This window comes from Maniola hyperantus, chromosome 5 (assembly GCF_902806685.2).
Source record: "Maniola hyperantus chromosome 5, iAphHyp1.2, whole genome shotgun sequence".
Classification (NCBI taxonomy): domain Eukaryota; kingdom Metazoa; phylum Arthropoda; class Insecta; order Lepidoptera; family Nymphalidae; genus Maniola; species Maniola hyperantus.
Window position 1 is genome coordinate 8,154,570 of NC_048540.1, and position 144,179 is coordinate 8,298,748.

The 144,179-nt window shown below is 37.3% G+C and overlaps 6 protein-coding genes across 10 annotated transcripts in view; 4 read left to right on the top strand and 2 right to left on the bottom strand.

Annotated features, from left to right (window-relative positions):
* Positions 1 to 220: 220 nt before the first annotated feature.
* nudC (nuclear distribution C, dynein complex regulator) lies at positions 221 to 42,111 on the top strand. Its single transcript, XM_034968570.2, has 8 exons — positions 221 to 444; positions 1,682 to 1,759; positions 2,568 to 2,787; positions 3,764 to 3,927; positions 37,288 to 37,476; positions 38,905 to 38,977; positions 40,886 to 41,015; positions 41,852 to 42,111. The coding sequence occupies exons 1-8, from the start codon at positions 370 to 372 to the stop codon at positions 41,901 to 41,903; spliced, it is 981 nt and encodes a 326-aa protein (XP_034824461.1). The 5' UTR covers positions 221 to 369; the 3' UTR covers positions 41,904 to 42,111.
* Positions 5,308 to 28,355, bottom strand: LOC117982263 (uncharacterized). Of its 3 annotated transcripts, none has more exons than XM_034968590.2 (4): positions 28,150 to 28,355; positions 10,090 to 10,189; positions 6,954 to 7,353; positions 5,308 to 6,627 (listed from the first exon to the last, which is right to left on the bottom strand). In XM_034968590.2, the coding sequence occupies exons 2-4, from the start codon at positions 10,138 to 10,140 to the stop codon at positions 6,587 to 6,589; spliced, it is 492 nt and encodes a 163-aa protein (XP_034824481.1). In that variant the 5' UTR covers positions 10,141 to 10,189; positions 28,150 to 28,355; the 3' UTR covers positions 5,308 to 6,586. The 3 variants fall into 3 exon arrangements, with proteins under 3 accessions (XP_034824481.1, XP_034824480.1, XP_034824478.1); XM_034968589.2 differs by having other exon boundaries at positions 10,081 to 10,189; XM_034968587.2 differs by having other exon boundaries at positions 10,064 to 10,189.
* A 2,098-nt stretch (positions 42,112 to 44,209) lies between the features above and the next one.
* On the top strand, positions 44,210 to 51,088 carry LOC117982240 (protein odr-4 homolog). The gene is made up of 7 exons (XM_034968560.2): positions 44,210 to 44,498; positions 44,570 to 44,765; positions 45,747 to 46,093; positions 47,171 to 47,347; positions 48,205 to 48,412; positions 49,769 to 49,945; positions 50,558 to 51,088. The coding sequence occupies exons 1-7, from the start codon at positions 44,403 to 44,405 to the stop codon at positions 50,746 to 50,748; spliced, it is 1,392 nt and encodes a 463-aa protein (XP_034824451.1). The 5' UTR covers positions 44,210 to 44,402; the 3' UTR covers positions 50,749 to 51,088.
* A 1,048-nt stretch (positions 51,089 to 52,136) lies between these two features.
* LOC117982245 (uncharacterized) lies at positions 52,137 to 77,004 on the top strand. 2 transcript variants are annotated; one of them, XR_011236794.1, is made up of 5 exons: positions 52,137 to 52,684; positions 55,815 to 56,306; positions 69,560 to 69,698; positions 74,414 to 75,585; positions 75,619 to 77,004. XR_011236794.1 is itself a non-coding variant. In XM_034968566.2 (4 exons), exons 1-4 carry the CDS (start codon positions 52,481 to 52,483, stop codon positions 74,719 to 74,721), a joined length of 1,143 nt encoding a protein of 380 aa, XP_034824457.1. In that variant the 5' UTR covers positions 52,137 to 52,480; the 3' UTR covers positions 74,722 to 77,004. The 2 variants fall into 2 exon arrangements, 1 of the variants encoding a protein (XP_034824457.1); XM_034968566.2 differs by having other exon boundaries at positions 74,414 to 77,004.
* An 11,760-nt stretch (positions 77,005 to 88,764) lies between these two features.
* LOC117982249 (vitamin K-dependent protein C) lies at positions 88,765 to 122,963 on the top strand. Of its 2 annotated transcripts, XR_011236791.1 has the most exons (14): positions 88,765 to 88,875; positions 104,773 to 104,848; positions 106,712 to 106,823; positions 107,155 to 107,227; positions 107,950 to 108,079; positions 108,649 to 108,748; positions 110,068 to 110,177; positions 111,065 to 111,186; positions 114,175 to 114,401; positions 115,481 to 115,683; positions 118,434 to 118,590; positions 119,876 to 120,034; positions 121,046 to 122,063; positions 122,278 to 122,963. XR_011236791.1 is itself a non-coding variant. In XM_034968569.2 (13 exons), exons 3-13 carry the CDS (start codon positions 106,758 to 106,760, stop codon positions 121,163 to 121,165), a joined length of 1,467 nt encoding a protein of 488 aa, XP_034824460.2. In that variant the 5' UTR covers positions 88,765 to 88,875; positions 104,773 to 104,848; positions 106,712 to 106,757; the 3' UTR covers positions 121,166 to 122,963. The 2 variants fall into 2 exon arrangements, 1 of the variants encoding a protein (XP_034824460.2); XM_034968569.2 differs by having other exon boundaries at positions 121,046 to 122,963.
* A 2,623-nt stretch (positions 122,964 to 125,586) lies between these two features.
* LOC117982246 (glutamine synthetase 2 cytoplasmic-like) overlaps positions 125,587 to 144,179 on the bottom strand; it is an 18,752-nt gene continuing 159 nt past the window's right edge. The window contains exons 2-8 of the mRNA XM_069498921.1: positions 138,551 to 138,744; positions 137,471 to 137,632; positions 134,467 to 134,680; positions 133,502 to 133,574; positions 131,294 to 131,478; positions 127,747 to 127,886; positions 125,587 to 125,739 (exon numbers count right to left, since the gene is read on the bottom strand). Coding sequence (XP_069355022.1) covers positions 125,591 to 125,739; positions 127,747 to 127,886; positions 131,294 to 131,478; positions 133,502 to 133,574; positions 134,467 to 134,680; positions 137,471 to 137,632; positions 138,551 to 138,716 — 1,089 coding nt within the window. The 5' untranslated portion in view covers positions 138,717 to 138,744 and the 3' untranslated portion in view covers positions 125,587 to 125,590. The remainder of the gene's footprint in view (positions 125,740 to 127,746; positions 127,887 to 131,293; positions 131,479 to 133,501; positions 133,575 to 134,466; positions 134,681 to 137,470; positions 137,633 to 138,550; positions 138,745 to 144,179) is intronic.

The window sequence follows — 144,179 nt, forward strand, 5'->3', positions numbered from 1 at the left end:
GCTGCTGTGTCCATTTCAGTCACAGGGCCGTAAAATAAATAAAAAAAAAAAAAAAAAGCCATTTCAGTCATCCAATTCATACAATGCGATAGGAAAGCTTCACCTGCCTGTTTACATTACTCTTTGTTTTGCCGGTTCATTTGCATGATTTGCAGTTCATGCTCCGAGTCCGAGGGATATTTTCTATCTCTATCACAGAGTACATTTTACACAATTTTACATCTCTATGGATTTTTTGCTTTGTTATTGTCAGGTGTTTCCTAGAAACGTGTAGAAAAGTTTGAGAAAACCTCAGGAGAAAACATTAGAATTAATTTCTATTTTTTCTTTTAAGAGCTACTTATTAAGTGCAGTGTATATTTAATAAGAATGAGTACAGATCCTGAGAAGTTTGATTCCATGCTGTTGGCCATGGCGCAACAACATGAAGGCGGCGTAAAGGATGTGAGTTGTTATTTAAGTCGTGATGGAACTTACGAAAAAATAGTCCCCATGCCCCGCACTCATTTGTTGAAAACCTGTGCCTTTCTCATACTGAATGCTATTCTATATTTTTCATAGTTAACGTATTTATAAATTCACCTACAGGTTGTAAATTAATGCTTAGCACACAGCAGCACAGCTTATTTTTATTTAGAGAGAACATAAGGTACTACTTAAATCATTTCGGCTTAAAGAATTTATTCTCAAAAATTTAAGGATTAAAGTTTTTAAAACCCTGGTAACTCTTTGATTCTCTGAGATAACAAGAAGCCTATGTCTGTGTCGTGTCCAGGATGTAAGGTCATCATCATCATCATGATCAACCCATCGGCGGCTCACTACAGAGCACGGGTCTCCTCTCAGACTGAGAAGGGTTTTGGCCATAGTCTACCACGCTGGCCATGTGCGGATTGGTAGACTTAACACACACCTTTGAGAACATTATGGAGAACTCTCAGGCATGCAGGTTTCCTCGCGATGTTTTCCTTCACAGGTAAAGCAAGTGATATTTAATTAATTAAAACGCACATAACTTCGAAAAGTTAGAGGTGCGTGCCCGGGATCGAACCCCCGACCTCCGATTAGAAGGGGGACGTCCTAACCACTAGGCTATCACAGCAGGAGTCTACGTATCAAATTTCATCAAAATTGGTTCAGCAGATGGGCTGTGAAAAACGTGCAGACAGACAGACACACTTTTCTATTACATTTACTAGTATCAAGTTCAACTTTTTTATGTACTTATATTATTTCACTAGCTTATTTAAGCCTGCGACTTGGTCCATGAGACTACACAAATTTCAAACCCTATTTTTCCCCTTAGGGATTGAATTTTTTAGAATCCTTTCTTAGTAGATATCTACGTCATAATAACTATCTGGATGCCAAATTTCAGCCAGATGAGTCCAGTTTAAGTTAGTTTGAGTTGTGTGTTGATAGATCAGTACCTCACCCTCACCTTTACCTTTTATATATAGTGTATTATGTACATATTTTAATGGTGAATGGGCATAGATAAAGCATAAAATAAACATTATTTAAGAAGCATCTTTTGTTTGTAACGTAAGTTGAAATATAAATTTTGTGAAATTTTCGAATAAAGTACTGTTTTATTTTAAAAGTAGTTTATATTATAAGTATGGATTAAAGGGCTTAAAAGTATAATAAGTTGAAAGCATTCAAAATATTGCTGTTTCAGTTGCTGGACACTATTGTCAGTTTCTTGGCAAGAAAAACTGATTTCTTTACTGGAGGAAAAGCAGGAGAGTGGGAAACAGTGAGTAGAACATCCTGAGGCTTTTATGTTATATTTCATCCTTAACTTTAGCTTTAAAATCTCTACATAGTATAAAATAAAGTCCCTTCCCGCTGTCTGTATGTATGAACGCGTAGATCTTTTAAACTACGCAATGGATTTTAATGCGGTTATCACCAATAGATCGAGTGATTCAAGAGGAAGGTATAGCTATAGTTTAGTTCTCAAAACCTAGAGATCCCTAGAGAAATTGAAATAATGTGAATTAGGTCGAAAAAATCCTCTCATTTGAGAGTTTCTGAGGCAAATACACCTCAATGACACAACATTAGTATCTGCATAATACATTGCACCCATGCGAAGCCGGGGCGGGTCGCTAGTGCTTTATAATTTACTGATAAAATAGCGGCTGTATGGCAAACGTATTTGTTCACTAAGTTAATAATTTTTTGAGTACCTAATCATTTTGATTTAAGCTAGGTATTTTAAATGTAAACAAGTAGGTACCCATTCTTTAATGTAGAACAATAATGTGTGGTAGTTCTTACTAAGGAAGTCAGCAGTTCTTAGTGAAGAGGGAAATCTGATTTGACTTCTTATTTCTACTATATTTAAGTCCTTATGTCCTAATTTTGTGCAAAGGCCTTTCTATCCTTCCAACTATCATGCTCTATATATTTAGATCCAGTTCTTGACATTTAAGTAAATCAACTTTGTCAAACTTTGTTATAGTCGTCCTCAACTTCCCCACTTCTTCAAAGCCTGCCTGCATTTAAAGATTACTGAACAAACTTTTGATACTTAAATTGAAACTGGTTAATATTTACAGGTAGTCAAAAACACTTTTTATAAACATGCAACGAAAGCTCAAGAGGAAGCTGACAAGATAAGGAAAGAAAAAGAAGAAGCAGAGAAAAGACTCAAAGAAATACAACAGAAAAAGGAGCAGGAGCGTTTGGCTCGTGATTTTGAACCAGCTTCTGTTAAAGAGCTCACAGAACAAGAGGCTGCTGAGTTGCAACAAGATATTGAGAAAGATAAAAAAGCTGGTAAGTTGATACTTTGGTAAGTTGGGACTTTGGTAGGTATAATAAATCCCTACCCATATTTTAAATGCAAAAGAGTGTGTTGTTTGTTTGACGTCATTTTTTGCACGGGTATAGTTAAAGACATGGAGAGTGACATAGGCTACTTTTTAGCCCGGAAAATTAAAGAGTTCCCACAGGATTTTTAATAACCTAAATCCACATGAATGAAGTCGCTGGCTGGCTAGTCAGCTAGTATCATATATTTAGAACACATGGAATTACAAGGTAAAGACAGAATCCTGTATGCGAGAAGGTTTTCCATAATGTTCTCAAAGGTGTGTGAAGTCTGCCAATCCTCATTCTAAGAGGAGACCTATGCTCAGTGGTGAGCCGGCGATGGGTTGATGATGACGATAACGAACCAACCTGGTACAGTGTTCTAATTTGCTCAAGAAACTGGTGCTCTTTAATGCCTTCATGCTGTACATAATGGCCAAGAATGTTTTGATCCTGATATGGTCTAAGATCCCGCTATAGAACGACCTTCACCAAGCTGGTTAATGGATGAAACGTATTTTATATTCAATTTAATATGTCAATAAATATATTGCATATAGGTTGCCTGAAAAATTTCAGTCCATTTCATAAATTTCATATGGTTACTTATTATGTTAGTTGTTTTAGTAAACAGATTAAAGTTAGTGTTAGTTTGTTAGTGTGAGTCTTTGATGGATCCTAAAGTCTGGGTGAAAGCCTCCTCCATTTCTTTCCACTTTTTCCTATTTTGAGCAACATACATCCATGGATGTATGTTAAAGAATATTAGCTATATGACTAATATTCCCCCTTTCCCTTCCAACTAAGCGAAAAGCTTGTGCTAGGACTAGGTACGACAATAGTGCAACGGGTGGGGTTTGAACTGCTGACCTTTCGGAATTCTGTCTGCTCCTTAACCACTGAGCTATTGAGACTCTAACAATTGTTTAATTACATTCAGACACTGGAAATGGAAGTGGAGATGCTGCACCTGCTGATGTTGAAATGGCGGATGCACCTGAAGAAGAGGACGATCCTAAAGAAAAAGGCAAGCTCAAACCTAACTCCGGTAACGGGTGTGATCTCGAAAACTACAGATGGACCCAAACACTGGAAGAGGTTGAGGTAAGTCATTGCATGTTACTTCGACGTAAACATAGTATGTGTAAGGCGTCGTCCTATTCGTAAAACGCGATTACCCGACCATCGCAAATTCGCGCGAATTTTTTTCATATAAATCCGCGATCGAACTGATAGCCAACAGGTAACCTAGCTGAAGTTCGCGTATAGGTGTTCACGCGATTGTCGCGTAATCGCGTTCTATTGTGACTAAGAGTGCACACTGACGACACGTCCATCAATCCAAATGGAGTGAACATCTTCCAAAATCGTTTCGTGAATGTGAAAAACGTATGCCAATTGAATGGACGTCGTCTAGCTTTGGATTTCCAAACGGATTGAAATCCATGCGTCCAATCCAAATGGACGTCATCCGCGGCCGACTGTCAATGTCCAAAACGTGCGCCACGCCATTTGGAAGCCGTCCGAATTGTCTGTGAATGGGGAAAACTGCGTCCATATATTTTTTTCGTCTCAGTTTATGTTCAGGCGTTGATGGCGGCACATGTGCTGGATCATAGGAGCTCTGTGGCTGAGTCTATCAAACGTTATTCTCGGGATTGAATTATATGTTATTAGATGACCCCACGACTTCGTCCGCGTTGATTTAGGTTATTTGAAAATCCCAAGGGAGCTCTTTGCTTTTCCGGGATAAAAAGTTGCCAATTTCCGGGAGGCAAGCTACCTCTGTACAAAATTCCACATAAATCAGATATACCGATGGGCCTTTGATTATTATCCCGTGAGAACTCTTCGATTTTCCGGGGTAAAAAGTAGCCTATGTCCTTTCCTGGGATGTAAACTAACTCAGTACCAAATTTCATCAAAATCGGTTAAAAGCTACGAGTAAGTAAGTGTAAGTGTGTCTGTCTGTCTGCTAGCTTTTCACAGCCCAACAGTTTAACAGATTTTGATAAAATTTAGTACAGAGTTAGCTTACATCCCGGGGAAGGACATAGGCTATTTTTCATCCCGGAAAATTAATGAGTTCCAACGTGATTTTTAAAAAAACCTAAATCCACGCGGACGATGTCGCGGGCATCATTTACATAGTTTATAATATTAGTAAAGACAGTGTTGCTAATTCCGTTGTACACAATCTCTAAACTAAACTAAAATGTGTAATTCTATTGCTATCCCTTTCATAATGTTGCTTTCGGAAAAGGATAGCACTAGATTTAGACCTGTTAATTTGATTTAGTTAAGAGATTGTGTACAAAAGAATCGGCTCCATTATTCATTTAAAATGTTTAATCATTTGCATTTATTGCACTAAACTAATAACTATAGAATTGTCTTGTGTGGAATTACCTTGGCCTCGAAATTTACATGTCTAAAGTATTTTAACTTCTTAAAAGATGTTTTTTTTAAATAAAATAAACAAGCGACATTTTATTTTCATTTAATTATCACAGTTTTCCACAATAACTTCGCATAGTACTTAAAACTACATCCTTTCCATATTAGTTTTAAAATATGAAACATATTTTTTCTTTTACTCATTATAATAAGGTTAATAATAATTATGTATTACATTATTTACAAAATACAGCACAACAGACTGAAGAAAAACTATTTATGTGAAATAATAATATTATGTAAGATGTTACAAAATAGGTTTCCTTAAAAATCTCTCCTCAAATAATAATTGACTATCATTATTGTTAATTGTTGTACACTTTATGCTTGTAGTTTATTTACCCAGTTATGCCGTTGAAAAACGCATTCATGGGCGTTAAGCGTAGGTGTAGCCACTATCAACGCGATAATTTGAACAACGGCGTTCACAATGCCATTTGGCGATAGACGATTTTAACTCCAATTCAATTGGCATTAGATGTTAGCCGTTAAAGTGTGGCCACTCAGTGTAACGCGTTGATTATCGGCGGAATTATCGCGTTGATTAAGGCTTTGCTGGGCATTGACGTTAACCTTAATGTAGCCGGAGCATTACAAACTAATAACAATCACAGGTATGTAAGTAGAATTAATTCAAAATATTTTTCAATAAATTGAGCGCTAAAATAAATAGTGAATAATAATTAACTTTAATAATCTTAATGTAAATTTTTCTAACTTATCCTATATCTTGATAGAAAAAATAATTATATTGCACTTAATTAAAAATTCTGTACTTCAACATTTCTATTAAATCTATTGAAAACAGAAATAACTTGCCTTACTATGGCAAAGATTCACTATTAGATACATAGTTTTAATAGTACATATTTTCGTATAAGTAATAGTAAGTATACAGATTTTTTTTATTACTTACAGAATATTATTTTGATCAGTTACTAAAAACATATTTACTCTCGTCATTTTTTATTTTCGATATATCGTTTCGTAACAAAAATCGAATTAACTGTATCACATTGAATGCTGTTTGAAACCTGAACCTGCTATCAGATTCTAAAAACCAATATTACATTCTTGTAATGTACAAAACTGTATTCTTATACCTTTTACCAGATACCTATATAAAATGTTCTACAAACAAGACTTTGTTATAGACTTTTGTAGTTGGTTATGAATCCATAATTTAATAATAATCAGAAAATGGATCAACTTGTCGTAAGCAGGTAATGTTCGCTTCATTGAATTACCAGTTCCATTTTACTTATTATAAATAAATCAGTGTCGTCGTCCTCTATCTTCAATTTTCTTAAGAATATTTGTACATTCCGGTCTCTCTGCGCATTCGCACTGCAATAAAATAAAACAAATATGTAATAATGAAATGATTACACACCTAGTAAGTTTATACATACGGGTAAATAATAAACATGATGTATGTGTAAAGATCGAATGGTCATCCGATCAGAGTCTGTGAAAATACGTTCCTTTTTGTTTTGTATGGGAGCTTATGACATATGTCGTAGATAAAATTGCTGGTATTTTCACGGATGACGGAAGTGCAGTGCGTAATCGCCGTGGGTTAAAATAAGGAGTTGAAATTTTTGTAGTCCACGCAAACGAAGTCGCGAGCGTAATCTAGTTGCATTACGAAGGCACAAAAGAATAATACTTACTTTCAACGAAGCATATAGCTGCGAGTATGCACGCTGAGAATAAGATTGTCATCGAAATAACTAGTACAGTTATTTGATGCGAATGGTTGCAGCAGCACGACTTGGGCTCTTTGCTGGGGCGGTGCTTCGTGAACCCATTAACCACCGTGAAATGGGTTGAGCTGGCAACTGACGCTGCATCCTGTCCTACCACTGAACCTCGTTTGACATCCATCCAGAACGTATCTGTGGCGTCTCGGGTCTCCTCGGGTATTGACACCACAGCGTTAGACATGGTAGATTTCCGTCCTAAGTTCGCCGTTCTGTTTGGGTGAGCTGCGAATTCGTCTTGAGGTATGTTCCTACCATTCATGCGCGCCAAATGCGCTGCACTCAACAGCAACGACCCTGAAGACACGCTCTGTAAACATAAAATTATTCCGTTATAATCTTAGAGACACATGAGTACAATGGTTGTGTCTATAGGTTATGCTTCTGGACTTTCGATATTATGTAGTTTCTCTGTAGGTATTCTAATCTAAATATATAAAAGGAAAAGGTGACTGACTGACTGACTGATCTATCATCGCGCAGCTCAAACCACTGGACGGATTGAGTTGAAATTTAGCATGCAAATAGCTATAAAATAACGACGTAGGCATCCACTATAAAAGGATTTTTGAAAATTCAACCCCTTAGAGGGGTGAAATAGGGGTTTGAAGATTAGTCCACGCGGACAAAGTCGCGAGCACAAGCTAGTTTTACTTAAAGAGTGACTACATAAATGGAATGTTCAACAATAATATTTAATCACTAGACCCGCCCCGACTTCGTACGGGTAGCTTATTACAATTTTTTGAAAATAAAATATAGGTATGTTACTCAGGAATAATTTAGCTTTCTACTGGAGAAAGAATTTTAAAATCGGTTTAGTAGTTCCAGAGATAGCTCCCTACAAACAAACTTACAAACTTTACCTCTTTATAAATGTTAGTATAGATAACAAAGTGCCATGCCTTAAACAAAGTCACATAGTGACAGTCGCTATTTATTTTTCCGACTGCGCAACACAAAGGAATGGTTATGTGTTCATCAGTATAAATTTTCTGTTTTTGTCCCTTTGTGGTACTCTAGAGACGACAAATGTACACACATGTGATATTTTTATGTAATAAGTTTTTGAGGTATCATAGCTATATTTTTCTGGAATTCTTCACGTTTTTTGAAGACCAATATCAGTCAGTGATTCACAACAATGAGTAATTAATTATTATTAATCCATATTCATTGTTATAGTTAATGTATATGTAAGTGAATAATGTCTGATATTCTGGTGATTCGGAATATTGTTAAACTCAGGGACTAGAACAACAATAGAACATACAGTTACGTTATAGGAAATATCAAAATGATTTTCTCATCTCTTTGTTATAAAATCGGCCAAATGCGAGTCAGACTCGCGCACCGAAGGTTCCGTACTAGGGTCGTATTTTTTCGACATTTTGCACGATAAATCAAAAACTATTATGCATAAAAAGAAATAAAAATCTGTTTTAGAATTTACAGTTAAAACCCTTTCATATGATACCCCACTTGGTACCTATAGTTATCTTACTTTGAAAATCGAAAATACTGATTTTTTTGTGATGTCCCCAAAAATTCACGGTTTCGTATTTATTCCTTTACTTGTGCTATAAGACCACATAAGACCTACCTACCTACCAAATTTCATGATTCTAGGACTCTAGGTCAACGGGAAGTACCCTATAGATTTTCTTAACAGACACGACATACAGACGGAATGACAGACAGGCAACAAAATGAGTTTTTCCTTTTGAGGTGCGGAACACTAAATATGAAGAGGTACAAAAAGTTGAAATTCTAAGATAGCATAGCGACTGTCCACCATCAAAACCGCAAACGTGCTGTAGTAGGTAATGTTTTCAATTCAGTTAAAACACGTGACGTAACATATAAAATTGTAAAGGTAAATACATCCGCGTTTAAATAGCAGCCACAGTAACATCCGTATTATTGTTCTTGGTGCTGCGTATCCTGCAAGCCATAATGTCTTATTATAGCCTAAAGCTTGTATTTATACTTTTACTAGATGATACCCGCGATTTCATCTATGGATTTAAGTTTCTTAAGAATCCCGTGGGAACTTCTCGGATTTTTTGGGATTAAATGTTGCTTATGTCAATTGCCAGGACTCAAGCTACCTCCGTACCAATCATTTAAATCGGTTAAACGGGTGGGCCTTTAAGAATCCCGTGGAAACTCTTTGATTTTCCGGGATAAAAATAGCCTATATCCTTCCCCGGGATGTAAGCTAACTCTGTACCAAATATCATCAAAATCGGTTTAAACTGTCGGGCAGTGAAAAACTAGCAGACAGGCAGACAAACAGACACACTTTTGTAATTATAATATTATTAGATGATGCCCACGACTTTGTCTGCGTGGATTTATTATATATGAATATGTTCACGATTTTCTAAGCCTGAGAATAACCGTTATAACCGTCTTTAGAATATATTAATAACTAGCTGATGATCGCGACTCCGTCCGCGTGGTTTTTAGTTTTTAAAATCCCGTGGGAACTCTTTTATCTTCCGGGATAAAATGTGCTCATTGTCACTCTCCAGGTTTTTAACTACATCGATGCAAAAAATCACGTCGATCCGTTGCTCCGTTACGACACGATTGAAAGACAAACAAACGCACTTTCGCATTTATAATATGGGTAGTGATGCAGACACATGAAATTGGGATCTTGCTACGATTAATGAAAAAAAAACTGTCGTCGATATTCGATGAATTTACCTATAGCGCGGGCAGTGGTTAGAGTAGACATTAATATAATCGAAAAAACCGGCCAAGTGAGAGTCAAACTCGCGCACCGAGGGTTCCGTACTACAGTTGTATTTTTCGACATTTTTCACGTTTAATCAAAATCTGTTATGCATAAAAACAAATAAAAATCTATTTTAGAACGTACAGGTAAAGCCATTTCATATGGCATTACAAAAATGCATGTCTAATTCCATCATAAAAACGATCGTTTTGGATGTGGTCGTTGATCGTAGGTTGTATTAGTGAGTCATGACAATGAGTGAGTTGTATCTTACGTGTGTGCTGTTATTACTTGATGAACCTTGGCTAGAGGCGGAGCCGCCGCGGGAACGCGCATCACTAATGCTCCCATTATTACTTGATAGAGTTGGCCGCGGGATATGCCAATCGTGTGTTTTGATCTGAAATTAACAAAGGATTTAACTTAATAATCAATAGTTAAATCTATATATATGTACTAGCTTATGCTCGCGACTTCGTCCGCGTGGACTATATAAATTTCAAACCCCTATTTCACCCCCTTAGGAGTTGAATTTTCCAAAATCCTTTCTTAGCGGATGCCTACATCATAATAGCTTCTGCATGCCAAATTTCAGCCCGATCCGTCCAGTAGTTTGCTGTGCGTTGATAGATCAGTCAGTCAGTCAGTCAGTCAGTCACCATTTCCTTTTAAATATTTAGATAAGGAAAAGCTGGCTGACGGACTGATCTATCAACGCACAGCTCAAACTATACTAGGCTGAAAGGCATGCAGATTATAACGCAGACATCCGCTAAGAAAAGATTTTTGAAAATTCAACCCCTAAAGGGGTAAAATAAGAGTTCGAAGTTTGAGTAGTCCACGCGGATGAAGTTACGGGCATAAGCTAGTTAATATTAAATTAGAATTTAGTATGCTCGACCATTAGACTAGCCGAAACTTTTTTTATCAAGAAATTGTTTGTCGAAATCATACATCCAAGAGCTGAGTAGAAGATTGGTGCTTGTACTAGGAGTGCCTACTAAACCTGTGTTAAACTATGATAAGGTGGGCTATAACTTTAATATCGAATTACCATTCTACCGACAAAGCGTACGGACTAAGGATATATTAGCATTTCCATAGTCTATCTCTCCAAGGTTAACAACGTGTTTGATCTCAGACTGCATTATAATCATATTCATTTATTTACTGCTTTATATGAATCGTGAGTTGTCATCCCAATCGAAACTGTCATCTTGACAGCGCAGATTTCTAAGTAAGAATGAAAATCATACATAAGAATAACATTTTTTATATTGCCTGCTCCTTTATTTCACTTTAATAAACATAACAAGTGAAAACTAACCAACCGCAAGGTAAAACAAAGCAATGCGAAGTACGCTAATGAACCTGAATCCATCGCTAACTATATAATTTAAAAAAAAAACGTTCGGCAAACGTTTGTCAACTGTTGTGTTGAGTAAGAAAGAACAAACAAGCGACCTGACGAAACATGCAAGTATTGCAGGCAGCGACACGGTTCAAGATGGTATAAATCTGTTCGCTAAAGATTTTAACCCGTTGTTTAACATGACAAAGGCTCTATACTGGGTCGACTGTCGTTGTGCAACTTATTTGTGTGGATGTGTCGAATCTCTGGGGATGTCATTTCAAGTGCTAGATAGGTATCGATTTCGATCATACCTATTACCTTTTTAGTGACCACAGGCTTGCGTTATACCAACCCACCTGATCAAGGGCGGATCCAGGGGGGGGGGGTCATGGGGGTCATGACCCCCCCTGGGCTGCGTCCAGGACCTAGGTGGACCACTAATTAAAATTGTTAAACATAATGTTTTTTATATTTTTATATACCTAGATTTTATGTAAGTTCCTTCAATACTTAATCAATTTAATATATTATTTTGTATGATGGCAAAAACATTATGTTCTTGCGAACAAACGCATCCAAAATTTGAATTTTACCGCGCCACCGCTACCTTTCATCGAGATGTCACATTTCGTGTGACGTTCTTCAATGATTGAAGAACATCACACGGCACTTGCCCAGGGCCCACGATCGATTGGGGCCCAGTAGTCCCTGCCAGATCACCAAACTATAACAGACCAACCGATATTTTAATACCCAAAAACATATTTATTTCGTAAAATCAACGGTCAAAAAAGCAATCTCAAACAAAGGACCGTAGAGATTGTTAAATAGTCTTATATCCGATCTTTATTGTCTTTACTGATAACGCAAATGATAGAATAATTCATTCTTTTTCACACTTTTTAAAAAATTCCCGACAGTATAAACCTCTAAAAGTAAAAAATAATATGTATTATATTATACCTATAATGTATTGGTCGGATTGGTCATTTACGTTTATTATATTTTATAGTAAAGTTTTTATTATCCAAGCGCTCGTTGCATCTGGGGACCCCTAAAAGATAATAGAACTATTCTTTATACAACAGATGACTTTATAGTTTTTAGTACAAAATTTCTGGCATTTATCTATATCGTAATACAATATTTCTGACATTTATCTTTTCTTTTTATGTAAATAATGTCATAAATTTTGCGCTCGCTTCGCTCGCACGATCTGTTCGCTACGATTAAAAATCCCTTCCGAGATGCAAGCTATCACTGAATAGTACCTACCTACCTACATTTGGCCGTGAAAAAGTACCTAACAAGATGATAGACAGACAGAAAATTTCGCGCTCGCTTCGCTCGCGCTTTTGCTCTGTATTAGTTGTTGCCCGCCCGCAACCTTGTCCCCATTGATTTAGGTTTTCAAAAAACCGTAGGAACTCTTTGATTTTCCGCATAAAAAGTGTATGCAGGTTTCCGGGATGAAAGCTTTCTCTCTGTAGTACCTGGTCAAAAAGATAGACCGTCAAATGGTAACAGATAAGTAGATAGACACGCTTTCGCATTTCTAATATTAGTAGCTACCTTATGATTTTTTCGTAAATATATGAAAAATTTCGCGCTCGCTTCGCTCGCGCTTTTACTTTATATTGGTTGATGCCCGCAACTTTGTCCACATAGATTTAGTTTTTTTTTAATTTCCGTGAGAACCCTTTAATTTTCCGGGATAAAAAGTCGTTTCCGAGTGCAAACTATCTCTGAATAGTACCAAATTTTGATTTAGAATATGGACTTTGAAAAGATAACAGATAGATAGAAACATTCGCATTTATAATACGTCTAGAACGTGACTTATCTGCTTTCTTTGCCTATTCCAAGAAAATAGTACCTACTCTGTCAAGATCATAGGGGCCCCGTTATTCTAATGTGCCCAGGGCCTCCAATAGGTTAAAGACGGCCCTGCGTGCGGGTGTGCGGGGCGTCCCCCCCCCCCCCCCCCAACCCCCGCTCGTCATACCCCGATTACCAACTCGACCTGTCGCAAGAGGTCGAGATGTTGTGACTTGACCACGACTATGTGACCCCCCCCTGGCACCAAAGCTGGATCCGCCCTTGCACCTGATGATAAAATGAGTAACCCGTCTTATGTGAATCACCCATTATATGTATGTATGTATGTATATTCTTTAGAGCACCACAAAACACAAATGACAGGTTACAAAAAGAAATCTTAAAAAGTAGGTTCAAAAAGGCGGTCTTATCGCTTACTAGCGATCTCTTCCAGACAACCGCTAGGGAGAAAACGAACAAATGGACAGTGGGAAGTGGTGTATATAATAAACCTGAATACTAATCTAAATATATAAAAGGAAAAAGTGACTGACTGATGGACTGACTGACTGACTGATGGACTGACTGACTGACTGATCTATCAACGCACAGCTCAAACTACTGGACGGATCGGGCTGAAATTTGGCATGCAGATAGCTATTATGCCGTAGGCATCCGCCATCAAAGGATTTTTGAAAATTCAATCCCTAAGGTGGTGAAATAGGGATTTCAAATTTGTGTAGTCCACGCGGACGAAGTCGCGGGCATATGCTAGTAGCTAAATAAACCTTTAAAGGCATTAGGTTATGTCATCAGTACACAGAACCTTATTCCTAATTATTGGCGTCAAAATGCTTGACTATACAATGGTTACAGGTTTATTATTAATGATAATAACTGGTACCTAGCTACATCTGCAGCTGAAAGCCTCTCATCAGTCAGTGACCAGTAGGAAGAGAACCCATAGACATTTTAAAAGTAATTTGATAATTAAAGACTGTAGAGAATCAAATTCTTGCGTATGAGGACACTGCACCGGTCAAACGGTAATGTTATTATTGATATAATCAAAGGTCAAAGGATAAGTCTCGTATTAAATTGTTACGCATACTGCGTATTACATAACGTGATTGTATTGCTGTAGGCGCATTGCTGTTGTGCAAATTAAACTTCATATTTAGAGTTTTGCCACTTCTGACATGTCACCTTACGACCGAGTAACCGGCAAAGGTCTGAGGTAACAATCATTACAGCAACAGCAGTAGATGCATGTTACGTTAATTTGTCGCTTTGTGCTACTTGCCGATTGGTTTCGTCAGTTTTATTTTGAGGATAAATTTTGATTCGAGTTCAACTGGTAAGTATATGAAAACGGTAAATAAATATCATTTTTACGACAATTTGTCATGTGGCGTACCTAGATGTTAGGCCAAATTCCTTGATGATTCCAAATAGATAACTTAGGGATGATTTATGCCAACACGTGGCGGGCACTAGCCGTGCCACGTTCTAGACGCGGACGGCGACGCACGGATACAAAACATCACGAACATTTTATATGAAGCAGTTCATTCTTCATCGTGCCGTGTCCGTGCCACACGGTGAAGCATGAACTGCTTCATATAAAATGTTTGTGATGTTTGAATCCGTTCCTCGTCCGCACCTCGTACGTCCAGTGCCCGCGCCCGCTACGTGTTGGCATAAATCATCCCTTATTCTGCTAAATGTTTTATCCTTCTCATTGTTTTGCGAAAGTCTCATGTTATAAAAAACAGGGTTACTATTGTCAAATCACTACCCATATTATAAATGCGAAACTGTTTGTTTGTTGGTTTATTAGTTTGTTGTTTTGTCCTTCAATCATGCCACAACGAGCAACGGATTGGCGTGTTTTTTGGATATAGTTAAAAACCTAAAGAGAGGTACTTTTGAATCGTCAAATGTTGGTTCGGAATGTCTTTCCTACCGAGAAGAACCAGCAAGAAACTCGGCGGTTGCTCTTTTCAAAGATTTGTAGTAATTGCAGTCTTGCGCATTGCTGGAACTAGCTGCAGGTCAAATCCACGCTCTTTTATCATTTAGATAATCTTCGAGTATGTAATATGCTTTTTCAGGAGCATACGTTTGATAGATTTGTTAACGCGTGTATAGGTAAGTCCAAAATAGATTGCGAAATTTTGATAAAAGGTTATAAGATTTCCCACAGATGACTTTACTTTCCTGAGGCGCAGCGTAAGAGTCGCAAGCAGAAATATGACGGTTTACCTTGATAAGGGCAAATGCGAGATCTTATTGATTTACGTTAACAGGTAGGTACGTGTTACATTTTGTCGTTCTTTCCTATTGTCAGGTAAGTTTCATCAATTCCGTTTTTAGGTCAAGTTTTGTTCAGAGTCCGATTGATTTTGTCAGATATGGTGTTCAAGGTTCGCGTTCTCTTTACTTGCGGTCTTGTTCCGTCGACCTCTGGCGCAATAAAACTCAGTTTTGCTTTCGGCTTCATGGTCCTCTTTGTGTTGTGATAAGATGATGGATAGGCGTATTAGGTTGCTAGTATAATAATGATTTTCCTTTATAGGCTGTTTGAACGAGGCTGTTTATTTATATTAACTAGGTACATTGGTTACAATATGATGAGGTAGTTACTAATTACTATAATGTATAATATTTTAGAATGGGCTAAGGTGAAAGCTGCGATAGCCTAGTAACTAGTGGTTAAGACGTCCGCCTTCTAATCGGAGGTCGCGGGTTCGATCCCAAGCATGCACTTTAACCTATACCTTTAACTTTTTGGGGTTGCGTGCATTTCAAATAATCAAATATCACTTGCTTTAACGTTGAAGGAAAACATGTGCGGAAACCATGCATGCCTGAGAGTTCTCCATAATGTTCTCAAAGGTGTGTGAAGTCTGAAAATCCTCACTTGGCCAGCGTGGTAGACTATGGCCAAACACTTATCATTTGAGAAGAGACCCGTGGTCTGGAGTTGGCCGGTCATGAGTTGATCATGAAGGTGGGGCTAAGTTTTTAAATATGCTTTCACTAGCTTTTGCTTACGAGTGGAATTTCTCATCGTGTTACCACAGAATACGTAGACCTGTAAAATCGGAGAAATTTATACCTAATGGCATCTTTTGTTTTCAAATCCAAATCAAACCTAGCTCCGCAAACAGTGAATTTACTATGTAGTATTTTGTAATTTTTTTAATGTAAATCTTTTAATGCTTGCAATCAAGATACTTATAAATATGACCTCCCTAATCTTTAATTGCACTGAAAGGTATTTAATGATATTTACCAAATGATAATGCGGAGATTGTATTTAAGATCGCTTTAGGAGCGTATTGCAAAACTCTTAAGTGCAAAGACCGGTTGTTGATATTTCTGGTTAGTGATAGCTGTGTAGACACGGATACAAAGCTGAAACCTTTGCTAAAATCACTAAAATTAAGCTACCACTTTTGTGCTTTAAAAAAACGAGGCTACTTAAAATGCCTAGGTGTAGAGCGGAGCGAGACCAATAATTAATCTATGGCCTAGGTATTATTTGGTGATTTTCACATAGGTACATAGATATTAGCTAAGAGATTTAGGGCTTTTCACAACAGCCAGATAAACTTTATCTAACTAATAAAGATGCTATGACAGTTTTGTATTGGGAATCTGTCAAAAATCAAAATGATGGTATTAGTTGTTCGTGTTTATTAATAGGTTGTATTTTTACTAGGTATCTATAACAAGTATCAGAACCGAATAAATATTATTACGCGTTTTAAAATTGGTTTAAATTGTAAGTAAGTATGTCGACTGTTGCAATTGCAATGACATTACAAGACGTTATTTATAAAAAATATACACTTAAACAGAACATAAATAGAAATAGGTACTAAGACATTATAATTATTAATATACTTAAAAATAAATTTTGACATAAGTACTATAAATAAATCAACACTAATAAAAACTAAATATTGACTACTTGAATTGACATTAAAATAAAATATTAAATAATAAGAATAATATTATAAACTGATTAATATTGTAATACCTGCTTTATCTTTAACTATTCTTGTGTTAACTATAGTCATATTTTGTCATGAATTGTAACAAATAAAAATGCTTGTACCTGATGAACTATAAAAATTAATGTAACTATTGAATTATCGATTGGAAAAAGAGGCTTTATTTATTTATTTATGTCGACTGTGAATACTGTGAATGCAACATGTCCTACCTCAAAATTTGTCAATTTATTTATAATGTTATTTCGTACTCAGCAATTCACAGTTTCTGTCATCTAGCTTTTGAGAAAAAAATTGAAAAGCTTCAGGAACACAGCGGGATACAATCACTCGCAGTTCGTAAGAGTTCCCGGAGCCTCTTAATATGGGCTGAGGATTGCCACTAAGGGGGTTTTAGAGTGTAGAAATCACACATAACCCGATATCTCCTCAAAGAGATCGGGTATCTTAAGAAAATTTTCTTCCCGTCAACAAAAAAAGGTGTTTATAGCTGAACCTGCTGAAGGAAACAAAGTCAAAGTCAAATGATTTATTCAAAAAATTTTTACAAAAAAAATAAAAACCGACTTCGTTACATAAACACTAAAAATTGAAAAATAATTTAATTTATTACCGAATATATTATGTATACAAGAGTTAATATAGTTCCATAATAATACTTTTTGGTGCCGGTGCCAATTAGCTTTAGCTGCGCGAATCGTCTAGACTTCATATTTTTATGGGACTCCACAATGGCACCTCATTGGCACCGACCCCAAAAAATATTATTATGGAACTATATTAACTCTTGTATACATAATATATTCGGTAATAAATTAAATTATTTTTCAATTTTTAGTGTTTATGTAACGAAGTCGGTTTTTATTTTTTTTGTAAAATTTTTTTATTTCACAATTTTTAGTGGCCCCATGGAATTATGCTATGCCTGGTTAAAAATCTACTGTTTACTAAGCTATTACACTGATCGCGAGCAATTTACTCTTATCCGTTGAGGAGTTCCAGTATCTATCTTCGAAGATGGTCATCAGATCTTCACCAAATTGAAATGGGACCAACTTTGAAGTATACCCTTTCAAACAAAAAAAGAATTTTCAAAATCGGTCCAGGCGTTTTTGAGTAATCGGGGAACATACATAAAAAATAAAAAAAATAAAAAAAAAAAAAAAGATTCCGACGAATTGAGAACCTCCTCCTTTTTTTGAAGTCGGTTAAAAATAGGTAATAAATTACTCTTTTCGATGGTCAATTGTTGGATTTGTAAGATATAGTGGTGATAATTATTACGCAAACTTAAAACTAAAGCTACGAGGGTTCCAAACGCGCCCAGGTCTGAGAAGAGCCCACAACAAACTCAGCCAGGTATTCTTTTTATTATTACCACTTTAAATCATAAATTAACACACAAAATCATAAAATAAACTTATTAGAACTATCACATAGCCGTTAAGCAACTCATTCCCAAGCTTGCTTATCATTTAAATAATCCTTTACATTGTAATTGGATTTTTCAATTAGTTTACGTTTTATGAAAACTTTGAACTTAATTGTTGAGAGACAAATTGCTCATTGTCTTTCTTCCAGAAAACATATTGGAGACACACAACAAGTGTTTTCCTTCATCCTGTAGTACTACTGTTTGCTATTTCACTGTCGAAATTGGATATTTTTCGTTATTAGGTATTTTGGTACAGAACAATCAAATGTGCCAAAAGGAATTTCATAGATATAAAAAAGCTTATTGGGTACTTGCCGTTAACCGTTGATATATTTGATAAGATTATATTAACTGACACAGTACGAGAAACACGTGCTTAGTAATTGATGTGCCTACATCATTCACCTTTAATTAATACTAACACGTGTAGCAAACAGTGTTCACGTTTGCACAGGTCCCATGTGAACAGCTTATTTACCTACATGGATCATTTGTTTAATATAATTAATCGCATGTGGGGTCCCACGTGCAACTCTTGATCTTCCAGTGATTTTATAAGAATGCTAAACGATCACGTTGTTCGTGTTTAAAATTAATTGTATTAATTTAATCGTTATTGCTAGTACCGATTCTGTTCTTTACAAATTTTTACTATTCGTCATTGATAGTACTAGTATTAAAAAGTCAAACATACTCATATATCCTAATTTTACTACAATACACAAAGCTACAATGAGCTATTATACCCTGAATTAACACATAGGACACTTTTTGATTTTCCGGGATAAAAAGTAGCCTATATGTTACACTCCGTCTTTTCAAATATCTCTATGCCAAAAAACAAGTTGATTGGTTGCTTACCTAGGGCGTGAAGGAATCACAAACAAACAGACACACTTTCGCATGTATAATATTAGTATATAGATTTAGATTAAGTTAGTCGTGTTTTTGGTTCGGTCTTTGATTTGTCTACATTATTCTACCACCACTGGTTCGGAATACCCTTCCTATCGAGAAGAACCAGTAAGAAACTCGGCGGGTGCTCCTTTCATATTCATCAATCAAGAGATACAAAAATAACCAGTTATGTGACTAACAAGAGTAACAAGTGCTATTTTTAGGGTTCCGTATCTCTAGAGAAAAAAAAAAACCTTATAGGATCACTTCGTTGTCTGTCAAAACCCGTCAAGGAAATCAAAATCTATAGGATACTGTCCGTTGTACATGAATGTCTTATAACACAAGTAAAGGGAGAGATTATACGATCACAAATAAAATTAAAAAGTATCATTTCTTGTACGATAGTACGGAACCGTTCGTGTGCGAGTCGACTCGCACTTGACTGTTTTTTTTTAAGTTTAACAGTTGTGATCCAGTTTGATAAAGCAGGTGCATAGTTGAGCAACATATTCAGCTCGTCACGGGTTACGCAATAGCGTTAATCTTTACGAATCTAATTGAACACCGGAGGCGTGGCAATAACGGTTTAATATAGACTCGGTGACGGTCGTTACCATTAGCAACTTATATGGCATAATCAAATGTAGTTATCTACCTAATAAAAATATATTATGATATAAGGCTGTAAAATAAACCTTTTAATTTCACTATTCTTCATTATTCATCTTAATCATGGCGTGAAAAATCCTATTAATTATAATAGGATTTTTTTTTCATAATTAGGAATAAACCGTTACATTGGTGAAGGATTATTTAAATGGAAAGAAAGCCTGGGAATGGGTTGCCAAACAGCTATGATAGTTCTAATAAGTATAAGTGATTTTGTTAAGTGGTGATAATAAAAAAGAATACCCGGCTGAGTTTGTTGTGGGCTCTTCTCAGACCTGGACGCGTTTAGTACCCTCGTAGCTTTAGTTTTAAGTTAACGTAATTTATTATCACCACTACATCATTGTATTGCAAATTCAGCAAGTGACAATCAGAAAGTGTATACAATAATACCCAATCTGAACAAATTATTATTTGAGTTTGAGTTTGTCGACGCAGTTTCCTTTGCTTTTTCGCAATAGGAAAAATTAGCCCATTTGGAGCTAAGACTACTTAAGGCTTATTTTTCTAATTAACTATTATATGTATTATATATCTAACTAGCTGCCCCGGCGAACTTCGTACCGCCTAACAGTCGATTCCATTTTTTTTTAATTTTTCTCCGTAAGAACCATCCTCGTACTTCAAGGAATATTATAAAAAAATAATCAGCGAAATTGGTTCAGCTGTTCTCGAGATTTGCGATCAGCAACACATTTAGCGATTCATTTTTATATTATAGAGATAAGATATAGCTACATCTCTCTTTCTCTCTCTGCTTCATATTCCTCATTGCTGAGGGTCGTAAACCCTTTCCATTAATTGCATAATAGTGAAGCTTTTCTTCGCAGGTAAGTACAATTATTATACATAATAACAAATTCTTATTAATAGTAAGACACACTACTAGCCTTAATTATCCAAAAAATACAAGTACAAAAATTGACTTTCAGGTAAGTACATGTTAGTAGCTTCAGATATACTTACATATTATAGTCCTTACCGTATTTTTTATAAATTAAAAAAAAACCATACGTAACCTCATAACTTTAACCGTCGTAAGTTACAGCGTTTGAAGTTAATTAGGAATGCGATAACTTAATACAAAGAAATAAACTGCGTTGAACTTTTTGATGTGCGTGGCTCCTCCTACATAGTAAAGTGCTATCGCAAACAAACATTATGACAGCTATTTGTCTCCAACAAAAATAATTATGTAACGAAAAAAAATTAATTATGTAACACATCATTAGGTTTCGTCGAATACTTTGCTTCTTCACATTTATCATAACATATTCATAAATATATCATATCGTATACATGTTTCAATGTTTTTTAGTTTGTATCTACAGTTTTGCACAGTTTATATTATGTATCTCCTTAGGTATTCATGTCGAGTGGGTAATTACACATCTTTAGTTTTGAGGAAATGAGTCGTGAGCCTGACGCTTAGACAATGTCTGCTATACTTACCATGATAATCAGTTAACGACCATCTAGACTGTTCCCCTTTGGAGAGAAAGCGTGTTATTGCATGCCTCTTCTTGGAACACTTTCGGTAATGCAAATGTCACAATGGCTAACGGATTATGGTTCACCATATTTTGATACCTACTTGTAATTTCATGTCTGCCTTCCACACTTCAAAGCTTTGTATATCTCATTGCCTTGCACATTCTCAGAACGAAAGTAACGGTTAAACATTATGAGGTCAATTTATTGACGGCTAATACCTAAGTTTACGAGGGTATTTGTATTGTAGTGTACAATTTAATTGGGTAAGTACACGTGTTACTCAGACAACACAGTTGTGTGGTGTAGTTGCCAAACATAATCGAACTTTCACTTGGTGTTCCCCTGCCGATTAAAAACGATGTCATCATTCAGACAACACGATAGGCTTGAGATCAACGTCTCATTACAACATGATACCTAACCGGTAGAGTTCTTATACAAAATAAGCCAAATTAGTACCAGAATCAAATGCAATAACTTCGATGCAATATCTGTTTCTACGTTTACGATGTCATACTAGGTAGGTGACAGCGTTATTATGGTTAAATATCTTGAACATAGTAACACATGGTATTGGTAACATTGACAGCTACTCTTGAAGTTTGTTGTCCACAAACTATAAATAACAACCTTGTAAAATCAAGCACGGAAAAGAAATTAAAAACTCAATAAATATTAAAAGCCAAGTGTTATCAAACAATCGTTTTAGGAATTTGCATAGAAAAAACAACCTCTGCAAATACGAGTAAGTTCGCTACTGGAGACGAACGGCGAAACGTAGTTTTGAGCGTCCAATTATCATATTTTATACGCGATTGCATGAGGACACCGCAACATAACTCATTGTTCACGCTGGTCACAAACACTGTTATGCTTATTGCTTATTATCGTCCTTGAACTCAATTGCCCATATTTATGAAGCTAAGAGGAATCGTGTCAATGCAAATTGCTTTTGAAGCTGCTTAACTACTTCATGACAATGAAGCTCTTCATCAGTCTTAGCTGTTTTCGTACTACCGTATTTATTATATTTTTGATGTTCATTATTATTAATTTATACAGATTTTATAGATGCCGATAATCTTTTGCCTCCACTTCGAGGTCCATGTAAATCGATGTGCTCTTGACCGAAAACAATATCTTTTAAAATGTTAGTCTATTAAATTTTAGATCCAAAATTAATGAACGATTTATAAATATTTAAACAATAAAAAATATGTTGAATCAGTGCAATTACCAGGTTATCGTTATGTGATGTTTGTATTTTGTGCTTGTTCATATGAATGTTATTAGCGTTTGTTAGCGCTTACGTCGAGTGGGATGCTGTGGTAGAAAAAGTGGCCATGAAATGGGTTATTTATCCGGATTCCTTTAACAACAGCTCTATTTTGATTTATGACATCACTTGCGTACATACTGTTATACTTAAATATTAAGGAAGATCCAAGAATAAATTATGCAATACATCAGCTGTGGAGACAAAAAACTATGTACCTACAGTTATGTTTGTGTAGTATTGTCCAAGAAGGTTAAGGTAAAGTGGAATATAAATATGCCTATAAATTATATTTTTGTTAAAATTAGTGGTTTGAGGAACTGTTAAAGTTACCATTTTATGAGTGTTTTATTTATTCCAAGGTTCTCTTACAAAATAGTGAGGCATATTTTTTTTAATACAGCAAAATCAACAAAGTATTGACAAAGCTAAAAACGGTATTTGTATGATAAATTGAAATAAGCTAGGATCCGTGTTCGAGTCCAACCAAGACTGCGTTTCCAACAGAAGTACCTACCTACTCAAGATTTTCCGTCCTTTGATTTGATACAATGCCAAGTTACCTTGACTGAGTGTTCTTTGTAAAATAATGTATCAAAATACTTCCTGGATATCATGTTAACTAGATGATAACTATCCACTCCTCCTCTGTTATTTTTATGACATTCGAGATTAAGGTCACTGTTATCCAAATCATATCCGGAAATGTATTCCGAATCTATAATAAATATTATATCTATAATATTTTTTTTCGGCAAGTTTTTCATCGCCTATTACTTTCTGCTAGTTTAAACGGCATCAATGATTATTATTATTATGATTGTGTGGCTGTTAATTAAGATTGTAAAAATATCTCTTGTTCGATACCAATTTTTTGTATCCATATAAAAGTGTCTGTCAGTCTGCTAGCTTTCCATGGCCCAGTCGCTAAACCGATTTTGACGTTTGGTACAGACAGCTTGTTTCCCAAGGATCATTAAATTAATTTTGAGGAGTATTAAAAATACCATGAGTACTCTTTGATTTACCGGGACAAAAAGTAGCCTATGTTCGTCCCCGGGATGCAAGCTATGACTCTGTACTGAATTTGTCAATATTGGTTGATCGGATGGGTAATGAAAAGCTAGCAGACAAACACTTTCGCATTTATAATATTAGTAGATAGATTAGTATGGATATGGACGATTCGTCAGCGCTATCTTGAGAGTTTGTTTATTTATCATAAATTAATGAACAAATAACAAAAGGTGTCTGTTAGCTTGCATTGTAGAGCTCGAAAATATATAAGATTTACGCAAGTTGGTCATCTTGACAAAATGGTATATGTAGCTTTTTGTCAACGTGTAGATATTTCAAAACAAGGCCATTACACGCGACACACGTAGCATTCATTTTATTTGATAAACCCCTGGGAAAAAGGCAGTTTGGACACCTACGCTGGAACGTGTTGATATAGGAAGATACTTATACCTTGCATAGAAACAGTATGTCGCTTAGATTGATAAAGCTAAGTCGCGCTTAGCTACACATTGTATGTAGATTCGCCTGGCATGGAAAATCCTTATTTAGGCAAGCGTTACGATACTCGTGTTTAAACATTTATTTTTAGCATTAGGCAGACATCTACACAACTTCCGCGACTTTTAGGTGTAAATAAGAAGCTACGTGGACGCCTCCCTGACGCGATTATAAAAATTACGTGTCAGACTGTGTCCCCAATCCTCAATGAATTTAGATATACTGTATATTTTTCAATTTAGAAAAATCATTCTAATCGCCAGGAGTGTCGATATTTTAAGGTATATCTTGCTTAAAGATTCCTTAAATGTTCAAGGAATCTCAACATGTTTCAATAATAATCAATACATTTACTTAACAACTTTGCGAAAAAGTAGGTAGGTGCTATGTCACATTGCAGGCCTTTAACCCTGGCCTTGAGCTAATATAAACGCTTAATTGAATTCAACGTTAATGACACTGATAGCTAATGAATTTTAATGTGTTCATGAAAATGTTTCGAAACACAAAGATAAATAACAAACTTGTTGTTTGATTTCAAAAATACAATCCACAACAAAAGGTCGTACAAAATATATGGGGGTTCTTTGAGTATCAAAATTTATTTTGTCCATCAAATAATGTAGCAGTCACAAAAGATGCAAATTAATATCGCAGTGTTCGGGCGTCTAAAATATAAACGAATTAGCATATAGATTTATTTAAGTACTAGCTTATGCTCGCTACTTCGTCCGCGTGGACCACACAAATTTCAAACCCCTATTTCACCCCCTTAAGGGTTGAATTTTCAAAAATCCTTTCTTAGCGGATGGTCAGTCAGTCAGTCATCTTTTCCTTTTATATGTTTAGACTAGATGATGCCCGCGACTTCGTTCGCGCAGGGGATCTGACCACCAAAACTGATAGGACTGTTTAGAAACTGTAGGTTATAAATTGATATTGGAGGTACCTACCTACCAAGTAAAGACTTTAGCGTTGAACTGGAGGACCCAACTCCTCAACCCTGATGCTGTAAGGAATTGCATTCCTAAATCGTGTTGATTTAAAATTGGGTCGGGTTTACTAAGTCGGTTAGAAAAAGGAACTACTAAACTACTTCCTATCCTACTAACATTCCTATTTGCATTGGGCTTTGAAATCGGTTTGTTACTTGCCAGCGAGACAGGAGTGGAGAATGCGGGTAGACAGGCGCAAGGGGTGCAATGGATCAACGTGATTTTTTGCATGGATAGAGTTAAAGACCTGGAGAGTGACATATGTTCCTTTTATACCGGAAAATCAAAGAGTTCCAGCGGGATTTTCAAAAACCTAAATCTACGCGGAAGAAGTCGCGGGTATCACTTCGTTTATAATATTATATTCCACATTTATTAGGATTATAATATCATAAACAAAAATAAGAAAAAGAGTTATTTGTCTCTACGAAACACTGTGGCTCTACGGCCACGTTTAGCCCATCGCCTTTGTTAAGCAGGTGAAGTGCATCGTCCGGTGATCTGGTTTGATGCTCGCTAAGTCCGGGTATTGTAAAATGTGAAGGCCGCAAGTCGAAACCAACTTAGCTGTCAGTCCATGTGCCATTTAATTTGGGCCTACTGCTATTTAGCCGGTTCCGCAGCCTTGGTTATTGAGTTACTAATCTCGTTGCAGGATATCAATGCGGAATTTAAAATATTACGAAATTTCGAAATCGTCGACTAGTTTATTGAGATAATAGAATTTTCGTATGGAGGAGAACCTATTTTAGCTGTTTGTTTTTTTTCAATAATTTTTATTTCGAAAAATGCAGTCGATTATGTAAAAATGTCCTTTGTGCACCCTAACGGCCCCAACTTTGAACAAATATAAGTTTATTTCAGTGTTACCTATGAAAAAAATGCACTTGCGTGCACCTTAACCTTACTGAAGAAATATTAAATTAATAAAGTCTGGTGTATATACTTTCGTTTGTGATAATCTGTTTGTACAAGTTAGCTACAAATTAAATATTGATTGGCTAATATTTGAATATAATTTGAAGAAAATCAGTGATATAGAAGTGTCGTCGTTCTGCATATAAAGTTATTAGAATTTTATATTCGGAAACTATAATATTTTATGTACCTACCTATTTTGCATAGTGATGTGTTTAGTCATGTGACGTTTGGACAGTATATATAATATATTTAATAAATTTTCCCTTTACATTAAGTTTATAAGATCAACAACTTAGGTTTTTTTTTTGCTTTTTTGATACATCATCAGCATCATCAACCCACGCCGGCTCACTACTCAGTAGATACGTTCGGATCCTGCTCTAGTTTTTTGCTGCATAACGATACAATTTCATGTATGAATAGGCTGTTCTATCACATTATGCATATTTTTAGGGTTCCGTACCTCAAAAGGAAAAAGGAACCCTTATGGGATCACTTTGTCTGTATGTCTGTCTGTACGTCTGTCTGTCGTGTGTGTCAAGAAAACTTATGGGGTACTCTCCGTTGACATAGAATCATGAAAGGCAGGTAGGTAGCTCTTATAGGAAACTCGTTAATTTGTGTCGGAATTTGATTAAATAAATAAAAAAATGTGTTCATGAACATATAATTAGTATTTTCAACTTTCAAAGTACCTAAGTAATGGCAAGTGAAGTATCTTAAGTACCTGTAGATTTTAAAACAGATTTTTTCATTTATACGCATAATAGTTTTTGATTTATCGTGCAATCGATAAAATACGACTGTACTACGGAACCATCGGTGCGCGAGTCCGACTCGCACTTGGCTGGTTTTATAGGGTCCCATACCCTAAAAGGAAAAAAGGAACCCTTATAGGATCACTTCGTTGTCTGTCCGTCAGTCTGTCTGTCAGTTGTGTCTGTCAAGAAACCTATAGGGTACTTCCCGTTGACCTAGAATCATGAATTGTTTTAGGTAGGTATGTCTTATAGCACACTTAAGGAGAAAAATCCGAAAACCGTGAACTTGTGTGTGCGAACTTGGTTACATCACAAAAAAAAATTTAAATGCGTTCCTGAACAATTAATTAGGTAGTATTCAACTTTCAAAGTAAGATAATATATCAAGTATCATATCAAAAGGCTCTACCTGTACATTTTAAAACAGATTTTTATTTATTTTTATGCATAATAGTTTCTGATTTATTGTGCAAAATGTCGAAAAAATACAACGGTGTGCGAGTCTGATAGTCACTTGGCCGGTTTATTCATTGCCTGTAGATATACGATTAATTGTATCAGCCAATGTGCGAGACACTTAAGTTATTAAAGGTTCAATCTCTGACCTTGCACTGGGTGCCATGCCTAAATAGAAACAAACAGCTGATTAGTAAGGAACGAATCATATAGTATGCTTAGTAAAAAGTAGGTAGGTATATGTACAACATAGTTGATGTTTATTCATATGTTTTATATCATTAGTATGTGTGTTAGTTTTGTACACAAAACTATGTAATTAAACTAACCTTTTCACACTGTTCCAGAAAGTGTGTTAGGTCCTTTAATTAATAAAAGTAAATTAAATCTCTATAAATAAAAACTTAAAAAGTTAAAATATTGTTTGTTTTTGTGTAAGTATAGTAATGTTTTTTTTGTGTTAAGTACTAAATCAATTTCTAATCTATTTAATCCCACGAATAGTCCGAAAATGAGATAATATTGTATTTTCATAATGAAGTTTGTGCGAAGTGCGAAGTTTATCAATCAGTTCAGTAAGTACAAGTACATTAAAAATCCTTCGCAAGATTTAAAACTTGAAAATGAAGCTAAGTAAAACTGTTCAAAATTAGGTCTTATACCGTAAAACATATTTTTAGTCTGGTATTGAACAGGCTGTATTAGTAAATATTTCAAGATGTAATATTTCATTTCACATACCGGGCTTTTCGAATCCATGTCTCGTGGACTGTCACTTCCACGAATGTTTTGATTGTTGCACTTATGTCACTGAACACTGCATTCACTTGGTCCACATGTCTGCATAATTTGCTTTTGCCTCTTCAGCGGATTCGACTTGGCCTCTCTCGCCCTCTCCGTGTGGCCGGCAACGTCAAACGCGCCTGTTCCAAGCGGCAAAGCGACTAGAGTCGTACTGAGAGTGTTGCAACAATCACCAAGGCTTATATATAAGGTTGCATGATGCCGGACTGCAGATTTTAATTAAATTTTTTAAAATACGTCTCCAAAAAGATACTGAAAAATTATTGTGTACTTACCTACTATTAAAAGTATTACAAATACTATAAATATAAGGCAGTCAATTAAATAAAGCGATAAATCAGAAACATCACAATCAATACTACCTACTTAACTAGTAGAGTAAAATTAGATTATTTACTAAAATAATACTCCTTTACTCAAATAATATATTTTATAAGAATTTACAAGTAAATAATCTTCCCATGTTTTAGAAGTCTTTTAACAAACAAACTAAAGAAATGAGCCTCTTTTGTCCGAAATCAATAGGTTACAGGAAAACTTTTGGATGCTTTGGACGCTTTTGGCAATACAGTAGCTACATCACGTTACCAATCGTGGGTCGGGTGATCGTGACGCACCCTTTACTCCTCCAGTGGTTGTGCAAGAGCCAGCAAGGACATATCGTCCATGTATTGAATCATACGGGATTCGGAAGGTAACGATTATAATTCAAGAGGTTACGTCGATTAAAAGGATGTACGTGCCTCGTCCAAGTTCAATGATTCTAGTTTTATCGCCAACTTTGCCTCTGCCCGTTTCATTGATAATGATGTGTTTTGGTGAACAATGAATTTTGTATTTCAAAGATAAGTAGGTACACATTTTGTTTTGGTTTTACCTGTCACATTTTATTGTAGTTTGAAAATGTTTAATGTATAATTTCTAGTGAATTAACGTGACTGTACCATGATGTTATATTGTGGAATTTAATAATTTCAAAGATGTTATGGTAGAAATTTTGTATTTCAATCCTACCAGAAATCTGTGAATGAGTTACTCAGCAACGTTGATCTTTTTTGACAAATTACAACGTTAATAAGCAACTTATCGACAGATTACAGATGGTTTGAATTATTAATTTCGACCGTAAAAGTATTCTCATTCATTCGTAATTAAAATATATATAACACAATCCCATTATCTATTAACCAGCAAAAGTCACGTATAAAGTATTTTTAATTTTTATCTATTGTGTGAACCAAAATACTTAAACAATAATATAAGTTAAAAAAACTTTATTGAATGAAATATATCTCTTATACAATCACCTGTCAGGTGTACCCTTACAATTTGTACCTGCGGCGTTTTTTATTTGAACGAAAGGATTGTCTGAAGCTTGTAATTTGAGCAGACAATATAATTAATGGCTATGGTGACCGTAAGTTACCTTTGTAATATAATTACCATTATAAAAAATTAATGATGGTAGTCTACGTTAGGTACTTTTAAAATAGGATATTGTACCCTTTTTTGAAACGTGTCTTAATGTGATCGATCCTAAAGTGATAATAAACTACCAAAAGATTCACAAAAAATTTATTCGATCGATAAGTGCAACAAAAATTGTAGAACCGGTAATAAAATGAAATCTTTAAAATGAATTATAAAATTCATTATATAGTTTTATAAACTGAAATTATCAGTTATCGATTGCTTGTTGCTAATACTATCTTGTTTATACATTTTTAGATTTTTTCTTGCTTGGTGTTAAATACCGTATTGGGCACTGTTAAGCTCTCAAAATTTTGCTATTATTTTATACTAAAATCGTGAAAAACAGTGATAGCCTAGTGGTTAAGACGTTGTCCTTCCAATAGGGAGTCTGGGGTTCGATTCCGATTTCCTGGCACGCACTTCTAACTTATGTGCGGAGTTACGAGCGTTTTAAGCAGTGAAATATCACGGCTTTTAACGACGAAGGAAAACTTTGTGAGGAAACCTGCCTTGAGTTCTCCATAATTTACTCAAAGGTGTGAATTCTGCCAATCTGCACTTGGCCAGCGTGGTATGGCCAAATCTTTATCATTCTGAAAGGAGACCAGGGCGCAATATTGAGACGGCCGCGGCGATGGGTTGATCGTGATGATGATAATGATGAAATTTATCATTGACTACAATAACGACCTTAGTGGTTATTTTTTGTCGTATGTTTTGTTTTATAAATTACAAAATGTACTATACGACTGGTCACTGGACCCAATCATAAAGCATATTAGGTATAATCAGAATCGAGCGTAACATTTCTTGATTGAGATGAGTTGAAGGTTCAAGCTTTTAATTTGTCGGTGCTATTTAACCTGATAATGTGGCTAATTCCGTTGTACACAATCTCTAAACTAAACTAAAATAGCACGTCTAAATCTATTGCTATCCCTTTCATAATGTTGCTTGCGGAAAAGGAGAGCACTAGATTTAGAACTATTAATTTAGTTTAGTTTAGAGATTGTGTACTAGAGAATCGGCCCCATTGAGAAGCTAGGATTGTTGTTATTGAGGTCTAGAATTAAGATTTCATGTTTATTTAAGTATTATACACCTAGTTGCTTGTTTATTTAAGAATATTCAATATTTATTGAAAAACATTGTTAGCGTTCTGAGACATGGCTATCATTACAGCGTGTTATGTTTGTAGCCGTGTGAAGGTATTATAGCATTATGCTATTGAGCGCAGTTACTGCAAGGTTTTTATAAAAAGTAATTTGTTAAAGCAACAAAAGACTGAAGGCTTACTTAATTTCTCAGTCGCACGCTCAGATTCATCGTTACTGAGATCGTGTACTTGTTCATCATTTTGTCATTGCCTAATATCAACGTCTTGCCGCAAAACTTGCACTGTGAGTGTGAACACATCAAATTCAATTAGTCACATCAGAATAACCCATTTTATTTTATTAAATTAATCATTAACCATCATATATCAATACCCATATTATAAATGCGAAAGTGTGTTTGTTTGTTGGTTTGTCCTTCAATCGCATCGCAACGGAGCAACGCATTGACGTGATTTTTTGCATGGGTATGGTTAAAGACCTGAAGAGTGGCATAGGCTACTTTTTATCCCGGAAAATCAAAGAATTCGCACGTGATTTTTAAAAATCCACGCGGACGAAGTTGCGTGTATCAGGTAATAATAAACATTTTTAATAATTATAAATATTATTAATAATATTTAAGATAATCTAATAATATTAAATTAATTCAATAATAGCAGACAGTAGTTTACACGAACACACCAAACCAGTGGTAGATGCATCCGACTATTCGTAAGTGCTTGTAAAAGTTTATACGAATAAAAAAGATTTTTATTTATTTATTTACAATAATAATAATAATAAGACAAAAGAGTAAGGTGACTTAGTTGATCTTAAAATTTTGTTTGAAGTAGGGATTTAGTTCTATATCCATAGGTTTTTAACAAAACGTCTTTTTTAAATATGTAGATAGTTCCATGGCACAAAACTAAAACAGAGTAGACATAACTAATTCGTAATAAGATTTACTTGATTTTAAAATTTTGTTTCATGTAATTAAGTTCTACTAAGGATATTTCTACCAATCCGCACATGGCCAGCGTGGTAGACTATGGCCAAAACACTTCTCACTCTGAGAGGAGACCCGTGCTCTGTAGTGAGCCGGCAATGGGTTGAACATGATGATGATGAAGGATATTTAGTTGTTAACAAAATTACTGTAACAACGTCCTTTATTTAATCAGGGAGCACGGCAGTGCCCCCGCCAAGACGAGCCAAACTAAAGGACGGGGCACTACGTACCTTTTCTCGAAGCGTTTCGTCGTATTTTCGAGCTGAAATTTTCAGGATAAGGTGTTCTCAGCGAACTTATTAAACGTACTAAGTATCAATTATCTAGCTTTTATGGTTTCAGATTTATTGATACCTGAAATACGTTGATTTCGTGACTCGCTGATGATCATCATAATTCGTAGTCAAAAATTTTAGGGTACTTCCAGAAGTCCTAGAAGACTGAAATTTGGTATGTAAGCTAGAAAGTATATATGTCTAAACAACAGGAAAACTTAGAAATCGGAAGTTTTCCCCCTCCAAACCCTCGTATGGGGGAAGCATATCTTTAAATTCTGTCGCGAGAATGCTGAAATTTTCAGGATAAGATGTCAGTGGTAGATGTGTCAAACGTACCAAGTGTCAATAATCTAGCCTTTTACTTAACATTTAAGCCCATAAGGAATAGTTTATGCGACACTCAAGAAATGGCCCCACGTATTGCATTTTCGAGATTTCAACATTAAACGGCCAAGCCATACTTTTTTACCACGATGTAGGAATTGTAGAATCAGGGCCTATATGTACAGTTATTTGTTATTTAATATTATATAATGAAATGTGATACAGTCAAGAGCGCTTAAGAGCTGTATACTTTGGACACGGGCAGCACAAATCAAAGCTCAGCTTGGGGCTTGGCTCTACTAGAAATCTCATAACTTTTTTACAGTGAAAGCATTATGAACTTGTGAGTCTTGGCAACCTTTACATGAAATGTTTTTCGTGGGATAGATAGTTCCACTTCCATGGCACAAAACTACAACAGAGCAGACATAACTTATTTGTAATAAGCTGTTGTTTGCGATACTGGTATAATTAAAGGGCGAGGTTGTTTCCAGTTGATCGGAACAATCATCGCATGTGAAAGGCAGTGTGTTCTCCATAATATTTGCACTATGGAGTCTAAAAAAGTCGCATAAATAAATTATTTCATACCCTTATTACGTTCGTGTTCATACCTGACTGACGCCTCTCAAACTAAGTAGGTAGGTACTTTAGAAAGCCCATGCCAGATCATAGTCTACAAATATCATACTTATAACACAATTCACGTTTGAGCAATGTTTGTTTTGAACAGATATGACAGATAAAGAATCTTTAATATTCCAGTCTTTCTATATTCCAGATGGATCTTTGAAAAAGACATTTAACATTTAATAAGTACTAAATACATCAATTAGTCTTGTTCTTAAGTTGTAATCCACAGTGTGCAAGAGGTTTAGTCAGTTGTATTTCATAACCATTACAATCACTTTAGTTACAATATTAAGCCTTAAGTTAATGTTAAAAAATTTAGACATTTAGTAGGTACTGTGTAGTAACTTTCTCATAACTTAATATCATTTTCTTTTAACCCGGCAGGTATTGTTAAGAATGCCTGGGATTTCTTGCTTGCCATAGAAGTCGTCAAAACTTTTTTAGAGTTCCGCACCAAAATGGTAAAAAATAACCCTTATGGAGTGTATATGTCCGTCTGTCACAAAAGTGCTTAGTATCATTAAAATTTTGGAATAGTTTTGAATAACGCTTGTCCAACTTTATTTCAAAAGGAGTCATTTGAAAGTGCTGGATCGCAATAGTTTTACAGTGGAATAATAATCAAAGGGTTTTATTTTTACATTCTCATCCTTATCTCTGGCAAAGCACAAAATTCTGAAGTAATATAATAGGTATACTTAGGATAGTGTCTATACACTATAAGTTTCCATGAAAATTAAATAAAGTCTCTAACAAGCACAGTTTGTTAGCAAACAGCTATAAATTTTTAAAAACTAAATTTTGCGGTCCCAAATATAATTTGTTTTTGAGACTGTAGACTGTTAATAATTTACTTATCTGAATAAATATTCAAATGCTAATTTCCAAGCTACGGAGCCCTATGAGGGCAAGTCTGACTCGCACTTGGCCGTTTTTTTTACATTTACATAATTCCAATTTATAGCATGACAAACTAAACTCGCTATTCAATTTATTGGGGTCAAATAGTGCAACCTAGCAGACCATTTGCACATGTCCGATCGATTCATTTGCCAGTCTTTAGGCGTAATCATGATAATTCAATCAAAATAACCGGATGCTAGAGAAAGAATTTGTGGTGTCACAGAGCTCTTGACCAACGGCCAAAATTATTGATCAATCGATCTGTAGTCTGTCGGTAAGCAACATTGTTATTTTGGGCCATATAATTTTTAACAAATGAAAACGTTGCTAATGAACTCAACGTACGATTAGGTACAGATACCTTAACCTATCTGAGAACTGTCGATGGTGTTACATGAAAACGTTGCTAATGAACTTAACGTACGATTAGGTACAGATACCCTAACCTATCTGAGAACTGTCGATGGTGTTACATGAAAACGTTGCTAATGAACTTAACGTACGAATAGGTACAGATACCCTAACCTATCTGAGAACTGTCGATGGTGTTACTGTAATTAATTATAGTAACACTTAATTTCGGTCATAAAAGAAACGAGAAAGCCTGTAGGTACGTCCAGATGTGAGAGATTCCATAGATTTTACGAATTTTAAAAGTTAAGAAAACTTAAATATTTTTTTACCGTAGCGGTATTGCTTTTTTCACTCAATGCATATCAATATGTCTTTATTAATGGTCACCTTACCACGTAATTGGTACATTGGTATTTATAGTTTGAACTTGACAAATAGGTAGGTACATGAATTAATAAGCATATCAAAGTTATCTACCCTGAATATAAAAGATACTCCATTTAATACAGACTCCAATAAGGGTAAGCCCACACTGCAAAATTTCACCGTGCGATTTTTTTAACAGATTTATTCTGTAATATATTTCTGTGCGACATGGAAATTATATGAAGCCATGTCACAGAAACTTGCGGGGAAAATAGCACGGTGATGCAGTGATAGATTTAGGTACCCTTGCTATATTATAATATAGCTATAGAATAGAATTTGATATATTGCATACTCATAATAAAGTTTTAAACAATGTCTTGGCCGTGTAACCCGATCCTCAGCCGAGCACTACCCAACTTAATATAAGTATTAATATCTCTAGCACTCAGGCAACGGTCTGCTTTATATTTTAATCTAGATTTGACAGGTTACCGTAGTTTTTAGCTAGGGCGATTGCTCTGATGGTTGTGACCCTGACACTAAAGCCTACTTTGCCCCAGAGGAGTTAACTACTCGTAGTAGCATGTTTGAATGAAATACACGAATGACTTGCTATGGAAATTGTAAGGGTACTTAGTGGGTACTTTTCTCGACACCATTTAACATTATACCGCTTGAATTCGTGTACCGTTTCGGTAAGCCGGAATTCGTCATTTTAATGACGTACAACTTTAGTTCGTGGTCCGGTTCAGACATCTATAAATTCATATGAACCTCGTCCTTGCGAGGAATGCGAGGTCATCACGCCTTCGTGGTCGGTCGCGTTCTTTCGAGGCGTTCCTCTTGTGAAACAATATTTTGTTGTTTAAGATTTGATCATTCCGTATTCTATGCATGCTATTATGACGCAAGTGAGCGACCTGCACCTTGTTCTCGCGGACACAATTCCACTAACGACATCAACAACATTAAGTTGCATGTATTATGATAAGATTGTTCTTCGTACATCCATTTATGGCTAAACTTCGTAAATGCAAATGTTGAGAATTAATTCAGTTCCTCTTTACTAAACACACCTAATAGGCACTGGAGATTTTTTGCTCACTTGACGCAATGTTGAATTAAAAACGCTTAATATGTAATGGATTGATGATGAAATTACTGATTCCAGGAAGTAGGTAACTTCTAGGTAAAGATCCCAGTTCGAAGTTATTCCAATTCATCGGCGGAAGATTTTGAAAATGTTTGACAAGGACAAGGACAAGTCATACATTTTCAAAATCTTCTGTATCGTCAAATTGAAGTTGCACCGACAAATATTTATATCAGTTTTGGCTTCGGTTTTCGGTTCTCGTAGCTTCTTTGTCATGCATATAAAATAAAAATATAGTCCGTAAAAATGACTCCTCACGCGCCATTTTAACTCTATGGGTCAACTGTCATGTCAAAAGTACGATTTTGATTTTAGTCCTTATTTTCAAGGTGAACCGTTTTTTACATGTTAGGTATAGGTACCTAGCTGCAAAAGCTACATTTTTTTCTTGTTGCCACTTGTAATTTACTAAATGATAGTAATTGTATTTTAATTTAACTTAAGAGAAATGTCGTAAGAGCTTTCATATCTGCTAACCTTTGCAAAATTAGCTTTTTTCCACTGTTTCCAGCCATATCCGTATACGCGTGATTTTAATTAGGTATGATTTATTTAAGGTTATTTTATGAAGTTAATCACATCTTATAATGACCTTAGTAAAACTGTTTATATTTCGTAGTGAGTTATTTTCCTGTTGCAACTTGTAGATCTAGATCTTGACTTTTTCTATCACCTTTTGTCAAACCGGAATGCTTATAATCTCTCCATTCTAATCTGCAGACTAAATTCTAAAATGATTCTAGTTACTGTTGTAGGTATATTATTTATGATAATAATTATCTTTATTTTCAGACAAAATCCATTAACTTAAAATACAATTCATCCATACTAGTCCATACTAATATTATAAATGCGAAAGTGTGTCTGTCTGTCTGCTAGCTTGTCCGGGCCAACAGTTTAACAGGTTTTGAATTTGATACAGAGTTAGCTTACATCCCGGGGACGGACATGAGCTACATTTTATCTCGGAAAATCAAAGAGTTCCCACGGGATTCTTAAAGGCCCATCCGTTTAAATAATTTGTATGAAATTTGGTACAGAGGTAGCTTAGTTCCCGGAAATTGGCATAGGCAACTTTTTATTCCGGAAAAGCAAAGGGTTTCCAAAGTTTTTTGGCAGCCTAAATCCACACGAACACGTCGCGGTCATCAGCTATTCAACAATAATTTTGATCACCTTATTCTCAGTAATTTCTGCCAAAAATATCCTGTAATACCTACAGGATATTTTGCCATTTTTTAAATATAGATTCTTATTTGATAAAGTTAGGTATTTAAATGCAAGAATAGAAGTAGGTAAGTATATTTTGTGGTCAGAGATATTATCAAATAAATTGTTATTATTCCAAATGATTTGTCGATTTTAAATTGATTCGCATGACTATGCGAGAATTGAGATGAGTACCTACCTACTGAGTTATTACCGACATTTTGGTTATTGCAAAAAAGGTATCCAATGAATGTTTTTTTTATTGCACAGTTGCGAGTTCCACTGCGCCAAGTGCTTCGCCCGCGCGATCTGTCTGTAATTATCAACAAACGTCATCTAAAAGTGGGCATAAAAGGGCAGCCGTTTATTATCGATGGTGAACTGGACGCAGATGTCAAAGTCGAGGAGTCTACGTGGGTGCTACAGGATGGCCGCAATTTACTAGTCAACTTAGAGAAGGTAGGTGTAGTCTGCGACAGGTTGAGATGGCAATCGGGGTATGAGGCGGGGGGCCCCGCACACCCGCATGTCACCCGCGCTCGCCCGCACCGGGTTAGCGTGGGGGTTGTGCGGGTGTGCGGGGCGTTCCGTCTCCGATTGCTATTGCCTGTCGCGTACAATATACCTTATTATGCTTTTATTCGATCTTTAATTTTCTATTTTTAACCGACTTCAAAAAAAGGAGGAGGTTCTCAATTCGTCGGAATCTTTTTTTTTTTTTTTTTTTTTATTTTTTATGTATGTTCCCCGATTACTCAAAAACGCTTGGACCGATTTTGAAAATTCTTTTTTTGTTTGAAAGGGTATACTTCAAAGTTGGTCCCATTTCAATTTGGTGAAGATCTGATGAACATCTTCGAAGATAGATACTGGAACTCCTCAACGGATAAGATTAAATTGCTCGCGATCAGTGTAATAGCTTAGTAAACAGTAGATTTTTAACCAGTCATAGCATAATTCCATGGGGCCACTAAAAATTGTGAAATAAAATTTTTTTACAAAAAAAATAAAAACCGACTTCGTTACATAAACACTAAAAATTTAAAAATAATTTAATTTATTACCGAATATATTATGTATACAAGAGTTAATATAGTTCCATAATAATATTTTTTGGGGTCGGTGCCAATGAGGTGCCATTGTGGAGTCCCATAAAAATATGAAGTCTAGACGATTCGCGCAGCTAAAGCTAATTGGCACCGGCACCAAAAAGTATTATTATGGAACTATAATAACTCTTGTATACATAATATATTCGGTAATAAATTAAATTATTTTTAAATTTTTAGTGTTTATGTAACGAAGTCGGTTTTTATTTTAGAACTTAACAATCGAGGTTTGTGTGATCGAGTGATTGCACTGATTAAAACAAGTGACTTGTAGCCGGTTTTAATTTATTACGAAGATGCTAACCTGCTAAGATGGAATGCCTTAGGTATATCGGAAAATGTATGACAATTTGTGCCCCATTATTTCGCAACATGGGAAGTTTTGGCTTTTCCAGTGAGATGCCAAATAACTGCGACAAAAAACCTTATGCGCCATGAAAGCTACTCTTTAAGCATAAGCATATTCTGCAACATTTTTTTACGGCTGATTATGAGGTCCTTACCTTTTCAAAATTTTCTGCATAATTATATAATTCGTCGGTTTCATTGCATAAAATCACCTAGTGTAGTTTACAACTAGACGAGTTCTTGTTGTAGTTGTATATTACCGTCAAGACAAGTTCTAATTACATATATCTATAGCTCAGGGCTTAATTGTTGTAAACAGTACTTGATGATTTTTTGCAATGAATGAGTTATAGCAGTAACGACGAATTTCTGTTTAAAAAAATTTGATTTAAACCATTAAGTAAGTATTAAAAATTGATTTGTTTAACAGGTAAACAAAATGAACTGGTGGGGCAGACTTGTTACAACCGATCCCGAAATCTCTACCAGAAAAATTAATCCAGGTAATGGTATTGTGTAGAAGACAGAATTATTTTGATTTCATTAAACGTAGAAGAGTTCCGGTTTTCATTGAAAAGTTTCGTGCAACCCATGTCTCATTTCTATATGATCTACCGTCTCTAAGTTACCGTATTAGATAAAATTAATTACCGAAAAATACGATTCATGTAGACTTCATTCCAAAACTTAATCATTCTAACAGAAAGTTGTTTTATGTCATACTAGCTGATGCCGGCGACTTCGTCCGCGTGGATTTACTTTTCAAAAACCCGCGGAAACTTCCGGGATAAAAAGTAGCCTATGTTTTAATCCAGGGTATAATCTATCTCCATTTCAAATTTCATCCAAATCTGTTCAGTCGTTTTTGCGTGATTGAGTAACAAACATCCAAACATTCAAACATCCACACTTTCACATTTATAATATTATTAGGATTTCCATAAATACTTTAAGACCTATTTTTCACTATCACAAATCACAATATAGTAGGTATTTTAACGATCGTTAGGTCTGCAACGTCTGCATTCCAATTAAATGGTTTAAGCGCTAGTTAAACAGATTGCGTTGATCAGATGGCAGATTTAGCTTAATTAAATGCCAGATGTATAAATGATACGATCGCCTTCCGTCCGGATTTCCCATATGCGTCCTAGTTTGTAAGACATTCAAGGACGCCCAGACACGGCCAGTCTGGGTGTTGAGTTGTGGGAATTTTATAAAAACTTTTTGCTTAATGCCATTGACGGCAATGTGGCCGTAAAGCAGGCTTGGTAATTGGTACTTATTATAATATTAAAGGTTATATTTATTTTGTTCAGGCTAGGCAAATAAACGGTAGGTTCATCGAAATTTTGACACCTAGGACCTCTCGCTGACTTTACTTACAAAATCACTACATATATTATAGACGCGAAAGTGATTGTTTGTTGGTTTGTTGATACTTCAATCACGCTGCAACGGTGCAACTGATCGACATGATTTTTGCATGGATATAATATGTATAAGTCCCACAAATTGCTATTGCGCTGGAACCATGTCTCATTAACATCGAAATGACGTCATTTTGACGTCAGCCGAAATAAAAATCTACCATCAGCTCGAAGCTTCAGTCTAGTGCTGACGTCACTAAAATGGCGGCCATGCGCATTAGCAATTTGTGAGACTTATAGTTAAAGACCTAGAGAGTGACATAGACTATTTTCCACCTGAAAATCAAAGAGTTTTCATGGAACTTTTAATAATCTATCAGCTAGTACGTAATTATGTAGGTACCTACCTAATGTAACCGGCAACCGCCGAATTTCTTACTCGTTCTTGGTAGGAAGGGCATTCTGAACCAGTTGTAATTTCATTGACGATTCAAAAGCACTTGTAAAGGTTTATTTGAATAATAAATAATCGTTTTATTTGTATAAAAAACCGACCAAGCGCGAGTCAGACCCGCGCACCGAAGGTTCCGTACTACAGTCGTAGTTTTTTAACATTTTGTACGATAAATCTAAAATAAAATAAAAATAAATAAAAATCTGTTTTACAATGTACAGGTAAAGCCATTTCATATGATACCTCACTTGGTATTGTAATCTTACTTTGAAAGTTGAAAATACTAATTATTTGTTCATGTACACATTTCAATTTTTTTTGTGGGGGGAACCACTAATTCACGGTTTTCGGATTTTCCCATTACGTGTGCTATAAGACCTACTTACCTGCCCTAGGTCAACGGAAAGTACCCCCTAGGGTTTCTTGACAGACAGATAACGAAGTGATCCTATAAGGGTTCCGTTTATGTTTTTGAAGTACGGAACCCTAAAAAAACAACGAAGTTGTGCATGTTATAAATAGGAGGCGCAATTCGTAAAACTGCCTTTGAATACGGTAATATCCTAATACTTTCTGTTTGCTTCTAGAACCTTCAAAATTATCAGACCTAGATGGAGAAACAAGAGGCTTAGTAGAAAAAATGATGTTTGATCAAAGACAGAAAGAAATGGGACTGCCCACTAGTGACGAACAAAAGAAGCAAGATGTACTCAAAAAGTAAGTAAACCTTCAGTGTAAAGAGAAAGTGTTACTTGGATAAATAGGTATAGTCCGCAACAGGTTGAGATGGCAATCGGAGTATGAAGCGGGGGGACGCCCCGCACACCCACACGTCACCCGCGCTCGCCTGCACCGGGTTAGCGCGGGGGATGGCGGGGCGTTCACTCCCCTATTGTCATCTTGATCCATACCAATAATATGATACCTTAATGATAAAAATATGTCTCTGTCTCTCTTTTTGGACAAAATTTGGTACAGAGATAGCTTGCATCTCGGGGATGGATATAGGCTACTTTTTTTTCGGGACACCAAGGAGAGTGCCCATGAGATTTTTAAAAATCCTAAGTCCACGCGGACGACGTCGCGAGCATCATCTAGTCTTACATAAATTGAACTTATGATTAAAGCATGAGGAACTGATGTAATTGCTATGCTACTGAATATATAGAGTCAATAAAATTATGATAGGTATGTTCAGAAATATCAATAAAATCGCTTACGAAAACAGATTCTATAACCAGTTTTGTTAATAGTACCGCCTTGGATAGGAACTTTGGATATTATGAACCATTTCCGCAAATCGTTGCGATTACATAAGATGATTAGCATTATATCTACGTACATAATATATACGTATAGGTACGTATAGTCCGCGACAGGTCGAGATGACAACAGGGAAATGAACGTCCCGCACAGCCCTCACGTTAACCCGGTGCGGGTGACGTGCGGGTATGCGGGGCGTCCCCCGAGCTCATAGCCTGATTGCCATCTCGACCAGTCGCGTAATATAGATAAACGCTTTACACGTGATTTTATTGTCCTAATTTTTACAGGTTTATGGAACAACATCCGGAAATGGATTTCTCGAAGTGCAAATTTAATTAAGAGATAATGAAATCATACTTCGATGTTACAGGAGCCAAGTTTTTCAAATCAAAATCAAATTACTAGCAAAACTACTTATTCTATGCGAAAATTGAAACCAATTCGACGATCACCATCCATGTTTCTTGATTTTATGGGGTCTAGTATACAATAATATTATGTTGTAAAATTAAATGATTGTCTTGAATAAAGAAAAATAAATCAAAAACATTTTGTTTTATTTAAAGATTGAGTGCATTAAGTAGGTACATTAAAAAAAATATTATAAGGAGGACAAAAAGAAGGAGACCTCCTCCTTCATAGGAGGGCATGGAACACAGAAAACTAATAGGACATTCCTTTTACATTAAATAATTTACCTAGGTACCTACTTATTTTTTACTTTTTAATCAAATTACTAATTTTTATGCCTTAGCACACTTATTAAAACCGTCTAATTCGTCAAAAAAAATATTACTCGATTCCTTTTTTCCCCGATGTCACAATTTTTAAGAGGAAGCCGCTACCACATTACCCTCATGGGTGTGCAATGTGCATTTAGAAATGCCTCAAGTAATAATAATACGCAATAAATACTTGATATTAAATAATATTATAATAATGATATTCAGCGCAGTTGTTTCCGACTTCAAATGCAAGACCTAAGAGTATTATAATCACTACGTTTTATGCAAGACAAGATATTCATCAAGAGAAAACTACAAATGATATATCTCAACAACCGAATCGAGAATAATATTAAGGGAGATTTTATTGTTATGGTAGCCCTATCAAATAAGCAACACGGGCTCTAACTAACGCAGCCACAAGGTTGCGGTTTCAAACCTGGCATGTACCTACACACCTGCATCACAAGCACGAGATTTATGGATATTTCTTTCTTTCTCATCTGGTCTGGTTTCCCGTTTCCGCCTCAGTTCCCGCATGCTTGCTTGATGGTTGTAAGTAACTAGGTACATGCTTTTCCCATTCCATAATTTTTGTCCCTACATTTCGGGAATACTATTCGTATTGAATCATGCAACACTGCAAATTACAGTGCTGCCACAGATAACTATGTATAGAAGTCAGAGTGCGTTCTATACATAGATCTCACTCAAAGAAATTCTAAGAACTATTCTATGGAACTATTACCTACTTTCTGAAATCGATGATCTCACTCAGTGGGACAAGGCTATCTTGGCGCGTAGCAAAAATTGGAACTAATATTGCCGCCAAGTGTCCCCTTCGTCCCCTTTGTTCTTGTTTGAATATTCTAAGCCTCTGTTCTCCAACAGCGCCCCCCTTTTATTGTCATTCAAGTGCCAAGAGAGCCTTGTCCAAAGAATTTTTATGTACTACTTCGTATAAGAATTATTACCTACTATGTCGATGGGTGGTCGATGGCCTTGTCACACTGTATGAGACTCGTAGACAGATTAAAAAAGCTAGACTAAAGTACTGTGTAACCGCGTATGAGATAGCGATAGCCCGACGTAACGATGAATAACACGACATTCACCATTGTTTAGTACTCAATATTTGTATAAACCGCTCAACAATATTTGCATTAAAAGTTTTTTATGTGAGAACAAGTAAAAAACTAATGAGAAATACAATGATGCCACGAATTCTCAAAGTTTGTTTTGCAACTAAAGTTGTATTCCTTGAAAAAATCGGTTACACGATAAGGGACAAAAAAATAGGTTAGCTGCCTCTGTTTATCACATTAGTAACTTTATCTGTGCTCTTTTTTAGTGTGAATGAGAAAGCAAACGTTCCTTTGTCTAGATTTTTTACTCTGTCTAGATGAGACTATGTTTTGATCACGTTTTGATAGGTACGTAGATAGAGTAATAAAGATAGATACAGGAACGTTTGCTTTCTCATTCGCACTAAAAAGAGAGCACAGATAAAGTTACTAATGTGATAAACAGAGACGCAGCTAACCTATTTTTGTCTCTTATCGTGTAACTGGTTTTTTTGAAGAATACATACAAGGAGTTGCAAAACAAACTTTGAGAATTCGTGGCGTAGTTGTATTTCTCATGAGTTATTTACTTGTTTTCACATAAAAAACGTTTAATACAAATATTGTTGATCGGTTAATACAAATATTGACTACTAAACAATGGAAATAATTGTCGTGTTATTCATCGTTGCGTCGTGCTATCGCTATCTCATACGCGGTTACACAGTACTTAAATCTACCTATTATTCTATCTACGGATAGGTACTTTTCAACTTCAATGCTCTGGCAACACTGGAATGTTGTTTGACATATGTTTGACATTGAAAGATAATTGACATTTTGATCACAGACCAATAACGTGCCAAATGCCATTAACATAACATCCAAAAATCATGATTCAAGATTGACCAAAAATGTGCCAAAAATCGTGAATATTTTGTATTTTGTCGCCACGACATCTGTCTTACAAAATAAAATATAATATCATATCAAATAAACTATTAAGTATTTGTTTTTAGTTATAAATGCTATCGCAATAATCTCCAATAATGGTCAGAACAGTCTACTCTCCTGAATATTGTCTCCAATATTTAGAACAATATGCCTCACAGGAAAACTTTGTTTTGGGTCTAATATTGGGCCAGGTAAGCAAAAACCAGTCTGATTTGCGTTGTCTTCATTTATACTTATTTTCTTAAATTTATGCTATTTGTAGATAACAGAGGCTCGTGAAAACATAATTCATTTAGCACGAACTCCCGAGGAGAAAAGTCCAGACTCTGGTTCAGAAACTAGTTACGAATCTGAAAAAACAGAGTCTGCTCGGAATTTGCTGGGTGTATCAGAAGCGTGGGTGGCGGATCACGCCAAACATGTCACGCGCATGTTACCCGGCGGAATGTTTGTTCAGGGTAAGTTGAGACTCGTCTACTAGAGAGAGATATTTATGTAGGTAGGTCCATACTAAAATGAAATCAAAGTATATATGCCCCTTCGCCTCAAACTAAGCGCTAAGCTTGTTCAGAATACACGTGATGACAATAGTGGGTGCCTTTTGAAAATCAAGTACCTAGGTACTTAGTGAAATTGTGCTGAGACAATCTTAAGGAGTTGCTGAAAGCCGCTGAACACAAGCACATTTACCTATTTGGAGATGCTTTCAAAGATAATTATGTCCAGCAGTGAATTGGTTGAATCAACTAGTGAAACTGAGACTGGAAAAACAAATGATTTCTCATAGAGTGGTTATTTTTAAATTTTTAAAAGCTATTTACAAAATTTTAATAGGTATCCAAGCAATGTAGAAACTAAATACTAGGAATGTTATCATGTAGACTTGTTTAAAAAAACTTTCACTTGATAGCTCAAGCAGTTAATCATTGAACAACATACTCAGATTACTCAAGCAGTTGACTGTAGTTGAATTGTTAACTAACAAGCTGGAGAACAAAACAGTGTTGTTACACTTGTAATTGAAATACTTTAATCTGGACATTTATAATCCACTGGACTTATTTCCAAGCAAAACAGTGTTAAAATGTACTGAAGTTGACTCCAAAGCTCATGATTTTGATCACTGAATAGAAACTGGAATTCATTTTCAAGCATTGCCTAAAATTGTGCTAAATTGAGTCTGAATTACACAATTATAGTTAAGTTTCGATAGTTTTCATTCAGTTTTTTGCTCAATCTGTAAAGTTTTTTGTGCAATTACACCTTTTTGTTCACTAGGTCCTCTACTGGCAGAATAGGTGTGACTGCTCAAGCATGCTTGTGTATTTTCAGGAAGGTTGTGGTTGTCTATGCAGTAACAACTTTAAGTAGGCAGTATAACTACTTCAAGCTGTCCACATTTATGGCGACTCTTACTACTTTTTATGTGGTTCTTTCAGGTATTTTCATTACTAGCGATGAAGACATCTTTGAGGATCCCAACTACTTCAGCAAAGTTAGATCAGTATTAAACTACACATACAAAGCTCTAAGTGCTAACCAGTACATGTACGCCAACTATCCATATTCCAATGACAGGCTTATATTACACATGTCTACTAATACAAAAGTATTAACATGTAAAAGTATTGAAGTTGGATCTGGAAAATCTACTATGAAGAATGTTGATTGGAAATTTGTAGCAAAACCTCAACAGTGGCAGAGATTAGACTGCTATTATGAATTTGATGATGTTTATCCAGTGATTGTTAAGAAGAGTGGGATATCAGTTAAACAGCAATTCCAGGTAAGTAATTTTTATTTTGTTCTCAATAATGTTCGATTGTGTGGCTTTAGATTGAAAAATTCCAGCAGGAACTTTTTGAGTCTTGGAATAAACATAGATCCAGGGCTATAACTATATCAGTGCAAATATCAATATGTGCATAAATCACGTTATTGAAGGACAAACAAACTTTTTCGCATTTATAATAGTAATAGTGATGAATAGATGAGAGCAAACGAAAACTATGTCTATGAGGAACAATTTTCTAAATTTCTGTTTAAATCCCTGGTTTCCCCAAAAATAATAATTCTCTGTCTCCAGAATGCAAGCTATTTTAGTTGTGATTAAAGAAGTATTAAGGTTTACAACTTGTGCCAAATGCCAATCCTTACAAAATATGTCAGATTAATAAAAAAACTTGCGCCAATGCAAAAGTGAATTGAAAATGGTTGTGTAAACTTTTAATCATTCCCTCTCACACACTATAATATATCGTACTACAGTTCTCCTTTATAGTTAACTTAAAAGTTAAACAAGCAGCTTCTTGCTGAAATGCGTAAGAGGTGCACTATACGCTGCCCATACGACCTTGTTACTGCAAACTGACAATGGAATCATGATTGCAGTGAAAAACCTAACTCTAGTAAGTCTAGAGCGCCAGGCAAATCGCTTTCATCCGAGGTTTCAGATATTTGTGTATTTTTTAAGCAAACTAAGAAAAACAAACGTATACCTATTTATTATGTGTGAGTGTGTGCAAGTTATACGTTTAGTTTAAAATATACAATTAATCACTACCCATATATAAATGCAAAATGTGTTTGTTTGTTGGTTTGTGCTTCAGTCACGTGACACGTCACAAGTGCAATGGATTGACGTGATTTTTTGCATGGGATAAAGACGGAGAGTGACAATTGACATAGGCCACTTTTATCCCGGAAAATCAAAAAGTTCCCACAGGATTTTTAAAAAACCAGCCTAATTCCATGCAGACGAAGTTGCGGGCATCAGCTAGTTGTTAATATTTCTATTAAACTTATGTTACGGAAAGTGTATTTAGGTCACACAGTTCTATATTCTATTAAACTATTATTTCAGCAAATTTTGGAATCTGCCCACAAAACTATTGATTCAAGTGTAATATTCATTGATGGAGAACTGAAGGATGGTTCGGAGGCTTTGGAGCAGCTTATCAAAAAGAAAAGGCCCAAAAATAGTGTTAAACCTGCACAAGACCCACCCAAATCCATGCATGTATCTTTATTTGTGCCATTCGTAAGTCGTTCAATTTTACCTTCATGACCTTAAATACCTAGACCTAAACAGACACAAGAGCCTATATATATCAAAGTTGCTAACAACCAGAATTAATATAATCAATCAATAATCAATCTATCTGATCTTTTAATAAGTTACCCAGCAATGTTGCTATTTGTCAAAAAAGTAGTCTTTTTTGACAAATAATTTTGTTAAGTAACTTATCGAAAAAATTCAGATAGAATGATTAGTTTTGGAGCCAAAATTCAGGAAGTCTTGCCAACCTAGCCGTAGTCTTGACGTGAGAAACGAAACTAGGTACTATTGCACAACAGCACAAATGATGCTTGCCTAATTTGAAGTACACATGATAGGGGCAATGATTTGGACACAAATGTTTGATGATTTCGGAAGAATAAACTCATTGTTTAAATATTTATAAAACACAGTCATAATATAACAGCCTAAAGAAATCATGATTATTAAATAGAGGGTCATCCGAAATACGTAAAACACATCACCTCCTTAGTAAGTTTTAAGTGTAACTAATAATCATTTTAAATTATGGATTAAACTAAAAAAAGCAAGTCAAATCATTGTGACGTCACATGCCAGTATTTCATAGAAGCTCGCATACTAAACGTGTGTTTTGACGTTTGATAAAAGGATACTGATTTGACTGGTTGTCAAACATTATATCTGAATACATCACTGGCCCGCTACTGAGCACAGATTTCAGAATGAGATGGATTTCGGCTGTTGTCCACAATGCTGGCCAATTGCGGATTGGCAGACTTCACACACCTTGTTATAGTTTTCTAACAATGTTTCCTTCATCTGAATATATTTTTAGTCAACTTGAAATTTTCTTTCAGGAAAATAGTCTCCCAGAAACAGTAGAATATTTGGAGTGCGATGGCAGCATACACTTCAGTGGTGTCGTGTCGTCGAGCGTGTTCATGTACCCCAAGGCCACGGTCAGTGAAACCATTGCTGCTGTCAAACAGGACATAATCCGCTCCTTGGCTTCACGCTTCACAATGCACTGTGATGCATTGATTGATGACAATTTGCTGCCTGAAGGTGATTGCGTTGTTACATACATCATATAGTAGTTCATATCATCTATACTAATATTATAAAGAGGTAAAGTTTGTAAGTTTAAGTAATCTCTGGAACCACTGAACCGATTTCGAAAATTCTTTCACAAGTAGAAAGCTACATTATTCCTGACTACCATAGACTGTATTTTACAACATCTTCAATACTTGCATTATTTTTAATGCGACTCTATTACTATGTCCGTCCGTCCGTCATTCAGTCTGTGACCGGGCTGTATCTCGTGAAACGTAGTAGGTAGAAAGCTGAAATTTGCCCAGAATATTATGTACTAGCAGTTGCCCGCGACTTCGTCCGCGTAAAATTTCTGGTTTCTCATGAGATCTAAAATTTTCCCGCTGCAAAAGGCCTCGCTTATCTACTCACTCAGTCTCACCTTAAGGCACGGAACCCAGAATACCTAAATGCCAATTTTCATATCTCTAACTTCAAAAACATAGAATTTTTCATGCAACTTTTCAAACCCCATTTCACCCCCTTAGGGGGAGAATTTGGTTAGATCCTTTCTTATCTGATACCTACTCCCTAGAAAGAACCTACGTTTCAATTTCAAGTAAAAATAATAATAGTTAAAACTTTTCTATAAAAACTTTCCCCCCTATTTTACCACCCTTAAGGGGGGAATTTCTTACATTGACTTATACAGATTTTTATTATTTAAAGTTGATAACCTAAATGTCGATTTTCATGTCTCTAACTTCAAAAACATAGGACTTTCATACAACCTTCGATCCCCCCTTTCCCTCTCTCAGGGGGGGATGTTCTCAAAACCGTTTCTTAGCTGACACCTAATTCTTAGAAAGAACCTACCTTCCAAATTTCAAGTTTGTAGGCGTTATAGTTCCTGAGATTTCGTGATTAGTCAGTGAGTGAGTGAGTGGTATTTCTCTTTTATATATTTAGATTTCTATTGCCGCTATAAAACAATAATTTTTTAAAATGGCCAACATGAGCATTAAAAAAATTTACATTTCTTGTACGATGGTACGGAACTCTTCATGTGCGATTCCGACTCGCACTTGACCGACTTTTATTTTACCTGAAAGTAAATACTACTACTACATATTTCATGCCATACATAAAAGGTAAAAATGTGTAGCAGACTATCTGCCGTACTCGGAGTCGCTTAATCGTTACTTAAGTTTAGTTAAAACGAGACAGAGCTATCTCTCACATAAATGTCTCGTTTTAACTCAATCTTAAGTAACGACTAGCGACTCTGAGTGCAGCTGTATATCCATCAATATCCCATATTTAATTATTGCTCATATTGGGCAAAAAGAAAAAATCATTTCATTTCATTTCTCATCAACATTTCAGAAAAGGTCTGTTTCAACGAGCCACCAAGGCGAGTGTTAGTGCCGGTGAGCACCCTCTATCTGTGCGACTATCTGTTTCCTGGTGAGGCGCCGGCTGAAGCGTTGCTGTCAGTCAAAGAGCTTCTGGACTTGCAAATAACGGAGGCTGATGTGATTTGTGATGTTGAAACACCTGCAGGTAAAGCCTAATCACACATTATTTTTTTTTTTTTAATAAGAATATTAGCCATGTTAAATGACTAATATTCCCCTTTCCTCTCCAACTAAGCGTCAGGCTTGTGCTAGGAGTAGGTACGACAATAGTGCAACGGGCGGGGTTTGAACCGTCGACCTTTCGGTTTTCAGTCCACTCCTTCACCGGTTGAGCTATCGAGGCTCTAAAAAAAATCTGTTTAAGAATGTACAAATAAAGCCCTTTCACCGCACTTGGTATATTAGTTATCTTACTTTATATAATAAGAAAATACTAATAATTATAGTTGTTCATGGACACATTTTAATTTCTTTTGTGATGTAACTACAAATTCACGGTTTTCGGATTTATTCCTATACTTGTGCATAAGACCTACTACCTGCCAAATTTCATGATTCTAAGTCAACGGGAAGTAGCTTATAGGTTTTCTTGACAGACACGACGGACAGACAGACAGACATCAAAGTGATCCTGTAAGGGTTTCTATTTTCCTTTTGAGGTACGGAACCCTAAAAATTGAAAAAAGGTACCCGTGCGAAGCAGGGGCGGGTCCGTAGTTATTTTATTTACATAGATGTCGTCTGTATTGTATTTCAGATACTTCTGAGTTCGATGCCCTAGACCGCGATACAGGCAGCGAGGAGATCCTGGCGACGCCGCAGGAAGCCAGCCAGTTTATGTACATCACAGGCATTTGCTTTGCTATGTTCGTCCTCATAGTTTCCATATTTGTCCATTATTACGATTCCATTGCACTGTGCATTGGTCAACTGCTCTCTAGGTCCTAATTGTAATTATTGTTGTATTAAAAAAATATTATACAGAGTGTTATTTTATGAGCGGCCAGTCAAGCGAAATCTTTCAGTTTCAGTTCTTTAGACCTTTTTTTCATCATTAAGCAGTTTTAGCTTTTAAAATAATACCCTGTATATGTATCTATTGAAGAGTAAGATTTATTTTGTTGTTATTTTGTTGCTAACCTATGACTATAAAAACAGCACTCAATGTAATAGGTAAAGTATAACAATTTTATAATAGTCATATTATCCATAATAGTAATATCGCACCTGTTGTGTACAGACAATGCCGTGTAATTTAACATTCAAAATAAAAGAAATATTTTCATAATATTGCATTTTATTCTTATAAAACGAGAAAGACGTTTGTTTAGTGGTCCAAGATCCCAGATCCGCCAGAGTTACTTATTTTCTATGTGTGGGATAGAGTAGTGGTAGTGTACACTTTTAACGTATAATGCGTACATTTTGAGAACTCACTCGCCATGTTTGCACTGTTTCTACTGTCATGTTAAAAGTACTGTTCACCCTTAAATTAAAGACTAAATGAACACACAGAGCAAATAATTATGGCGAGTGAGTTCTCAAGATGTATGCACTGTACGTCGCATCACACACAAGTTTCTCAGAAAATAAGAAATGTCTGGCGGTCCTGGATCTTGTTCTATAGTATTTGTCTCAAAATTGGTCGTGTTATGTTCCCTACATCGATGAAGTAATATATAAGTCAATGGTTGCCTAGTGCCTACTGATTAATGCTGACTGCACACAGCCGAGCCGATATTATTTTGTAGAAAACGAAGGTGATGTCAGTAACAATCATTTCTAGTCAAAGATACGATATATTTTCTTGTACCTACTGCATCTTAGCTTGTATAGTAATGGGCGAACATAATAAAATGGTTCATCAACGTTCTTTGGCCCTACCGCGGTAGTTTGACAGCTACAATGTCACGATCGCAATCATCTCTGATTGGTTAATGCTCGCTCACTATTGGCCACAATGCATTGTTGCAACAAGAATAGCACAAATTCAGCCAATCAGAACAATTGAGATTGTAATAATGATTGATGCAGGTTTAAGACAATCGCCCTAAAGGATTCTAGAGCTAGGCATAAAAAATCGAGATTCAATGCATCCTAAAGCGCCATCTATTGTCGTATATTAAATTTAATATAATCATCCAGTAGATGGCAGGGTGAAGAAAATGACAATGTTCATTATAATGCTGTCATTGTGAATATCCTCTTTGATTGAGACTTGCGCACACGCATTTATTTTAGTGCCGGTTCTTACGTATAAGAGTGGCCATGAGTGCGAAAGAGACAATCGATAGTGATTGATAATAATTTGTTCGTACTTTATTAATGGGCAGTGCTATCGCAATCGTGTGTGATGTCAGATGCGATAGTGCCAAAGTGAATAAGCGACAAGTGCTGCCTGTTGCACACATAGGCAGTTAACTAATTGGGCTAGTTATGTTCAAAACATCGTGTTGTGTTGTCATTTCTTACAAAAATGTTTGTTTAGTTGTGTTAATTCATGTTTGTGATCAATGACTAGAGTAGTAAATAAATCAGGAAAAAAATGTGTTTATAAAAATAAAACTCTACGCAGTAAACAAATAAAATGTGTGCGGCGTTTACCTTGTTATTTATTCAATAAACCGGTTTCAATGCGAGTTTTCTTTGAGATAACGCCGAGGGACCGACTTTGTTTATAATGGCATTTTCGCTAAATAGACTGAAGAATGCTTTCAACGTTAACAAAAGTAGTCAGCTGGCCGGTAGTGGAAGTCTGGAGCCGGAAATAGGTTTCAAATTGTCATTGCATCCAGTCAGTAAAAACTTGTACGTGACTGTTATCGGCGCCCGGCATCTCCCGTCCTTGTTTGGACTCAGTCGCGCTCATGGCTACCTTGTAAAGGTAACTTCCTATATTGCTTCCATAATAATAATATAAATTACGCAATCCATGTTCATACAAATATTAAATGCGAAAGTATGTCTGTCTGATAGGTTTTCACGGACCAATTTTGACGAAGGTAGGTAGGTACCTACCTTCTACACCTACCTATTATGCTACAATCTACATTTTCTCCCGGAAAATCAAAGAGTTTCCAAGGGATTTTTGAAAATCTATGGGTATAGATGCGGACGAAGTCGCAATAATCATCATAATAATAGGTAGGTATGTTCTGTAAGGTGGCCTATCCTATTATTTTTGTATTATGACTGTATACCTACCTAATACCTACCTAATTTTTAGTAGGAACACTGATAATAATAATTAATCGTTAAAATTAGGACTAGCTGGTCTAGGTATAGATAGGTACCTATACATAACCTACCAACAACTTACACTACCTACACGAAATTTTTATCCTCAACCATGGAGGAAATTAATTCGCTTGCGAAAGGTGGGGCCTTATCTACCTAATTATTTTTCGAAAAATAATATGCAGTATCTAGGTAAGTACTACCTACCTACTATAATATTATAGGTAGGTCCTTCCCTACTAATTAGATTGGTGATCTGAGTTTAGTTACAGAATATGTTACAATAGTGCTAAGTTCATAAAGTTAAGTTTAAGTTCAAAAAGTAGTGATAAGCGAAATGAGCTAATTAACTAGGTAGGTATAGTAAATAGGTAGGTACTAACTTACCTAGTCAAAATACCGCGCCCAGTCTTCACGTATCCTATTATCTAAGGTAGGCATCTACCTACCCACCTCTGCACTGAAATGATAATTTAATGTGTTTAAATAAAATTAAAGATGAACATTCCAGTAGATAATTGTATTTCTAATAATTAAGGTCAGTATCTCATTTGTGGTTCAACTTCATTAGGGTCGATTCACAATAAGGCAGAGTTGAAGCGAAGGCTCAAATTCTTCACAATCAAAGCGAGTTGCGCAAAGTCGCGCGAATACAAACTTTTTGTTATTCTTGTCTTCGTATTGAGTATTAAATAAACATCATTATTTTTAATATTTATATTTTTTAAATGGGTACTTAATTTAATATTTGTTAATAAGTGTAGGTACCTACCTGTATTATAGGTCCATGGTATCTACCTACTTCAATTACCTTCACATCTGTATCTATGATGTGTAAATATTGTAAATCGATAGCACAACCACGCTAAGGCGACTCCTGGGTTGTCTGACAGGAGTCAAGAGCCAAAACCCGTCAAACGCCTAGATCACAGATTCTTCTTCTTGTGCCCCTTCAATATTGGAGGTTGCCTGCCATCTCGACGTCATAATATAATTTCCTATCTTTCGGCAAACGAAAACGTTGTGCTACGTTGGCCATCCCAGTCCATTCTCGGATGTGTGTCTAAGCCACGACTTTCTTCTACCGACGCTTCTCTTTCCCTAAATTTTGCCCATAGTGATGGTCTGAAGGAAACGGTACCGGTTATATCTGAGAGCATGCCCCAGAGATACCTGAACTTTCTGCGTTTGATGGTCAAAATTAGGTCTCTATTTTTACCTATGCGTCGTAGGACTTCGTTGTTTTTTTTTTTACCCAAGATCACAGCAGATCACAGATTAGATAGGTTAATAAATAAATAATGGCCTAGATGCGCGTTAGTCGCGCGAATGCGAATTGCGAACCCGCTGGCGCTTATAGAAGAAATGAGGTGCGTCTTTTTTATCTCTGTAGAATTTAGCATTGTTAAATTCTACAGAGTTTAATAATCTGAAGAGTTCTATAATCCGTTCAGATTATAGAACAGAAGCTTCTAGGGCGAAGCTAGAAGCTCCAAAAGAAGGTCCTAAATGATGCGAGCCTACGAGGTTGAGTGGAGCGAAGGATGGAAATGGTAAACGAATGCAAGCCGCTGACGCGGCGGTAGTCACATACGTAGCATTGTCCTACTATGAAATAAATAAGTTTTGATTTTTGGTAGGCATACCTAGGTATATATGTATATTCCTATCCTACGGCCTACCTATCTACGGATGAAAGCCAAATTAGTAATTTTTTAAAACTGTTAGTCTGCTTTATCTATAAATGCGCAGTTCTATCCACTATTTACGAATTCGGTTCAACTCAATTAGGAATCTTGCTATTGATTGAAACGATTAAATACCTACTATTAGCTAGGTGCGATTTTACAATCATGCTAAGTAATTTAACCTACTAATTTTAGAAACGTAAACGCATACGGCATACGCATACCTATAAATCGGCGTCATGTCGAGATAGCAATCGGGGAGGGAACGCCTCACACACCCGCACCAGCCCCCGCACTAACTCGGTGCGGGTGAGCGGAGTGTCCCCTCGCCTCATACCCCGATTGCCATCTCAACCTGTCGCGTATTAGACCTATTAATTTGTCTTATTATAGGTATTATCTGAGGAATTCATATTATAGATAGGTAGATGAGGAATTTATAAAAGAATAAGATAAGAACCAATCTGTCTGTCAATCCGCACGATAGACTAATGGCCAAACCCTTCTCATACTGAGAGGAGACCCGTGCTCTATAGTGAGCCAGCGATGAGTTGATCACGATGATGACGATGAAGAAGATTAAGAATGCTTTTAAGCTTTTAATTAATAAAGGAGTAAGGATAAGATTTTAATTAATAAAGGAGTAAAGAAAAGTTGAGGCCCGGGACCGAACCCCCGAATAGGAGGCGGACGTCGTAACTACTAGGTTGTCACGGCTGTCCTTATTACGTAGTTATTACTGAATTTTTACCTACCTACAATACAATGTCATGCACGCTCAATACCTACTAATCGTTTTTCGTTATCGAAGGCCCTATTCACTGTCAGTGTTCTTATCTATCGCTTATCAACGTTTGTGGTCGTTTGTATGTCCTATTATATCTTCACTTTCACATTATCTACTACGTATGCAGGTACCTGTTATTTATAATAACATTACCTACTTAAGTATCCTCATTGAAGTATTAATTAATAAAATATGAAGGAACCCTTTATTTTAAGCAAAGGGGCTATGGGCTTATTCGTCTTATCTGAGTTGTGTATATACCTACCTACATCTATTTGTTCTTATTCAAGTCTTAATTTCAGGTAAAACTTTTTCCCGGTGAGAGTAAATTTGAGACAACGTTACAAGAAAGCTCTTGGCCTATTTGGAACGAGGACTTCAAGTTCCAATTACGACACAAAGATACAAAGAAAAATTCAGATAAAGTCGATCTTCAAAGTTTAGTGGCGGGACATTTCTTATCGTTAACAATTTATGCTATACTCGAGCCTCCTAAAACAGAGGAAAGAAGGAAAAGTGTAAAAGATCTGAAGAGTTCAAAATTAGTGAACGATGACGAACAAAAGCCGAAAGGCGGTTTATTTGAAAAAACATTCAGCAGTTTTAAGTCAACGAAGACTGAGGCAATCGGTCAAAAATCAATTTTGGAAAAGCGCAGGACTGTTGGTGCAGCGACGTGGAATTTCGATTCAAAATTATTTCAGAACGATCTCAAGAATGGTCTTATAGGCACTCCAGATATTTGGAGGCCTATCAATGCTATCGCTAGTGGGCTGGCTGCTGCGGATTCTCGAGTAAGTATAGAGCAATTTAATTTTTTTTTAATATATTTGAACCCAATTTCAGTTTATGAATAATTGTGTAATAAACCTCAGACTAAATGCGTACCTACTTAAGAATGTTCAAGAACTGAGTAAAATTTTGACGTATAATAACTTTCAGACGTTAACTTTTAATCATTGCTCTGGAACGTTGTAAAGTGCTTTTCAATGACATTATTATGGAAATTATGTTTTGTTTGTCACTCGTCTCGTTAGTTATACGAGTGATCACACGCCGAAATTGGATAGAGATACGTGGGTGGCAAACATTGGCATGTGTGAGTTGAGTCGGAAGAAAATCGCCTTTTACCATCACCAGCAAAAGTCGCACATAGTATGAAATAACCCGGAGACCGATTCCGTTAGACCTCAGATGATGATGGGACGTTACGAAGTCGAAAGTCCACGGATACGTACTGTTACACCTTTGGTATGTATACAATAGTGCTAACGCAAGCACACCCCACCTAAGCTCTCCTAACAAGAGGCTAGACGACAACAGTTAGTCTCGAGGGTAACGTCAACCAGTTAACACGTCTTTCCGGTTATTTGTTTTCGTAATATAAATTGTGTAGAAACTAATTAAATAGTTTTAGGGAAATAAAATCTTTTTTTAAAAAGCCTTTCCCCAAAGATCCCGTAACAATTTGGTGGCAGCGCGGTGGGATCCTGAACATTCCGGTTTGCCTAAAAAGTGTCGTATACCCCGGGCTCCGCGTAGACCGATTTTTGAACGTTTTTCCGGAAGGAAAATCTAAAAGAAGAAACAAGGACTCTAAAGTGAAAAGTGCTGTGCAAAAAGCTCATAAGTGAAAAGTGTAGTGAAAAGTGCACGAGTCCTGTGTCGGCAGACGATCTCAAATTCGTGAAGTGTTGTTAACCCGTCCGGTGCAACGCCAGGGTGTGACCCTGACCCCACAGAGTTGGAATTCACGGGAGGTCCGGCCGCTTATTCTGTAAACATCTTCGCTTATCGCTGAAGAATGCAGGCGAGCGTCTTGTTTATGTTAACATTCGTCGAACTGTAAGTGTTATCTCTATTATGGTCTACGCGTTATAAATGAACAATATTGAATTGAATACAAAGAAGATTATAGATTGAATATTATAGATTTAATACTCAAAGGAATTTGAAAGTTTAAAAACTATTAACTTTTGACAAAGTTATATAAAAAGGAATTTATAAAAGGATAATACATAGAAAGTTGTGGAAGAAACTTATATTTGACATTTTACATTTGACATTTTATATTTTACAGTTTTATTTTACATTTTTGTGTGTACTTTATTTTACTTGTGTGTTTACTCTATTCTATTGATTGTTTTTTTTGTGTTTTGTGTATCAAAGTATCCAGATCGAACTACTAACATAGTTTTACAAAATGCCGAGGTCAGATAAGGTTAGCTTAGACGTCCCACAGAGACCTCAAGACAGTGAGACTAGGTCACCGTCCCCGGTCCTGTCAATTAAAGGCGAAATAGAAGTAGATTTGAACATCTTGCTAAAATTTATAAAACCTTACGATGGGTCGCGAGAAACTATTAATTCTTTTATCACGAATTGCAATAACGCTTTCGATTTGGCTACGGAGTCACAAAAGTATATCCTATTTAAATACATTCTAAGCCAACTTCAAGGCAAGGCTGAAATAGCAGCCTCGATTAAGGACTTTACCTGTTTCGAACAACTTAAGGAATTTCTCAAAACCCAATTCAGTCAAAAGAAACACTATTCCCATTTAATCATGGACCTGCAGGGAACAAAACAATTATCCACAGACAGTGTCGTACAATTTTCAACCAAAATTGAGTCAATTCTCACCCAGCTTCTAACAGAGATTACCATGAATTCACATAGGAAGTTAGAAATTCCAGGGCGTACAGCCGCGATGGAGGACTTAGCTCTCCATCACTTCCTTATGGGTTTACACCCTAGGATTTCGAACATTGTTAGGTGTCGGTCCCCTCGGAACCTAAACGAGGCAATTTCGCTAGCAATCTCGGAAGAAAAGATCCAACAGACATTATATAGAAAAACTGAAAACTACCAAAAGGAAAGAAGGAATTTTCCGGGTCAATTGATGTCAAAACCCCTTCAGGGACAACAAAGAAAATTCTACAAGCCTCCTCAAGGTAATAATTCCTTTATGCCTAGACCCCCTCAGGGTCAGCAAAACCAATTTGGGCCCCGACCCCCTCAGGGTCAACAAGGCCAAAGAAACTTCTATAGGCCTCCTCAAGGCTCATCATATCATCCACAAAATAGCTTTGTGCCCAGACCTCCTCAAGGTCACCAAGGAAACAGATTTCAACAACCATCTTATTTCAATAAACCACACATCAACTTCGTTGATGAAGAAGAGGAAGAAGATGATAGGACTCCTTATGATGAGGAAAATCATCCGGGACCTTCCGTCCCCGACGAACAGGATCATGACGAAACTACCGACTACTATGAGAACGACGAGGATTTAAACATGTAGATGTCACGTCGTCGTGCCGGACGCGACATCACCCAAGTCGTGGCACGAATAGGATTTTCAAAATCAATAACAACAACAACAGGCTATTACCACATATTAATGTAAAGACTTCAGGAAGTTCCAGGCCTCTTTCATTATTGCTCGATACAGGCGCATCCATCTGCCTTATAAGAAGGTCCGCCTTAACAAACACCATGAAGGTGCATTCGGAAAATGTGTCAGTAAAGGGAATCGATTCCAAAATCGATTTACCCCTCAAAAGTTTAGGTTACGTGAACCTTAAAATAAAAATAGGAAACGAATTGATATGCCATAAGTTCCATGTATTCAACGAATTACAGATCCCCTATGATGGAATCATAGGATCAGACCTTTTTGCGGCATACAATTGTCAGCTAAACTATAATACAAATAGCCTCGAAATCAATCAACACAAGGCATATTTAATTTTCACTGAACCAAAGTACCTTATTACACCAAGATCAGAAACTGTTATCGAATGTTCGGTAGAAAATCCCGAAATAAGAGAAGGAATGATAATAGATCAGAGAATTTCCGAACAGGTTCTTATTTCCAACTGCATGGTTAAAGTGAAACCCAATAAAAGAGTCAACATTACTATATTGAATACTACCGAAGAACCTATTGAAATAAATTCTAATCTAAACCTTAAATTGCAGAAAATTCCGTCTCACAACATAAAATTAGTTAACAATTGCCAGAACACGTTAGAGAGAACCGAACGAGTTGTTGATTCTCTCAGGTTGTCGCATTTAAACGACGAAGAGGGCGAACAACTCGTGAATGTTTGTTCGCAATACTCCGATATATTTCACTTACCAGATGACAGACTAACATACACGAACGCGTTGAAACATCAAATCAAAACAAATTCGGACACTCCTATTAACGCAAAATCTTACAGATTCCCTCAATGCCACAAAGACGAGGTTCAAAACCAGATAAAGAAGATGCTAGACCAAGACATAATCCAGCCATCGATATCACCCTGGTCTTCACCCATCTGGGTGGTACCCAAAAAAATTGACGCTTCAGGTGAAAGAAAATGGAGAGTGGTGATAGACTACCGAAAACTCAACGATATAACCATCGGAGAATCGTATCCCATTCCACAGATCAACGAAATCCTGGACCAATTAGGAAATAGTAAATACTTCTCTACCCTTGATTTGGCATCTGGGTTCCATCAGATCCGACTAGACCCAGAGGACGCGGACAAAACCGCCTTCACCATCCCAGAAGGGCACTACCAATTCAAAAGGATGCCATTTGGACTAAAAAATGCCCCAGCCACGTTTCAGAGGATGATAAATACCGTTCTCTCCGGGCTGCAAGGAATTCACTGCTATGTCTATCTAGACGACATCGTCATTTATTCTTATGATCTAAATTCGCACATAGAGAAATTAAAAAGTGTATTCGATAGGTTACGCCAATTCAATCTTAAACTGCAACCAGACAAATGCGAATTTCTGCGAAAGGAAGTAAACTATTTAGGGCATACTATTACAGACGAAGGAGTTAGACCAAATCCCGACAAGATAAAAGCTGTAAAAGAATTCCCTATCCCAAAGAATCAAAAAGATGTAAAATCTTTCCTAGGTCTCATTTCCTACTACCGAAGATTCATTTCAAATTTCTCCATGCTTGCAAAACCACTTACCTCACTCTTGAAGAAGAATACCACGTTCAATTGGGGTAATGAACAACAACTCTCTTTCGAAACTTTGAAAAGTAAATTATTAACAGCACCAATACTTATCTACCCAGACTTTACTAAGCCGTTCATACTTACCTGTGATGCATCAAATTATGCTATCTCTGCAATTTTGTCTCAGGGAGAAATAGGAAAAGATCGTCCTATTGCTTTTGCGTCACGTACATTAAATAAAGCTGAAACAAATTACAGCACTACAGAAAAAGAATGTCTTGCAATTGTTTTTGGTACTAAAACATTTAGACCTTACCTGTATGGAAATACTTTTACCATTGTCACAGACCATAAACCGCTTCAATGGCTTTTCAACTGCAAGGATCCTGGATCACGTTTAGTAAGATGGCGACTCAAATTGGAAGAGTATGATTACAGCATAAAATACAAAAAGGGAAAAGTTAACGCTAATGCTGACGCTTTATCAAGATACCCAGTTAATCCTGTTACAGTAAATCCAGAAGAACTAAATTTAGACGGAGATCTAGAAGAATTACTCATTTCTCCACCATCTTTTGAACTAGATGAAATCTTACCTGATACGGGAGACCAACCAATTATTCCCACTTCTAATCCGCAAATAGGAGACTTCTCTCCGTTACCGATTGCCGAAGATCTACCAGACATGTTTGAAACACCACTGGTTTCGGAACCATTACCACCTGTACCTTCTGTACCATCTCCACCTGAACTCATTGGTTCACCACCTTTCGAGCAAATCGACCTACCAAGTAGAGAATTAAGCCCAACTGATGATGATTACTCCACATTTCTGAAAACTGTGTCTGACAAGAATAAAAATTTCAATACGCACATCGTAGAACACAATGAAAGTTTACTGAAATCATCGGTTAAAACATTATTAATACCCACATCCATTGATCTCGATGAGTCAAATCCATATGTTGAAGAAATATTAGGTAATGTTGCAAATTCAAACGAGATTATGGAAGCTGAAAAACAATTACATTCATATTACAAAGTAGAAGCAACCAATAAAACATATTTTCTTCTCTTCACGAAAGTGCACCATTTCGATGAATCACGTTATATTGAAATATTTGAGACTCTGAAACGCGTTAGAAATCAATTATTAATATTTGGAAATATAGATGAAATTGCAATTTCCGATTTCAGAGACCCGTTTGAAAAACATTCCTTTACAAAGATATATAATATTATTTTATTTCTTTTCAATAACACTGGTATTAAGGTGAATATATATCACAATAATATAACTTATCCATCTCCTACCGAAATAAAGAAGATTTTACACGATAACCATGATATCCCAGTCGCTGGACATCTAGGATCAGTCCGCATGTTTAGTAGAGTAAAAGATATGTACTACTGGAAAGGAATGCGTAAAGATATAGAAACATACGTCAAAGCCTGCAAATCTTGTCAGGAAAACAAAGCACTAAGGAGGATAAACAGGGCTCCCATGCAAATTACCAGCACTAGTACTGCGCCATGGCAGCGCCTCAGTCTAGATATAGTTGGACCCTTACCAGAATCCGGATTAGCAAAACTAAAATACATACTCACACTACAAGACGACTTAACGAAATTTTCCGTAGCGTATCCAGTTCGTAGTACAACAGCAGAAGAAACGACAGACTGTCTTCTACATTTCATATCTCTTTTTGGAATACCGAAAATGATTCTTACAGACCAAGGTACGAACTTCACGGCAGAATTATTCAAGAAAACCTGCCAATTCCTGAAAATAAAGCAATTATGGTCTTCACCATATCACCCCCAGACACAAGGTGCATTAGAAAGGAGTCACTCAACCTTAAAAGAATATTTAAAATCCTATGTTAATGAAGGACAGACTGACTGGCCCCGTTACGTCTACACCGCAATGCTAGCGTATAATACAGCTACCCATTGTACTACCAATTACACCCCGTACGAATTGTTATATGGCCATAAGCCATTTATCCCAAATTCTATCTTTGACGAAACTCCTGGAGCCACCTATCCCGAATACGTGAAGATGCTTCAGAATCGTCTTAAATTCTCACAACAAAAAGCAGTTCAAAACATACAAAATTCTAAAAACAGATCAAAAAACTATTATGATTCCCATAGTAGACCACGACAGTACAAAGTAGGCGACTACGTTTACCTGAAAAACCATCTAAGGTTACGCAAAGCCTTATCCCCATTATGGAAAGGACCATACAAGGTCATAAAAATTCTTGGTAATAATACCTTATCCTTGCTAATCAATAGACGTCATGTCACTCATCATTACGATGAGGTGAAATTGGCCGAAACATCCGGAAATACCTAATAGGTTAACGGAAACTACTTATAGGTATTAGTTGTAGGAGAAAAGTTTACCTTTAAAATTAAAAGGTAATTAGATATAGTATAGTATTAATTTCATTTACTTACTCTCGTAAAAATTTAATTTAGATTACTTAGCTTAGGTTTAAGGAAAAGACTCTTATCATTTTTAAAATTTAACAAATAAATTCTTGAGAATTACCATTAACATATATTATGAAATTTTCAGTGCTTTCGCCCAACCGCATCAGGAATACATACAACAAATTTCAGCAAGCTCCGGTATTTATTTTGATTACCTGGGAAATGTAAAATTAAACGAAGGACAATTAAATGTTCTAATTCCATTAGATATATCGTTTGTAAAACCACATGTCGAAAATATTAACTCGGTAATTAATACAGTTAGAAACACTTGTAAGAGAACTTCAGTTAGTAAAGAGTGCTATAACATTTTCGAGCCTTTAGCATTACGATACCAAGATATAGTAAAACAATTCTCTGCCATATCTCATTTGTTAGATACAAAAGCCAAACGCAGTGCTTGGTTTGCAGGGATCGGTTCAATTATGAAACACATCTTTGGAACTTTAGACGAAGATGATGCAGTAGTTTTTGATGAAGCAATAGATTCCGTATTGAATAACGAAAAGAAAATATCGTCTTTGGTTAAAGAAAATATTTTAGTTACTAACTCTATAATTAATAATTTTAATGAAACATTCATAAAGGTCCAAGTAAATGAACACCGTCTGAATGAAGCTATTGACAAATTCTCAGCGAAAATAGGAAATTTATCCATCACTGAAGATAAAATTCAATTGCAATTAGATATTAACGATGTATTCACTAGCCTCGAAATGTCTATACTTACATTATCATTCAAACTTGAAGATATCATAAATGCCATAATGTTTAGTAGTCAGAATATATTGCATCCATCAATAATTACTCCAAAACAACTCCACAGGGAACTTATTGATTGCTCTAGACATTTACCTCAAGAATTAGAATTACCAGTCCCACTTGAGATTTCTATGATACATACTATTATGAAAATATCAAAGGTATCGTCTTACTATATGAAAAACAAATTGATATTCGTATTACAAATACCATTAGTGTCAAGTACACAATATAGATTATATCATAATATCCCCTTGCCCATACCGCATATTCCTGGTAAACCAGAGTCTTTCAGTTTAGTAATTCCTAGTTCGAAATATATCGCAATGACTATTGATAAAAACCACTATTTCGATCTGGACGATTTGAATAACTGTTTAATTATTAATTACGAACATTATATATGTGATGTTGCAAATGTGTATGCAACTGATGGTAAAAGTACTTGTGAAAGCGAATTGTTATCAAAGGTCATTAATAAAATCCCGAACCAATGTGAAACCAAGTTCATATATGGTAAAGTAAATATTTGGAAAAAATTGAATTATAATAGGTGAATATTTGTCCAATCCGAACCAAGTAAAATTATCATAGAATGTCAGAGATTTAAAATACATAAAGAGGACACTTTGTTAGGTACTGGTGTTCTAACCTTACGAGAATCATGCATTGGATACAATAAAAACACAGTCCTTATGACAAATAAACTTGATAAAAATATATCTTTACCTCTAATAACCTTTGATTACAATCTCATTAATGATTCGTGTTGTAATAGGTTTAAATTTGAGAAAATTAAAGATAGTGTGTCCCCTATTCGTTTGGAGAGAATCGATTTAGATAATTTAAAATCCCAAAGGGAAATGTTAAATAAAAATTTCTTCAGCACAGAACTGACAGAAGAGATTCCTCACATAATAAAATACGGGACGCATTACTCAATTCTAACCATAATCATTTCCATTGGTATTGTCGGTGGAGTGATATATATTGTAGTTCGTAAGATATTCAAAAACGTAAATGTAAAGGAAAATAAATTACCGGATAAGAATTTTGAAAATATAGAGTTGGAAGTGAATATTAATCCAAAGGGCGGTGAAGTCGATGAAGTCACAGATAAGTCTATTGGATATCCGAAACTTAAACGGAAACTTTAAGTCTTCTTTATGAAGATAAACTTCGGAAGAAAAACTATCCGAAGTTTACCCCCATGGGGGAGGTGTTACACCTTTGGTATGTATACAATAGTGCTAACGCAAGCACACCCCACCTAAGCTCTCCTAACAAGAGGCTAGACGACAACAGTTAGTCTCGAGGGTAACGTCAACCAGTTAACACGTCTTTCCGGTTATTTGTTTTCGTAATATAAATTGTGTAGAAACTAATTAAATAGTTTTAGGGAAATAAAATCTTTTTTTAAAAAGCCTTTCCCCAAAGATCCCGTAACAGTACGAAGCTAATTGCTTCCTCGTTTCTAATAATTCGAACCGCTAGGATTTAGAACGCCCTTTGGCGGCATTTTCCAGTCCATTTTTAATACCTTCAAGTCAACAGTGAATAGACATCTTCTAGCCAAGCGCGATCCATCTCCATCACTGCCCAGGAGCTCTGATGGCAGCTAAACGCTAGTCTATTTTAAAAAAACCGGCCAAGTGCGAGTCAGGCTCGCGCAATGAGGGTTCCGAACTGCAGTCTTATTTTTTCGACATTTTGCACGATAATTCAAAAACTATGATGCATAAAAATAAATAAAAATCTGTTTTAGAATGCACAGATGAAGACCTTTCATATGATACCCCACTTGATATAGTTATCTTACTAAGAAAATTGAAAATACTAATTATTAGTTTATGACCACAATTTAATTTTTTTTGTGTGATGTAACCACAAATTCACGGTTTTAAGATTTTTCCCATAATACCAGCTAAAAGACCCACCTACCTACCAAATTTCATGATTCTAGGTCAACGGGAAGTACCCTGTAGGTTTCATGATAGACAGACGGACAGACAGACAGACAGACAGACAACAAAGTGATTCTATAAGGGTTCCGTTTTTCCTTTTGAGGTACGGAACCCTAAAAAAACATCTAATGCTGTTTGTAAAGGTAAATAAAACTGTATGAAGAGGTCACACCTTGGTTGGGACACTCCTCGACTGAGGCAATCCCTCGATCAGGACGAGATCGAACTTGCTAGTTAGGTAATTTTAAGTTAGGTTCTCCATGAATAATTTGGAAAATGCGAACTATGTATGTAACCATAGAATGAGCTATGAAATCAAAGAGGATAATGTCTTATCTAGGCAGACATGAAATTCCATAAGCATGTTTATTTATTATCTTGCTTAATGCGAGGCGTAATTAGAGATTCTTAAATAAAGGCTACGCGACGTGAGTCATCAAACTGGTTAACTTTTATATTCTTGCTTCTGAGATCCGACAATAGAATAGGTTTGACCTCGACCGCTCCCAGATACAGTATGTAGATTGTAGGTATAGGTATTAGGTACCCTATCATTAATTCTGACGCAACGCTTCGTCGACCTTGATGCTTCTTTAAATTAGATTCGTATATTCTTATAGCAGACAGGTATTTTTGTTTAATTATTTATCATATCTTAAAATAAAATTAAGTTGTATGATCTGTCTGTACCTGACGCGTATTATGTAACGTAGGACCCAACGTAGGTTGGTAGGTACCATCCATACTTAGGAAGGCAATTAATAATTAGGTACTTGGGAGAAACCTTTGAAATTTAGACATCAACTAGCTCGCGACTTCGTCCGCGTGGACTACACTAATTTCAAACCCCTATTTCACCCGCTTAGGGCTTGAATATTCAAAAATCTTTTCTTATTGGATGCATACGTCATACACAATTCCTGTTATATATTTAGATATTGGTACTTACCTATAAGCTTCCACCTGTGGACTTCTCTCAAAACGACGATATGGGGTAATTTAGCCAGCAACGCATTCCTCTGTTCCTGTTCAAACTTAAACAGTTATTCTGTTGCTGCAGTTTTTCGTGGATGCAGTAATCACTTAACGTCAGGTGCACGGTCCACCTGCTCCATACTGTCAATAACGATTTAAATAAAACGAAAATAATAATTTGTTAGTTGAAATTTTCATTCCAGTTATCTCGTTTTCTTATCTCTGGCATTAAGGCTGTGCAATCAAGATTCTATGCGCTTAATGGAGTCTTAACTCTCAAGTTACCTAATTATTTATTTTAAAGGATAATTTTTAAGTGTTTTTTTTTCAAAATACCCCGTACCTTATTATTATTATTCATGGATTATAAGGCCCTCTTTTTGGATTCTTTAAAATCTAAAAAATATTCACATATGGTTATATATATAGTTTATAATTAATAATTATTTTTATGTAATAATTAGGTATTTACTTATGGACTAAGAGCCAACGCGTGCCACCACCACGGTGGCTTGATTTGGATCATGGTGGCTTGATAACAGGTAGGTACCTAATAAAGGTGAAAAAATGTTACGTCAAAGTATAAACACATATATATAATAGTATTACGTGGTATAAAGTCTATTTTTAGGGTTCCGTACCTCAAAAGGAAAAACGGCACCCTTATAGGATCACTTTGTTGTCTGTCTATCTGTCTGTCTGTCGGTCTGTCAAGAAACCTACAGGGTACTTCCCGTTGACCTAGAATCACGAAATTTGGCAGGTAGGTAGGTCGTATAGCAGACATTCGGGGAAAAAATCTGAAAACCGTGAATTTGTGGTTACATCACACAAAAAAATTAAATTGTGGTCATTTAGTAGGTATCTATTTTAAATTTTCTAAGTAATATAATTATATCAAGTGGGGTATCATATGAAAGGTCTTCATCTGTGCATTCTAAAACAGATTTTTATTTATTTTTTTAATTATCGAAAAAACACGACTCTATTACGGAACCCTCGTTGCGAGAGTCTGACTCGCACTTGGCCGGTTTTTTGTTGCCACGACACTAAGTATCTGGCAATACATGGCGTTTACAAAAATTAGACTTTATACCTACCTACTTTGACTTTTTACACCTTTGTAACTAACCTGTTATCTGCCAAAGCCACTAAGATCCAAACAAACGCCCAAACAAACGTTCCTCCCAGTGTTGGGGACAATACTCAAAGAAAGTTACAGCTTTTATAAAATAACGAAGGTCTGGCACGCACCGGCTCGCTCTATTTTCTATCAACCTTGGGTGGAGTCAAGTAGGCACAAATATTCGACATTTTATATGGAAAGGTTTTTATGTATTGCCAATAATATTATCACATGGTTATCTTTTATTCTGATATCTTTTACAAAACGCGTATTTAATACGATCATAGGTATCTATCTAATGTTATCGCCAGGCCACAATAGGTAAGTTACCTATAATATAATAAATTATAATAATCAGCCTTGTAAAAATATAATAAGTAAGTAAAGACCTGACTCACTAAACTTATTAAGGCCCAGCCCAAACTCTTAGACCTTGAAAGGTTCTTTTTAGAATCTACACAAGGAATAAGGCCAGATTTTCCCAAATTTCCACGGAATTAAGTGGCCTTATTACCGTGTGAAGCCGCGGGCAACTCTAAATCCGTATATTTTCCTTGAGAGTAAATACCTATATTTTCAGTATATTTTTAAAGTAATTAACGTGTAGATAGTTAAGTATAAGTACGCAACAGGTTGAGATGGCAATCGGGATATGAGGCGGAGGGACCGCACACCCGCGCGTCACCCGCGCTCTCCCACACCGGATGTGCGAGGCGTTTTCTTCCCGATTGCGATCTCGACCAGTCGCGTACTATACCTATGTATATATAACATTATTAACTGCTCCGTCTGTTGTATCACTTGTATTACAATATCAATCAAGCTAAAGATTTTTTACTGGTAGGGTAAACTCTTATCACCTTGGAATACCTACTTACCTAATTTTACCTAGGTTGAAATGGGTCCACAGAAGTAATTGATAAGTTCTACCTAAAATATATTTGAATATCATCATATTGTAACTTTCTGTAGTCACATTAAACTCGGATAGTCATCTAGAAGCTTTTTTCATCAAGGCTCGTATCTCAATGGAATAGGTTATCGATAACTCAAGCGATGTACCTACTTATGTTCCTATTCAGCGGGAAATAACGATGTTGAATATGTATTATCTAACAATCTAAGTGGGAAATCATTTTTATGAGAATAACATTTTGCAAGCGTATTTTGAAGAATGAAAAATAAAATGCTTCGCGTGACCAGATATTGTAACAGAGTTTATCTAAGAAGTTAAATACTTATTTATCACAGCTTTGTTTATTTATTTACCTAATAGGTAGGTACCATTTTCGAAATAAAGAATTTACAACAAAGGAAATAACTAGGTATTTCTTTATTTGCACACTAGCCAGCTTGTTGCGTTTGAGAACTTGAATTTTAAACTTAGAATAAAAATATCAGTTGAGGTTTAGATTTTGTGTGTTAGTTTTTTTTTTTAAGTACCTATCTAATCTACCTAGTAGCTACCTATATTATATTTTACAAAATATGGTCAAAGTTATCACAAAGTAGGTACATCACAAGGTTTTTCTATGAAGTAGGTACCTATCTACCTAGTCGTTTTGATTTATCGATTTCATTTTGTGTTTTCTTTTTTGCATTAAATGAATATTTCACCTTAATTAAAAACTTCATAACATTTACAACGTTCTTTATTATTATTATGTGCACACGACAATAAGTTGTAAAAATATTATTTACACAGAGAAAATATTTGTAAAATGTAACCTTCTTATTTACAGAGAGAAAACAAGAAAGGTCAACTTGAGGTGTCACTATTGTACACTGCAAGCGAAGACGGTTTAAATGATGTAGTGCAACTGACTGTCAATCGGCTACGGTGTTCTGTTCAGACGATGCAAGAGCATGAACAATATAAAGGTAATCTAAGTCTCTCTTCTCTCTTCCTCCTAAAAAGTTTCCAGTCTAAAAAGTTTGTACGTCAGTTAAGGTACCTAGGTAAATGCTACGTCATCAAATCAGAAATGAGCAGATCCGTAGGAGACCATAGTAACCGACATAACTCAGCGGGTGGCGAAGCTGAAGTGGCAATGGGTAGGGCACATAGTTGGAAAACCGCTAGACGTTGGGATCTCAAGGTGCTGGAATGGCCCTCGGAAAGCGTAGTGTTGGAAGACCCCCACTAGGTGGACGGACGACATCAGGCAAGTCGCATGGAGCCGCTGGAACGCCGGGCGTGTGGAAGTTCCTACAAGAGACTTACGTCCAGCAGTGGACGTCTATCAGTTATTAATGAAGATGATGATGAAATGCTTGTAAGGCAAGGTAAATCAGTAGTAAATAGGTACAAATTGTAAAATTATTTTTATTGAATACTAAAAATCTTGGTCAACGACCATACCCAGCCTTTTTAAAACGTGAACTAGCTGATTCGCCCGGCTTTGTTTGGTTGAAATTTGATATAGGTACCTACCCGGCCAGTGAAAAGCTAACAGACAGATAGACGCACTTTCGCATTTATAATATTTACTACCTAGGTATATTTTTAATATTTATTACAAAAATTAAGCCTATAGTATTTATGAGTATCTGTGATCTAGATATAGATAAAATCCATAGATTGTCGTTGTGTATCGTTACTTACTCAGTTAATAGCTTGAAATCAGATACGCTATGCACCTAAACCTACCTATTTGAAGTATCGATATGTAAGTAGGTTCTGACTTAATTACGTATTGTTAGGAGGAATTCCGTTGATAATGTTTTTACAACCCACCAATTAAGGTCTGTACGCACCTAAGCTGCGCTGCGCGTCACTGCAGGGCGCGGCACAGAGCGTCAAAATATTATTTCTATCATTTTGTATGGCGCATATCGCACTCGAGCGGCGCTGCACAGCGCTTCACCGCACGTTGCCGCGCGTCGCGGCTGGGAGAATATTGTGAAGCGCAGCGCAGTAACGCTCTGTGCAGCGACGCTAGTGCGACATACCCAGCGGCGCGTCGCGTCGCTTCAGAATGCGTACGGGGCGCTACGTTCTCTCAAAATTATTCATTGAGTTATTGAGTGTTTTTGTTACTTTACACATAGGCTTGGCTTTGGTCTTTGAATTGCCAGCCTCTTTATCGAAGCTTTACCGAATTTTATCTGGCAGATATAGTACTTATATTCTTGACCAACTTCGATGCTGGCATTTCGTCAAGGTCCTGCAGTGACTCATACTTACTAATTATGTCGTTTGAAAATCGTAAGTGTGAGATGTATAATACCTTTATCTTTCCAGTCCAACACCTTAAACACGTCTTCTAGGGCTAAGTGAATATTGTTTTATCAGCCAGTAAGTAGGATAACTATGTCGTCGGCAAATCGCAAGTGTGATATGTAGGTACTATTCGCGATTTGCGTTCATCTCCTATCTTTCCAGTCCAATACCATAAATATACATCGTGTTTACCTGCGTTAGATAAGTCATCACTAACAAAAGCATCCTTTGGGACATTATATAGTTTATTGTTACGATATTATAAATAGGTACCTACATAGGTGATTATACCTATTCGATTACAACGATGCAATAACAATGTCACTAGGGTATTAGCTAACTCAGAACACATAATAGTACAGGGTACCTATTAGGTACCTAACTACTCATTGTGGTCTGATGGAAAACTGATAGTTTGGTAGGTACTTATTACCCGACTGAGGCGAAGCCCAAAGGAAGGTTATTTTGTAAGCTGATAGGCAACGTCTCTTTAGTATTCAAAGTTGGTGCAAATACAGGACCTAACTAGGTATACCTATATAATGAGGACACGTGTAAGTATAGTACGCGACAGGTCGAGGTGGCAATCGGGGAGGGAACGCCCCCTCACGCCCGCACAACCCCCGCGCTAAACCGGTGCGTGTGTGCGGGACGTCCCTTCGCCTCATACCCCGAGTGCCATCTCAACCTGTCGCGGACTATATAGGTAGGTACCTTCCTACGTCACTTTATTGAGGAGTTTACGTACACCTAGGTACCTATACCTGTACCTATTTTTTGCTTCGTGTGCAAAGGTTGCTTGTAGTTTTTTATACCTATTTTCAAAAAGTTTCAGAAGTTTTAAAAGTTTACACGTTTTGCCTAGAAAGTTGATCAGTTATTTGGAACTAAGATACCTATAGTCGTACATATAGGTAGCTACTTATTTTCTCCACGTCGCGTCGTGTTAAAGTTGTGATTTTAAAGAATAAAGGATTAAGTATAATATTTTTTATTACCAGTCATCAACTCATTACTCAAACATCATGGCGACTACTAGAATAGAATAGAATAGAATAGAATGTTTTTTTTATTCATGTAAACTTTTTAAAAGTGCTTATGAATAGTCAGGTAGTTTTAAATTACTAGGTATTTAGAGTAGGTACATAGTATATTACAGTAAGTACAAAGTTATTAATAGCTGATAGTAAGTACCTACCTTACCTATAGAGGGAGTTGTATCAAAAACCATACGCGTAGGTTGCATTGCATTGGTTGTAGGTTGTAGGTATCGGCATGTCATTGTCGGCAATGGACGTTGTTAGCGAATCACTTCGCCGCGGCCGCAGGTGTGTCTTTCAGATGTAAGTATGTTAAAATACGTCTTGTATTGGGTAGGTATTTATTTTGTTTTTGCACGCTGTACATTACTGCAATGTATAGCGTGCAAAACTCGAGTCAATGCCCCGCCTACGACACGGCATTGACTTCGACTGGCCTACGTTTGTTGACCTCTAGCGTCAATCAGATGTTTTATTCGCAATACCTATATCGTGTAATTTTACAAAATATACGATTTTTTTATTTTCTTTCGCATTTTTTTCGTGTTTTTTTGGTATAATATCAGTGATCATCAGTACTATCACCAGTCTTCGTTTTTGCCATCGTTCTGGTTACAGCCTGTATATGTCCATTGTCCATCCCCAAGAATCAGGATGCATCATCTCTGTACCAAATTTCGCCAAAATCGGTTAAACGGTTGAGCCGTGAAAAGCTAGCAGACAGTCTGACAGATACATTTTCGCATTCATAATATTAGGACATTTCACCGCGATTAATAGCCTCATCTGGTGACAGAAGGGCTGGCTCATTTTTTGCGCAACGGATCAGCCTGGCTGTCCAGCGCGGAAATGCAGCCAGTATTCTTGGCACCATTCCACGCGGTCATGATTTATATAGTAATTAGATAAGGCTAGCTTTAAGTTTTATCGTAATATTAAAAAAATATACTATAAAAATAAAGTAGGTATTTATGAATTAGAGAAATTCGCGGTTCGCCAAGCACTAGATATTAAATATAATTATTATTGACATCTACCACAAATAAAATGCATTTGCTGTCTATTTTAAAATACTTGCGCTATTTTCTTGTTTTCTTCAAAGCGAGTAGCCAACGCTGTTTATACCTATTAGCATTTTAAAAGAATCACTCGCATAAACTCTGCTATAAATTTCCTTGAGGACTTTAAGCCGCTTGAAACTTTCATATTGGCAATGGACTATAGTGGATCGCAGCCGGTTAGAAAATGTTGCATTTTAGAATTTTTATGAAAATGTCGATTTTACTTTTATTCTTATTTTATTTTTATTTCATTCCAACAATATACCTACACTTACAGACTAATCCAAAACGTGTACATGCAAAGTTATTAAAAGCTAATTAAAATCACTTTTAATAATATCAGTGATAATTTTAATAATAACTAGGTAGGTACTAGGCGTAGCTCTATTAAATATTTAACACTGATGATGATGCCTTAAAGAATGAAATGAAGAACTTTGTCTGTGTGGATTTAGGTTTTTAAATATCCCGTGGAAATTCCTTGATTTCGCGGGATAAAAATAGTCTGTCCTTTCCTAGTATGTATCTTTAGGTATGGGTCATGAAAATCTATTTAAAAAAATAATTTAATGATAAAGAAATCGGTTTGAGGTTTGAGGCTTTAGATAGGTACGTGTATTGTTTTTTTTTAAATTTAGTTCTAACCTTCCTTCTTGGTAGGTATGATAGATAAAAATGCGAAATAATTTTCTAACACAGTCACGTCTTGTGGTTGTACGAGTTACTTTTATAGCAGTAGTTTGAATGTCTACATTCATTGCTCGATCGTTGAATGGATTGCATTTTGTTGGAGGGGCCAGTGGGCCGTGTAATGTTGTTTGCATATTAGAGGAGAGAGTATTCAGACGTAGATTGCGCATTGAATCATAAACAGCGAGGTCATTGCTGCCTACAAACATAGCCACCAGGTTCCTAAATATGTACAATTGGGACTTATGACCTAATTGCGACAGCGCATAGCAATCCATTACGCTGAGACCTGAGTAAGCAACGTTAACCCAAAGTTGGTAAAGATTTAAGGGTTATACTTAGGTATCTAATCATATTGATATCATATTATATCTATGTAATATTAGTATGGATGCATGGATAGTATGAACACCTTTGGACCTATTTATGCAAGAAATTGATCGTAAAAGTTCAAACCTTAAAAGTTAAAACTATTAAAAATAATTGTGTGTGGGTTGGATCCTTTTTGCATAAATAGGACCAATTTACCTAGTCATGGTGTATAGTAAGTAATTTTACTAATTTTGACTTTAAACTTTGCAGCGCCCCTGTACTTGAAAGCGACGATATTGGAAGCTAATAAAGCCGAATGCTATTGGAAAAGCGATAGATTCGCCCCGACCATTTCCGCCAGATGGGATCCTAAGTCTGCAACGGTCAAGTTAACCGTCTTCAAAGCGAGCTTGAATAAAGTTAGCATTTATATTAGCCTCGGGTGCAAAACTAAAATGGCCAAGAAGGAAATATTAGGTAAGGCGCACATTGAAGAGAAGTCCCCTTATACAGACAGCTGGAACGAGTGTTTAAGACAGCCGGGCATCCCGAAAACGTTCTGGGTCAATTTTGAGTGATTAAACCGTCCGTCCGTGTTAGTTGTTACTGCCTACGCAGACGAGGGACAAACTGAGAAATACATCGCATAACGCACACGATAGACTTTAGACCGTGCCGGGCCTGAGCCGTGCCGCGTCCGACGCATCAGATTAGGAATTTGTATGAGGTCACATCAGACCGTGCCGTGCCCGAGTCATCCAAGCCTGGTCCATGTTACGTTTCCTCATACAAAATTGCAATCCATGGATCGTCCGCGGCATGGCTCGGGCTCGGCACGATAGACTTAAGGGATGATTTATGCTAGACCGTGCCGGGCCCGAGCCGTGCCGTGTCTGACGCACCAGATGAGGAATTTGTGTGAGGTCACATCAGACCGTGCCGTATCCGAGTCATCCGTGTCTGGTCCGTGTTACGTTTCTTCATACAAAATTGCAATCCGTGGATCGTCCGCGCGTCGGATATGCCTCGGATGCGGCAAGGCTAGGGCCCAGCACGGTCTAGCATAAATCATCCCTAAATAGTACTCCGAAATACCGTAGCAAAGATAAAGCACTTTTCAGTACCTTTACTTTTCAGGCCCTCGCAGTACGAGGCACAAGAGCATGCATGTTAGATTTTTCATTCCATACGTGTACTGAAAATATTACGTTTGGCATATTTAGTTCGGTAGATCGAAGAAGTAAAGTTAGTATCGAGTAAGTTATTAAGTCGTGAGTCGTGACCTTTACTTATAGAGAGTGAGCCAGCGCGTGCCAGACCTTCCTTATTTTATAAAAGCTTAAAGTTCTAAATTTCTCTGCGTATTGCCCCCAACACTGGGAGGAACGGGTGTGGATGTTTCTTTGGATCATGGTGGCTTTGGGAGATAACATGTAATAAAGGTGTAAAAATCTTACCTCAAAGTATACTTTGAGGTAAGATTTTTATATTAAATATAAAAAATATTAGACTTTATAAAGTCTAATTTTTTTTATATTTTCTTCAGAATAGTATTAGAAATCATGTCATGCATTGCCAGACACTTAGTATCATGGCAACCCCCTTGCCAGACACCCTTAAAGTTTAAAAAGTTTATTATTCTGAAGAATGCCACCATGATCCAAACAAACATTCCTCCCAGTGATAGGGACAACACGCAAAGAAACTTTCAGCTTTTATAAAATAAAGGTCTCTTTACCAGCGCGTCCATTAGTCCATACTGCTGAAGTCACTGGTATTTTCAGTATCTACTGAAAAATATCGAAAGCTCTTACGCCTCCTGCTAGTCATGCTGTCATTGCAATCTCCCCATATCGTCTAATATATCCATGTTATTAAATAGTAAGACCTACATAATATTATTATGATAAACGTTTAAGTTATATACAGCAACTTGTTAAAGATTATGGTTATTTTTGGAAAAATATAAACGACTTATCGATGTAACTTATCGATAGATTACTACTAGATGATAAATTGATTTTTAATTTCGAATGTTAGACTTTAGAGACCAAAAACGAAAACGTCCTAAGTATTATAGCAATATTGTTAAGTCATTTTTAGGGTTCCGTAGATAAACAAGTTTTTCTATCCGTCTGCGTACCACAGCTATTTTGAAAAAAACTATCAGAGCTGTAAAATTTTAATTTAGTATGTATGGTTAAAGAAACTTATGATTAGATGTATATGTATGTTCAGATTTTGAAAACAAAAATTCAGTAGTAAGTAGGTATTCCCTGAACAAGAAAAGTGAAATATTTTAGGCTTATCTTTAAAGTTATTTTAAAAATTATGCATCAAGTACGGGTTTTTGAAAGTTTTTCGAAAAAATTCACGAATCACGTTCACGAATCAAAAAGTGGCAGTTTACGAGTTGTATTTCCCACTAAACTAAACTCCTTAATGACTGTATTGAAAAGCCTGGAAAATTCTAAATGTACGTGGAATTATAACGACTAGGTATATTGAGACAAATAAATAGCTAGAGTCGAAACTTAGAACAAACTTTATGTTGAGTTATTGATTGTTATTTGAACTGATTATTATTTTTTGATATACGCTAAGTCTAGATTTTATTAAACTACGGAACCCTGCTTTATGCGTGTTCTGATATGCACTTGACAAGTTTTTTTTGTTTTACTTTATTAAAGTTAATACTATGTGCTGTTAATAATTATTATAATAAATATTAATGACTAATGTGATAGAAAAACTGTTATTATTAAAAAGTATGTATTTTAATTAACATCATGTGATTAAGCGTATATGACAATGGAAATAAAGTTAAGGAATATTTTTGTATTATAATACCTACTAGCCTACTTTTGTATTAATTTTTCGATCCTACACCTAAATACCTAGTTAGGTATAATTTAGTTGTATGGTTTCTAAGACCAAATTTATTCATCCTAATAACTGAAATTTCGGCCCACATGCGATTTCACCTGGTGATAAGAGATGATGCAGTCTAAGATAGAAGTTGGCTACCTTGGAAGGGATGGCAGTTTTATTAAACCCATACTTAACTATCCCTTATCCATTGGTTTCTACCCGGTATCGTGCTGGAACGCTAAAAAACTTTGGCAGCACGGCTTTGTCAGTAGGGTGGTAACTAGCCACGGCCGTAGCCTACCACCAGAACAGACCAGAGAAAATTTAGAAATTTTAAAATCCCACATTGCCTCAACTGGGAATTGAACTCGGGACATTGCACTGCGCCAGGAAGGTAGTCAAAAAAAGCATCATGCATCCACGGAGAAAATTAAAACTCGACGATGCTCACCGTTTAAGCAAGAGATATTGGGTAGGTGTATTCAATTAATTAAAACGCACGGCCCGAAAAGTTAGAGGTGCATTTCCTGATTGAGCCCCCGACCTCCGATTAGAAGGCGGACGTCCTAACCACTAGGCTATCACAGCTTGTGTTAGATAGGTACTTAACATCAATTTATCGGAAAAATTAATGTTAACAGTTTAACACATTACACAATCTAGTACAAATATTACCTAATTATTCCCTCGCGCAAAGCTGTAAATAGTAAATACACATTCAACACTAACAAAGCCGCAGGCGTTGGATATTTATTGGCAACGAAATACCAACAAATCGAATGGAATATTGGTGGACATTTACAACAATTTACCGATATCTTCATCAACATAACCCCTCGATGGGCAGCTTGTAACTCGACCCGTGTCAAAGCGATAAGTGTTATGTTAACACTCCATTTTCCGTAATAGCTTACATAATATTTTTATACAACACATCAAGTAGGTAAATAGCTATCTATACTATAGTTCACGACAGGGCGAGACCGCAATCGGGGAGGGAACGCCCCACATACCCACACAGCCTCCGCGGTAACCCGGTGCGTGCGAGTGCGAGTGACGTGCGGGGCGTCCCCCCGCCTCGTACCCCGATTGCTATCTTAACCTGTTGCGTAGTATACTAGAGGAACCTAGGAAGTTGTTACTCAAAAACATGATCCAACACACAGAGTTGGTTTTAAATGATATAATATTCAACTTAAAGATCGGTCTTTAAAGTTGTTTATTATTTATTCTCTCCAAATCACTATGTGGGTTGGATCTTTTTTGCGTAACAACTTTCAGTTGATCTTTGATCGTCTCCCTACTTTATCAGTACCTCTACCTAGGTACTAGGTAGGTAATGCATCGGTTATATTGTATCTGTCATCTTTTGCCCACGACTTCGCCCAGTACACTTTAGTATTTTTTAAATTCAAAATATCGAAGAGTTTCCACAGGATTTTTAAAAACCACGCGGATGAAGTAGCCGCGGGTACCTATCACTTGGTGCCTAATAAAGCCATGAGCGCGCCACTTACCACGTTAAGTATCGAGATATACTGAAGCTGTAGCTGTGTGTTTTTGCCTCTTTATGATCACCGACTGCCTACAGTACGCGGCAGAAAGTAATGTACATCGATCTTTAGAAGGAGGTAGCGACTTTGTAGAGCGCAGACGTTTTGTCGGTCTCAACGACAGAGACAACTCTGTCGTTTAGACCGACATAACGTCACATAAGTACGAGTGACTGGGACAACGCTCTACAAAGCCGAAATGTCATTATAAAGGCCGATGTACATTATTTTCTGCCGCGTAGGTACTCTTGTACACATTATTCGAAGGAAAATTGGCGGCTGACTTTTGCCTTTCTTCATGTCCCAATATCTGTCGAAAGCGCTACGATTTATAGAAAACAAGTTCGTTATCGGATAATTAACGACGGTCAACAAGTTCTTGTTATCAGCGAAACTACACGTCAGCTGGCTGGAATAAGGACATTGGAACTTCAGAAAGCGGTTTTTATAAGTTCTAGCTAATGTAGGTAGGTGTAGTTACGATTGTTTCGCGAAATATTTTATTATTTTTGAAGTTAGGTCAACGAACCTTAGGCATTAGGTAACTTAGAATATTTATTAGTTGTAGTTTACTAGTTGTAGATACTTGATTAAATTAGCGAATGCTGAATGAGTTTTCAAAATTAACAACTATAGGCTAGTGTCTAGACGCACCTAGCTAGACGCTGAATGAAGTAATATAATCAATATCAAATTGCTTTGCAAACATTTTATTGGGTTTCTCGAACTCGTTGACGACTCATCCATGAATGAAGTTTTACAGGTAGATACCTATAACCCGACTCAGTTAATTGAGGCCACTTAGTTACTTCAAAGTTCAAACTATAATAATAATAATAAATATAATAATCGTTTATTTCTCATAGGTATTGGTACAAGCACATATAAGTATTAATTATAATTACCATACAATTACAGATTACAAGTGGTGATAATAATATGTGACTAGGTGTAGGTATATTATACTTGCTTGCACATTTCATAAACTTTTACCAGCAGTGGACCCTACACTAGGAGGTGACCTGTATCGTAGGGTCCGAGTAAATGTTTACCATGATTTCCTGTTTTATTTCATTAACGCGGTTAAGCACGGAAAATTAGTGACTGAGGAATATTAATGGTATATATATGTTATAAAACTTATAAATAAGTATCATAATAAGGATTATATATAAGAGATCATTACATACTAAAAATAACAATAATAATGTATCTAATATATTTTATAAATAAAAGTAATAGAAGTGTACAACGACGTGCGTATTTAATTGATGCGTTTGAGCAACCGTTCTGTATCTTCATAAGATAGTGTGTTAAGCCAAGATGTCAACTTCTCCTTGGCCTGCTTGATCGTCAGATTTTTGAGATCCTTGAATTTTAGTATTTTGTTATAGATACGTGCATCTATTGATGGAATGAAACGTTTAGCAAATATAGTTTTTGTAAAGGGTATGTTTGCTTTGTACACTCTTCTTTTAATGATTTCACTTCGATTTGGCGCATAAAGCATTTCGGAGTGTTTCTTTAACGTTATTTTCAAGAAGAAAAGTTGGCGAACATTTAACACTTTGGCTTCCTTGTAAAGGATGTTTGTTGGATATCTATATGGCTTCCTTAACATAACCTTTAGGACGGATCGCTGGGCTCTCTCTAATTCAAGCATATAGGTTTTAGCAGCTCCACCCCATGAAGATATGCAATAAGTTAGCAGCGACTGGCACAATGACGTGTAAACTAATCTCAAGATTTTCAAATTGGCTATATTCCGAAGCTTTTTATAATGTGTATGGTCTTTCGGATCCTTGATGACAAGATGTGAATGTGGTGCTTAAAGGAGAGATTATGGTCAATGTGGATTCCAAGGTATTTTAATACATTTACTCTGTCAATCTCCTCGCAGCTACAGCACGAGTCTTCATCGTCACAACTGTGAATTTTTATGTTAGGAGATGAGTTTGGAGCTGATGCCGATGTTTTGTGAAAACATAGAAACTTGGTTTTCTTTGAATTTAGTGTTAAAAGGTTATTTAGTAGCCATCGTTTAACCCTTGCCATTCCAGTTTGCGTGTATTTTATTGTGTCCTCCCAGGTTTTTCCGTGAAAAACCAGTGCCGTATCATCCGCGTAGCAAACAATGTCGGCATTGTCTAACTCAAGCTGGTGTACGTCATTCACGTACAGTAAAAACAGCGTGGGGCCCAGAATATTACCCTGAGGAACGCCACATTTTACCGTCTGGAGATGACTTGAGAATTGACCGATCTTCACACACAGTTTCCTATCTGTGAGGTAAGTTTTGAACCATTGCAAAGGCGTACCTCTTATACCGATTAGCTCGAGTTTTTTTAGAAGAATCGGTATTGATACGGTATCAAAGGCCCTTGCAAGGTCCAGAAAGACCCCTATACAGCATTTTTGTTTATCTAGGTGAGTAGCTACAGTTGTTGTAAGTGTTAACGTTGCATCTTCTGCAGATTTGTTTTTTCTAAAACCAAATTGGTTGTTAGAAAGTATATTTATGGAATCTATGTAGTTCACCAGTCTTTTATTTATAACTTTTTCCAGTAGTTTAGAGAAAACACCAAGCAGTGAAATGGGTCGGTAGTTTTCTGGGGTGTCTTTGGCACCCGATTTATGTATAGGACAAATCAGTGCAAGTTTCCAAGGCTCAGGAAAGATACCTGTAGATATATTTAAATTGAAAATGGAAGTAAGTGGTTTCGTCATTTCGTTACTAATTTGTTTGACTAACTCACTATTTATATTGTCAATACCGGGGGCTTTTTTAGTATCTAGCTGTATTATTAAAGCTTCAAAGCTTTTAAATTAATTAATAATAAGAAAACAAATGATCTGTGGGGCATTTCCGTTAACGTTGTGAAATCATTAATTGATTTTGTTGCACCCGAGTTAGCATTAATATTCAATAATTGTGTTGACTGTGGTGAGTTTCCAGACTTAATGAAACATAGTATAATAATTCCATTATTTAAATCAGGTAGTACTAGTGACCCCACTAACTTCAGACCGATATCTGTACTACCCACTTTTAGTAAAATCTTTGAAAAATTAATTTTAACTCAACTGCTTAATTTTTTCAACATTAATGATTTATATCACACCAAACAGTTTGGTTTTACACGGGGTCGCTCAACAACCGATGCTGGTGTTGAGTTAATACTAAATATATTTGAAGCCTGGGAGGAATCACGTGATGCGCTTGGCGTTTTCTGTGATTTATCCAAGGCTTTCGACTGCGTTGATCATGAAACATTGGTCGCGAAATTGCACCATTATGGAATTAGGGGTGCAGCATTGGAATTGATGAGTTCTTACCTAAATGATAGAATACAAAGGGTAGACGTGAATGGAAAGCGATCTCCCGGATCCGTTGTAAAAATGGGGGTGCCACAAGGTTCCATCTTAGGACCTTTTCTGTTCCTTATTTACATCAATGACCTTCCTTACCTCGCTAAGGACAATTACGGGATAGTCTTGTTTGCTGATGATACATCAATTTTATTTAAAATCAATCGATACTTAACAACTTTTGATGAAGTAAACAATTCTCTCACCAAGGTAGTACAGTGGTTCGAAGCTAATAACCTGCTTCTCAACGGGAAAAAGACAAAGTGTATTAAATTCACTTTACCAAATGTTAAGCAGGTGAAAACCACTGTGCAACTTAATAATGAGGAATTAGATTTAGTGGATACCGCTATTTTTCTTGGAATAACGTTAGATGCAAAACTTCAATGGGGCTCTCATATAAATAACTTATCGAACAGACTTAGTTCTGCCGCATATGCGGTAAAAAAGATTCGCCAGTTGACAGACATAGAAACTGCAAGACTAGTATATTTTAGTTACTTTCACAGCATTATGTCATATGGTATATTATTATGGGGTAATGCTGCTGATATTAATTCTATTTTTGTGCTGCAGAAAAGGGCTGTTCGAGCCACATACAGTATGGGGCCACAAGAGTCGCTGAGAACTAAATTTAGGGAAGTTAAAATTATGACAGTGCATAATCAATATATTTTTGAAAATTTACTGTACGTACATAAAAACATAAATAAATTTAAAAAAAAAGTGACTGTCATAATATAAATACTAGAAATAAAAATAAACTTGTAATTCCCGCCTCTAGGCTCAGTAAAGTTAGCAATTCATTTGCTCGTAATTCCATACGTTTCTATAATAAGCTTCCAGAAGACATATTGGAGATGTCTCTCAACAAGTTCAAAGTTTTCATAAAACGTAAACTAATTGAAAAATCCTATTACAATGTAAAGGATTATTTAAATGATAAGCAAGCCTGGGAATGAGTTGCTTAACAATTTTGTGATAGTTCTATAAGTTTCAATAATTTTGTAAAGTGGTGATAATAAAAAGAATACCCGGCTGAGTTTGTTGTGGGCTCTTCTCAGACCTGGGCGCGTTTGGAACCCTCGTAGCTTTAGTTTTAAGTTTGCGTTATAATTATCACCACTATATTATCTTACAAATCTAACACTATACCAGACAATCAATAAGAGTAATTTATTACCTATTTTGAATAAATCATTTGACTTGACTTGACTTATTAGGGTTTCAACTTCCATCTCATCTACTGGTTTCAGAAAGAGAGAGTTTCTAGGTGTCTTCTTAAAGCTTAATTTATCGGCTAATGTATTTTCACTTTCAGTGCTGTCTTTAAGAATGTCTTTTGCTAGCTTCTGTCCCAACGTTGCATAATATTCACTACAGATATTTAGTGCGTCTGTACTGCAGAAGGAATTTTTCAAGGTAAGGAGCTCTAATGGTTCTGTCCTAATTGCTGTTAGGTGACAAATGCCTTTGATTGACTTCCACAGTTTCTTAGGTGATCTGCTGTTGTCTTCCAACTCATTTTTTCCATAGTTGTCTTTAAGTTTACGCAAAAGTTTGTTACAGAAGTTGCGATATCTTGTATATATTAGTTTAAGTACATTGTTATTTGGATCTGCTTTATGTTGCCTATGGAGTTTATCACGGTGTTTCATGCATCTTATTAATCCCGGTGTAATCCAGGGCTTTAAATTGTACTTGGCACGGGATAACTTGACAATTTTGGTGTGCCTATTTATCGCATTCAAGAGAATGGTCATGAAAAGTGTAACTGCAGCGTTTACGTCTGAGTTATCTGTGACACCAGCCCAGTCCATGTTCAGAAGTTCATGTCGAATTGCCTCAATGTTTCTTTTGAGTCGGTTTCGAGGCAGGCGATTGTGGTGTGTTACAGATTTTAAGGCGAAACTACTAAGCACAATACTATGATCAGTTATGTCTGATTCACATACAATACCGGTGGATTTCCCGTTTGTTTTTACCATAATGTGATCAAGACATGCATTCCCTCTCGTGGGAATAGTAATAGCAGGTTGTAAACCATGCTCTGCGTTTAAACATAAGTACTCTGCATGTAAGAGAACGTTGGATGGTAAAATATTTATATTGATATCCCCACAAACGACAAGGTTTGGTTGATCTTTCACATTATGTAAGAGGTCGTCGAGTGATTCAAGAAATTGATCAGAGTCCCTGGTTGAGGGTGATCTATATATACCTAAAATTGTAACAAGGTTGTCAATATTGACGAAGACAGTCGTAGCTTAAGGAAGGTGGTTCGTGCACTGACGCACTATGAGAGTTTTCAATATAAATGACTACCCCACTATTCTGGTTTCTCGTAGTGCTAGTTTTATATGAGGTATAACCAGGAATTTGCGGTATGATCGAAGTCTCATTAAGCCAGCATTCGCAAAGTACTATTGCGTCCACTCGCTTTTTAAAACGTGATAAGGTTGTATAAAAGTTGTCAAAGTTTTTGTCAAGGCTTCGTATATTAAAAGTTAGTATTATGAATTTATGATCCGGACTTAAGATGGTGTCAATGAGCTCAGGACTTGAAATTAAGTGACAGTTTATTCTAGTTTGGTCTAATTCCTTATTATAACTAACGTAGGAGAAGCACCAAAATTTTTCTTATATTATTTTCGTTGAGATGAACTAAAGAAGTTTACTTAATCACAAAAAGGCTCATATATATTAAGTACTACTACTATCTTTTTGCTCAATTTGGGAACCTAGCTAAAGTACCTGCTTGTTTATACTGATATGTTGCTACTGCAAGCGATTTTAACCGGCTCAATCGATTGTCTTAGCTTACTCTCAGGCTTTTCATTTAATGCTCAACCTCGCGTCACACGCGCCTATGTTCCCAAATCTAACTCAAAATATGCTCGAAATTCTATAATTCCACGCTTGGTACGTACTTATAACAATCAGTTCGCTGAGTTTGACTTATTTTACCTATCAAACAATAAATTTAAAAAGGAATTAAGAAACCATCATCGTAAAAAAAAAGTAGCTAAAATCTAAATATGCAATCACACACTCCCACTTACACACACACACTTTAGCACACACGCATGCACACACACACATACACAAGCATACACACACACTGTTGTAATTTTATTATTGTATTTACCTACATTTATTCTAAATCTATTCTGTTAAAATAGTTATAATTATAATTTTAAGTAATCTCTTTTGGCCTTCTGTTATAACTAGATTTAAATTTAAATAATAATTATGTATTAACGCTGTTGATTTCTTTCAAATAAACAAAATAAAAAAATTAAAAATTAAAATACCTATTAGATACAGCCCCGAAATATTATGAAAATTCACACATTAAACCAGTTTTAATATAGTAATGATGGATAAAAAAAGAACATCAGAAATTGTCTGAAACATTATTTATTTTGCTTCGTTCTTCATTTTTTCCTCTCCTGTAAGACTTAGCTATTAGAATTAGGTACCTACCTAGGATCACGATAATATGGTGCTATGATACTGTTGTTCAACAGCTTCTAACTTTTTCGTTTACAGGATTAGGTTGGTGTACTTGGTACAAACTTACGATTTTTTTTTAAATTCTTTATTAATCCCATGCTACTATGGTTTATTCACGGCATTATACCGGAACGCTAAATCGCTTGGCGTCTACCTACCGCGTTGTTAACATTTAGGGAATTGGTTCAAGTCTTAATATTTTAAGGCAATGTTCTGACATCTGCAGACAACTAATTTGCATCGAAATCCTCAGGCTCCTCGGGTTCATAATTAAAGTTGTCAACTTTCATAATACCAGGGTACTGGGCATGCCAATAAACCAATATTTTTATGCTTTACTTTCTTATTCTGTATTTAGATACCTTTGTTTATTTTTAAATAAATATCTAAATATAGCAATTTGTGGAACACGAGCAGGCGGGTCACCTCGTCGTCCATGAACATTTATGTACTTTGTAGCACCAGTAGAACCGCCAATAAGTTGCTGGCTTTTCAGGAATTTGTTGATCTGCCTCTTCAATAACCCAATGTTGAAATTCAGTAAAGATCTGGCACAACGGCATCTGCCTAGAATTATCTAAATAGTAAGTTATTGGTATTTTTGTTAAGTTTAAAACTGGGTTTTAAAGGAACCGATTTTTGTTCTTTAGTATTAGTCATGCAAATTACTAATGCGCGTGGCCGCCATTTTAGTGACGTCACTACTAGACTGAAGTTTCGAGCTAATGGCATATTTGTATTTTGGCTGACGTCAAAATGACGTCATTTCGATGTTAATGAGACATGTTTCCAGCGCAATAGCAATTTGCAGGACTTATAAGAAAAGCAAGTGAAAAGTAAGGAAAAAATTCACATACTTATTATTCTACCTACCATTGATTCTGATACATAGATGTTGGTATACCTACCTATTAAATTACTTGGTTTCGTCCCGAAAATTGGATTTGCTATAGATATTGAGGAACTCCAATGGCACGATGGTTTTTGTCGGTGTCTTATTGGGCCTTGAACTCTAGCTTTAACTTTGGTGAGGTTCATCTATATTCCGTACGAAAATTATGGAGAATAGTTAGTACCTAGTTACCCTACACGTGACTAGAAAACTAGTGCTTAACCCGAAACGACCTCGTGTCTCATAAGTCGTGCAAGTATTGGTAAAGAGGAAACTATTAAAAGTGTACTTATTTTATTTATATTTGGGATGAACTCCCACTCCCTGGAGTTAATAAGTAGTATCTAATTGTTATTTAACTACAGGCTATGACTGAAATTATACATACCTAGTAAGTTAAAGGTTTGGATGTGTGTAGTGTTTTTTGACGACAAAATAGGTCTAAAAACTTGCTGTTTCATAGGCCCTAAACAATATTTGACTCTAACAGACGGCAAAACAGACAATGGAAAATTCACCCAAGTAGACTGAAAGATCTCGCTTCTCTCGGTCAAAAAATGTTAGACACATGCTACTTCTTGCAATAACTTCAAGATTCATATCGAGAGAAAATAACAACGCGAACCATTTCTATTAAAGTACGGTTTATGTAATCCTCTTTTCCACTTAGGTCATGGAGAACGAAGATCAAAGTGCTGTCATAATGTAAATAACTTTTTATAATCAAAAAACTGAACTAACTAGGAGCATCTAAGTCTGGCATCAGAAATGACGTTGTTAAGGCTAAGGCCACACTAGTGAGGCAATGACGTCGCGATAGCGATTTCATTAAAAGTTAATACAAAGGTCCTATAAACCTAATAATTATGGGAGTGGTCACCTAAATGCCGGTGATTTGTTTATATCGTAAGAATTAGCGAACTGCAGTGACGGCCGATGGGGAAAAGGTATTCTGGAGTGGTAAGCGGAAACCACGTATCGATAAGCGCAGTGTACGATGAACTCCAGCCCGCTGGACCGATGACCTGAAGAAGGTGGCGGGAAATGGGGAGATGAGGAAGGCGGACTCATTATGCGTCGTAAAATGTAATCGCGATTCGCTGGATTATTAATGATTATCGCGACTGCAATCTGATGCGTCATGTTTTATCCAGTGTGACCTCGGCCTTATACGCGATAGCTTATTAGTTACTGAGATAAAAATCTCACTGTAATAATATAATAGTCACTCGGTCATTCACCTCTTCGTATCAGTTCCTCTATTTGGACAATGATGTATTATGAACATGACCATATTTACGAAAGGCTTTTGTTTGTGCCTTTTTGTCAACTGAAATCCTTATTTTCTAGTTTAAAAAAAATATTATCAAGGCCCTGACGTAGTTTTATGAATGCTGCCATTCAATCCAGCCCATTCTTCTGACTGTTGTTTCTAGTGAATTGTATAACCAGCTGACCGAGGTAGTTATATTCCTGAGCAACTTCGATTTATTAATTGTGATTTGTTATAAGACAATTTTAAAATTCCTAGCGGGAAATTAGGTATGCTACGTACCCAGGCCGGCTTCATACAGCGATTTTCAACAATAGATAATAATTATAATATTATCTACATTCTACACATTAAAAATATACTTAAAATATATTATAAGACAAGTGCTATGAATATGAAAAGGCCTGAAATATTGGGTATCACGAACGTATATTTTTATACGTTCGTTGGGTATGTAAATTAATCCAAAGCCTTCGATTCTATACGATTCAGGTTGAAACGAGGGTTCGACAATGTGGTTCGCTATTTTCAAAGCTGTATAAAGCTGGTCTACTTTAGAATATATTATTATTTAGAACACTAAAGCTGGGGGGGGGGGGGGACAACATCCGAACACGTCAAATAGCTAGGTACTTATCAAACCTTGCGGATGATACACCTTCTAGTGTTCTTTGAGAACTTGAAGTGTTGAAAAATGCTTGAAAAAAATCCCCTACCAGACACCCTTATACTTTAACATTACTAAACTTTAAGGGTGTCTGGCAGGGGGTGGCCACAATACTAGGTGTCTGGCACTTCATGCGTGATTTCTAATACTATTCTGAAGAAAAAATAATAGACTTTATGCTTTGACGTTTTTTACACCTTTGTTACCTGTTATCTCCCAAAGCCACCATGATCCAAATCACATAGACACTGATTGTTCCTCCCCACCGACTAGAGAAATTCTCTCCCCCGTGTTCCTCCCTGTATTGAGGACAATACGCAGAGAAACTTTTAGATTTTATAAAATAACGAAGGTCTGGCACACGCTGGCTCTTAGTCCATAGTATGTATAGAAAGACGGATGAATTCCAAATATATTGGTAAGGATGATTGTGGAACGGTTCGTACGGCTACGGCGTGCGCGCAGTGCTGTATTGCTCTCGTTGTGAACAAGTTGCGTCTCCTACTCTACGAATCCTTGAATTAATATAGCTGCTAACCGTAGTTTCCGACTGTAGAGTGAATTTATGAAATAAGTTCCAGTTAATTTTCGGTAAGCTACCTTTGGATACTACTTTGATAAATTTTACATCACTCCAATCATTGTTAGTCGTACCTATAGTTTAATAATTAATGTCAGTTAATTACAGAGTGAATTTATTCAAAAAAATCTAGTTAATCTTATATTAATTAAGCTTGTCACCTGTCGGCCAAATTAATTATTAACTGAATGACAGACAATGCACAGCCTAAATCGGTAGATCCAGAGTTCTGGAAGGACATAGGTACCAATACCACCTATTCCTCTAGTATAAGTTCCGCAAATTGCTATTGCGCTGGATTCATGTCTCATTAACATCGAGATGACGTCATTTTGACGTCAGTCGAAATAAATATATACCATCAGCTCGAAACTTCCGAATTTTCAGTCTAGTGCTGACGCCACTAAAATGTGCGGCCACGCGCATTAGCAATTTGCGGGACTTTTCCTACCTACTAGTAGGTACCTACTGATTGCAAAAGTTAGGCAAAGTACTTCTTAGCTTAAATTGTAATTTCGTATCACTCCGGTAGCAAGCAGCTGCTACTTAGAAACATTTCCAATAAACTTGTGTTGCATGCTCATAATGTTTTGAATTCTCATCTTGAACCTCCGTGTTACAACTTTCAAGTTGTGCTCTCGTTAATAATTTTCAGTGTACGATGTTCAGGTACATATTTACATAACCATAGGACGGAGAAGTATCTGACACCTATTTATTTATTTTATACCAAGAACTAAAAAAACTAAAACATAAACATATTAAGAAGCTGTGATAGCCTAGTGGTTAGGACGTCCGCCTTCTAATCGGAGGTCGGGGGTTCGATCCCGGGCACGCACTAACTTTTCGGAGTTATGTGCGTTTTAAGTAATTACATCGTGAGGAGACCTGCATGAGTTCTTCATAATGGTCTCAAAGGTGTGTGAAGTCTACCAATCCGCACATGGCCAGCGTGGTAGACTATGGCCAAAACCCTTCTCACTCTGAGAGGTGACCCGTGTTTTGTAGTGAGCCGGCTATGGATTGATCATGATGATGATGATGAAACATTGGATTTCTACCAGAAAGTCTAGAATGTGAGAACAAAAACAAAACTTAGAAAAACTGGTCAAGTGCGAGTTGGAGTTGACACTTTTCCTTTTTAGGGTTCCGTACCTCAAAAGGAAAAACGGAACCCTTATAGGATCACTTTGTTGTCTGTATGTCTGACCGTCTGTCCGTCTGTCTGTCAAGCAACCTACAGGGTACTTCCCGTTGACCTAGAATCATGAAATTTGGCAGGTAGATCTTATAGCTGACATTTGGGGAAAAATCTGAAAACCGTGAATTTAGGGTTAGATCACACAAAAAAGTGAAGTGAGTGACTATATCAAGTGGGGTATCATATGAAAGATCTTCACCTGTACATTCTAAAACAGATTTTTATTTATTTTTATGCATCATAGTTTTTGAATTATCGTGCAAAATGTCGAAAAAATACGACTGTAGTACGGAACCCTCATTGCGCGAGCCTGACTCGCACTTGGCCGGTTTTTTTAATTTGCATGTAGGCGATTTTGAATTTTTTGTTGTTTATGTTTGTTTTTATGTTTATACCGATTTGTTGTTATAGCCTAGAAAATTCGCCTTAAGCACATACAGGAACACATTTATACAGGAACTATTTAATTCGATGTCACAAACAGACAACGTCATAGTACGCGACAAGTCGAGATGACAATCGGGGAGGGAACGCCCTTCACACCCACACAGCCCCCGGGCTATACGGTGCGGGCGAGCGCGGGTGACGTGCGGGTGTGCGGGGCATCCCCCGCCTCATACCCCAATTGCCACCTGAACCTGGCGGTGCGTTTAAACTTCTAACAGAGATGTGGAGGACGGATACCTACTATAATATAGCAAGTGGTCTAGTTAGTAGTATTAGGATTACGAATAGGGCTTTGCCCGCGCAGAACAGCTGTTCTCATGTCCTTGTCCGTGACTCACACAGCGTTCATTCGTAAACGTTAATCGTTTATAAACCGCTTAATACATATATTATTCATCTACAGATAACGGGTTCTCTTGTTAACATAGCAACAAAATCTTTATAAAAAAAATCAGCTTCCGTGTATGTAGATACGTCTTGTAGCGTGACTTTATGTCGGAGCTACATTTTGATTTTGGCGCAAATCAGAGTAATCGATGGATGGACTTATTTTTAGAAAACGTTGTATCTCTTATCTGTATGTATAATAAGAGTGGTTCTATAATAGATAGGTATTCTTTTATCCCAAAGCTTCCACGAAAATGGAAATTATTTAGGCACTTCCCCAGTAAATAATTTATATCAGCCAGCCAAAGCGAATTGTGACCGGGTTTGTCTAGTACTCGTAATTAAATAATAGCTAACTCTAATCAACAAATTGAAATTCATAACACATTAATTTGATTAAAATATTACGATCACTTTTGGATGTCGAAAATAAAGTAAGTAGGTACCTAAAATACCTAACAATTTAATTGCAGTGAAGCGATGTGGATAATTAAGGATATTTTCGTTAGTTTAGCTAGTTTAGTAAAGCTACGAGAGGTTCATTGTTTGAGAAAAAACATTCAACAAACTTATGGGCTAATAACCAGCGCGTGCCAGAACTTCGTTATTTTTATATACGCTGAAAGTTTACCCAAAGCCACCATGATCCAAACAAACATCCAAACAAACGTTACTCCCAGTATTGGGAGCAATAGGTACACAGAGAAACGTTTTATAAAATAACGAAGGTCTGGCACGCACTGGCTCTCTTTCTATCAGCCGAATAACATATTTCCTATTTTATTTAAATAAACATTTGACAGCAGCTTTCCCAAACCACTAAAAATTAGATTAATGGTAATGTAGACTGTAGTCTCGTTTAGAGATTCTATGTGTGACCTTCATTACCAAGTAGGTATCTATATCTATACTATAATATTATAAATACAAAAGTGTGTTTGTTTGTTTGATTGTCCTTCCTTCACACCTTAAATAAGCAACCAATCGACTTGGCATAGAGTTAGTTGAAAGGACTGAGAGTAACATAGGCTACTTTTTATACCGGAAAATCAAAGACTTCCCACGGGATTTTTAAAAACAGAAAATCCACGCGGACGTAGTCGCGAGGATCAGCTAGTATATATACTATTATTGTAGTATTAAAACTTGTCATTATAAATTATTTTCATAGGTAAATAACGGTCAAGTGCGAGTCGGAACACGCATAGTCATAATACTTTATGACTATGGATTTTATAGCCATGCTATTTGCTAAAAACTTTGGCAATCATAATTTTTAAACGGTAGGTAGTTATTAAAAAACAGTTTCAGAAACCTCTGTAATTTTTTTTAATGGTTTGTCACACAGACAGCAGCTGACAGACGTACAAGCTGAGAGACAGAGAGACAGACGGACAGACGGACTGGACAAAACTATAAGGGTTCCTTGTTTTACTACGGAAACCTAAAAATACTTTAAACTAATCCCAATGTCTTCGTTAAAATTTAATAACTACTTCAACCTAAATCCATGGATTTAAGTTCTTAAAACGACATTCCGAGACAATCCTCGGTTTTTCCGGCATAAAATAAATCACAAGTTCCCGGATAGTGTGTTTTTATCGTTAAAAACAAACATACATTTTCGGGTAATATAGTACAATAATTTATTATGTAGGTATGAAAGCCAAATTAATTTTTCGTCCAGCTTGACTAGCGCTCAAAGTTATTAATTGAAAAGTCAGATTACTTTGAGCGCTAATCTTGTATCTGAAAATTATCTATACATATTCGTCAGCAGTTTTCGGACGGCTGTGTGGGTAGGTACTTATCTTTTTATATTAAAAAACCAATGAACTCATCAATTTTTTGCAGTGACTTGCGAATTTCTTTAGACGGCAAATCAAAATTAAACCTAGGTTTATTTACATATTTGATATAATATACCTACCTACGAGATAAATATTCAGATAAGTTTTACGTTTCGACATTGCCACAGACATAGATGGACTAAATCATGATCATTATAATCATTAAGTATCAACCGATAGACATTCAATGCTGGACATAGGTCTCTTGAAGGGACTTATTCCATACGCCACGGTCTTGCACCACCTGAATCTGCAGCGGCTCCGTGGACCAAATTAGGCATAATAATATTTAACGAAAACACAGTCATCTGCTAATTTAAATAATTGTCTCAAAATGATGTAACCAAATGGCCTGTAGCGACAGGAATGACAGGTTAGGTTAACTAGGCTCGTAAATTAATTTTGCGCAATGTACCGTTTTTATATTCCATGTCTGTCTGTTAATCAAATACCTACGTAATTTATGCAAGAAATGATGACTGAATTCTGTAGAGCAATAAATGAACAAGGAACTAGTAATAAGGCGGGGCAAAGATGCGTAGATTTACGAGTATGATCATGTCCAGCCGCCCGCGACAGTTGCGTACTTACGTATCAAGTAGGGATGTTCCAATACGTAAGTACAGTGAAACCTGGTTAAGTGGGACCTGGATAAATGAGAAACCTCTATTATTGAGAGTTGCAATAAGGTCCCGGTACTTTTTCATTAAATTACCTCTGTTAATGGGACTTTTTGAACCTGGTTAAATGAGATTTGAATTCTAAGACTTTTTCGATGTTTACCTCTACTCTATAATTGAGACTCTGTAGCTCAATTACCTGTATAAGTGAGACAAATTAATCTGGTTTTAACACGTTTTGACATGACGTTTACATTTCGCGTAGTCTTTCGCGCATGCTTTGTTTGTCAGTATCTCAGGTTTTGACCTAAAAACAGGGGAATAAAAGTGTACAAAATTTCCAATTTTTGATCAAATTTATTCTATCGAGAAACAGGTTTCAGCAACTAGCAACCAAGTACAAACAAACATAACCGATTACTTTAAGTCATAAACTTTACCCTATTGTTTTTTTTCGATGCAATACAATTATGTACATGTTTGTACATTCATTAAATTCATAACACCAAAAATACCTAGGTACGCATTTTTTTAACATTTTCACATCTAAAAATGGAATAACGGCACATTTCGACCTCTGTAAGCGGGGGCCTCTGTAAATGAGACAACTATAACTTTAAACCTGCTTAATTGGAAAACCGGATTATTAGAAACCCTCAATAATTGGTGCATATATCTTGGTCCCTTGAGATCCCAATTAACCAGGTTTCACTGTATAAAGTAATTAATAATTAATCATACAATCCATACTAATATTATAAATGCGAAAGTGTGTCTGTCTGTCTGCTAGCTTTTCACGGCCCAACAGTATAACCGGTTTTGATGAATTATAGGATTTTTAATAGTTTTTTTTTGCGTTTTATTTTGTGCTATTATATCAGTAATCATTAGTACTTACTATCACCTGTCTTCGTTTTTGCCAGCGTTCTGTACACTCTGTATAATATCTACTAGATATATCGAATCAAAGTATCGAGAATCAGAAATTCACCGTAACACCCCTACCGTATCTACTATGTGACCCGGGCACACGCATTCCTGCAAACGACTATGAATAGGATCTCATAGAGTCATAAGGCTGAACGCACACTCGACTGCTCTATCTAGCGTATTTAGCTACCAAAGCGTCAAATGATGAAGTTTATCTACGTCAGCTTTTAAATACTTGCTCAAGACTTACTCAAACATTCGGACAACCAAGATGCTTTCGAGTCTCTCGATGGAAGCATAAGCTGCTAAAAATAAGATGCCCAGAAACTGCAGTGCTGCAGGTGATGGTATAGCCACTCCAGCTTAACATTTATTAATACTAATGTTAATTTATTGGTTTTATTTTAACACAATCACAGAATATAATAATAATCAAATGCCTTATTATACCTACCTATGAGGTACCTTGGTTTTTGTGATATCAAAAGCCCTATTATGGATTTGATTATTTAATAACAATAATTAATAACAAAAACGCAAAATGTCATAGTATTTTATTTGCTTGGTTTCTCTTGAAAAGTTCTTGTAGTTTTTCATTTAATTGTCCTACCCTCATTTTGTGAGCTACGAAAATGTTTTTATGTTGTACTAGCAACCGCCGACGGCGCGCGGCGGTTTCGCTCCCACAATCTCGGCTCCCTGGTACGAATTTAGGAAAATTCGACCTTACACGCGTATTACTTGTCTACATTTTAGGGAACCTACATTTTGTATGGGATGAACCATGAAGTTCTATACAGTAGGTATCTTTTTAAGTCGTGTAGGTACAAGCTCAGTTGCCTGTTGCTGTTGCCTGAGGCACCCGGAGGTCACCTGGATCGCTTGTGCACAAACAATCTATAGTACGTGACAGGTCAAGAAGGCAATCGAGGAGGGAACGCCTCGCACACCCGCACAACCCCCGTACTAACCCGGTGCGGACAGGCGTGGGTGACGGGCGGGTGTGCGGGGCGTCCCCGCCTCATACCCCGATTGTCATCTCAACCTGTCACAGACTATAGGTAAATACCTACCTATTCAAAACGTAGAGTCTAGCAAAACTTACTTTTAGTGCTCTTTCTGATGATAGAGCCTCGATAGCTCAACGGTTAAAAGAGCGGACTGAAAACCGAAAGGTCACCGGTTCAAATCCCACCCGTTTATTGTCGTACCTACTCCTAGCACAAGCTTTACACTTAATTGGAGGGGAAAGGGGAATATTAGTCAGCAATTAACTTGGCTAATAATCTTTAAAAAAAAATTTATGAGTGACTATTTCTCACAATGACTTACGTATCATTGCAAGTTACTTGTTGATTTTCTGTCGTGTCCTGAATTGGACGCACGAAGTTATTTAATTAGGAATTCTCGAGGTGCCTAGTGCCTACGTCAATTTTGAAACAAACCGGAGTTAACAAACAACTTTGTGGTTCTATTTATCCGGATTTTCCAGCTTCAAGGGGTGATTCAATGTGTTTAATACGATGCTATACACTTTGACGAATTGGTACAATCAGTGGCCACAGGGGCCAAGGATGAGCCAATCCTTTATAAGTCTAAGACAAAGCTCAAACCTTCGTGAAGAGTAAAAATTAGGGTAGTTTTTGTTTTTAAATTTATCTAGTAAGCATAATAACTGTCGTACCTACTCCTAACACAAGCTTTACGCTAAGGGGAATATTAGTCAGCATGGTAAACTTGGCCTAAATCCTGATTTTATGTTCGCTTTCATGACGAGAGAGCTTCAGGTTTGTTACAGAATCTCTTAAAAAATTTCGAAAAACATTAGAGCATTTTCACGCTTGATTCTGTTTAAATTACCTACTACTAAGTAAGTAAGTATCTGTTCGAATTTTGAAATATAGTATTAATTGTTGGTCAATTAAACTTAGCTTTCATTATGAGTAGGTATAGAATTTTGGGCCTATTATTATTATTGTGGTCACACTTCCAAATTGATATCGTGCACTGCACAGAGGGGTGGTTTCGCCATTAATGGTCCAGTGTTGCAGATAATGTCGGTGTATGAATGAATAATTAGTACCTACCTACTCGTCTCTGTTTCTAGTTCTGTCTGTCGTTAAAATCTCTACTAGGTAGGTCTCTACTACTGTGGAGTTATGTAAATTCACGTTATTTAAATTTAGTCTTGTTACATCATTTACATACTTTATAAGTAAACTTGAACTCGCCAGGTGTATTTCATGATCAAGACGGTTTGTATACGCTAAATCGTAATTCTTTATGTTTGTGTCTTATTTAAATATACAACCGGGGCAAGTCTATTCCATGATTCACAGAAGATCTCTGGAAATACATACATTTGAGTATACTGCTAAAATAACAGACTTAATAAAACTTATTAATAAAACTTGTTGCACTTCGGATTAAGATCACCCAAAGGAAATATTATAAGCTAGAAAATCTTGGTTAGTATTTTTGGTGCACACTGGTAAAATAAAAAGTGTCCAGTTTTGTTTGATTTTTTTTATTTTGTTGTTAAAGTAAGTTTTGTTAAATAAGTAGATAAGTGAAACTTCCGCGGGATGCAATCTATTTCTGTAAGTACCAAACGTGTAATGTTTAATTTTGTGATATCAAAGAATAAAGATTAATTAATAAGCATTCTCTTGGCGATACTCATAAAATTATTTCCTTGGTTTCTCTTGAAAAGTTTTTGTAGTTTTTCATCTACTTAATTATATTCTCATTTCAAAATATTAGGTCAGTAACCTACTGGAAAATCTCAGTTGATATTTTTTGTGCACACTGGGAAAATAAAGAGTGTCGAGTTTTAATGTTTTTTTTTGTTGGTAGGTAGCAGGTACAGTAAGTTTTTATACCTTATCGGCTGGCTTAGTTGATGCATAGTTACCAATATGATTAAAGTAAAAGTAGTTTAATTGATATGGCTACATTTGGCCATAAGGAGCATAATAACAGAAACTATAAAGTGTAAAGCTCGCCCGACTTCAGCATACATACATCAGTTTTGGAAGTCGGGTTTTTAATTTTTTTTTTAAATTGTAGATACCATAATCTATGTTACTAGCCGCTAGTCATAGTGGAGTGTAACGTAACAACCTATGGATGACTGAACTTCTTTCTTCTTTCTTTCTTCGCTCTGGGCTGGTTTCCGCACTTAAACGTTTCCGTCTGTTGTGCGTGCATTGCCCCTCCCCGCTGAAGTCTTCACTCCAGCCATCCAAGCTCACTCCAGAAGCCGAGTAGACCGCCCAGGTTGCCGAGGGCTTCATGGAATGAGGTCGGGGAACCCAAATGGCGTTCGCGTTGTTCTGCTACGCCCGTGCACTCTAGGACCACGTGCGTCGGTGTTTCGTCGACCTCCATGCAAGCCCTGCACAAAGGACTGTCGGTAACACCTATAACGAAAAGGTGTTTGTTTAGTGGGCTATGCCCTGTTATGAGTCCCACCACCTTCCTAAGTTTACCTCTGTCCAGGCGGAGTAGTTTGTTAGTTTGCCGTTTGTCTATGTTGGGGAAAGCCTCTTTGGCTTGCCTGCAGTCTGTTGTGTTTGCCCATAGTTGGGAATGCTCTTTTAGTGTTAGTTCATGCAACCAGGTTTTATACTCACTGAAGGGTATGGGAACAATAGGTTCTGGCCCGATCACCTTCAATGTCGTAGCCTTTCGTGCTAGTGTGTCGGCCGCCTCGTTTCCCTGGTCTCCATCATGTCCTTTGACCCACCTTAGGGTGATGTCGTTTGACATGGCGAGTGTTTCCAGAGTCTTGTGGCAGTCTTGTATGAGTTGTGAGGTCGTCGAGAATCTAGCCAAGGCTTTAAGAGCAGCTTGGCTATCTGAGTTAATGTTAATTTTAAAGTTTGTTACCTGTCGATTGGCCACGGCTATAGCCGCGGTCATAATGCCCACACACTCTGCTTGGAAGACAGAGTTGTCCTTACCGAGTGCGTGACTTATTCTCATGTTTAGTTCTTGGCAGTAGGCTCCAGCTCCTGTGCCCGTTTTCGTTTTGGATCCGTCGGTGTACACTTCTATTGTGTCTTGTGCTGGCTTCGGATCTAAGTTCTTCTCTGAGTTTATCTTGTAGTTTTTGTCTAGTATGTGTTGTTTTTCGGTTCTGTCGCATTTCCACTGCAAACGTGGTTCTTTGTTTATGTTTTGCCCTAGAATTTTAGTGTGCATTGTGTTTTGTTCTTTCCAATGCCCTGAGGTTTTCAGTCTCAGGGCTGCGAGTGTTGCTTCTTCTTTGATGTGTATGTGTAGGGGCGGAATGCCCAATATGACTTCTAACTCTGCTGTTGGTGTGGTACTCATGCAGCCGGTAATGGCGAGGCATGCTTGTCGTTGAAATTTCTGTAGTTCTTGCTGGGCGGTAGTAAGGAGAGTTCTTGGCCACCATACAAGTGCAGCATATGTTAGTGAACATCTTACTACCGATAGGTATAACCATTTCATTATCTTTGGTTTTAGTCCCCATTTTTTCCCTAGCATGCGTTTGCATTGGTTTAGTATTGCTAGTGACTTTTTGGTTTTATCTTCTGTATGCCTTTTCCAGCTGAGTTTGCTGTCCAGTGTCACACCGAGATATTTTACCTCTGCGGACAGTTCAAGGCTTGTGTTAAACAAAGTTGGTGGTTTGGTTAGTTCAATTTTCCTTTTGTTGGTAAACAGTATCATCTCTGTTTTCTTCGGATTTACTGTAAGTTCGTTTTCATTGCACCATCTTTCTGTTAAGCGCAAAGCTCGTTGCATGACTTCGTATAATGTGTTTTCTAGCTTGCCACTGATTAGGATGGTGAGATCATCTGCATAACCAATGGTATAGAACCCACTTTTGTTTAGTTTGGTTATCAGGTCGTCAACTACAAGGTTCCATAGTATTGGTGACAGGACACCTCCTTGAGGACAGCCTCTCGCTACTATGCCTTTTGTGACTCCGTTGATGTCTAGTTGTATGATTCTCTGTTCTAGTAAAGCTCTTATCCAGCTGCGTATGGTTGTTGACGCCTTGTATCTTTCCAAAGCTTTGTCTATACTACCGAAAGTTGTTTTATCAAAGGCTCCTTCAATGTCTATGAACACGCCTAGTGTCGATAATTTGTTTTCGAGGTCATGTTCGATTTTGGTAACAACAGAATGAAGTGCGGTTTCTGTTGATTTGCCCGTACTGTAAGCGTGTTGGTGTGAGTGTAAAGGTAGATGTTTTAAGGTTCTGTCCCTGAGGGACCTGTCAACAAGTCTTTCGAGCGTTTTTAGTAGAAAAGATGTAAGGCTGATTGGTCTGAAGGACTTCGGCAATGTGTAGTCACTCCTTCCAGGTTTTGGTAGGAAGACCACTTTCACTTCTCTCCAGGCCATTGGTATGTATTTGTATGCTATGCAGGCCTTGTATATTATTTCCAGCCATGGTGTCAGTTGAAGTTTTCCCCATTGTAAAAGTGCTGGGAAAATGGTGTCGGTCCCTCCTGTTTTGAAAGGGTGGAAGGTGTCAATAGCCCAGCTGATTCTATCTCGCGTGACTATGTTGTTGGCAAAGTCCCAATCCTCTTCTATTGGATGGTGACCAAGGGTGCTTCCCCAGTCTGTTGAGTCTACTATTCTACAGCCAGGGAAGTGTGTTTCGATGAGCGTTTCGCTTATCTCTTTGTCGTCCTTGGTGTATGTTCCGTCCGCTTTCCTCAGTGATCCGAGTGTGCGGGTGTTGTCATTTGCTAGAATCTTGCGTATGCGAGCAGCAGTATCGTTTGATTCTATGCTTGTGCAGAACTTATGCCAGGAAGCTTTTTCCTTTTCCCTGACGCGTTTATTGTATAGGTATTGGGCTTCCTTATAGTTGTCCCAATCTTGTTCTTGCTTGGTGTTTTTAGCTCTGTTGAAAAGATGTCTGAGTTTTTTCCTCATTCTTTCCAGATCAGGACCCCACCAGTTGTTTTTCGATGGTTGCTTTATGTTGTTTTTCTTTAGGGGACAAGCTTGTTCATAGCTTGTCTTAATATATTTCGTTAGTTTATTTACGTTTTCTTCGATGTTGGCGATATCATCGATGTCTTTTGGTTTATTTACGCCTATCTGATGTGTCAGCAGGCTTTTGTATTTTAATCTGTCGGTTTTTCTTGGGTTTCTCCTTGGTACGTGTGGAGTTATCATGAGATCTAGCTCGTAGCATATCCGCCTGTGGTCAGATAGTGAAGGCTCGTCACTGACTCGCCAGTTTTTTACCTGATCTGCGGCTCTTGTTGACGCTAAGGTTATATCAATTATGGTTTGGTACCTACTCGTCACGAAGGTCGGTTCGGTGCCTATGTTAATAATTGTTAGGTTAGTGGTTAGTATATAGTTCACAAATTGCTCACCACGTTTGTTGTTGACTTTGCATCCCCATAGGTTGTGATGCGCGTTGCTATCGACAGAGATAATTAAATCGATGTCGTTATCCTCACAGTGTATTACAAGTTCCACCAGTTCTTTTGTTGGTATTCCGTCCTCGATAGGCATGTATATTGATGCTAGGACCACCGGTCTTGGTGGTCGCCCTATGCCTTGTTGTATTCCGTTATTTATTTTAACTGCTGTCAGATCTCTGGAACAGTATTGTGTTAGTAATAACGCTGTAATACAGCGTGGAATGTAGATGCATGTTCTTGGTGGTTCATCACTGCTGTGTGAAAAGATCTTACCATGACAGCTTCCGAAACCACATATGGTTTTTCCCCTGACCCACGGCTCCTGGATCAGGGCGATGGTCTCGTCTTCAACCTCCAGCTGCCTTCGTAACGTGGCCGTGGCAAGGTGTTTGTGCTGGAGGTTGGTTTGAACGATCTTTATTTTTCCGTCGCCCTCTGTGCCGGGGTTTGTTCGGCAGGGGCAGTTTTTTCTGCAGCGTTTTGTGTCTCCCTTCTCTCCCGGGGTTGTGTAAGGTTAGTCCGGGGGTCCGCTAGCATTTCCTCGATTTTGTCGAGGACTGTGCTTACGGAGGGCTCAGGTGTTGTTGCGCGGAGCTGACTGGTTGGTTCATCCACATCCATGTCACCACCCACCTCAGGCTCCTCTCGGTTCTCAGGCTCTAAGTTATGTCCGGGCGGTACGTCACTTAGTCCTTCGTCCGTGAAGAACCTGATGTAAATAGTGCCCGTGGAGTAGGCGACCTTCCTGCCGCGCTCCAGAATCGTCGGCAGCTCCTCGTTGGGAATTCCTAGTATGAGGAACACACCAGGAGGGCTGCTAGTTGTTCGCGAGTAGCTGAACAATACCCACTGTGACACCTTATACCACGGGTTTTGGTGAGATAAGACCTGATGAAGTTGCCCTATCTCCCCGTCGTAGTCTGGGACATATAGCCCCGACTTTACCCTGATTGGTATCTCGGTCTGTTGTATCACAGTGAGTCTTGTTCCGCTCTTGGGTGATGTTAAATTTGGCACCACGTTCTTGAGCCAGCTTAGCGCTTGGTTGTCGTGGCACCACATTTTCAGAACACCCTCGCTGAGGAAGGCTTTACCTTCAAACGCGGGGCGTATCGGGTTTGGCCTGGTGCCAAGGGTTCGATGCAGGCCGCGAAAATCGCCTTCTGTATCAAACCCTGTATGGTGTTCGCCTCAGCTTGGGTTAAGTCAGTCCTAGGGGTAGTTGTCACAGCCACACTCAAGTGCGATTGGACGGCTTTCGCGTAGTGGTCCTTCGCATCTCGGTTTGGTCTGTGGTCCGTTCGTGCTCGTTTATATTCCCCCCTGGGTGAGATTGAGTCGTCAAGTCTATTTCTTTTATTGGGTTGACTTGTCGACGGTCCAGGGTTGTTCTGTTCGTCGTCATTTTGTTGTGTCGTTCCCCTGTTCCGCTTCCTTAAGCGGGGGCGAGCCCGCATTTTAGGTGGGTTGGGGGATTTTTGTATGTTGTCACTGTTCGGTTTGGTTGTTGTTGTTGTTGTTGTCGTTGGGGGTCGAGCGGTGTTGGAACCGTCGGGGCCCGTTGCGCCCCGCGTCCGGATTGGGTTCCCTCCGAGGTCAGTGCGACCGCCGTCGTTCCCCCTGTCCATGACCACGGTTTGCCCAGCCCTTCCGGTGGAGGTGCTCGACTCACCCGAGGCACGTGGGTTGCGGTCAGAGACCGATTCCTGCCCGCTCGCATGTCCGTCGGCGGAACAGCCGGGGATTGCGCGAGTGTCCACGAGAGGCCGTACTCCACTTAGTGAAGGCCGTCCTTCGTTTCCTCTCGCACTTCCCCCGGCCAAGTCGCCGGCATCCGCGGTTGGGCAGTCGGGTTCTTTACGCTTCCCGCCTTTCCGGTCTACGGTCGGTCTGTCCATCTGTGCGTCAGCCTGGGTGTCCGTTTGTGGTATTGTCCGTCTGTCTGTCCTTTTTCCCTTCTTTTTCTTTTTCTGTTTGGGAGCTACGAGCGTCCATGCGCTTGCGCTAGCAGGCGCAGGGATCGCTGCGGCTAGGGAGGACAGGTCCATGTTAGTAGCAGAGGTCGTTGATTTCATCGTCATACCGATAATGTGCGGGTCTTTGCCCCCTCCTGATACGATGGGGCAGCCTGGGCCCTGGGCGCCTTCCGTAGACGACGCCTGGGTGCCAGGGTGGGATTTGGGCGTTACACCGCTACCCGCCAGGAGACCAATACTGTTGTTATGATCCGCCATTTTTGGGTTGATGTGTTAATTGTGTAGTGTTTGTGTGCGTCTCTGTGTATAAGTGATTGTGTAGTGTGCGGGATTTTAGGGTGGTTTGTAAGGAGTTATAAAAAGGAAGGTTATTTGGATTGGAGTGGGAAGGTAGGAACACGGGAAAAGGGTTTCTAGGCTCTGCTCAGGTGTTGGGAGTGGTACCTTAGCAGTTCCTTCTTGTCCAGGGTCCTATGGACACCGGCAATCCGCAACCCCGCCGACCCGCCCGGTTGCATGAAGGAATGCCTCGTTTAGCCTAACTAGCGAATGGAACGTGGCCGCCTGATGACGGCTGAGACCCAGACCATTAACTAGCTCTGCCACGCCGGGTGGATGACTGAACGTCGAATAACATAAACTACCATAGAGTTCATATCTAATAATGAATGCACAGTGCATTTTATTTTTAGCCGTGCTATTGAGCAAATTGCTTTAAGACTTGTTGAAACCAAATTGACTTCATACAAAATTATGCTTATATTCATAGAAATGTAAGTAAGGTGTTAGGGCTGCAGCTACTTTTATTGAATTATTAGGTAAAATAATAAAATAAAAAGTAGCAGTTACCCGCCAAAATGAGTGTTTATACCTACCTATAGTCGGCGACAGGTCGAGATAACGATCGGGGTAGGAACGGCCCGAACACCCCCACAGCCCCCGCGCTAACCCGGTGCGGGCGAGCGCGGGTTACGTGCGGGTGTGCGGGGCGTCCCCCCGCCTCATACCCCGATTATAATAATTATTATTTTATGTAAAACAACCATGCCAAATTAACGGTGAAGCCGTTTCGAAATATACTTTGAAATGTCAAGTGCCTTCGATGTATATTCGAGATATAGTTTTATCAATATTACAACTTAATGCAATATAAAGCCTGGCGTGTTCTGAGATGGAAACTCAATGGCACTTGCACGTGTAGTAGGTAGGTAGGTAGGTACTGTAACATACCTTACAACAAAATAACATCAGAATTCAGCAAGGAACAATCTATATCTTTCATTTAAATTGCTATTCATTAAGTTTTATTAAAAGAAGCTCGTTTTTTACGTTTTGGATGATGACGAGATAAGTATATATAGGTACCTACAGTTTTATTAAATGACTCAGTGTACTACGAGTAGACAATACTAGTAACTAAAGGCGTTTTCGTATGTCAAGTGCGAGTCAGACCCGCGCACCGAGGATTCCTTACTACAGTCGTATTTTTTTGACATTTTGTACGACAAGTCAAAAACTATTTAGCATAAAAATAAAGAAAATTCTGTTTTAGAATGTACAGGTGCTTTTCATATGATACCCCACGTGGTATACTACCTCTTACTTTCAAAGTTGAAAATACAAAAAAATAAAATTTGTTCATGGACACATTTTCCAGCGGGTTCGAGGTCGTTCCACACTGCGCTTGCTGATACGCGGTCTCCACTCCAGAATACGACCGTTGTGGGACGACCTCCCGCTGGACTGAGGTGGCGGGAAGTGGGTGGATAAGGAAGGTGAAATTGTGCGAGATTGGCCTGAATACTCGTTAGGCAGAAGCCGAAGTTTTGGCTTCGGTCTAAGCGCTGTAGATATACCTGAAAATCTCCTAAGCCAGCCATATTATACATGTGGCCTAAGCAAATCGCGATGTGTCGACATTTCTGTTTTAGACTCTAAAGCAGAATAGACCATGATATGCATAATTATTATATACATATAACATATTAGTAGTCTAATATGATAGTTTGAGTTTATTTAGTAAATAATATTGATACTTCACATTTCAAAAATGTTAAATATTGTTTCAGTTGCAAGCTTTCAACTTCATGAAGATAAGCCAGAGAGCGAAAGCCGCCCTTTGTCTACTTGTACAGGACACTTATGGTACGTGTCATACGATTTTGGATAGAACTGTTTTCTGCTTGACCCACATCGCTGTTTTAGGTTAAAATAATACGTCTATGTGTTATTATGAAAAGAGTTACGAAACGATTCCATCCACATATGGCTCGCTTCTAAATGGTATTCTCAGATACGAGGTGTCAAATATGTATGTAGCACTTACTAATTGCATTGTTCTTGATCCATTGTTTGTATCTCGTCGAGACATTTTATTCGAGGTTACAGTGGTGTTTTTGAAAATTTAAATACCTATATTAAGAGAAATTGTTTGTAGGCCCACCGTTGCAGTTTAGAAATCTACTTAGGTAGTTATGAAACATTATATTTTATACGGGCTTTAGTCGGTATTTATTACAATACTAGCTGATGTCTGCGACTTCGTTCGCGTGGATTTAGGTTTTAAAAATCCCTTGGGAACTCTTTCATTTCCGGGATAAAAAGTAGCCCATATGTCACTCTCCAGGTCATTAACTATACCCATGCCAAAAATCACGATAATCCGTTGCGACGTGATTGAAGGATAAACCAACAAACCAATAAACCAACGAACAAACACACTTTCGCATTTATAATAAGGGTACCTACCAGTGGCGAAGGGTGAAAATCTGATAAAGGGAAGCCGGAAACGTACTTACCTAAAAGAATATCAGCTGTTCGATCTTTGTTTTCAAAACTTAATTTAGAAAACTTACTATCGTTACGTAACAAGAAATCTGTTAAACAACAATCTATGTGAATTAAGGCCATTTCTGATTTTGGCTTACCAAACTGAATCAAAATTACCGTAAACTTACCACTTATAAGTTATTAATCACATCCCCAATTTATTATATCAAAATAAAACACCACTAACAACTTAAACAAACAAGCATGGCCGCTTCACAAAAACAAATGTATCAATATCAAATCACCCTTCAAAATACAAAATACTCAAAATAGTAGCATGTACCTGTTAAAACAATAGTATTAATATAATTTTTAATTTGGAGGTATTATAGGGTAACTCGGATCCAACCGAGTTATTTACGTCAAATTTGTCTGACCTGTCAGAGTTCCAAATTCGTATTCGCTACTGGGCCAGACTAAATTGGTGTGCTCTTTATTAGTCGACCGTAGAGCGAGACAGACCTAGTTCGTTCCTTTCGCTTTCGCTAGAGAAATGAAAGAGATAAATACTAAGCAAAAATCTAACTAGGGAATCCGATATTTTACGGCTTGTACGGTGTACGACTGTAGGTGTATGTTACTTACATTAGCTGTTATGTTTTTAACTTAAATTAGTACTTAATAACAACAAAAAAAAATTAGCATTTGTGACGATCGAACCTTTGTATTTACGAATGTATTACGGAATTTATGTGAATAGTACCTACTTACGCTATATTATGCCAATTCTTAAAGGGAAGCCGATAGGAATCGTGTTATATTGACTCTTCGCCGCTGGTACCTACTGATTTTTTCTGGTTTATTATGTCTGTCTCTACCTATAACTATATCTATGCAAAAATTAGATTGATCCATTACTGTATTGGTAGCAATATCAATTGGTATAAGTAAAAGAAGGATGAACCAACAAATAAACTTTTAGTTTTAGTTAAACATCTAGGTATTATTTTTTAATAATATATGTATATAAATACCTATAGATAATTTTACCTGAAATTTAAAGTGGCGCTAGCTACAAATTTTTTGATATCATTAGCAAATTGACGACGATAATTTTTGAATAAAGTGCTCTCTTTCACGCTACCGGCTACAGTAATAGTTCATTCTCCACAACAATAATAATAACTCAATCAAAAAGGGATCAATTATATAACGATGCGAATTTTTTTGTTACTGTAGATGTCGAGTTCTGGCGACTATCTACTACTCCATACTAACGGGTAAGATGTGGCTACATCAGATTTTAGTAGTCTTATTCATCGTAGTCATGGAGATTTCTCGAGGACACCATGTAAGTCTGACCTTTTTGTACTGAAAAAATTTAGTATCCCATTGTAATCAAATTTAAGTTCCATTGAAAAGTTAATAAATTTCATAATAGCTATTGATGGCATTGCAACCATTGTGTTTCCTATGCATTTCCTCCAAAAATGGATGTCGTGGAACCAAATTAAAATGTGTAGGTATTGTAAAATACAAGCCTATGTAAACAGCAGGTTTGAAAGCCGCTGACCTAGTTATCCAGACGACATATTGTTAAACGTGTGCTACCTATTATGAGTCGATACAATTATATCTTTTATCTATACAAGAATATAATAATATTATTGTTATGGTTGCAGATTGAAATCGAACAATCACCGGAGGACATACAGGAACAGTTTAAAAATACTAAAGAAAATGTACTGAAAAAAAGTAAGTTAATAAACATTACATTTTTTTATTGAAAATATTACAATAAAACTTGAAGCTAGCCTTATCTAGGTAATTATTATACAAATCATGCCCGCGTGGAAAAATGAAAAATAAATACCTACCTTATTTTATCTTATAATCTTTACGATAATAAACGAGGTCAGGGTTCATTAACGATTATTCAGTAAATTATTTTCAATCGTCAGATTGTTCATTAACTTACATAAGTAATGAAGGCAGATCTCCTATGAAAATTACAATAGATAACTGTCAATAGTCAAAGTTATTTCCAAGTTAAGGATTTATTTGGCGATTGACAGGTCAGCCCTAAGTGAAACTAAAAATAATGACCCCATAATTACGTATAGGTAGGTAACCCTTTACATTCTGAGAGGAGATCCCTGCGCTACTGAGGACCGGCAATGAGTTGAGATGACGATGATACTGATTCTATACCCGTAAACGGTCAAACATGTTTGTTAAATATTACGTGTGCGTGTTTGTCAAATTATTTGATCGTCTGCGGTCGTGTTTGCTGTGTTTATCAAACAAACTACGTGTTTGGCAAATTTGATTGACTGCATGTTTGTCAAACATGCTTGAAGGTGTACGGCTGCGTTTGTCAAAAAAATTACTTGTTTGGCAAATTTGATTGACGGCGTGTTTGACAAACATGTTTGACCGTTTACGGGGCACTTGATAATTTTTTTTTTACTTATAAGGTGCGAATAAGCCGATTTTATATTCGGAATGGGCTGTCTGGAGTACTTGCACAGGTGGACGTAAAACTAGGCGTCGACATTGCTTACGTCGGCTAATATGCGGGGACTCGCTACGAATAGAGGTTGCGAGGTACCTATGATGGTTTTTATTTGTCTTTTGAATACTTTTTGTGAATAAGTACTGTAATTTTTTTTATTAATAGAAATGAAATAAAAAACCGAGATTACAAGACTGTGTAATATTTGGTAAGAGTTGGCTCTTTTTTTGCACGCTCTAGCTATCTTTATCAAGAGTTATCCGCAGGCTGTTGGTTTTCTTGATAAATAGATAATAATTACTATCCTAAAGCTATTGATTACACTAGCGTAGGTAAAAAAATAAGAGTCTGGAACGATAATAATATAATACTTAATTATCGCTTTCCGTAGATTTCTACGAAAATATTTTTTTACCGTTTCTTATTGTACTTATAAGGAAAATAAGTAGGCACTTATATAGAGAAAGTGCGAAGTCGTTCAATTAGCCTGTTGTTTATAAATATCGCAAAACCGTTATACTGAAGCAGTTTACGCCGTGATTGGTGAAATTGAACATGACTCATAATACTGGTACTCGTACGTTCAGATTTTCAGACAGACTCCAGTACCTATTGTTTGCAAATATTTTAGAAATTACGTAAATATTCACTTTGTTTACAGTTGCGATGTGTCTCGCTCTCGTCTCGGAAATCAACGGAAATATACTCGTGAATACGACAGAGCTGTAAAAGAACGGGATCAACACATACTTATGCAAAATGTAAGTTCTAAAAATGATCGCATATTACATCCGCATTGCACTCAGCGCCTCCGCACGAGACAGAACCGCGCGATTTGTCGATCTTAGAATCCTTCGCCCCAATTCATAACGGGGGTGGGCAACGGTCTTGTTAGCTTGCTCTTTTTTCTTGTACCCTTTAGCACCTCAGTTCGAATTGGACCCACGTGCGCGTCTCGTTATTTACAATAATTGCGATGTGTCTCGTTACTGAAAGCTGCGGAAATATACTCGTGAATATGACAGAACGGGATCGAGATCAATACATACTTATGCTAAACGTACCTACTTAATGTTGTAAAATTACTGTGGTATCACGGTCGTCCACACCGCCAAAAGAGCCACAGAACCACACGATAAGGCCCAATTTAGAGCGAGGGCGGGCCTTCTTAGCTTGCTCATTTTTCTCGTGCCCGTTTAGCACCCCACTCTCGATTAGCAGTTAGGACCGTCTTGCGCGTCTTGTTCCTATTTCTTAGAATCTGTAAATATTTGTTTACTTACCAGACATAATATTACTGTGCCATTCGCTTTCATCTGTGATGCAGAATTAATGGAAATGTCATCAGCACACTTTGAACACGAGGGATGCCCCAATAATGTCAGCAACCTCATTTGGCTTATGCCATGGATAACTACTTCTGTTATCTATGCTTAGGCCATTCGGTTTTCCGTATTGTATTTTAACAGTACCTATCGTTCGGCCCGAGCTGCACGGGCTTGCCTTTTAGTGTGGGATCAGCATTGTCTCACTCCCATTTCAAAAATATAAACAGGAAAATATAGGATTGAAAGGACTAAATTAAGTATTGTACTCCATTCCATTTCCGACGAATTCAGTGTTGTTTTCTCTTTTATTACTAACACCACCGGTAAAAAGTCTTCAATTTCCATAAGCCCTTGCCCTAAATAATCTTTAACTTTCGCAATTACACGTTCCAATAAAGGTTGAACATTAAAAATTATAAGTTGTCTCAGGTTATGGAGAAACTATATTATACTTACCTAATAATTTATATAGATAATATAATATCAATTACGTTTCCATTTTACCATTGAAATTTAAAGATAATTAAGTTACTAAATGTTGTTATCTTTAACATATTATAAAATATGGATTTTTATTTTTTCAGACTAAGTTTCCATTTTTGGCCGTCAAAAACACTTATTATTATAAGACCCTATAAAGCAATGATGAGATCTAGGCTGGAGTCAGGAGTGCGCTTGCCTAGAAGATCCTTATTCACTTGCTTTGAAAGCGATTAAATGTCTATATTCAATGGCATTTTCATTTCTTATAGCTGAATTTGCGACAGCTGGATGAAATCGACATGCAAAAAAAGTTTCGAGGTTTCTCTTCTTGGACTTCATGGACTCCTTGTTCACGAAAATGTACTACTATGAGGCGAAGGTATAATATTATATTCTGTTAAGAATTGTTATTATAGTTTGTTTGCATGTTTAAGTATGCCTTTATTAATTATTCTGAAAAGGGCAAAACTAACTGATATTATTTCATCATGACCACTGAAATTTAATGCATGTAGCTTATCTTTATACTACAAGCTTTTGCCCGCGGTACATAATATTATATAGTTTATAGCTCAAGATACTTCTGGATAAAGTTGCTTTCTAACAGTAAAAGAATTATTAAAATCGGTTCAGTAGTTCCAGAGTTTATCGATTAGCTACTAACAAATAATAAAACTTTTCCTTTTTATAATATTTGATTATAGTATACCTACCTATAACGTAAATCCCCGTAAGCATTTTTAGAAATTCTACCCGAGGAAAGCCAGGGTAGGCTAGCTAGTTCTGTTATAAAATTACTCCTAGTTTATCTATGAATTTCATTATTACAACACATGTTGCAATTAGAGATGGCTCACTGGTGCAAAAAATTAAAGTAGGTAGGTAGGTATACCTATAAAGATTACAGCAATTTATTCTTATGAACCCAGTTCACAACAAAAAAGAAACTCTTCGGAGAAGGTTGTTTTGTAATAAAAAAAGAAGTATAAATTATAACTTACAAGTACGCTTAGCTACCTACTTAAGCTTTTCACCCTCAGAACGATCTCTGAAGTTACTGTACCCTGTATCTAGTCCGCGACAGGTTGAGATAACAATCGGGTAATGAGGCGGAGGGCCCTGCTCACCCACACGTCACCCACGTTCGCCCACACCGGGTTAGCACGGGGGCTGTGCGGGTGAGCGTGGCGTTGCCTCCCCGATTGCTATCTCGACCTGTCTGACCTGAAGGGGCGTAGTTTTGAAATTTCATCAATTTTGCCGCAGATATTGCCAGAAAACGTCTATATGCGGGCGGAAGGTAATAAGACAGTCCGCCTATTGCTACTTGGAAGGTAGCTACTGTTATGTGTGGATACGAAGCAAAATGCAGCGGCGAAAGGACCCAGGTGAAATTGCACATAGGTACTTAGCTAACTTTTACATATTAACCATTAACTATCAGGAATTAAGTTTAACGTTCATCTGATACCATAACTCCTTAGCAAACTTCCGGCTACTATAGCAGAAACAAGCAGAGACCAGAATAGTGGTGGATCGTGAATTGTATGTATAAATACTTAGTCCGGACTTATAGCGTATAGCTTCTATACGTCGACTGCTCAAATGTGCTTATTTTCAGACGTGCAACACGGGCGGGTCGGTATCAATTGGAAAAATTGAATATAAATAATAATATGTAGATAATTATTTATGTTTAGGAAAAAGGCCGCTCAGCTAAGCCGAGTCGGGTGGTAAAAATCAACTGCCTATGCTGGTCGGGTTTGCCGAACGATCAACATTGCTTCAGTAGCGCCGCAGAATATAATTTTTATTTTTTTTATTTTTTAAAAAGAATATTAGCCATGTTAAATGCCTAATATTCCCCTTTCCTCTCCAACTAAGCGTCAAGCTTGTGCTAGGAGTAGGTACGACAATAGTGCAACGGGCAGGGTTTGTACCGTCGACCTTTCGGTTTTCAGTCCACTACTTTACCCGTTGAGCTATTGAGGCTCTAAATTGTAATAAATTGTAATAGTAGCGCTAATAATATGGTGCTGTCCGCAGGATGTAACATCCCGAACGACGCCGAATTATGCCGACCCAATTCGAACGTGCTGATTCAGCAAAGGTATGCCGATCGGTGTGCTGGATGGCTCTGGCAATCAGCTTCAGCTGAATGTAGCAAGGGCATAGTTTTGGCAAATTTTGCGATAGTTCGGTGTTCAGCAAATCAACTGGCCACACCATTCGGGATACCATAATAGCTTTACAAATTCTGCCAAATTGAATGTACCAACTATACCAACCCGCCTAAGTGTGGAGCACGCCCACAAAAACCTGTCATTTAGAAAGTTCCAATACTTCATTATCGAGTCAATTTTGTTTGTCAACACTTTCCTTAATTGATTCGTCTTGTCCATTCATATTAATTTATTCACGTAGGTACTTTATGGATTTCCGAAACCGCTTCTGAATTAACATGGATCTCACAACTCAACAGAGTTATAAATAATTAACTCTAGCATTTTCTATTTTTTTTGACATTAGATATATATTTAAAAGGATCGTCTAGTCGTAAATTTTCGTATAAAAAGCGATAACGTTATTCTCCCCGTAAATGTAGTCATTAAGTTCATGCTATCTGATGCCCCCGACTTTGTCCGGTGGATTTAGGTTGTTAAAAATCTCGTGGGAACTCTTTGATTTTTCGTGATAAAAATTAGTCTATGCCACTCTCAACTATATCTACCTAGCTACCTACCCATGCAAAAAATCTTGTAAATCCATTGCTCCGTAGCGACGTGATTGAAGGACAAACCAATATATCAACAAGCAAACACACTTTCCATTTATATTTATGTAGAATACGGAAAGTGAGGTAGTGATTTGTGCACAGAAATCCTAATAAGTACTAGTATAGGTATGTGGATACGAGTATCGACGCCTAGGTATATGAAACGACACTGAACCAAAGTAGGTAGGTACCTATTATAGTACGCGACAGGTCGAGATCGCAATCGGGGAGGGAACGCTGAGACACACCCGCGCTAACCCGGTGCGGGCGAGTGCGGGTGACGTGCGGGTGTACGGGACGTGCCCCCGCCTCATACTCCGATTGCCATCTCGATCTGTAGCCTACCTTAACTAATTTTTTCAATAGAGGATTAACGAATAAAAGTATTAGTGATAATAGGCATCCGCCCTCTACATAATATTTTCTCCGATGCAAGACGGGAAAGTAATGACCTAATTTAGTCCCACCGAAACCTGGTAAACCGTCTCGTTGCCAACTTTTCTCGATATTGCTTGCTCACACTAAATGGCTGACGTTTTTACGGAGGCTTGGAAGGACATTGATGGCCAATATAAGTAACTACCATTAAAATCGATTTTCCTTTCTGTTGCATAACTAACTTCTATGAGTACATAGTAGGTACATCAATATAATATATAATATGTATAGTCCGCGACAATTCGAGATGGCAATCGGGGTATGAGGCGGAGGGACGCTCCGCACACCCACAGGGTGTGCGGACCGCGATCGCCCGCACCGGGATAGCGCGGAGGCTGTGCGGGTGTGAGTGTGTGCTTTCTACTTATTATGGTACATGAGATACAGCCTGCTGACAGACAGACAGATAGGACGGACAGCGGAAGCTTAGTAATAGGGATTAGGGTCGCGTTGGCACCCTTCGGGTACGGAACCTTAGGAATTAAAAGGTGCATTGCAGCAATGCATAAATACCGCGCTTTTACTGGGAGGTATATTATTTTGTTTAATTTTTCAGTATCATATTATTTTCAATGAAATTTTATCGCCATTATATTTTGTAAAATATTGTGCATCACTCCGGATTTTAATACCAGGCAGTGTTCTGATTTCACAAAAACGTGCCGAGAGAATTGTGTAATTTGGCAACTGGACTCAAACTCAAACGAACTAAATCGATATTTTTGATTTGGTATGTTATGATTCTCAAGTTATTTTCCTCTATCTTATTAGATTTTTTTGTTTATTAGGTAGAGGAATTCAAAATGAAATTTTATCGTAGTAAAAGAATTTTTAATTATCTGAGCCAAAATCTGGCTCCGATAAACCGTTCTTATAATAAAGTTGAATTAATTTATAAGGTCTAATATTATCAATTATTTCCAATAAAAATGAGATATCTATGGATAGTATTATGTACCTCAAGAATCATCTTGTAGCTGGAGGCGTGATATTTTAATTACTTAAAAACGCACATAACTCCGAAAAGTTAGAGGTGCGTGCCCGGGATCGAACCCCCGACCTCCGATTGGAAGGCGGACGTCCTAACCACTACTTTAAGCAATTAAAAAAACTTTGTAGCAATTAAACCTCAGGATATGTACAATGTTATTGCCCTTTACAGAACACAACGTTGTGGAATCAATAACGCAGCCAGTGCCCGCAATTCACCCAGAGGACTCCAGAGCATTTTCTACCAGGATGCCTCCATGCGGTAGGATTGGAAGATATCGCGGTTCACCGAACGCTCGGCTGCGAGCCAAAATGCGAGATATGGTCCGCATTATAGGGGGCAGACCGGCTCCACCTGGCAAATGGATCTGGCAAATTGCTGTCCTGAATCGATATAAGGTATTATAAGCACTAAATATACGGTCTTCATTTTTTTAAGGTTCCGTACCTCAATAGGAAAAAAAGGAACCCGGAAAATGTACATTTTCCGAGCATTCGTATACTGTTAAGAATTTTTTGCCTTAAAAATTATCGACCCTGGTCTGTTTAAGGAATATAAGTAGGTAATATAGTCACAGGTAGTGTTTAAAGTTTTTATTCGCGATGATGAGGTAATTATTATTTACGTAACGCGATAAAACAAATCTTAAATCGATCTTATAAGACTAAGTTATCGATGCCAGCTAAAATGGTTAGATATCAGTTGTTTTGCGCACGAGAAATTGCTTGTTAGTGACGTGGGTTCAAACATAACACTCCACCAACAATAAGTAGATTTAAGTTTACGAAAGACGAGATCGTATTCAAATTTCCACTCTAACTAATAAACAACAAAGTGCTACTTAAAATTTATGTAATTTATTTGCTCTGTTAACAGAATCAGAACAGAATCACAAACAATGCTAGTTCCTCTTACTGTCCAATCCAGACAAAACAATTTAATGGGTAACAACATTTAATAGACGTTGCTTTTCCAGTAGAACAATTTTATTAACCATTCCGTACAGCTCACTAATAAAGAAGATTAATGTCAATGTTGCCAGGCATATAATATTACTTGGTGGCAAATTTTCTTTTCATTTTTATCAAGGAACCCGACCGTTCCAAGCCAATTTACGGTCCACTGGACAATTTTAGCTGTTTGCGAAACAAGAAGACAAACGTTTCATTATTTTAAACTTTTACTGTATTAGTACAAATGAAAACGATACTTTACTTTTTATGGCCAAAGACAGGCTTAAAATTTTTGCAGTGCACACCATTTCGCCAGAGAGCCTTATTTATAAAAATAATAAAATATACAAGTTATTAAGTACATTATTAGTAAGAATTTTGATGTCGTCTGTCTAGCTAGTGGGGGTCTTCCAACGCTGCACTTTCTTATCTAGTGCGAGTTCGCCGTTTTAGGACCTTGGAATCCCAACGTTAATCCATTTTTCGAACTAAACTTATGCTTAACTGATGCTTGCTGTTATTAGGAGGCGTTTTGTGGCGGCACACTCATTTCTCTCCGCTGGGTGGTGACAGCCGCACACTGCGTGAGGAAGCGTCTCTATGTGCGGCTGGGGGAACACGATTTGCTGGTGCGGGGCCACGGCGAGGTCGAGATGAGGGTCACTGAGGCCGTTATACATCCGCACTACGACCCCGACACTGTCATCAACGATGTTGCTTTGTTACGGTGAGCATAACTTATCTCATAATCAGAAAAGTTTAGAAAGTGCCTGTATTGTGCGGCTGGTGGAGCATGCTCGCTCGTGCATGGCTACGCGCTACGGAAACATCGAGATGCAGGTCACCAAGACCCTCGTACATCCGCAATATATTTCTGACAGTGCAGTTAGGCTAATTCTGTTATACACAATTCTCTAAATTAAACTAAATTGATAGATAGCTAGTGAGGATCGTTTCCGCAGGGACTACTCTCTAACAAGATTGTGTACAAGCGAATTAGCCACATGTCGTCAATGTTGTAAGTCTGATATATTTGTACGGAATTTGCATGCAGTGTTTACTTTTAAAAGATTTAACATAGTTGTGCATGATAGAAAAACCTATGTAAATATTATAGTTAGTAAGTTTTATGTTAAAATAGCTAGTAAACCATTCAATAAAAAAAAAAAAAAAAATGTTACCGCGTTTTTAAGCTCGGTATTAAGCCACAAGTCAACCGATCTATGGCTTATGGACATCTACGAGTAGGTATGTGGAATAAGAATGTAGTTCAAGGGATGCATTATTTAGGACTCTAAAGGCAAAAATTATATATTTTTGCGAAATGTGCTAGAACTGTGGTATGTTTAAATTGGACGTATAATTATTATAGGTAGCAGTGGCGAGGGGTGAAAATCTAAAAAAGGGAAGCCGGAGCAACAAAACAAAATGTTCTTACCTAAAAAAATATCAGCTCCACACCACCGTCACCGATTCACCATTTATTTTGTAAAAGCACTGGTATTTTCAAAATCTTTGTGACTTTGAAAAAAGCCTTTTTATGTTGCTGTGAGACACATCTGTGCTTGCTTGCTTTATTAAATAGGTACACACTTAACCCAAACCAAATCAAAAACTAAGTATACCTAACCATTTTAGTCTTTAAATTAAAAGATAATAATCAAAGAGATTCAAACACAATCGCTAACACACAAAAACAAATGTAATAAATAGAAAACAAGGCCAGAACAGTCATTTGTATTCGAAAGGAATATGCCTGTTCTTTTTTACGAAATGAGCTAAAATCTAAACATCTACTTAATTATGTGAATTTAATGCCATTTCTTATGTTGAATTACCAAACTGAAACTAAATCAATATTAACTTACACTTATTAGAATTATTAGTCACTAACCCCAATTTATTATACTTAAGTATATCAAAATAACATAATCACAAACTTTAAAATCAAGCGCGCATGATGCTTCACCTTCACGTAAACAAAATATGTATCAAAGCGCCCTACAAAATACAAAATAGTAGTATGTACCTGTTGAAACAGTACTGTGAATACAATTTTTAATTTGGAGGTGTAATACAGTAACCCGGCATGCAGCGGCTTATTCATGTCTAATTTGTCTGACCTGTCAGAGCTACAAATTCGTATTTGCTACCGGGCCAAATTAAATTGGTGGTTCTCGTCCGTAAAGCAAGACAGACGTTGTTCGCTTCCTAGGGAAATGAAAGAGATGTAATGCTAAGAAAGCGCTAAGGCATAACCCGATGTTTACCGGGTTGTTTGCGAGTTTACTATACTATTATATTAGCTTGTTTATAACTATGACTTGATGCATAGCATAGATTTTATTTGATGTTATTATAAATTTTTAGGCAAATAAATTTCGTACACAGTACGTTGCATGCATTTGGGCTTTGGCCTACATTTATGTCACTAAGTACTAGTAGTACCTAAGTACTTACGCTATATGCCAATTCTGAAAGGGAAGCCGATGGGAATCGTGTTATATGGACATTTCGCCACTGATAGGTAGGTAACTATGTGTCTTTAACATTTTTATCAAAATTCTGGATGTTTAAAATAATTATTTTGCGCGTCACATCGTTTATCATTAGCACCAGTCATTAGGTAAATGTGATGGTTGATAAGCGAAAATATTTTTATAAATTCGTTTAATTAAAACGAGCCTAGAATAATGTATTGCCTTGCAGTGTTTTCAGGTTTTTCTCCTTTAAAAGCCCTTTTATGTTTTGTCATACAAATATATTAAGTAGGTAAGTATATTTTAATTGAAATAAAATATTTTAACTTGGCAAGGTAGACACAGCTTAGCAGGCTCCGTAAAAATCTAATCATGCTCCATTTTACTATGTTGACTTAGCACAAAATGCGCTAAACCCTACTAGACCCATGTAAGACTTGATCGAAGGAGATAAATGCCTGACACTTGATCAGCACTTTCCAAGCATCGTAAATTATTCTGCTCAATATAACAGTTTACGCTTGCGTAAAACTAGAAAGGATAGTACCTAGATTTAGTGCTAGTTTAAAGATTGTGTCATACTATGACTTTCTCATCAACTTTATTTAAATCGATTCTGGTTAAATCATCATCATCGTCGTGATCAACCCATAACCAGTTCACTACAAAGAACGGGTCTCCTCTCAGTATGAGAAGGGTTTAGCCATAGTCCACCACGCTGGCCAAGTGCGAATTGGCCAATTTCGCACACCGTTGAGAATATTATGGAGAACTCTCAGGCATGCAGGTTTCACAATGTTTTCTTTCACCGTGATGTTTAATTTCTTAAAACGCACATAGCTCCGAAAAGTTAAGGGTCCGTGCCCGGGATCGAACCCGCGAACTTCCGAATAGGAGGCGTACGTCGTAACCACTAGACTATCACGGCTCCTTTTGGTTAAATACTGGAAGGAAAAACGGGGAAATCGGATTTTTTTACTTACTTTTATTGTTTTAGATTGCCCGGGCCAGCAAGACCGGAGCTAGGTCACGGCATAGCTTGCCTGCCCAAGCCACATCAGATATTGCCTGCACATTCCAGTTGCGTTATTCTTGGGTGGGGTAAGAAACGCCCCACTGACGTACACGGTACAAGAATCCTTCATGAAGCTCAGGTAACGTAATTTTTATAATTTACAACTATACTATACCTACTAGATGAGCTAGGTAAAAATGAAGTGTAATTTTATATAATACTAGCTGATACCCGCGACTTCGTCCGCGTGGAATTAGGTTTCTTAAAAATCCCGTGGGAATTCTTTGATTTTCCGGGATAAAAAGTAGCCTATGTCACTCTCCAGGTCTTTATATGTATATACCCATGCAAAAAATCACGTCAATCCGTTGCACCGTTGCGACGTGATTGAAGGACAAACCAACAAACCAACAAACAAACACACTTTCGCATTTATAATAAGGATACTGAGGTACTGATACTCTTGTATATTAGAACTACACTAGATGATGCCCGCAAGTTCGTCTGCGTGGATTTAGGTTTTTAAAAATCCCGTGGGAACTCTTTAATTCTCCGGGATGAAATGTAGCCTATGTTCTTCCTCAGGAATCGGGATGCAAGCTAACTCGGTACCAAATTTCATCAAAATCAGTTAAACAGTTAAACTAGCAGACAGACAGACACACTTTCGCATTTACAATATTAAGTACTTGCTGATGCCCGCGACTTCGTCCGCGGACAATGTGCGAAAGATCCCGTGGGAACTCTTTGATTTTCCGGGATAAAAAGCCTATGTCACTCTCTAGGTCTTTATCTATACCAATGCAAGAAATCACATCAATCCGTTGCACCGTTGCGACGTGATTGAAGGACAAACCAACAAACCAATAAACCAACAAACAAACACACTTTCGCATTTATAATAAGAGTACTGATGAATTAGTATGGATATCCGCACCTCTAGACCTTAAAACTGTTTCGACAAATTTGAACAAGGGTTACGAATTTGTCTTCTGGAGTCTGGATCTGGAGTACGTCGTACGTACAAGTCGCTCAGCGGGCTATGGAGCGGGCTATGTTGGGTATCTCTCTCAGGGACAAAATCCGTAACGAGGAAATCCGTAGAAGAACCAGAGTGACCGACATAGCCCAACGAATTAGCCAGCTGAATTGGCAGTGGGCAGGCCACGTCTGCCGCAGAACCCATGGCCGATGGGGCAGACGTATTCTGGAGTGGAGACCGCGTATCAGCAAGCGCAGTGTGGGACGACCTCCAACCCGCTGGACTGACGACCTTAAGAAGATAGCGGGAAGTAGGTGTATGAGGAAGGCGGAAGATCGTGTGTGGTTGCGTGCTCTTGGGAAGACGCAAACAGGCTGATTGATTGATTGATTGATCTGGAGTACGGATAAATTGCTTTGATTTGGAGTTTTATTGGTATCAGGTATCAACAATACAGCAGGGCGTGTGTCGTCGCTCGTACTGGCAGTACGCCATAACGGACGACATGGTGTGTGCGGGCCGCGGACACAGGGACTCCTGCGCCGGCGACTCCGGCGGGCCCCTTCTGTGCAGAGATCGGAATATGCGCTATGTTTTACAGGTACCATCATACCTGTACAGTTCGCGACAGGTCGAGATGGCAATCGGAGTATGAGGCGGGGAACACCCTGCACACCCGCACAGCGCCATTGCGCCCAGCACGCTTGCCCGCATCGGGTTAGCGCGGGGGCTGTGCGGGTGTGCGGGTCGTCCCCACCCCCATTTCCATCTCGACCTGTCGCATATTGTAGAAAGATGTTCGCCCTAGTTGTGACAACGCATATCAATCGATTGCAATTGTTAGGCATTGACTCAAGTCGGTAACGGGATGGGCGACCGAATTTGGAAATCCGAATAGAACCTCAATAGCTCAACGGGTAAAGGAGTCGACTGAAAACCAAAAGTTCGACGGTTCAAACCCCGCCCGTTGCACTATTGTCGTACCTACTCCCAGCACAAGCTTGATGCTTAATTGGAGAGGAAAGGGGAATATTAGTCATTTAACATGGCTAATATTCTTTAAAAAAAATGTCCTACAACTTGCAAACTTAACGCAGTAGGTATCTACACTCTACATACATACCTCACATATTTAAATTTTCATGACATTATATTTTTAATTTTCATGACAAGCATGGTATTCAGTACGCGTTACGGTTGAATATCAATTTATGTTAAGAGGAGTCTCTCTTGAGTATTCTCGAGCCCGTCACATGCAAACGACGTTGGATTCTTATTTTCATATTACTTATTATTAACCAATCCTTTTAATCCTAATGAAATTTTGTAGCAGCGCTTTTATTTGAGTTTCAAACTCGGTTTGATATTTTTATGATTTGAGTTTAGATAAAGGTATTAAAATACTATTAAATTATGTTTTAATAATGCGTAGTTGCACCAGTTTCATAAACTATCTAGGTATTTTCATAATTCTATTTATGTTAATAAACAAACAAAAACAACACAAAACCGTTGGTAGAGTCACGTTGACATTCTCGTATCCAAGTGGTAGGGCACAACTTGTCCTACTTATCTACGTGAAATAAATATTTCAATTCATTTCAATTTTCAGGGGATTACAAGTTTCGGAGACGGCTGCGGCAAGCGCGGTAAATATGGGATTTACACTAGAACTGCGGGCTACGTGAACTGGATCCGTGATGTGATGAACTACAAATACTTCGATGATTGATACGAAACGGTCACAATATGAAGGAAATAGAAAGCGATAGGTATAGAATTTCGATCTACACAGAGATTATTTCGATATTTTATTTTGTTTCCTATAAGAAATATTGTAGTGTAATTTGTACTTTACAAATGTGAAAATTCTTTGGTAAACTTTAGTGAGAGGACAACTTCATGAATTTAATCTAAAACTTATTTAAGTATTTATGCTGAATTGAAAACATTTATTTACACTAATGTTGGTGGTTTTATCTCTATTACTCAGATTACTAATTATTATTTTGACATTATATTTACGCTCATCATGCTTGTTATTAGGTAAAGAGCTATGTATGTAAATTACCAACCTAAGTTCAACATGACCTTTTAACTAATTTATTTGCATAGTGTGACCTAAGCGACGTACATGGTTGGCCTGTTTTGGTAAATTGGACAAATATTTCTCTTTAAAGCCAAAATTCACAACAAATACCTTGTGTTTGCGTAGCGTCGTCGTCGGGTATTATTTCTTGATGTTGGTAAACAATGGACTACTTTGGGTAGTAGATACTACCTAGTAGTAGTACGGTAAGATTTGTTACGATCTTCCTTCCCGTGTTAGGCTTTGAAATAACGGTTACACACGTATTTTCCGCAATGAGTGGCAAAAAACCAAGCACGGAATCAGGATTGTACCTAGGTATATTATAATAGTATATTGTACAGTGCGTGATAAATAAGTAGTGACATAACCAATCAAAACAGGTAAATTATTACATTAAATTATTTATTATAGGCTGAGCGAAGTGAGGTCTCCAAGTACGCATATAGGGTAAATTTGCATTTGTCCTGTCTCTTCGTCTATGAATTGAATTAAGCAGATGGCTTCGATGGGTGGGTTCGAAACTAGCCGGGCTAAATACGTGAGTAAAACTAGTTTCGCCTACATGTATAAAGCAGATGGCTGCTTAAATAATTTTATTTTAATTTAGTCCTGAAATAGTGCAGTTTATTGCTAATTATTATTTCAAATTTACAAGAAATATCTATGTTAAATCTATGTATAGCCTAAAGCCAAACCAATTAATATTAGTCAATTAAACAAATATTTTTCATTGCATTCATTTACCATTCCAGAAAAGTAAAAAAATTGGCACTAGAGGTGCCTATATAGGCCTACATAAAAAAATCTTCTCGAGTCGACGCGCGACGGTCACCTCAAATACGGGCAGCCGCGATAAAAGCTACAACCGCGATAGCTCGGTCGGTAGCCTCGTGTAGCTCCTCGTTCGTCATGTGTGTAAAAAATTAAAAAAAAAAAATATTCAAGCCGTGTTTAACGTTGTACTACGTGTACAGAGCATTTTTCAAGCAAATGCAAAAAAAAATAGGTAGGTAAAGGTATGGCTTCGTAGCAAATAAGTAAGTAAATAGAAGATAGCCAGATCTTTTACAATTTCTTATTTAATTTTGTAGCTAGTAAACATCTTAGCTTTGCGTCTTATATCTAATGCTGTTGTATCTAATTACCCACCTTTGTGAAAAGTAAAATGAAATAAGAATTATAGTGGATTTAATTTTGCTTACCTATTGCTTTGTTCACTTTTTTATTTCATAACTAGATATTTGCAGTTGCCTGCGACTAGATTTTCTTTTTTCGCACGAAATAACTGTTTTCACTTGTCTTGATGACTCTTTTCAAGTTGCCCTACCTTACTGTGAAAATGCCATCATTCGTAGACGTATTCTCACATGTCTAAATTGACTTCAAAAAGGAAGATTCAGGTGGTTGTCACGTTATATACCTACCCATTTTTTCTTTAGCTGGGTATAATTCCGTCAATTAAGCATTGGACTAAGTATTGGTCATCATAAGGTAACTTCTAACAAGGTAGGTATAGTTCGCGACGGGTCGAGATGGCAATCGGGGAGGGAATGCCCCGCACACCTGCACAGCCCCCGCGCTAATCCGGTGAGGGCGAGTACGGGTGACGGGAGACGGGACGTGGGGTGCCATCTCAACCTGTTGCGTACTATAAGTACCTAGGTAGGTACTATCGTGTTTAAACAACATACTTGGCCGAGTTTGTTGAAAACGATTAAAAAAAATTCGCGCCTGTTCATTTTTATTACAGCATAAATCTACGAAGACCCTTTGTTTAACAAAAATACAAATACCTATTAATTACAAAGGCACGAAAAACAGAGTTGTATGTTAATCATGCAATAAAATTATTTTTTAATTTGCTGGAATAAATAATTAACATCAGCAAAACCGTGTCAGAAAAGTTTTCTAAGGTTCAATCCCATCTAACAACAACTCACGAGTGGGTAAGTAGTTCGTGTGCTTCTTGCTTCTGAATGAAACCAACCACTGCTCTGGAATGAAATACCTATAAGTAGTGCAGTCAAGTGTTCTCTAAGTTTCAAAGTAGGGACTCACTCAAGTAGTCACGGACCACCGGACTTGGCGTTGCCTGTTTGCGACTACAACGTGTTATTTCGGAAGTGTCATTTTTAACTGACTTCCAAAAAGGAGGTGGTTCTCAATTCGGCCCGTTTTTTTATGTATGTAAGTACATCGATTTTTTCGAGGTTTCTGGACCGATTTGCAAATTATATTTTTTTATTTACAATGTTCGTTAATTTTATCTATAGTAAGACTTACATTCAATTCATAATATTGTTTTTTAATCTAAATCTATCGAGGAGCTACCCGTGCACCCACCGGCATCTCCTACCAGTGCGTGGGTGGAAAGGTAATTCGTATTTCCTCGTACACCTACTGCATTAGGGTAGGAATTTAACATACTAGACGGTTAATCCCACAGAACACACCATGATAGAAACTAATGTACACTGTACAGCCATTGTAAATCCTTTTTTTTTTTTTTAATAATTCGGCGGCGGCCGGAGCGGCGGCTACTAAGGCAGAAAGGGCCAAGAGGCGCAAATATGAGAATATAGAAAATAGTTTCATATTTGTGCCTTTTGGGGTGGAGATCGTGGGTTCGTGGGGCGAGGATGCTAGATCCTTTTTTAAGGACCTTTCATCCCGTCTCGCGGAATCCACGGGGGACCGGAGGGCTGGCAGTTACCTCGGTCAGCATATTAGTCTGGCCATTCAACGAGGTAACGCTGCCAGCGTTCTGGGCACCCTGCCTCGTTGCGGTGGTTAAGATGATATTTTCGATCTGTAATTTTTATGTTACATATAGAATAAGTTTAATAATTTAGTTTTTGTAATAACTAATAACACTTTGTAAATTGTAGTCTGTGCAAACAGGCGACGTATACCTACTTTGTCACTCAACAACATGCACGCGAATCGCTTACAAACCGCTCATGCAAACACGCACTCCCTCTGCTTCTTTCATGCATGTATATTGTATACTACGCGACCGGTCCTGATGGCAATCTGAGAGGAAACATTCCGCAAATCCGCACAGCCCCCGCGCTTACCCGGTGCGGGCGCTGTACGGGTGTGGGGTGCGTTCCCCCGACTCATACTCCGATTGTGATCTCGACCTGTTGCGGACTATAGGCCGCATGGTTTATGCACAAGCACGCGTAAGTGTGATCCACACATAAAAGGTTGTAACGGCGGTTACGCACTCATCCTATCCGAGTCCGTGAAAATACGGGCCTTTTTGTTTTGTATGGGAGCTTATGACATAATAAATTATGTCGTAGATAATCGCTGGTATTCTCACGGATGACGGATAGAACTCGGATGACGGAAGTACAGTGCGTAATCACCGTAAAGGTTATAAATATTTACTTAATTAAAATATTTTTTATTTAAGAACGTAATTTGTTGTGAGGAAAGATAATACCTACAGACGTTTATTAGAATAAATTAAGCCTCTCTAAATAATGGATTTTTTTAATTTTTGAATAATAAATCCAGCTATTACCTAATAGACATCAAATAAAAAAGTTTTTGGAATTGATATAATGCTGATTTGAAAAACTGTTGGCGCTTTAGTGCTTTAACTTTGTTCTATGGAATGGTGGTAGGTAAATTATAGGGACGTCGACCAACAAGAAGAGTTAAGGTAGTAAGTATAGTACACAATAGGTCGAGATGGCAATTGGGGAGGGAACGCCCCGCACACCCATATAGCCCCCGCACTTTGAAATTTGTGCAGTCCACGCGGACGAAGTCGCGAGCATAAACTAGTTTATCGATAAGATGCATCGATCGACATATTTTTACATTAAATTTTTTCCCCTACACAGTGGGTGTAGGGTAAGCGATTTAGCGTTCCAGTGCGATACCGTGTAGAAAGGGGTATGAGTTTAATAAGAACTGCCATAAGTACCTACCTACCCCTTCCCGTTTCTTTCCTAGACTGCATTATCACTTACTACCTGGTGAGATTGCAGCCAAGGGCTTATTTGTGTCTGAATAAAAAAAAGTAAGTAGGTATGTACAACTTCAAAAAATTTATTCATCAAATATACAGGTTCTAAGCATGATGGAGATGAGGCGATACGAATCGGCATTGGCTGCTGGACGACGATCCTCCAAATAACCGCGTTTATCTTCAGAGACTTGTCGTGGGATCCGCACTGCACAGCTTCGGTTTGCCACACCTGGAACACAGTTCACAACAGTTGGGTACCTTGTAACAAAACATCGAGGCTTTGACGTCACTGGCAGGCGTCAAAATAGGGCCCCCTATTTGACGCTAGGTAGCCTATGAATAGCCTCTTCTTTGATCTCATGTCACCCATAGCCTAATATTTGACTTAAATCGTCGATTCAGGACGATGATCCTGAATCGACGATTTATGTCAAATATTGTCTCGGTTTGAACCGAGAGTTTCCCTCGGGTAAACCCTTCTCATTCTGAGAAGTTTAGGTCAAGGTGGCCAAGTGCGAAATGGCAGATTCCTATGTGAAGTCTGCCAGTTTGAACTTGGCCAGCTTGGCCACATAGGTACCTTTGAGAACATTATGACTCTCAGGCACGCAAGTTTCCTCGCGGTGTTTTAATTTCCCGTTAAAGCAAGTTATATTCAATTGCTTAAAATTAAAACGCACATATAAAAAGTTTGAAGTGCGTGCCCGGGCTCGTCTTAACCACTAAGCTGTGATTGCTTTTTAATAATATTTTAGCTTACCATTTTTGTGCTGTAATGAAATAAGTACACGCCCGAGCACGAGCCCCCTCGAAATATTAGATCATGTAAATTAGACCATTACGCTGCACAGTGTATCGATGTGGTTTCGGGTAACAGGTTGGGAGATAGCTACCTAAATTATTCAGCCTTTATGTAAGGTAAGTCTTGCCTTTGAAACAGCCACTTCCAAAGTGATTTAATTGTATGGACTTTACATACAGTTGCGGTGTAAGATTAACCTAAATGTAGCGCTGTTATTTAAATATTCTTGTTGCAGAATTTTGAACAGAGTAATGCGTTAAAAACTGGCCAAGTGCGAGTCGTCGGGTGCGCACCAAGGGTTCCGTACTACAGTCGAATTTTTTGACATTTTTCACGATAGATTAAAAACTATTTTGCGTTAATAAAAATCTGTTTTAAAATCTACAGGTAAATCCCTTTCATATGATAGCACTTGGCATAGTAATCTTACTTTGAAATTATTATTTGTTCATGAACACATATCAATTTTTTTGTGATATAACCAAAAACTTCAAAAACACGGTTTTCGGATTTTTTCCTTTACTTGTGCTATAAGAAGTACCTACCTGCCAAATTTCATGATTATAGGCCAATGGGAAGTACCCTATAGTTTTCTTGACAGACACGACAAACAGACAGACAACAAAGTGATCCTATAAGGATTCCTTTTTTTCTTTTGAGGTACGGAACCCTAAAAAGCCATCCAAAGGTGGAAAGTAGAATCCATGCCTTGACAGAAGTATTACAAAAGAACAAGCTGATACCCACAACTTCGTCCACGTGGAATCAAGTTTTTAAAAATCCATTATATTAAAAATCCACTTGGAACTCTTTGATTTTCCAGAATAAAAGCTTATTACCGTCTTCAGGGTCACAACTATGTCTCTACCAATCAATTTCATCAAAATCAGTTAAACAGATGGGTCGTGAAAGGTGAAGACAGACACAAACAGAGACTATAGAGACTATAACATCATCATCATCTAATCAACCTATCGCCGGCTCACTACAGAGCACGGGTCTCCTCTCAGAGTGAGAAGAGTTTTGGCTATAGTCTACCACGCTGGCCAAGTGCGGATTGGCAGACTTCACACACCTTTGAGAATATTATGGAGAACTCTCAGGTATGCAGGTTTCCTCACGATGTTTTCCTTCACCGTTAAAGCAAGTGATTACTTAAAAACGCAGATAACTCCGAAAAGTTAGAGGTGCGTGCCCGGGATCGAACCCCCGACCTCCGATTGGAAGGCGGACGTCCTAACCACTAGGCTACCACAGCTTAGACTATAACATTGAGGCTGAATTCTTTGTAAATCTTTGTTAGTAAGTACTTTAACTTAGCTCCGACTTTACTTAGTTTAAAACTTGAGAGCCATAAATTTGTCTCGTTTTAACGGTGTCTTGTCTTAGCAAAGTCTAAGTACGCTCTATAGATCTAAGCTTTAAACATCTTGCCTGCAGTAAAGTCCCGAATGCGCGGCATTCCGTGCTTGCCGGTAAGTCGCCGAGCATTATCGGCTCCGTTGTTCGCGTCGTACTCGTTGATATGAGCGCCGTGCCGCCGCGACAGCTTGTCAATAGCCCTTTCTATCACCCTGCCAACCAAACCAATAAACTGTTTTTTTCAGAGCCTCAGTAGCTCAACGGGTAAAGGAGTGGACTGAAAACCGAAAGGTCGACGACAACGGTTCAAACCCCGCCCGTTGCACTATTGTCGTACCTACTCCTAGCACAAGCTTGAAGCTCAATTGGAGAGGAAAGGGGAATATTAGTCATTTACCATGGCTAATATTCTTTAAAAAAATAAAATTGATTTCAGGTTGAAATTATAGGCCATAGAGACGCAGACCTCATTTCAGCAAAAAACTCACGTCTTTGACGACCTCTCTAGCGCAACGGTGAGCGCTGTAATCTGTAGTCTAATAAGTGGGAGATCCCGGGTTCGATTACCATCTGGGTCAAATTTATAATTTCTTAATGGCTTAGGTCTGGGTTACTGGGACAGGAAGACTTCAGCCGTTCTATAGTTACCCAACCGCCAAAGCCGTACCGCCAAGTGATTCAGCGTTCCAGCAGATAATACCTATGTTGTGCAGAAACCGATTACGGATCATCATCATCAACCAACAGACGTTCACTGCTGGACATAGGTCTCTTGTAGGGACTTCCACACGCTACGGTTTGGCGCCGCCTGAATCCAGCGGCTCCCTGCGACTCGTCTGATGTCGTCCGTCCACCTAGTGGGGGAGTATTCCAACGCTGCGCCTTCCAATGCAAGGTCATCCGGTGTCAATATTTTTCAGTGTCCATAATATAAATCATCCGTTTATGAAATTACAGGCACAGATACCATCCATGGATCCTGTCAATATAGACACTCCCTTATCGTCCATTTAAGTGATATAAATAATATTTAAGCTAAAAGGTTTGGATTTTCTACACAATTTAAACATAATTTTTCTAAAAATGATTGTAGGTATCTACTTTTAAAATATTTTTCGGTTCATTGAGCCGGATATTCTAAATAAAATAAAATTGAAGTGTCAGTCTGCGATTTACAATTTGGCTTCAGCCAAAACTTTGGCCTGTTTTGGATGAAGCTGAAAGTTTGGCTGAAGGTGGCCGAAGCCGAAGGTTCTGTTGGCCACTAGTTATATCGGCTATTATAGCTAGTATATAAACGGCTCTGTACACGTTCGTCGAATATATTCCCGAAGCTCGTTAGGCAAAGCATGTAGGTACATACTAGTACATAATAGTAGGTATTTGGTACATAGACATAGAAGGGGCATAAACTGACGAGCGACTGGATTAGATTCTAAGCCCGTACAGCGCTCACTGCTGATTACAGTACCGTGTTTTATTGCGAACGCGATGCAAGCAAGCCAGGCTTTGTGCCCGTAGAACTGGGCTGCCAAAAACCCGATTACTTTGTGTTTAATCCCGAACAGAAAACAGTAATAGCCGAATACAAGGAAGTTAAAGATACCACCAAGGAAAGCTAATGAGATGGCCAGTGATGACCGGTTCACCAATTATTTAATGAAGAAGATTTCGATAACCACCGTTCAAAAGCCGAAGAAGATTGTAGCAGAATTTTTTTTTACAAAAAAAATAAAAACCGACTTCGATACACAAACACTAAAAACTGAAAAATAATTTAATTTATTACCGAATATATTATGTATACAAGAGTTAATATAGTTCCATAATAATATTTTTTGGGGTCGGTGCCAATGAGGTGCCAATGAGGTGCCATTGTGGAGTCTCATAAAAATATGAAGTCTAGACGATTCGCGCTGCTAAAGTTAATGTTTAGTTAAAAAGTTAAAAAGTTTTTAGTGTTTGTGTATCGAAGTAGGTTTTTATTTTTTTTGTAAAAAAATTTTATTTCACAATTTTTAGTGGCCCCATGGAATTATGCTATGACTGGTTAAAAATCTACTGTTTACTAAGCTATTACACTGATCGCGAGCAATTTACTCTTATCCGTTGAGGAGTTCCAGTATCTATCTTCGAAGATGTTCATCAGATCTTCACCAAATTTAAATGGGACCAACTTTGAAGTATACCCTTTCAAACAAAAAAAGAATTTTCAAAATCGGTTCAGGCGTCTTCGAGTAATCGGGGAACATACATAAAAAATAAAAATAAAAAAATAAAAAAAACTCCTCCTCCTTTTTTTGAAGTCGGTTAAAAAGGGCATAAAGCAAGTCGGCGCTGTGACATCCGCCGAAAGAGATGTAAAATACACTTGCAGTTGCAATAATGCTGTCGGCACTGATATACTATGAAAAATTGATTTATTTGGTAAAATTAAAATTGATATTTTTAAAATGTTTGATTTATGTTAATAAAATGATCCCTTAATAGATCAAGCATCATATATCACAAAAATCAAGCCTGAATATTTAAACATTTTGAACACACGACGTAAAATCCATTTTTGTTAATAAGTACCTACTTAATTGTGGCCCCGCCCGGTCTCCCCTAAAGAAACTAGATACTAAAGAAACCTGAATGAAGGTAGCGAAGGTAGGTAAGGTGATTATTGTGATGATGATGATGATTGATTGATTGTATAAGTTCCAAGCAGCAGAGGGCCCAAGTTCGTCAAGTTTTTTATATGAGCTATAACCATGTCTCATTAACATCGAAATGACATCATTTTGACGTCAGCCGAAATAAAAATATACCATCAGCTCGAAACTTCAGTCTAGTGCTGACGTCACTAAAATGGCGACCACGCGCATTAGCAATTTGCGGGACTTATTCGCCAGAAGACTCACTCTCTGGAGATTTCATTCTTGGGCACATTCGACCTACCTAACCTTATGCATTATTTATTTATGAAGATTTATTCCAGTGAAGAAGCTATTTTCTTGACTCTAACAAACGCTTGATCGTTACTGCAGATTACCTGGGGAATCTCAACATTACCTTGTTAATCTGACGAACGAAACAATTTTTCGCCATTTTACGAAGTTCAGATTAATTAGTTAATCTATTAGTTTACGCAATTTAGTGGTATACATACTAATTTCGTGTAACTACTAGTGTCGTGTGTCTCCAAATATCTAATAGTATCAGAACGTGTTTGTACATTTTTAAAGTATAAATACGTTTCATTTCATGATTCTCGATATTATAACTTCAGAGTAAATGGGCCTAAATCTACTTAGATTTATTAAGGTTTAAAATCTTTATTAACAGAATCTACAAAGTACTTTGTACATTCTGTTACCTAATACAGATTTTTAACCGACTTCCATAAAACCAAGGAGATTCTCAATTCATTGCACATTTTTATTTCACAAGGTTTAAAAAAGGATGTATAAAAAAGTGAAATGCCAAATTTGAAAATGTTTTGAAATACAATCCCAAATTTTTAGGAGATAGAATAAATTCGTCTAGAGAGGTAAGAGGAATGACGCAGTATCGTTGTACTTAAAGATAAAGTAGTTGTTTAAAACTATATTAGTATAGGTGCATTTCTACTCACAATATTCCATCTTCCTCTCTCATGTCCTTGGATGAGAAGTACACGAAGGTGCCGTTACCAGGCCAGTCCGCTATGGGTTGGGGTTCAAATGAGGCTACAGTGCCATACTCTTCAGCTAATCTACTCAGGATGTAGCGTGCCATCCATAAATCATCAGCTGCTTTTATACCAGGACTCGGTCCAACCTGCGTGGAGGTATATTAACTTAAAACTGCGGTTTTAGGGCACCAACTTTCTAGGACACTAGTGGTGGCGCAACCAGTCGCGCTTTCAACAAAATGTATACAGCTCTATGGAGGGTATATTACTTAATAATAATAGGCACTAGAAGGCTCCCACGAGCATTGTGAATAGTTTTTTATAATTAGTTTTTAATTAAATAGGATTAGTTGTTAAGTTAAGCTAGTAATATGTACTAACATAGGTTAAGTAATTTTATTGTTTTTGTACACAATTATGGGTTGATACGCCTGCAATAAAAGTTTATTTATTTTATTTAATAATAATTTATTACTATTGACATCAGTCGCAGGTCATGTCAATCATGTCGAACCAAAGATTTAATATTATACTGTGCCTAATTGATAAGAACCCTATTTCATATTATGCACTGAACCCTACTTCATATTATGCGATCACAATAATTATAATATAATATATTCATGTAGGTATAGATAACACATTACGGAGAAAAACGTTAAGAGGATGACGACAGTGATGAATCTAGTGAAAGCTTTTCCTGAGATTGACTCTTTATTTACCGAAAAGCTGCTCGATTCGATTGATTTACGAGTATTTCCTCATCTCTACAAAAAGTCTTCAATAAAGTCACTATTCGCATTTATAGTTAGCTTAGTAGAGGTAGGTATGTTATTGGTGAGTATTTTTTTTTTGGATTCCGTAGTAAAATTATGAATCTGTATACCTAACAGAAATAAAAATACGTAAGTAATTCTGAAGTATCAAATTAGGTTATTCCAGGTCTTTCATTACTAATTTTGCGGCTGTCATACTGATATTTTTTAAATTTACCGCGCTTTTCCAGTCTCATCTTTCGTTAGCCAGACTCTAGCGTTAGCCATCTTGATTGTCCAATTTCAAACACTCCTATTATAAGTACAATAAAATGGTAGACTTTTTTTATTAATTACTTGTGGAGCCAAAAACCATCCACAATTTTGGTTGGAATTTGTCCTACTTATGTTAAATAGTAATATATTATGACCCAGCTATTACAATTTACAATACTAAGTACTTAGTACGGATTTATGGATTATCGTGGTCTGGCTTAGTCGGTTTTTTTTTTTTTTATTCATTATAGGTGTACGCTTGACCACAATCACACCTGATGGGAAGTGATGATGTGGCCTTAGATGGGACGCGTTTACCTAGAAGATGCCTATTCACTCTTGTTTGATCCTCTAAAAAGCTCTCCGTGATCAGTTCGGGATTTTCTTTTCGAGGAAAACTAAAGCAATTAACAACACTGATAATACAAGAATTCTTTCCCGAGATTACTTTTATTTACGGAAAATAAATTCGTTCCCCTTAGCTCATGTCTCTTAACAATTTTAGGGATTATAATTATAAAGTCTGCACGTTTAAACTTTTATAATTGTAACCCGCGCGAAGCCAGGTTGAGTCTATTACATAGTACTTGCTAGCAGCTAGTTGCTACTAACGTTATAAGGGATGCATGTTTTATAGCGCTTTTTGCGAATTAGGTCTAAGGTGTCTATCCCTAATGTCCATTGGCACTGGAAATCATAGTCAAGATAGGGGCTTCTTTGGGGACCTGTGTCATAATATCTAACCTTTATGCAATACTAGCTTATGCTCGCGACTTCTTCCGCGTGGACTACACAAATTTCAAACCCCTATTTCACCCCCTTAGGGATTAAAATATTCAAAAATCCTTTCCTAAGAAAGGATTTTTGAATATTTTCTACGGATGCCTACGTCATAATAGCTATCTGCATGCCAAATTTCAGCCCGATCTTCCAGTAGTTTCAGCTGTGCGTTGATAGATCAGTCAGTCAGTCCGTCATCTTTTTCTTTTAAATATTTAGACATTAAGTTACTATATGACACCATGTCGTTTGAAATTTGAATGTTCCCTTTAAATTTTATCTTGTCTACCTTTATCTTGACTGTGAATGCCAATGTAAGAAGCTTCACTCCAAATAATCGTAGTGTGATAATACCCACCTGATAATTCCACTGTGATGGAGTGGTACCCGGGTTTATTCCATTGATCTGCACCCCCGCGAAGAGACAACATCTGTAACATCGGTAGTTCTCAATAGATCCGTACTTACCCTCACCTGAGACTGACTGCCATGCTCAGTGTCATCAGTCATTCCATTTTAAACGAGACATACCTACTCGTATTAGTTTTCTCTGACATAAATCTGCCTCATATAACTCTGACATAAGTCTGAGTACAATCAAACTACTTAGAGGGACACTCTATAGATCTTAGCCATGTCATACAATAATGAAAAGAAAAGTTCTGGCCCACACGCACGGACTGACGTACAAAGACGAAATATTGCACAGAGATTGCCTTTATAATATAGACAAGGAGTAAAGCCGAATTTTTCAAAATTACCCCGGAAACAAAGCCGCAGGCGGTCGCATTTGATGAATAATTACAGAATTAGCTTACGGACGCGAACGTCTAAAAGTGTCCGTGAAAATATTATGCAACCATGACGATTGGGCGTACTGTACTCCAATACTTGTACCACACTACAATGTAATGTGTAGTAATTCGGATAATTTATACTTTAAGATTATCTTTATAAGATAAGTTTTACTATAAGCACTTAGGCACTTTACCTACGTCTTCTTAATTAATTTCCATAATGTTAGTTTCAAACGTTGGTTTATTTATGTACTTAGGTACAACCTAATTAATACGAAGTGCCTCATTAAGTCCGACTTCTTAAGTAAAATAAAAAATGTAAGAACTATTATGCAATTTTCAACATTTCAAAAAAGCGTTTTAGATCAGCAAAATCATCCGTATCCGTTCCTATATCCGTCAGTTATCCGTATATAATTGCATAGTGCGTCAACGTGCACACGCACTTAGGTACCCACCTAGACATTATTCCGCGGTTATGAGCCACCAGAGAGCACTTCAGTCTTATGATTTTGAACTTTTTTACCTATAGAATGCCTCCATAAGATCCCTGGCGACAACTTTATCGGCCCCGATAGCGCAGTAGTAGGGGCCAGGCGGGGCAGGAAATCCGCCCGGGGGCCACCCTAGAGGCCTCGCATCCGTTGTAGTAAGAAAAAACTCTTGATTGAAGCCGAACCACGGCTCCTCAACTTCGCCCTTTTCACAGAGCAATGTACATTCCTTGCGGTGATTACTAGCTGAAAAGAAAGTAAGTACTGGAGTATTAAACTTCTAAAGTTCAGTTGCATGGCGAGTCGGGAAAAGTTCTGAGGAGTTTTTGGCCTTATCTTCGGCCTAAAAAGAAGGGCTCCTCCTCCTCCCTCCCTGTCCCTTTCTACAAACGCATTGCCTGTGACCGCAAGCAATTTCACCCTCATCTGGATTCTGGATGCCTGGTGCACCAAAACTTTTTGTTCACACACATGCAAAATGTGGATGTGTGGAACTCCCGTCAGCAATGTTTTCACTGGATTTCAGGATTATTCAAAGGGCGGATCAACGAATTCCTGAAAAGCCAGCACCGCATTCTCTATTACTGCTTCTCTGGTACTGCAAATGTTCATGGGCGGCGGTATTCACTAATTATCATCAGGTCACCCGCCAGCTCGTTTGCTCGCTTTAGTTGTACAAAATAACGACAGGCTGTTAAAGTTAGTAAAACTCAAGGTCACTAAAAGTAAAATGGATTGCACAAGTCAAGGTTACCTACCTTTAATCTCAATAACGTCTTTATTAGTTTTAAGTGTAATAAACATTTTAAATTATCGATTAAACTAAAAAAGCACGTCAAATAATTGTGACGTCACATGCCAGTATTCCATAGAAGCTCGCATACTAAGCGCGTGTTTTGACGTTTGATAAAAATATACTGATTTGACTAGTTGTCAAATACCGGATTGTTAATTGACTACAATGTGTATCTACAGGGACAAGTAGTGTTTATTATGTTACGAATAAAATATATGACACTAGCTTATGCTAAATATACGACTTCGTCCGCGTGGACTACAAAATTTCAAACCCCTATTTAACCCCCTTAGGAGTTGAATTTTTAAAAACCCTTTCTTAGCGGATGCCTACGTCATAATAGCTATCTGCATGCCAAATTTCAGCCCGATCCGTCCAGTAGTTTGAGCTGTGCGTTGATAGATCAGTCAGTCAGTCAGTCAGTCAGTCAGTCAGTCAGTCACCTTCTCCTTTTATATATATGACATTTATCCGCTCATCCGCTAACGAGAACACTATTTGTGGGTACAAGTACATAATTCACCTATTTTCGTTAGGGCGAAAACACACTACTGACAGTGACGGCTTAGCTACGCTAAGAAATCATTTCACTTTAATGAATATTTATTACGATTTACTTAGAGAAGTCGATATGAACTGTGTATAAATGCAGAAAAAATAGTTTGTAACAGTTTTGTTTTATTTAATAACATTAATTTGATGAACTGATGCAATCCTAGGGCCCCTTGATAGTTGCTTACAGGCCCCTCGCTGACTACGGACAAAAACAAATTGTCTGGCTAACAAAAAGTCTGCGCGTACGTCATGTTCATAATATGGAGCTGCGCTGCACAGCCTAGGCCCCCATACAGACCTACCGTTCTATACCTAAACAATTCCATTGCGAATTTAGAAAACTTGTGTTTCTGAAAAGTTTGCTAAGTAGGACCAAACAGAAAACTAAAATCCTTGGTCCTACTCAGCCTTATTTTTAGAAACATTAGTTTTTGGGAAATTTCCCACGTTTCGGCGAAAAATAACATATTTTTATGCAGTTAACGGCTTTTTAGGGTTTCCTTAGTAACGTCCGTCCATTTGTTTGCGGCTTTGCTTCGGACTATTAGTACTTGAAAAATGTATTGTGGCATGGGTAGTGGGGTACTTATACGATACATTAATCACGCGGAAAAAGTGGTAAAAAATAATTTTAAAAAATGTTGAACAGTTTCAGATATAGGACGGCAGCATACGACAACGATATTTTGCGCAGACGATTTTGTCGTGTATGTCCGTAATGTATTTGTGTCCTTAGCGGATTAGTGGAAACCAGTTAGCTGCGCTACTGACATTTCCACTTTTATTGCTATCCCGACAGGAAGTGCGCCAACATTACGCCGGAAGCAATTTATCGATAGCGATACTCTTCGAATTTAATGAGCTTATTATTTGCACATTTATAATTAATTTCTCATTTTAATTAGAGCCTATAGTATGCGACAGGTCGAGATGACAATCCAGGTGGGGACGCCCCCCACACCCGCACAGCCCCAATGCTAACCCGGTGCGGGATAGCACGGGTGACGTGCGGTGTGCGGGGCGTCCTGCCCGCCTCATACCCCGATTGCCATCTCGACCTGTCGTGTACTTATATCTACCTGTGGGTTATAGGAGGAGCTATGCTTACTGACAGGTATTTTAATTATAATTAATCAAATGGAGAACTAAAGCCACGTAAATAGACGGAGCAGAGTGGAATTGTGTCTTTCTGTCCTTCTGTCTGTCTGCCTCTCTGTTACCTTTCATATCCTATCCGTTTAACCGATTTTGATGAAATTTAATAGACAGATACCTGTATCCTGAGTTTTCCGAAGATGAACATACGCTACATTTTATCCTGAAAAAGTCAACTGCAGCAACTTCTAGAGTTTATGAAAAAAGTAGGTGTTATTTAAATATTTACCTATATACTTTTAAATAGTCAAAATTGAATAGGTTTTATGCTAGGTACCTCTATACTTATTAGAATCAGTCAACATAATCTTTCGACGAACTACACTTTGAGTCTAGCGACGAATTCATCAAAGTCTTCACCGATGCAATGTGGACACATTAATTGCTTGAGAGCGAAACGTTTTGCTAGCGCTTAAAAAACAAGGTTTTACTTTAGGGGATATCGAATGAATATAAGCTGATTCCAAATATTGAATTGTAAATGAAATCATTTTGTTTTATACTAAGTATTTAAAGACGAGATGACTAACCAGTTGGCTGATAGTTGTACTGATAGGTGTCAGCTAAGACCAGTATGTGGCTTCCCCGTCGAAACGGATCATGGTAAATCACTTCCGGGAAGATGAACGTGTCAGAGTTGTCCGGACTGGCTTGACCCGTGTTGCTGCCGTCGAAGTACCAAATTGGTAAATCTACACAAATTTTAATTGAAGTGTCTATCTGTGTTTTAAGACGTAACTATGGGATATAAGCGCCGCTGACGCGTGCAGTTAGCAACGTAGGTTATAATTTTGTAAAGTACCTATTCCTAATTAGTAATAAGTATACCTACCTATATAAGATACCTAGTTGCTTGTTTTTAAGATCATTTAACTTTTAGTCTCCACGCTATCACGTTAGAACCACCTGTATAAATTAAAAAATACACGTAACAAAATCCGCATTACGATTCCATAATCATCATTCTACATCTTACAATTGTTGGCAAGACTTAAGCTGGGTTTTCTTAGTTGGAGCGTGAAGCCTCTTAAAGTTCGACAGATGTAATCGCAAGAATTCCCACCTGTCTGTAAGTGGAAATTCTTGTGATTACATCTGTCGAATCGCCTCTAAATTCCGGTGAGACATTAAGGCGGTAATACAATTATTGTGTGCGTAATATAGCACTGTAAACGAATTCCAGCAAAAAGTAAAAAAAAGCGATCGCTTCTTTTTAGCAGCTACTCTATTTAGCTATAGGTACTCTATTTGATTTATAGCAGCATACCATCCAGACGCTCGATGCGATATGGATATCCAAATTGAAACATTTAAACATTTCACAACATTCAATAAAAAGTTGAAGTTGAAGTCTTCTTTGAACTAGATTATGTATATCTTGTATGCTAGCGAAGCTAGACGCTCAGACGATAGTAGCCATCTGTGCTGCCCAGCCTATTAAAATTGTAGGAAAATTATAATCAGCGACAGGTTGAGATAGCAGTCAGGGTAAAAGGCGGGGGGACGCCCCGCACACCCGCAGGTCGCCCGCACCGGGTTAGAGCGAGGGATGCGAGGGTGTGCGGGGCGTTCCTTCCCCGATTGCCCTTTCAACCTGTCGCGTACTATACCTTTGTGTGTTTTGGGAACGAAATCGAAAGTTCTGCATTTGGAGCGCAGATTTATTCCAGAACCGTCGACCCACACATAGCTGGCTAAGATGGCGTTACATGGTACTTCCAGATCTTCGTATTTGCGCATGGCCGCTTTGTTCAACGCGACAGGGACAGAATTCATGTCGGAATCTAGTTAAACCAACAAACCTCTAAATGATTAGTTCTGCATCTACATTTTTTTTGCTGATGCCTATTTTTTTTTGGTCAAAATGCAATGATTATGTAAATCTATTAAGTAACTCTATCATTGTGCAGTGTATTTAGAAAGACTCGCTGAGTTGTGACAACGCATACTTATCAATTTGATTCTGTTGGATAAGCAATGTTATTCAAATGGAGCTTCTTTTTGACTAAAGAGCAACATCGAACCTTATACCTACTTACCAGCTATAGGTTCACTTGGATTTAAAAGGTTTACCTTTTCTCCGACGCACGGTGCTGTCAGGTTGTAGTACGAAAATCGGGGTGGGTCTCACTATTCCCATTGCCAATTGCAATGGTAATACTGAGACAGCACATTTTTTTTCAAATCAGTCTCACTATACCCATTGACATCAAAAACCTGCCAAGTGCGACTCAGATCCGTGCACCGAGGATTTCGTGCTTGGGTATTTTTTTCGTCATTTTGCACTATAAATCAAAAACTATTGAGCATAAAAATAAACGAAAATCTGTTTTAGAATGTCAGCTAAGCCCTTTCATATTATGATACCCCACTTAGTATAGTTATCTTACTTTGAAAATTCAAAATACTAATTGTTTGGTCATGAACACATTTTAATATTTCTTGCGATGTAACCACAAATTCATGGTTTTCGGATTTATTCCTTTACTTTTGCCTTCCTACCTACCTACAAAATTCCATGATTATAGGTCAACAGCAAGTACCCTATAGGTTTTCTTGACAGACACGACGGACAGATGGACTCTCGGGAACCCTTAAAATGACGATTGGAAATAGTGAGACTCATGTCCTCCTACAAAATGTCTCCGTATGCCCATTTAGAACGATTTTCGTCGAGAATATTATTGAAATAAACAAGCGTTTTCTTGGATGCGAAATGTCGCGGTAATAAAACACAACGGGAATAGTGATACAAGTAGAATCAGTATTCCCGTCAGTGGGAAAGCTCAATAGGGTAGTGAGACCCACCCGAAAATAGTGCAACAAGATGGAATTGATCCCACGACCTTTCAGATATCGACGTCTCAACCGTTGAGCTTTTAAGATTCTGTTTGAATAACAGAATTAAAAAAAGAAAACGTCCCCAAAATGTTTTTTAATATTCATTATGTTTAAGCTCTCGAGTCTCAAACAATCGTGATTAATTGCTATGATTAAATTCTTGGCGAATGAACTGCCTCAAGACATTTTGTAGTATTGAAAGCATGACATTTTCGTACTGTTTTGCATTGAGATGTTATATTACTAGAGCGTGAATATATTATATTATAACCCTTCAATCACGTCGCAACAGATCAAAGTTAATTTTTTGCATGGTTGACCTGCAGGCTGCAGAGACATGACCTGGACGTTTTTCACGTGGAGTGACGAAGGCTATTTTTATCCCGGAAAACTCTTTAGAGTTCCCACAGGATTTTTAAAACCCTAAATCTACACGAAGTCGCGGGTATCCGCTAGTATAGAAAATGTCCCGCTAAATGGCCTTTAACAAACGATTATGTAACGGGGACAGAAGTACGGGAATAAAATAAACCGCATGTAAAGTTTTTTGTTCTTGCATTTTTGAAAGGGTGTGATGATATACGTGAACATGACTAAATTGTTCCCCTTTCCTCCCAAATAAGCGTAAATCTTGTGCTAGGAGTAGCCACGACAGTAATAGTGCAAAGGACCGAAAACTGAAAGTCGACTGTAAAAAAGTAAAGTACGACTTTTGTTTTTAAGGCACGATGTAAGTTGTAATGCCTGCAAATGGAGTAACTTGAAACCTATAGAACTCAAGGCATACTTATTATATGTAATTTAAGTGTGTAATTCTTTGGGCGGGGCGGTTCCATAACAAATAAAATAAGACTCTTCATTCAACCCCCGTGGCGTTGTTGAAGTTTCGTTTGGCACTCTTTTGTTGGTACTGAACTTGATTTTAATACTTGGTCAATAATAGATTTGCGGTGCTTGAGATAAAATTTACTTCTTTCGTGTCTGACAACTCTCTGCTGTTACATTTGCCTTAATAACTTGCTCGTCTTTGTTAAAACTGCTATTAGCTCTAATTTAGTGGTTCCTACTTGCCTTATAATTATCCACAAATATTTCACGAAGCCTTTGTTTTCACGCTGTTAAGAACTGGATCATAAATAATTAGGATTCAAGTTTCAAAAGTCAAAATGTTAATTCTTGTTTTGAGTTTATCTCATTCTTAATGCTAGTAAATGGGATACGAATGTTAATATCATCCGTCTCAATTAGGCGTTTATTTAAATAATTTATTCGTTAGTTAGGTAATTGTTAAGAGTTGTCTGTCTTCTCTTAACAGACCTTTTCACTTATTTAATCAAAGTATATCTATTAACTAGGTGATGCCCGCGACTTCAGCCGCGCGGATTTAGGATTTTTATAATCCCGTGAGAACTCTTTAATTTTGCGGGATAAAAGTAGCCTATGCCCTTCCGTGGGATGTAAGCTAACTCTGTACCAAATTTCATCAAAATCGGTTGAACTGTTGCGCCGTGAAAGGCTAGCAGACAGACAGACAGATAGACAGACAGGATATTAGGATGTCATAATGATAAATGGGTTTCGTGAGGGTTTTAAAAATCCCGTTTTCCAGGACAAAAATAGCTTATGTTCGTCACTGGGTTGCAAGCTATTTCTGCACAGAATTTGGTTGAAATCAGTCAAAAAGATGGGCCGTGAAAAGCTAGCAGACAGACAGACAGTTATGAGATGTTAATTATCAGATGTTAGTGATAAAGTAACTGGAATTAACGGCTTATGTTACTATCCGAGGTAAGTACGGAGCAAAATCAAAGAGCAAAGACCAAATTCGGACCACCTTTCAATCTTTAAAGTCTGCTTATCAGATGGATGGAAGGTTTGTATACGGAGAGATTGCGATCTTACCCCAAGGCTGTTACCGTGCCATGGAAAATTCACGAAGCTGTAATAATCTACACCAAGGATAAGGAAATATAATACTGAATTTCGTAGGTACACTCCTACACTTCCAAAATTAGGCGCAACGCTCACAAACGAAGTGACGATAGCGTGATGCATCGGCATTTTTTAAATCAACTTAAACTCTTATTTGCTTTGACATACGGTTGAAATCAGTTGCGAGCAAGCGCTCGCAAACGCACACATTTACCTAACTTATACCGATACCACTTAAACACAAGCATGAGCCACTCGCCCTCGTGAAATGCAAGAACTGTAACATTGCATACATATTTTGCGAAGCTTTAGTATTTAGTACCTTTTTACGAAAGCACGTTGATACCGTGTGAAATTATCATCACGTGTAATGATCCTAAAACGCAAACATGTGACTGGTGTGTTTACTCGAGTCACAATATTTGGTTAGAATTTTTCACAACGGCTGAGAAAATTACGTTAGCTGAAATCAAATCGAAAGCTCATTAGCCCAACCAAAACATACGAGGCACGTGTATATCTGGCTTCTAATGGCAACACTCTCGGCGTTACGTTTATTGCTTTTGTGATTATACCTGTCCCATTTGACCTCAATTTATACCTACGCATGAAACCGAACGTTTTGAAATAAATTAGGGACTGAAAATACACATTTTATTTTTACCTGGTTATAATAACGTTTTTCTATTTATAAAGTCTGTTTATTACTCATAAAGAGTTGTAGGTACTGATTTCAATTTCTATAGGTATTGTTTTACATGACGTGAGGCATTAGATTTCAAGGCGCTATTCCATTAGTGCACAAACTGTACATCGTACATATAAGTTATGGTAGGGAGCCCAAGCGGGGATTTTGGGATTTACTCGAGCGCGTCAGATTAAGGCAAGGTAAGTTAATTAGATGCAGAAAAGTGTGCATTTCAATAATCTGACAATTTGAGCGTGACATAAGGAAACAGGAGAGTCACAAAGTTTCAAACATCGGCCATGACTTTTGGTTTCGTCCAAATCGTCAGTCCTTTAAAATTTAAATATGAGCTACTCGAGGATTCACTTAACACCCCTTCCCAATATCGGACCCGCTCGATAAATGTTTTGGTTCTATTTTCTTTTCTTTTTTTCTCAAATTTATAGACTCACGCTTGGCTGCAATTAGACCTGGTGGCAAGTCATGATGCATCCTAAGATGGAAAACCCCTCCTACCCCTTCGTTCGGCCACCTGCACCATGCCAACCGGCAGATTAATATTTTTCCGATAACAGAAACACGTGGGGCGCATACGCTATTAATATCTGAAGCGCTCGAGTATTTTTTTGTGACAATTTTTTTTTACATTTTCGAAAACATGTACCTACATGCTCTCCCTACCAGTGAAAAGGCAAATATCATATAACCTTTTTGTCTTCTTACAACCTAATCTTCACAACCCAATAGGTCCCCACGACGCTCGAGTAAATCCCTATTTAACCTCTTGGGCTCCCCTACTATTGTAATAAAATAAAAATAGTTAAAGCTCTAGTTCACTTTTCTACTTCTTGGGTAGACCATCGAAGTCCTCATTGTTGTTGTTTCAGAAAGGCTCAAAAACATATTTTATAAGCAACACGAATTTTTCCACAGTAAATTTAGCGATAGGTATACCTAAGTTCATGCTGCTAAGTTCATGGCGCATTTCAAACTATTCACGTCATAACTAATTCAATGTTATATAATTAGAGCCTCAATAGCTCAACCGGTAAAGGAGTGGACTGAAAACCGAAAGGTCGACGGTTCGAACCCCGTTGCACTATTGTCGTACCTACTCCTAGCACAAACCTGACGCTAAGTTGGAGAGGAAAGGGGAATACGTCATTTAACATGGCTAATATTCTTTAAAAAAAAATAGAACATTTGCTAACCATTGACTTAATGGCTCTTAAGAGTCTTAAGAGGTGTTAGCGCGGTATAGCTATGTGCGCCATAGCACTCTCTACCTATGCTTAATATATTATGTAAATACTCATAGGTACTTCAATAGATACGGCTACAGTATAATTATGATAACGCTTTAGTTAACTTAACTTCGAATGAAGCGAGTCATATAATTATTATTATAGATCACCCAGGTAAGTGTGTTTAATCATCAATAATTATCGTGTTCAGTGCAGAGACTAATGTGGATGTGGAGTGCTATAAGACAATATTATAATCCACAGATGAGATTCGATCTAGATCAGGCATTATTTTAGTCCGAAATGTTACACTCAGTTGACCGATTGACTGCTATCGAACGATGTTGAAAGAAAACCGAGCAAAATTCGGAAATTATTTTAAAAATTTACATTGCACCAACTTACTCCGATTCGTTTATATTATGTTTTCAGCAAGTTTTATACTTACCTAACTTACAACATGCTTACAACTGAAATTGGCATTTATGCTGTTTCGTTATAGGTAGATGCTGGGTAGATAAGGTAGATAGGTAG

Bases quoted from the DNA above. Each gene is read 5' to 3' on its own strand.
- nudC (XM_034968570.2), top strand. From the start codon at position 370: ATGAGTACAGATCCTGAGAAGTTTGATTCCATGCTGTTGGCCATGGCG. The intron at 2,788-3,763 runs GTAAGTTGATAC...AATTACATTCAG, and splicing joins TGAGAAAGATAAAAAAGCTG to ACACTGGAAATGGAAGTGGA. The intron at 3,928-37,287 runs GTAAGTCATTGC...TTTATTGCACAG, and splicing joins AAACACTGGAAGAGGTTGAG to TTGCGAGTTCCACTGCGCCA.
- LOC117982263 (XM_034968587.2), bottom strand. The intron at 7,354-10,063 runs GTAAGATACAAC...TTATGTTTACAG, and splicing joins CAAGTAATAACAGCACACAC to AGCGTGTCTTCAGGGTCGTT. The intron at 6,628-6,953 runs GTAAGTATTATT...ATTTTATTGCAG, and splicing joins AGCTATATGCTTCGTTGAAA to TGCGAATGCGCAGAGAGACC.
- LOC117982240 (XM_034968560.2), top strand. From the start codon at position 44,403: ATGGTCAGAACAGTCTACTCTCCTGAATATTGTCTCCAATATTTAGAA. The intron at 44,766-45,746 runs GTAAGTTGAGAC...TGGTTCTTTCAG, and splicing joins CGGCGGAATGTTTGTTCAGG to GTATTTTCATTACTAGCGAT. The intron at 49,946-50,557 runs GTAAAGCCTAAT...ATTGTATTTCAG, and splicing joins TGATGTTGAAACACCTGCAG to ATACTTCTGAGTTCGATGCC.
- LOC117982245 (XM_034968566.2), top strand. From the start codon at position 52,481: ATGGCATTTTCGCTAAATAGACTGAAGAATGCTTTCAACGTTAACAAA. The intron at 52,685-55,814 runs GTAACTTCCTAT...TCTTAATTTCAG, and splicing joins CTCATGGCTACCTTGTAAAG to GTAAAACTTTTTCCCGGTGA. The intron at 56,307-69,559 runs GTAAGTATAGAG...TCTTATTTACAG, and splicing joins TGGCTGCTGCGGATTCTCGA to AGAGAAAACAAGAAAGGTCA.
- LOC117982249 (XM_034968569.2), top strand. From the start codon at position 106,758: ATGTGGCTACATCAGATTTTAGTAGTCTTATTCATCGTAGTCATGGAG. The intron at 107,228-107,949 runs GTAAGTTAATAA...TTTACTTATAAG, and splicing joins AGAAAATGTACTGAAAAAAA to GTGCGAATAAGCCGATTTTA. The intron at 110,178-111,064 runs GTATAATATTAT...ATTTTGCCGCAG, and splicing joins TGTACTACTATGAGGCGAAG to ATATTGCCAGAAAACGTCTA.